Source organism: Amblyomma maculatum, chromosome 10 (genome assembly GCF_055883805.1).
Source record: "Amblyomma maculatum isolate TAMU_Amacu chromosome 10, ASM5588380v1, whole genome shotgun sequence".
NCBI lineage: Eukaryota > Metazoa > Arthropoda > Arachnida > Ixodida > Ixodidae > Amblyomma > Amblyomma maculatum.
The window spans coordinates 21,381,174-21,503,404 of NC_139353.1; the positions used below are offsets into that span (position 1 = coordinate 21,381,174).

Sequence of the window (122,231 nt, forward strand, 5' to 3'; positions counted from 1 at the left end):
TGCAATGCCGCAGTGATTTACAAAACGTACCAGCTTGCCGAACTGTCTTCCTTCATATCTGACAGATCGTACTCCTGAGTGCGACGCCCAACGGCAACAATTTGTTTTATTCACAAATGCAGCCGGTAGCCGGTCGAAGAAAGAAGCGCTTTATGACAAAGCGTAGTTTCTATTGGTTCTCGGATTCCTCAAATAACATGCTTATTGGCGGTTTGCCTTCGTAGGGTGGAGGGCTATAGATTTTTCACTCTAAAGGTGAAGCCTGAAATTATTATTGCAGAGTAATTTGAGCTTGAAAAGAGAGACGTTACTAGGAATCACTACCGTTAAAACCAGACTGCGATTCAAGAAAAAAAAAACGCCGCCTCGGCTAGGTTTGCCTTCCCTCGGAATCTCTAGCAACCATCAGGCATCTTGCTCTCATTATATGCTCACGCATGCCAAAATAGTTCGACTAGAATACCTAGTCACTCACGTTTGTTTCCTAACTCAGGCTGCCGGACTTCCTTTCTCTTAATGTTATACCCCATAATGTTTTGTTCCGTAGTTCTCGGCGTTGTCCTCAAATTAAGTTTAATCCTTTTCATCAACATCATGTTAGCCGCACTGTGAGTATCGGAAAGTTACAGCTGGTATATACTTTTATCTTGACGGTTACTAATAAACTGTCATTCGTAATATGAAAGAACTTTTGACTGCACTGAATTTACTGATCTGCAGATGCTACTTGTATTAAATGAGTTAAATTCCTTAATAGTTCCAATTTTTCGCTATATGGTATAAACTATTGTTCCCTTCCATCTCTATTGAAGAACACTTTTGATTTCTGCATAATAATCTTAAGACCTACCTTTCTGTTTTTCGTGTCTGGGTTATTGATCATCCTTCGCCATTTATCTCCTGGGGTACTGAGTGAAGAAATGTCGACAGCGAATTGCAAATTACTCCATCATTAACCACTTAGACTCATCCGTAAGGGTTCCCAATCCTGCATGCAAGGAAGTAGTGAATAGCACTGTTGAGACCATGTCTCCGCTCTCAACAACCTTCGTTGTTGCGATTTTACTATTTTTCTTAAGGAGGCCTATGGCTGCTGTGCAACAATATATTTTTCAGTAGTGTCAGATATTGCTCATGTGCACAGAGTTTCCGCAATGTCCGAATCACTGCGGACGTTTAGTAGGAATAAATCGCCTGCTCGAGTTCTTGAAATGTTATAGACAGGGATTAGTTATGTTCTGGGCATTTCTTTCTGCTGGTTTTAATATGATAAGCCGTCGAGTAGCTTTTATCAAAGCTTGCTTGTCCTGCTGAGTGAATAAAGTCTGATATTTTTCTTATTGTCCTAGCAATTACCACAATCGCTAATCAACAATATTAAATAAATAAGGGTTTTTCTACAATGAAAACAATTTTAAAGTTTTATTGCAAGTTCCAACCTACGCTTTTGACATGCTTCCAGAATGAGGTTGTAGTCTTTCAATACAGAACTGTCACAGAAACGACTGCTTCTTTATGTGTGAAAGGGTTTTAATAATAGTCCAGTGGCTACCACACATCTTCCTCCGTGTACAGGCAAGTTTGGACGAAGAACCCATAGCCATGTACAGCTTGGAGGCCTAGTGATCGAGTAGTTCATGTCTTGAATAAAGCCCTCAAAGCTGGCTGACGCGTATCTGCACTGCTCGTGGCAGCTTTCAGTACGGCTACTAATGTGGTGTGCAGCTGATTTCCTCCTTAAAATTACAATGGTTGCCTTTGCTTATCTTTTTTTTTGCAAATAATAGAACAAATTTGCTGGCACAGATAAATTGCCTGCGTCATGGTTTAGACACACACTAAATTGTAATTTTCATTTTTGGTTGGTGGTTGGTTCGTTGTCGTACAGCGCATTGATGTCATAAATTTTTCACACCACCTACTGTCCTTTCGGAATCATCAGCACTTTTTTAAGTTCTAGTAGAAAGGTCTAGGGCAAAATATTACTGGGAGGTTTAGCTCATTGCTAGTCACGTACTAGCTGCGCTGACAGAGTTAGCATGGTTAGCACTGGTTCTACTGGTTTATCTTTACTTTCTATTGGTTTCTAGAATGGTTTGGAGTAGCGTGGTTCATATATTGCATCGTGTATGTTGCCCAAGTTGGCAGAAGCGCACAGGTAGAAAGCCTCGCCCTAACCAAGCTGCATGAACCACCTACATGGCCATGGAGTTGCCTCAGCTGGGTTCAGAGACTCCGGTCCAGTTAGATATGTATCTGGAATTAGCCAGCCAGTTTGGAAGCTCTTGCCCATTTGGAGTGGTATGCGCTTCCATGACGTCATACAACCAGACGAGGAATCAGAGACAGACTTTGTTGTCTACAATAAGGGGGACTGGACAAATAGACACATAAATAACGGCTCCTAGATGAAGTGGAATCATTAATATGAGCCTAAGAAAACCAGAATGTAGCTTTCTGGAATAGGGAGTGATTGGCCTTCTTTGGCACTGGCTCTCTCTTTTCCCACTTTTTGGTTCAGGTAAGAGCTCGTACCTTGAACCAAGAAACCACCATTCATATCCATGTTGTTCAATACACCAATTAGGAGGCAAGTTTCTAGGAAGCAACTAAAACATTATGGGGGAAACTTAACCATGGACCTTAAGCTTGGGCGCCCATTGGACGCGCCTTTCGGAGATGGCTGCTCCATCCCGACTTTCTGATATCATGTGCTTTACTTAAGTAGCGCACGGACCATGAAAGAATCAGTGTTCAGCCATCTCACTTGCCAGTTACTGCTTGTCAGCGTCATGCCCGTGATTTTTCGCTCACAACGATGACGTCTACGCCAGATTTTCTGTGCAACGAGACCTTTAACGCTCTTGCGTTAAATTGTGTGATTAGCGTAGTGACAGGTGTTGAAATGAGGACCAGCATAGCAGCGGTAGAGAGTTAGATGGGGATGATGCTGATTTTTCATCGACGTGTGACCACAGCAGGCATAGTCGCCATTCAAGTAAGTTGATTTGGTCGAGCCATTGTTTCCTAAATATCGAAGCAGGGATTATGATTTAAACTATGAGGAGATGGTAAGTTCGTGTCTCAGCAGTATTAATGCAGGAATGCATTTACCGGCTACATTTCAAACATCGATTGTCAATTCCGGTTTCATCCATCAAGGCTAGAGGGCAACCGTGGGTGCCCTAGTAACGCTCAGAGCAGTTTTAAAATGTTTCGTGTTTTGTTGTAGTCGTACTTCAATATATGGCTAACTGAAACAATAATAACTACAAACGATCATTTTACTGCCTAAGATAGCGATATTACGAAGACTGAATGTTAGTGAGGGAGAGTTTCTGGTGCGTGCACCCTTGCGCCGAAGATCGCCACCGCCTCGTCCTACACAGCAGTGTTCGGCCACCTTTCGGACAAGTGACGCCATCTGGCGCTACCACCGCGTTTCAAGCAACAAAGAATATTGGCTGCACTTGGCAGATTAGCCTCGCTGGACTTTTTCAAATGCCGAAAAGTTAGAGTTGGTGGCATCGCCATTCACGAAAGGCGCACAGAAAACATGTTCCCTCATGGCAGCGCAGCTGTTGAAAGGCCAAAGCTCGCTTTCGGAGACGTCTTTGGCGTCAAGTACGACGTTAGAGCAGATGGGGTGATATATCGTGCATATACATTTCGTTGTAGTTAATTACTTAATTATTGAATTATTCAGTTCCTAATTAGTTCTTTGTTAACTAATTATTCATTAATTACTGATTGCTCATTGATTGGCATATGGCCATATAAGGCACGCAATCGCGCATACTGGAGTGGGGCTCTGTGATTGGTCGAGACCTCTATAACGTCATCCCGCCGGAAAGTTAGAGTTGGTGGCATCGCCATTCACGAAAGGCGCACAGAAAACATGTTCCCTCATGGCAGCGCAGCTGTTGAAAGGCCAAAGCTCGCTTTCGGAGACGTCTTTGGCGTCAAGTACGACGTCAGAGCAGATGGGGTGATATATCGTGCATATACATTTCGTTGTAGTTAATTACTTAATTATTGAATTATTTAGTTCCTAATTAGTTCTTTGTTAACTAATTATTCATTAATTACTGATTGCTCATTGATTGGCATATGGCCATATAAGGCACGCAATCGCGCATACTGGAGTGGGGCTCTGTGATTGGTCGAGACCTCTATAACGTCATCCCACCGCAAAATCAGAGTTGGTGGCATCGCCATTCACGAAAGGCGCACAGACAACATGTGCACTCATGGCAGCGCAGCTGTTGAAAGGCCAAAGCTCGCTTTCGGAGACGTCGTTGGCGTCAAGCGCGACGTCAGAGGAGAAGATGTGGTGATATATCGTGCATATACATTTCGCCAAACACAATTTATATAAAAGATTTCATGGCCACTGCTTTTATGAACTTCGCGGATTCGAGAACGTGTATTCAGCGAACACTACAAGACTTCAGTGCACAGATGTGTTGCCGGCGAACTGCTGTCGGCGAGAGGCACATGCTCGTGACCTTTTACTAACAGTGCCGACGCGGGATTTTTGAAGAGCAAGGTTTTACCGCCCGCCTACAAAATTTGCTTATTTGTCGACGAAGCATATGATGTCATGAGACAACATAACATGGCCAAGAGCTGATTGGTATGTGGGGTGCATGGAAGCCATGATACCTTGTAACATGGCCGAGTTGGCAAGTACATTGTGTATGTGAAATGGGCAAAGCATGTTGGTGAGCTTCGCGGTGCTTGGCTGGTGCGCTTGGACAGTGTCAATAGAGCGACCTCTATTAGTTTGTTATGCATCCTCAACCAACGCGAAGTGTGTCTAGCGTATTGGAGTATTGCCGCATGCACTGATAAAATCCACGGAAGAATGTCGGTGAAGATAGAGTATATATTGGCTGCTGCACAGACCCAGTCTAATCAAGGAGAATATCGACGGAGGGGAAATAGGAGCAGGCCGAAATGAATTTTGATTTTAATGTCACCGCATTCTGGTCATCTAATGTAGTGTAATGTGGCCGAAGTTTTTTGATTGCTTTGGTAGATATGGTAAACACTAGCTGTTTAAAAGGAACTGTCCAAGGTGAAGTTCGCTAACTTCACGAACCAGCCAGGCGGTTTCTCTCTCGAGCTCATGTAGCACCTATTACCCACGCATTAGCATGCTTTTCAGACTACTAATTCCTGACCGTGATGTCACGAATCCAGGTTTGTATGCTTCCTGTTTGGATACTTGTTCTTCTACTGCAAAAGTTGCTTCTGTGACGTCACACTATGTAAATCAAATTACGTATACATCACATCCGATAGCCCAAAACATTGTCATCGAATGTACCGCCTCACTTCATATTGATAATAATGCTTTTCCAGGTTTTAAACATATTGAATATGACGATATAATCACATAGCGCGTTTATTTGGAGGTGCACATCTTACATTACATTGTCGCTCAATTAGGAAAAGATTTCACGGTCAAAAGTGGCTCATCGTTGTCAATCGATTGATCTAGAGAATATATATGGGAACAAAAAGTTTCTCCTCTTTAATTAAGCTTTCTTCACAAAGGTGGCAAGAAGTCTGGTCTGGCCAATCTTCAAGCGGAATGCAGGCGGTACATTGCGACGTACCTGCCGAGTGCCTACACGTGCGAAACAAAGACCGTGGCGAACGCGGCGAAATCAGCGAGCGGAGCAGTCGGCGCCCCAGTTTGCACTTTTATGTCGCAGATGGCGCTGTGCGTCAGACGTTGGCTTGTATCCAGTGGTTTGGTCTCTTTGTTTATGGGGTTTAACGTTCCAAAGCTACTTAGGCTATTAGAGACGTCGTAGGGGAGGACTCCGGATATTTTGAACACCTGGGGTTCTTTAACTGCACTGACATCACACAGCACAAGGACGTACTCCGTTTCGTCTCTATCAGAGCGCAGACGCCGGCAGTCGGGTTCGATCCCGGGAACTCCGGCACAGCAGTCGAGCATCTTAACCACTGCACCACCACGACGGGACCTGTACCCAGTGATATGAGCGAAAGCTGTGTTCAGCAATGCTCTGCATGTTTTGACGGTTGAGCTAGGGGGACGTTCAAGCTTCGCCTTGAGAGTAGCAGCTATAGTTCCTGTAACAGCGCCTTCTCAATTAGCGATTTTTTCTCGAATTGTTTTATGATTGGTTCACAGGAAAAGGAAGACTCGGTATCTGTCGGACTTCTTATGTGGACACCTAACAGCGCCGTAAGGGAAGCAGGGAGGTGGCAGTCAAACCGGAAAGATAGAAAGAGGTGCCGTACAGAGTAATTTGGACAATCTGGGAATCTTTAACGTGTACTGACATCAAACAGCACACGGATGCCTTTCCGTTTCTCTTCCATCAAAACAGCCGCTGGTGGTTGGATTCGAACCGGGGTATTTCGGAACAGTAGTCGGGCCTCTTCGGGCAAAGGAAGGCGCATTATACCTTTTGGTGGGCATCACAAAATGATGGACGCATGATGGTGACACTACCGTCATCAAGGTCAAGCGGTCATACAGGCCGTCCTTGGATGATACGTGGCGTAGGGAAGAAAATAGTCATTGCGTATATATTTCGCCTGCCCCACCGGGTTTGCGCAGTGGTTAGGGTACCCAACTACTGTACCATAGTACCCGGGCTCGAACCCGATCATCGGCTGAGGCGAAACGGAGAGGCGTCCATGGGCTGTGCGAAGTCAGTGGGCGTTAAAGATCCCCATGTGGTCGGAATTACTCGTAGTACGGCTCTTCTTTCGCTGTTTCCACGTTCATTCCAACCTTGCTCCTTTCTATTACGGTACGGGTCCGGCGTCCACAGAAGTAGTGTGACAGATACTGCGTCTTTCCTTTCGTGTAAACCAATTAATATTATTATACAAATGGAATAAAAATAATGTTGAAATGAAGTGTAATTATAACTGGAATATAATTAAAGATCAGTATTGATGATGAAGAACAGCGAATAATAAATTAATACAATCTGGAAGATGCTATTACGTTTTCTTCACATTAGTCGAAATGATCTTCCTAAATTTTGTTCGTGTAAGTTTTCAAAGCGATTGCTAGTCCTGCTCAGGTGACTGAAAGCTCTCTTCCTCCTCTCTCTCGTCTTCACTGACGAGTGCATGACTATTTTAAAGCGTGATGAGCTGTGAGTAGCAAACCACTCGGATAACAAACCACTACATTGGCACTGCTTCAGAAGCAATCGAAATTCCGACCTCTTTGACTGTACAAATTTTGTGGGGGTGAAGAAATTGCGAATGCGTGAGCCACAATTGAGTAAGCCACGATTGAGTGAGACACATTTGAGACCTTTCCCTTTCTTGAGGCGAGGGCACAAACTACATGCTGCGAAAGAAGGAAAAAGGGAGTAACGTAGACCCTCCGGGCGTGCAGGGAAGGGACAGGGAAGGCGGAAAGGGCGCCACGATCCTGCAGGACCTAGGCCGAGGTTGGCGGGCTTGTGGGTATATTTAATGACGAAACAGCTCAAAAATACCACACGATAGAACACATAGACCTCACACTATACCTAACGTGTCAACCGAGACGTAGTCACGCAGATCTTAGAGCGGGCACCGAATAGAGAGAAAATTATTGTTTAAGGTAACGGAAGCCCCGCCGGGATGGTGCAGTGGTAAGACACCCGACTACTGTGCCCAGTTGATCCAAAATTACTCTGTAGCCCGCCTCCACTACAGCTCCTCCTACTCGCTTTCCACATTCAGTCCCACCTTCCTCCCTTCCGTTATGGCGCGGTTCAGGTGTCCACAGAAACAATTGTGATAGATACTGCGCCTTTCCCTTCCTGTGAACGAATTATTATTATTATTATTTTTATTATTATTATTATTATTATTATTATTATTATTATTATTATTATTATTATTATTATTATTATTATTATTATTATTATTATTATTATTATTATTATTATTATTATTAAGATAACGAAAATTTTGCCTCAAGAAACTTCAATGACGCTTAAGCTGCGCCGTTAAGGGTAAAAAACTGCTGGGGTTCAATACAGTCAAACCTAGTTTAACGAGCGTTAGCTTTGTTTTGCGTGGTTTGAAAATTACAAATATTGTCTAACTATACACTTCTCGTTAGTAGCTATCCAACCATATCCTCCAGTCTACAACAATTTATTGTCAACTAATAGTACAAAATATTCTCCCTAATTGATTAACTAAAAATTGAGATTATCCTTGCTTGTATCAGTAGCTAGCAATAATATAAAACACTATTTGTTTTAGATTTCCTCGATTGCAGAACCGGAGTAACCTGGTTTGAATGCGACCGCAGCGGCCGCATTTCGATGGAAGCGGAATGTAGACTTCTGTGCGCTATGAAATGTCAGTGAAAGGTGAAGATTCTCCACTTGGTGGAAGTTACTCCTGAGCCCTCCACTGCGACACCTCTTTCTTCTTCCATTCCCAGCTTTCTTCCCTTTATAGCCCTTAAAGCGCGGATGTTGTCGTCTTTTCATTTGCCCTCATGTACCCAGGCCAGTACAACCCAAACTGACATACAAAGCGACATATGACCACATTTTCGGGAATTGCCCAAATGATCCACGTGCGGTGGAATTAATCCAGCTCCCTTCCAAGAGCGACGGAAAACCGTGCTGGTTAGCTGCGGCCCGAAGATCCAACTACGGGCCATCGAGTGGGCTAATGCTATGAAATAAAACACATAAAATTATAGTAGCTGCAGTTGGTCATGCACGTATTATATTTAAAATATTTCGCAGGTGGCCGTAATCTGGGACTGCATCTATACTGGTACCAATACCAGCCCAGCGTTTCGTAATAATCATTTTCAAAAGTTGTATTCAGTGCTGGTCTGAACGGAAGACCAAGCAGATGTAACTTACCACGTGCTCACGTGTTCCTTCTACCAAGGCTCCTTCGCCAAGGTGGCGCAGTGGTTACGGCGCTCGACTACTGTTCCCAAGGACGCGGGATCGAATCCCGGCCTCGGCGACCGCTTTTCGGTCGAGGCGAAAAGCAAGGCGCCCTTGTGCTGTGCGATGTCAGTGCACGTTAAAGAACCCCAGGTGGTGGAAATTTTCGGAGTCCTCCACTACGGCATCTCTCATAGCCTGAGTTGCTTTGGGACGTTAAACCCCACAAATCACAAATCAATCAATTTGGATGGCAGTGGAGATAACTCCCCTCTTGACGTTCGGTCAATAAAACAAAGACCAGCCCTCACTCTAATATTTTCTCACATTACGAAGAGCCACGTATTGAATTCCACCAGATTGTATACCTAATTATGCAAGTTTAATTGGAAACTAGGACTGCTACATATTCCAAACCTGTTATGCCTCGCAACTTTATTACGGTTAGATAATCTGTAAATTTAACCACGCCTTATCGTCCAGTATAAATGCAAAGTAGAACTGGAATGACTCTCAATGCATTAAAGGTTTTAGGTGACCCTTTTATTAAAAGCAATTACTGCCTCACTTTCCGTCGAGCTTTAGCATATCATGCATGAATAAAAAAGGTATTCTGCACTGTTCATTGATTTTACTCTTTTAGCTCCGAAATCCTGACATATATGTGAAATCAATGCGAAATGAATCATTTACAATTGCTCTGTGTAGGCTGCCGACTTCAACGCCTTTGGAAGTGCTGGAAGAGGCGATGCAAAAAAGCGTCTATGGAGCGTGCATACGAAAATGGTTCGGGCAAACTGACTGTGAATGAGACTATTTATTGGTCTGCAGCTTGTCGGAGACGTCACACACAAGAAAAGTTCGGAGTACGATCATTTATTAATAGAAAGCCCCCTTTAACAACTGTGAAAATAGAATTGGAAATATAACGAGAAGCATTTACCATCGAAGCAGAAAAACGTTTTATATTAGACAGACGCAATTATTAGAATTTCTTGTGAAGGATGAATGAAATCAATTTTAATTCGAAAACTTCAAGTCGACAAGCGTAAGCCGACCCGAGTATAAGCAAGTCTGCGATCATAAGGGACAGGAGGTCGTCCACGCTTTGTTCTGCGATGTGCACGCCAATACACACGTTGTCACAATTGGACTGCATGTAGGAAGACCCCTGTATAATGGCACTCGATGAAGTAGCAGTTGCATGGAACAGATGCCGCTTTCTTTGGAACGATCTCTATTTAAGTCGTAGGTTCGCGGTCTATATTAATACTGTGTTGTTTGCTGCTAGTGCCGTTTTTGCCTCTTTTCATATGTGATAAGGAAGAGGCACAGTCAATACCGAAGTAGATGTCATCGATGGTGTCAAAATCATGGAACTAATGTGAGTGCAGCCGCACGTCATTTCAACATGCGATGGCAAGCAATGGATTTGGCTGGCAGTGAAATGATCTTTGCGACATCGATTAATTACAATTGAGCGTAATTTTGTCACGCCACGTTTGATTAAAACATAATATTTTCCACCTTTCTGAATTTTTTTGCTTTGGTTGCCGAGACATGGCCCACCCAACATTTTCGGTGCGTTTCTTGTAGTAGCGGTGAGGACGACGATTTGGGATTTTACGTTATGTTAAATGTTTTTCGTTGGTTTTCACGCAACACGTTTCGTTAATTTCCTGCTATGTGAATAATAGTTACTTTTCGTAGATATTTCATTGAAGTTTGAGCAATTTCCTTCATATATAAGGCTCTGAAACGAAGCATGAAAAAAAGATTTCATGGTAGGGTTTCTTATTGCTGAATTCGCTTTAAAAATGTTCGTCAGTGAAAAGCAACAGTTTTCGTTATTCTGTCATTAAAAAAAAAAAACCGATGCTATCTAAATAATTTTTGTTCATCCAACATCTAACATCTGTATGTCATCATCATCATCAGCCTTATTATACCCACTGCAGGGCGAAGGCCTCTCCCATATTTCTCCACTCAACCCGGTTCTGTGCTAGCTGCATCCACTTGACCCCTGCAAACTTCTTAATCTCATCCACCCACCTAACTTTCTGCCGCCCCCTGCTACGCTTTCCTACCATTGGAATCCAGTTTGTTATCCTCAGCGACCATCAGTTATCCTCTCTTCGCACTACATGTCCTGCCCATGTCCATTTCTTCTTCTTAATTTCCACTAGAATGTCGGTAACTTGAGTTATTTCTCTGACCAACTCTGCACGCTTTCTATCTCTTAATATTACCCCTACCATTTTTCGTTCCATAGCCCTCTGGGTTGTCCTCAACTTAAGTAGAACTCTCTTGGTTAACCTCCACGTTTCAGCCCCATAGGTGAGTACAGGCAAGATGCAACTGTATTATACTTTCCTCAGGAGCGATACCGGTAAGCTGCTAGTCATAATCTGCGAGTGCTTGCCAAATGCGCTCCATCCCAATCTTATTCTTCTTGTTATTTCCTTTTCATGGTCCGGATCTGCGGTTACTACCTGTCCTAAGTAGATATATTCGCCTACTACTTCCAGTATTTCGCTACCTAATGTACACTGATGTTCCTTCCCGAGGCTGTTGAACATTACCTTAGTCTTCTGCATATTGATTTTCAACCCTACCTTTCTACTTTTCCTGTCTAAGTCATCAATCATTATTTGCAGTTCATCCCCTGAGTTGCTTAGCAAGGCAATGTCATCAGCAAATCGCAGATTACCGAGGTATTCTCCATCTACCCTTATCCCTAACTGCTCCCATTCCAAGTGTCTGAATACTTCCTCTAAGCAAGCTGTGAATAGTACTGGGGAGATTGTGTCTCCTTGCCTAACACCTTTCTTTATGGGAATTTTGTTACTTTCTTTATGCAGAACTATGGTTGCCGTGCAGCCACTATATATATCTTCCAGCACTTTCACGTACGGCTCGTCTACCCCCTGATTTCGCAATGCCTGCATCACCGCCGAGGTTTCAACTGAGTCAAATGCTTTTTCGTAATCAATGACTGCTATGTATAAGGGCTGGTTATATTCCGAACATTTTTCTATCACCTGATTGATGGTATGGATATGATCGATAGTAGACTACCGTTTCCAAACCCCTGCTTGATCCTTTGCTTGATTGCAGTCTAAGGTTGTCCTGATTCTATTAGCGATTACCTTAGTAAATACCTTATACGTAACAGACAGTAAGCTGATTGGTCTGTAATTTTTAAGGTCCTTAGAGTCTCCTTTCTTGTGAATGAGGATAAAGTTTGCATTTTTCCATGGTTCCGGTACCGTCGATGACACCAGGCACTGCGTATACAGGGTGGCCAGTTTTTCTAGCACGATATCCCCCCCCCCCCCCCCCCCCCCCCCCCCCCCCCCCCCCCCCATCCTTCAGCAAATCTGTAGTTATCTGATCCTCTCCAGCTGATTTCCCCCTTTTCATAGTTTCTAGTGCTTTCTTGACCTCGTCCTACGTCACTGGTGGAACGTCTGACTGTTTTTCCCTACCGCCAATCTTATTACGGTCCTGACTACTTTGGCTACTGTAGAGATCTGTATAGAACTCCTCGGCTACTTTGACTATCTTTTCCATATTAGTGATGACGTTGCCCGCCTTATCCCTTATCGCATACATCTGGTTTTTGCCTATGCCTAATTTCTTCTTTACCGCTTTAAGGCTTCCCCCGTTCTTTACAGCATGCTCAATTTTCTCCCCATGTTATACTTCCTTATATCGGCCACCTTGCGCTTATTGATTAGCTTTGATATCACGGCCAATTCGATCTGGTCTGTTGGATTGGAAACTTTCATACTCTGGCGTTTCTTAATGAAATCTTTCGTCTCCTTAGACAGCTTACAGGTATCCTCTCCAACTATCCTACCGCCTACTTCTACCGCGCACTCAGTAATGATATCTCTGAAATTATTGTTCTTTGCCTCTAGGGTAATGTCGCCATCCTCAGTTAGAGCTGAATACCTATTTTGTAGCGAGATCCTGAACTCTTCTGCCCTCCCCCTCACCGCTAATTCGTTGATGGGTTTCTTTCTCACTAATCTTTTGCGTTCCTTCTTGAGCTTTAGGCTAATTCGGGACCTCACCATCCTGTGGTCACTGCATCGCACTTTCCCGATTACCTCTACATCTTGCATAATGGCGGGGGTTGAGCACATTATGAAGTCGATTTCATTTTTAGTCTCTCCGTTAGGACTTTTCCATGTCCATTTCCGGTTCTTCCGTTTGCTGAAGAAGGTATTCATGATTCGTAAGTTATTGCGCTCTACAAACTCAACTAGTAACTCCTCCCTGCTATTCCTAGAACCAATGCCATAGTCACCTACTGCCTTGTCCCCTGCCTGTTTTTTACCTACCTTGGCATTGAAGTCGCCCATTAGTATAGTATACTGCGTCTTTACTTTTCGCATTGCCGATTCTACATCTTCATATATAGAAGCTTTCAACTGCCTGGTCATCATAACTACATGTAGGTGCATAGGCCTGTGCAACCTTCAGTTTATACCGCTTATTAAGCCTAATTACGATGCCTGCAACCCTCTCATTAATACTATAGAATTCATCTATATTACCCGCTATATACTTATTGACAAGGAAACCTACTCCTAGTTGTCGCCTCTCTGGTAAACCTCGATAACACAGTACATGCCCATCCTTCAGTACAGTATATGCCTCATTCGGCCTCCTAACCTCACTAAGCCCTATGACATCCCATTTCATGCCCTCTAGTTCCTCTAACAGCACTGCTAAACTAGCTTCACTAGCTAGGGTTCTAGCATTAAACGAAGCCAGGGTCAGTTTCCAATGGCGGCCTGTCCAGCGGAGCCAGGCTTTCTTAGCACCCCCTGCTGCGTCACAGGTCTGACCGCCGCCGTGGTCAGTTGTTCCGCAGCCGCTGGTGACTGAGGGCCGGGGTTTTATGGAGCTTATCATCATAGGAGGTTGCGGCCAATTACTGCACCAGGGTGGCCAACTCCTGTTCTGGTGAGGGAGTGCGTTGCCGGAGGTGTTCACTGGCATCAGGTCACACCCCAAACCTGTTTATGCAATTCCATCGACACGCGGATTTTTTTTTTTTATTTTTTTTTCATCCGGTGGAGAATTGCGTGGCACCGGGATTTGAACACCGGTCCTCTTGCATGCGAGGCGGATGTTCTACCGCTACGCCGCCTGTATGTATATAACTGCAAAAACAATGCTCCTTGTGGTTACGTATGTAGAAGTTATGACTGCTGGCTAAGAATGTGGAGTAGAGTTTTTGAAAATTAAATTTTTTATCGTGACCACTCTGATTTGATTCAAAAAGGTAGTCTTTATTTAGGCCAATTATATTCTCTGTATGTACAATAATTTTGATTTCTAAAAATGTCCTTATTTAAGTTGAACGGGTCAAATAGCCTGCGCTTACATGTAAATATTGCATGAGCGGCCAATTGCGCCGACCTCAACGTGCGGCAGTAGATCCGTACAAGTCCGGTAGCTTGCACTAGAATTGGGCACAAAACACTTACCCATAAGTGTAGAATTAGCTGGAAGGCCCACCTAGACTGCAGGGATGCCGTAACATCAATGAAACACATCCACAGCCTACAGACATATATGGCGCGAAGACAGCTCATTAGATCAGAAAGCGCAAACACAGCAGCGTGCACAGCAATCTTTGTGGCTGGTAGCCTACTGCAACAAAAAAGTGAATTTTGAGCAAACCTCGGTAAAACCTGATGCTTTTTTCCGTGTTAAAACCAGTAACCAAATATGTTCAATCGACTTAGATCGATGCCATGGGTTTCTTCAGAGTACGCATCCGCACTTGAACGGCAAAGCGCACCAAGTACCAGAGGAATGTTTAACATGTCTATCTAGATCTCAGAGATTGGGCTCCTTGAGTAGGAGACCGTATGTGGGGCGGCTTACGGAAGACTGGGCTCGAAGCATGAGGTGCTGTAAACGCCGGGCGAGAGACATATCCGATCCTGGGGCGACCATGTGTGTGCTAGAGGTAAAAGGTGGGAGTTGTGGTATGGAATTCGTGGAGTGCCTTGATTTGATTCTTTCTGGGGTAAACTAGCCAGGTTGCTGTGCCGTGTGCACACGAAGCTGATGTTCAATCCGGCATCACAATTCGTGCGTTTCTTCTGTCTTCTGTAGCACATGCCACCGGATCTACGTTATGTTTAGTTTTTCTCACACACATAATGATTGCTTTTGATGTTTGAACCATATATTTTCAACTAAGGCATAATGGCTTAAAACAATTTATTCGCTTTCAGCACGCTTTAATTTGATGTGCTGTTATATTCTTGTTATCACCGCACACGTTGTGAACCATGCTATATGTGTTGCAACAAGCTTTACTACACATATAGAATGATAAGCAACGGAATCAACATGGAAAAAAACACTTCAATTTTCCAGATGTCGTTAAGGGTAGAAGCAGTGGTTCGATTTTCTTAACAGAGGTGAACAACAGCATGGCAGTCCTCTTGCTTGTCACATATTCGTGTCGACAATCTGTTCCTTCGCTTATAATGAAGCGTCCATTGGTGGCCCTGAAATGAGTGCACATTTATTTACAAAACCTTTAAGACAGCCAGACTACACGAAAGAGCAAAACCACGCAGAATAAAAGTCGCAACCTTTGGCTTGCGACTTAGTTTACTTTCGCTTGCGTCTAAGTTTTTTTAAGCAGCTGACATTTGAACTCCCAGTCCTCATGCGACCAGCGATCGCAACAAATATGTTTAGAGGGCTCATGAGCTAGGACTTTTGTCACCACACTTGGCATTGTCAGATGTTGGAATGCATGCTCTGTTTTGAGGGAGGAGTCAGCTTTGGAAGCGTCTATTACTGATGCAATTGGTTGACGCGTTGATAGAGCTAGCGATCTGGTCCATCTCGTCGACAACTAGTCAGTACACGGCAATGTCACGTAGCAACTACAACCTGCCAGGACCACGCTTTTTGATTTCTCGCTCAGAACGTTCGGAGTTTTCGGAGAACTGTGCCTTCAATGATAACCTGCCAAAAGACATTTAAAACCACACCATTTGAATTGCTGCAAGAAACAAGGCAACCTGTGCAGCATAGAGGACGCAGTTTATAAGTTGGATGTAGCGATGCAACAGATGATATTTGTTATATTTTGGAAGGAAGTACATACAGCATTTCTTCGTGCTGAACTGTGTGGTAGATCGCCGTTCTGTATTTGTGAAACAGACAACGTACTTAAAGGAAAAAAAATTGTTCGTGTTTTCAGACGGCATCTCAGACAAAGGGTTTTCTCCATTATTGTTCGGCTGCAACAACAAGGTCGCATATGCATAGGACTTTGTCAAAGTATAACCGTCTATTCTTTCGCCCATGAGTGAGTGTCCATTGTTGCAGCTCATATTGAAATATGCTGGAGTACATAGTATCGGCGGTGGTGGACAACCAAACGGTAAAAACACAGCGAACGTCTCATTCTTTACATCAGGAAAAGAATGGACATAAACATGAAGCTCGGAAATTTTCAGGCACCAGTGGCTTCTGCTAAGATGAAAAATCCGGCGTTGGAGTTATCAATGTTATCAATATTGAGAGCGGAAAATTGCGAACATGCCTCGAGAAGGTGATAGAACGCAGCTGACATTGCCGGACACTGGCTTGCGGATCATGTGACGGCACGCTAGCAGCTCATGGCTGAGATGGGAGGAGCTGCCAAAGGTGATAGCTCCTATACGGGTTGATCGTGAGACGAGAATCAAACTCGGAACCCATAGAATTCGATCCAGGCAAGCTACCCCAGACGACGCGGGCACAATTGTATGGATTGTTCGCTGGCCTTGGTCATAATGTGGCAGTGCGTGTCTGTATGCTAATGAGTAGTCTGACATATTCGAGGCACAAACGAAAGCATAATGAGTGAGCTAGTAGAAGAGAGAATCAATCATGCTGTTAATTGCAATAGAAGACCATTCTGTCAACAACGATTCTTTGTATCCAATGCTGTGATGGCTGAGGTTTCTAGGGAACTGTAAGCACAATTACGCTGCTTATAAGAGCTCGACGAAGAATGGCACGAATTGTCCGTGAAGCCAAATTTTCGACATTCTAAGAATGGTACATTTTTAGTCGGAACCACAATGTACCGGCACATGTAGCTGCAGTTCATTTCGCCAAATGCTCACTCAACAAGCATGCGCAGCATTGCATGCAAAACGCAGCATAGGTCGGAACCTGAATCCTTTTTGGGAAAGGCAATGTGGCCCCTTGTCCGTGTCAAACCTACAATGGAGCACAAGAGGAGGCGCGATGCCTTAACTGAAAAACCGGAGCTCAAAAACAAACCTTATCCTGTCACTAAACCACTAAACTGTGCAAAAACTCTGCAACCTTCACACGTGTGAAATACAGTCAGATGTTATCTTGTGACTGGAAAAGTTCCGAAGCTGACGGTGTTATCCAACGTGTATTAAATATGCTAAAACATTTGCTGATACCAGATATCTTGTTTATGGTGGCATTCACTAAGGTATACTTGGCTTCTTTCCGAGACGCCGAGGATACTTGCTCCTACTCAGCTCGCGCATTCTTTTCAACCTAAGGAACGAAGCGTATAAAACAAGTTAACGAGGCACACGGGGGGCAAATCCTTCGTCATATTTCTTCACCGAAGCGGTAGCTTTCTTAGTCAAGTTTCTGTACGAATCACCCTCCGGGAGCCGAATCACAATGCCCTGCAACGTTTCTCGCAGTAGAACCATATCGTGTAGGTATTGAAATTGTCGTGAAGGACGCAAGCAAAACTTCTAAACAAAACTTCACAGACACACAGTCACAAAGGCCACATATCATTGCAACGTTGAAATTAAGCTAGAACGGTAATTATCATCAATAAGACAGCCTGAGAAACTACAAAAGATTTTTTTTTTTCAGAACAGAACTTCTGCCCCGCCATTGTGGTTCTGTGGTTATGGCACTCGAGTGCCCAACTCGACGACACGACAGCTTACTGGGCCCAGCCAGACGCCCGACACATTCGTCTAAAAAAGGCTCGATCGAACACTGGCATTTTATGCTCCGCGTAAACTCCCGTTTCATCTTGCACGTTTCTGCATAAACTTCGTTTACGTGGCTTTTACGCGCAGGTACATGCATTTAATTGAACAGGTGGATTTCTCTGAATGTTCAACTTGTGGCATCTCCGATACTGTGAACCATATATTATTAAGATTCCCAGTGTATGCGCGTTAACGAAACGTACTAGCCGTTTCCTTGAAGCGTTTGGACAAGAGACCTTCGTCGGATGAGTTGCTACTGGGCGCTTGGCAGGACAAAGGGAAGGGTGTCTAGGCAGCGTGGGCTTTTTGCCGTTTTTTGCGCGCCACCGGACTTGACTCGCGCTTGTAAAGCAAATATCAGTACCGGTATATATTTTAATATGCCTTCTCTCAAATCATCGCCCATCATGATCCCCCATCTGCTCCACATCTCCCCTTCCTCATTTCAGAGTAACAGGCCAGATTTTAATTATTCCGTCTAAATTCTCTGCCTTTCCTTGCAATAAACCCACCTGTCTATAAAACAGCCTGAAAAGCTCAAGGGTTTATGTCCGCAAGAAATTTCAATCTTTCCGCAGTTCCAGTTTGGGTCGAATAAGCTTATTTCGAAAAACGCGTAATCCTTTAGTTATTACCTCGGTTTTCTGAATATTTCAAAAAATGGGCTTTTACAGTCTCTGCAGCGAAGAGCAACATTACTCCCTTTTACAGCTTTGATTTGATCGAAGTGCTCCTTGGCTTTCTCTTTAAAACAGTCATGTTTTACCAGCGTACACTCTACTAAAAGTGAATGGAATGATTTAAACTACCTTGGTAGTGCACCGGGTTAACCAGAGTTGGTGTGTGGTACTCCGTAAGGCTTTTGCTTTTTGATCATCATTAGACAATTTTTTAGAGCTTACTTGGCTTGGAGTATAGCACGTTTACATTGTATCTTTTTCTGAAACCTTCTTAAGAATATCAGACACTTTGTGGAGGAGGAGGAGGAAACAACTTTACTCAACGCACTATTAAGCGTCGAGAATGTCCTGGGCCAGGAAATGCACGTAATTACTTATGTCAGCCTCTGCTTTTGCTTTTCGTTCTTTCTACTGACTTCTTTTTGCAGCAGGCTCTCTGCAACTGCTGACAAAGTATTTGGAGAATAGCCGGAGATGCGGAAACGCTCTGTTTGTGTTATAACACTTTGAGACACTCCATGGTAACATGGTTTTTCCGACGCGCAATTGAGGCAATTTTTAGCAATTGTTCTTTCGCCTACCTTCGAATGAGCACTGCTGTAGGGGAAGAGTGCCTTTTGTGACATGGGATTATACATCCAGCCCTTCCAAAAATTAAATTCTTAGGTCAAGGAACTGTACGCTGCTTTAACATGGAAGTTTGTATTTAAACTTTAACGCTTTTGCGACCCTTTTGTATGAAGCGAGAACGTCAGCAACAGCTTCGTCAAAAGATAGAGTACGCGGCTTGTTCATTATCACCAGATATTTTTCTTAATACCAAGTATAATGTAGGTTCGGGAGCGAGTTTTAGGGACAGTTTTGTCAATGCGAGAAAGAAAAACGACGGACATGGCGGGTTTCGCACATGACCCGGTTAACACTCCAGCTTTTTATGTGCAAAATTGGTTATTAAAATTAATGGCAGTTGATTATAGATAAAACTCTGACAAGGTTAAAAAAAATTGAGCGCAGCAAATAAGCTGTTTCACCCTTTCGACAGATTGAGGCAAAGAAATCGAGCAACACATGTATGCGCTATCACAGAATTTTTTTTTTATCTTTCACACGTATTCCTTTAACAAAGACTCCCTTCTCGGCGGCGGCGATGAGCTTCTGCTTCAGCCTCGCTTACACCTGGTTGCTCTCGACGGTGGCGATGAGCCTCCGCTTCGGCGGTGCGAACGGCAGGGTCTTCTCGACGGCGGCGATGAGCATCTGCTTCAGCCTCGCTTACTGCTCTGGATTCTGGCGGTGACGGCGCTGGGCCTCTGCTCTGGCAGCAAGCAGCAAGCAGCAAGCAGCAGCAAGCAGCAGCAAGAGCAAGCAGCAAGAGCAAGCAGCAAGAGCAAGCAGCAAGAGCAAGCAGCAAGAGCAAGCAGCAAGAGCAAGCAGCAAGAGCAAGCAGCAAGCAGCAAGAGCAAGCAGCAGCAGCAGCAGCAGCAGCAGCAGCAGCAGCAGCAGCAGCAGCAGCAGCAGCAGCAGCAGCAGCAGCAGCAGCAGCAGCAGCAGCAGCAGCAGCAGCAGCAGCAGCAGCAGCAGCAGCAGCAGCAGCAGCAGCAGCAGCAGCAGCAGCAGCAGCAGCAGCAGCAGCAGCAGCAGCAGCAGCAGCAGCAGCAGCAGCAGCAGCAGCAGCAGCAGCAGCAGCAGCAGCAGCAGCAGCAGCAGCAGCAGCAGCAGCAGCAGCAGCAGCAGCAGCAGCAGCAGCAGCAGCAGCAGCAGCAGCAGCAGCAGCAGCAGCAGCAGCAGCAGCAGCAGCAGCAGCAGCAGCAGCAGCAGCAGCAGCAGCAGCAGCAGCAGCAGCAGCAGCAGCAGCAGCAGCAGCAGCAGCAGCAGCAGCAGCAGCAGCAGCAGCAGCAGCAGCAGCAGCAGCAGCAGCAGCAGCAGCAGCAGCAGCAGCAGCAGCAGCAGCAGCAGCAGCAGCAGCAGCAGCAGCAGCAGCAGCAGCAGCAGCAGCAGCAGCAGCAGCAGCAGCAGCAGCAGCAGCAGCAGCAGCAGCAGCAGCAGCAGCAGCAGCAGCAGCAGCAGCAGCAGCAGCAGCAGCAGCAGCAGCAGCAGCAGCAGCAGCAGCAGCAGCAGCAGCAGCAGCAGCAGCAGCAGCAGCAGCAGCAGCAGCAGCAGCAGCAGCAGCAGCAGCAGCAGCAGCAGCAGCAGCAGCAGCAGCAGCAGCAGCAGCAGCAGCAGCAGCAGCAGCAGCAGCAGCAGCAGCAGCAGCAGCAGCAGCAGCAGCAGCAGCAGCAGCAGCAGCAGCAGCAGCAGCAGCAGCAGCAGCAGCAGCAGCAGCAGCAGCAGCAGCAGCAGCAGCAGCAGCAGCAGCAGCAGCAGCAGCAGCAGCAGCAGCAGCAGCAGCAGCAGCAGCAGCAGCAGCAGCAGCAGCAGCAGCAGCAGCAGCAGCAGCAGCAGCAGCAGCAGCAGCAGCAGCAGCAGCAGCAGCAGCAGCAGCAGCAGCAGCAGCAGCAGCAGCAGCAGCAGCAGCAGCAGCAGCAGCAGCAGCAGCAGCAGCAGCAGCAGCAGCAGCAGCAGCAGCAGCAGCAGCAGCAGCAGCAGCAGCAGCAGCAGCAGCAGCAGCAGCAGCAGCAGCAGCAGCAGCAGCAGCAGCAGCAGCAGCAGCAGCAGCAGCAGCAGCAGCAGCAGCAGCAGCAGCAGCAGCAGCAGCAGCAGCAGCAGCAGCAGCAGCAGCAGCAGCAGCAGCAGCAGCAGCAGCAGCAGCAGCAGCAGCAGCAGCAGCAGCAGCAGCAGCAGCAGCAGCAGCAGCAGCAGCAGCAGCAGCAGCAGCAGCAGCAGCAGCAGCAGCAGCAGCAGCAGCAGCAGCAGCAGCAGCAGCAGCAGCAGCAGCAGCAGCAGCAGCAGCAGCAGCAGCAGCAGCAGCAGCAGCAGCAGCAGCAGCAGCAGCAGCAGCAGCAGCAGCAGCAGCAGCAGCAGCAGCAGCAGCAGCAGCAGCAGCAGCAGCAGCAGCAGCAGCAGCAGCAGCAGCAGCAGCAGCAGCAGCAGCAGCAGCAGCAGCAGCAGCAGCAGCAGCAGCAGCAGCAGCAGCAGCAGCAGCAGCAGCAGCAGCAGCAGCAGCAGCAGCAGCAGCAGCAGCAGCAGCAGCAGCAGCAGCAGCAGCAGCAGCAGCAGCAGCAGCAGCAGCAGCAGCAGCAGCAGCAGCAGCAGCAGCAGCAGCAGCAGCAGCAGCAGCAGCAGCAGCAGCAGCAGCAGCAGCAGCAGCAGCAGCAGCAGCAGCAGCAGCAGCAGCAGCAGCAGCAGCAGCAGCAGCAGCAGCAGCAGCAGCAGCAGCAGCAGCAGCAGCAGCAGCAGCAGCAGCAGCAGCAGCAGCAGCAGCAGCAGCAGCAGCAGCAGCAGCAGCAGCAGCAGCAGCAGCAGCAGCAGCAGCAGCAGCAGCAGCAGCAGCAGCAGCAGCAGCAGCAGCAGCAGCAGCAGCAGCAGCAGCAGCAGCAGCAGCAGCAGCAGCAGCAGCAGCAGCAGCAGCAGCAGCAGCAGCAGCAGCAGCAGCAGCAGCAGCAGCAGCAGCAGCAGCAGCAGCAGCAGCAGCAGCAGCAGCAGCAGCAGCAGCAGCAGCAGCAGCAGCAGCAGCAGCAGCAGCAGCAGCAGCAGCAGCAGCAGCAGCAGCAGCAGCAGCAGCAGCAGCAGCAGCAGCAGCAGCAGCAGCAGCAGCAGCAGCAGCAGCAGCAGCAGCAGCAGCAGCAGCAGCAGCAGCAGCAGCAGCAGCAGCAGCAGCAGCAGCAGCAGCAGCAGCAGCAGCAGCAGCAGCAGCAGCAGCAGCAGCAGCAGCAGCAGCAGCAGCAGCAGCAGCAGCAGCAGCAGCAGCAGCAGCAGCAGCAGCAGCAGCAGCAGCAGCAGCAGCAGCAGCAGCAGCAGCAGCAGCAGCAGCAGCAGCAGCAGCAGCAGCAGCAGCAGCAGCAGCAGCAGCAGCAGCAGCAGCAGCAGCAGCAGCAGCAGCAGCAGCAGCAGCAGCAGCAGCAGCAGCAGCAGCAGCAGCAGCAGCAGCAGCAGCAGCAGCAGCAGCAGCAGCAGCAGCAGCAGCAGCAGCAGCAGCAGCAGCAGCAGCAGCAGCAGCAGCAGCAGCAGCAGCAGCAGCAGCAGCAGCAGCAGCAGCAGCAGCAGCAGCAGCAGCAGCAGCAGCAGCAGCAGCAGCAGCAGCAGCAGCAGCAGCAGCAGCAGCAGCAGCAGCAGCAGCAGCAGCAGCAGCAGCAGCAGCAGCAGCAGCAGCAGCAGCAGCAGCAGCAGCAGCAGCAGCAGCAGCAGCAGCAGCAGCAGCAGCAGCAGCAGCAGCAGCAGCAGCAGCAGCAGCAGCAGCAGCAGCAGCAGCAGCAGCAGCAGCAGCAGCAGCAGCAGCAGCAGCAGCAGCAGCAGCAGCAGCAGCAGCAGCAGCAGCAGCAGCAGCAGCAGCAGCAGCAGCAGCAGCAGCAGCAGCAGCAGCAGCAGCAGCAGCAGCAGCAGCAGCAGCAGCAGCAGCAGCAGCAGCAGCAGCAGCAGCAGCAGCAGCAGCAGCAGCAGCAGCAGCAGCAGCAGCAGCAGCAGCAGCAGCAGCAGCAGCAGCAGCAGCAGCAGCAGCAGCAGCAGCAGCAGCAGCAGCAGCAGCAGCAGCAGCAGCAGCAGCAGCGGCAGCGGCAGCGGCAGCGGCAGCGGCAGCGGCAGCGGCAGCGGCAGCGGCAGCGGCAGCGGCAGCGGCAGCGGCAGCGGCAGCGGCAGCGGCAGCGGCAGCGGCAGCGGCAGCGGCAGCGGCAGCGGCAGCGGCAGCGGCAGCGGCAGCGGCAGCGGCAGCGGCAGCGGCAGCGGCAGCGGCAGCGGCAGCAGCAGCAGCAGCAGCAGCAGCAGCGGCGGCAGCGGCAGCGGCAGCGGCAGCGGCAGCGGCAGCAGCAGCAGCAGCCGGAGGACTTCCACCGGTCGTCTCGCTCATGGCTCAGAAAGAACTGGCAGATAATTTCGCAGTGGCGAACGGCAGCGGCAATTTCGGCTCGGGCGGTGCACATATACAGATCCGCCGCCTCTCTGATTGCCACCGCACAGGGGTTGCATTAGAGGAGGAGCGAAGAAAGGAATTAAGTTCGAGCCGGCGCTTTGACAACCGGAGACTCGCAGGAAGAGGGGGGAGGGGGGTCGGCGTGTACACCCAGCGGCAAACGATGGGGGCAGAAGCGCGCGCAGCAAGCGGACAACGCGATAAAGGGAGAAGGGAAGAGATAGCAGCGACTTACTGATGCTGCTGACGCCGATAGTGAGTCAACCCCAGCTGCGGAGTTGGTTTCATGGACAACGCCGCCGATGCCGACGCAAACAATATGATACCCTCGCTTCCGCAGCGCCAAGAACCAGGTCTAGCCGTGGGAAGGTGGTCACGTATTCGTCGACGTGCCGGGGCCTACGTGAAATAACCGGCGCGTCGGCAATTGAAGAGCACCCTATCCGCCACACACGAACAGGGGGGGGGGGGACCCTCCCCTCCCCTCCTCTTTCTGCATGGCGGCGACGGTGTTCCATGCAGTCACGTTATCTTGACTCTCTAGCGGCGTCAGCGGCATCCTGCGGTATCAGTCGGTCGCTGCTAGCGCTGGGGCGATGAAAGGGGGGCGGAGCTGGTTTCGAGGCCGACGACGACGCCGACGCCGACGCGAAACCCAGGAACGAACGCCAAAGAGCTGCGCTCTAAAACGGTCACTGCTTACAGCCGGCATATTTTGAAAGGCACCCCTTCCACGCTTATCTATCACTGATATATTAGTTTTAGATGAATCTTCGTGGGGTACGGAGTAGTAGAGATTATCAATACCGATGGAGAACCCCATGGCAGCCGATTTGGTCATGCCGAGCCTTGCTTCAGTTCTTCTGCTAGCTGGTGCGAACTCCGAACGAGGGAGGGGTCTTTCGTCTTCAAAGTCGTCAGGTACACTTTTGGAGAAATGTTCCTATAGCTGACTAGCAGCTACTCGCTTCAGACGGTATCGATCTGAACGGGAAATCAGGTTTGTGTGTTTTGCATGTACTTCCAGAGTGCAACGATCCGAATTCTTCGCACTCTTTGCAAGTGAATCCAAGTGTAGTCCTGCATCCTTAGTGCTGTAGACTTCTGCCCTCGCTCCTCAAATTTAGTGTCACTAACGTTTTTCTCAACAGCTTCAATGGCTTTCCTCTCATACGTTCGCTTGGGAAACGCCAAAAAAGCACCCTATTTGTTGGAATGGACTACATCAATCCTTGCAGTTTCAAATAAACTGATCCCTTTTCTTTGCAGATACTAGCGTTTAGAACGTTAATGCAAATTTTGATGATAATAGCGCTGCACTTTAGCTTGGCTTTTTGCGAATGAAATTTAGTTGGAAGTGCAGTATTCGTCCTGTCATGTGTGTTTCTTCATCTCCTCGCGTTTTCGTGCTGCGAACGTTTTACAAGATATATCAATACGAACTGGCCCAAACATCGGTTTTGTAGAATATATTTGCGTATATATTCCAACAGAGTGGAGATATGCTATGCACGTACGCCCTCTTCCAGCCAACATGACACGAGAGGACCATAGTGGCAGACGCCTCGCGTGGGCAGAAGCGTTTTTTTGCTCTTGTTCCGCCCCATTTACTGTTACTATTTCTTTTTACTACTGGTAACCTTTTATGCCCGTTTACAGACGAGATATGGTTGCGCTCACTCAGCGAAACAGTATGTGTAACCAAGGTGACGGTTGAGAACGTAGCAGTTTAGATATGAAAGAAGTCCGAGCTGTTACACTTTGCTACCACGTGCATTGCACTTTTAGTATCGGCAATACCAATACAATATTCAGCGTTGTGTTGAAAATAAACCTATTCGGCCAATCGATCCCAGCCGTTGAAGATAAAGCGAATTCAGCGCTGGTCGGCTGCAGTAAACTGCATTAGCATATTTTGTAGCTTTACTTTATGGTCGCTTTCATAAGAGTTTGTTTTGTTTAGTCGCTATAGGATTTGAAACGTTCCTCCAGATGCAGGCTACAGAAAGGTTTGCTTACGCAGAACAGTGGCAAGACAGTGCATACTTGAAAACGAATATTTCACATAGCATTATAAGGTGGAAAAAGACTTGTGTCTCGCCCAATTGTCCGTTTTGTGCAATGGAACAATGTTTCATGGAGCGAGAAAATTTAGGGTAAGCAATATTCATGTATACAAGGAAGACTAAGCAAACGCAGCATACAATGGTTATAGGTGTAGTGGTGATAAAGGTATTCAATCTTTGCTGTTGCCTAGAATCGAACAAAGCCTGGGACATGTCCAAAACAGGAAAAAGGACTCCAGTATAAAAAATATTATCTTGCATCCAGGATGAAATAGGAAGCTAACTCCACACTGCTTTCATATGTATATGAGCGCGTAGCTTACAACTTTACTTACTACTCTGGATAAAGTTTGCCATTCTATTTCGTTGAGCACTTAGCTTGAAAATGTACGTCTCTCCAGTTCCTGTCATGCATCTGGTGCTGACGTTCTGTGCTTGTGGTAAGTAATTTTTGCACTCCAGAGTTATCCCTCGGCCTAGTCTCCCGCCCATCCTGATTTGTAAGAAATAATATACTAATGTAATATGAAAATTAATCGAGGAATCTACTTTAACATTTGTACTCTCTACCCACGAGTCTTAAGGGAGAAAATCCCCACTACACAATACAAAATGTTTTCGTTATGCACGATGAGTTTTTGTCTTCTCCTAGAGTAAAATAGAATGACCCTGTATGCTATTCCGTAATAATGTGCTACATAAGTGTGTTCCTTTCATCGGGATGATTTGAAATTGTGTATAACTAACGGAGCCTTGAGAATATTCTAGTTTGTCATAGAAATTGGTACAGCTAAGCGATCATTATTAAAACATTCTATTTTTTTATCCATCTAAGTAATTGTTCACTAACTTCATAAATTAAAAAAAGATGATTCCAGGACAGTGGATTCAGTCCAGCTTGGTGGAAGCATTTCCACGAAAGTGGAGTCTGAGAAGGCGCTCGTGAGCTGTGCGAAGTTAGACAGTGCGTTATGAAGACATTCGCATGGTTGACATTTAGCAACGCATCCACTTCTACGTCAGTTGATGTCTTCCTTCTTTCGCTTTCTCCATCTGCTCCCTCGTGAGGCAGTTACGGTGGTGTATTGCAGAGTGGAAGACTGCGGATAAATCTCTTGTAAAATTTTTCAAATTCAGATTGCCTTTCGTATTTTCATGTTTATGCCGTATCGGTATTTTAAATACGTTAGAGCAAGTCGGAATCTATTACTGCACTAGCGTTATAAGACCAATTATAGTTTTGTGCATATCAGAGTCGAATACAATTAGCTTAATCTATTTAAACGTGAGAAAATTAATCTCACTTTAGCGACAAAAGCGTGTACGTGTACGCAGTAGGTGGTTTGGAGCTAAATCTGTTTGCGATTTGAAATTTGTTTTACTAGCGTTTGGAGCTATTACACCTCCGACAATGTTTTTGTCATGTTGTGAATTTTGATCATGCCATACAGAATGAAATGACATTATTCCTTTCAATTTTCCTTCATTTTGCATGTATATTAGAGAAAGTTGCTCCGACTGTTAGATCCTTTTTCTTGCTCGCTTGTAGGAACCCTTACAAATAGGTTCACAGGGTAAATAAATATAGAGGTAAGTAAAAGGTCGAACTTTCTTAACAATTTATCACTCGCTCTCTGTCTTAGATTTGCAACCCTTTATTCATAGTGGCCAAACGAACAGAATTGTGGAGATTACGGCTGCCATCTAGCTCACGTTCTACACTTTGATGCAAACAATTAGAGCATCGCTCGCTTTATTGGACATGAACTACAAAGCGATGGTTTCGGTTCGCGCAACGATCGGTCAGCTGTGTAAATTATTCTCTAGTATTTCATTCCAGTATTACATATCTTACCTAGCGAGGGTATCATGTGATCAGTTATTAAGATCTAATGTTTCTTAAGCACTTCGTAACACGGCTCGCGTAAGAGTACAATACAGGCTCACAATCATAAATGTTCCAGCAAATATTCGAGCTGGGATATCTGCCGGACACCTGAGCTCTGTCAATCTAGTGTGCACACAATAACAATGATTGGTCATCAAACTTTCAGAGGGTAAAGATGATGAAGTATTGATTTTCTTGAGTTTAGACTATCAAAAATCAAATTACCCTAGAACATGCTTTCTTTACATAAGCCATGCCATCTTAACCTGCTACCGTGTTACCGTAATTGCGGCTTTTTGTAACTGCGGTAAATTTATCTCTCCTCGGCTTTTTGTCGAGTTATCTGCCATTCATTTTTTTTTACGCAGATGTGAATACAGCTGATTGATTTAGTACACAACTGCCTACATTTTAATAAAGTAGGAAGGATACAACGATCGCCTTCTTAATTCCGCTCAAGGTTAGGGCCTGCAAAGAACAAATGCTTAAGATATACAACAGAAATATATGTTATAGTTATCATATCGAAGATTTTATTCTTGCTGACCATAAACATGGATTGCGTTTTTTTTTTTTTTGTATGAGGCTTGCTTGAAAATGTTTTGCCACCAAAACCACCTTTGGGTTCGCTACTTTCACTTATAGGACGTGTTTGCGGCACCTGTGGTCACACCTGTGGTCACATGTGACTGGGCTCGAATTGGAAACTCAATTTCTCACATTCAGGTGCATATTTTCTCCCGTGGTAGAAATACTAGTACTTGCGGCTGCCTGTATTGGGCATGGGGTAGATTGGCGGCAAAGAGGACGATTGAGCGGAGTGCACGTGGAATCGGCGGCAGTCGCTTTGCCTGGCCACAGCTCCTGTTTCTGCCGGTTGCGCCTGAACGCCCCTACCCTGTCCTTGGCTCTGTCCTTGGCCCTATCCTTGTGAACTGCTGTCTTGGGTCGCCGAAAGAACCCGTGACATCCTGGTGGAAGCACTGGAGTAATGAAGCGCAACCCCTCAACGGCCGCTGCTCTGAGCCTACTCCCAAGTCCCAGCCGCCACCCCTTCGGCGAGGAGGACGAGATACCTGCCAGCCGGCGGCTTGAACGGCTCGCTCCCGAATTCGGACTGCTTCTGAACTCCAGCAACAGCGGTTCGCCACAACTTATAATGGCTCGGAGTACCACGACCCAATGTCAGCGGACGAACTCTTTTCTCGCACCGTCCGAGGTCTATCTACCAGTGACTCCTTGTGCGGCTATTACGTTACATTGGGATGCCTCCGGAGATGTAGAGGACTTGCTGGAGTAGCAGGAATGTATGCCCCCCCCCCCCCCCCCCCATTGGCTGGACTGCCGAACACTGTCTGCTTATCTGGAGAGTACTTCTCGTGAATGGTATGAAAATTACGAAGCCTCCCTTACAACCTGGAACCTCTGTAATGATGGGCTACGGAGCAGTTTAGGCAGACAGTATAGGCGACAGCGAGCAGCGGACCTCTTGAAAAATAGATTTCAGCGACCCGATGAAACAGTGACACGTCTTGTGACTTAGTGCCCGCGTCAACCCTCAAGCCACCGAGGAAACAAACGTGTGCGCACTCATTTGAGATGCCAAGAGTTGCACTTTCGGTGGTCTTATTCGACACCTGCCGAGAACAGTGACAGATTTATAACTGGGGCGACGAACATCTATCGAGCCCTCGCCACGCGGTCGGACCATAATTGTCTCCTTGTGGGAGTTCCGAGAGTATCAAACCTCTCCGCTACCCGCTTTCTGGTCGATTTCCTAGACACCGCGAACCTGCGCGTGATCTTCCGCGATGTTGTCCGAGATAAGCTTCAGCGGCTGCTTCCGCCTGCTGATGTTAGGGCACCATACGCCCTCACGGAGGCTGTCAGCAAAGACGTAAAACTTGCAACTACTCACTGTGCTCCGTTGTTTCTTCGCCTACAAAGCACGTGGAGACAGGCGTCTCTCCTTCGTCACTCGCCGCCGTAGCAGCCAGCGCCGCCTGTTTTCCGTCATTACGTGCACGCACAGCCCTGTAACCTGCGTACAATCTTCGCCCACAGCAGCGCAAGATGAGCAAGGCCGATGCGTGGGGGACAACCGACCAACGCCCGCTTCACTTCAATTACTGAGAAGCCGGCCAGGTCTACGGTCGTTGCCCTTATCGCGAGTTCGGTCTTCGCGGATTCAATCAGGATGCTCCCCGTCGGGAGTTCGGTGAGCAGCCCCTCGACATCGCGTAGTACCTGCGCCGTTTATCCCTGCCTGAGCGGTCTTCCCGTCGTGACCTTGGCTCGCCGCCGCCCTGCCGGTACGATTCCCCCTTTCGCAGCTATCGGTGGCAAAGCCTCTCCCCATGTATGGAAAACTAATCCCGGCGACTTCTGAAGTAGGTGTTGCCGAGTTCGCCCCTATTAAAGAGCCTCCTCGCGCGCCGCCCAGCTCCCTAAAGCGAACCGATAACATTCCTGGCGATTTTACCGACGAATTTACCGATGGAGCTCCCGACGGCCCTCACGGCATGGTGTGCAATAATTTTGATGTTGTGATAGACTGATACCGCGCGACGGCAATCGTCGATCCCGGTGCCGATAATTCTGTTGTGAGTAGGGAGCTATGTTGCCGACATCTATGGCCCCAAAATCAAAACCGCTCAAGGCCACTTCGTGAAACTATATGAAAATGTACTGCTCGTGTTGTCATTAACGGCCTCAGGTGACGCTTCGTACTATTGAATTGTTCTAAGACATTATTCTCGACATGGAGTTTTGAGCAATTCGTAATCGATGCCGACTGCTGCCTCACGCTTAGTGTAACATTATGTTTAACGTCACTTGAAGAAAAATGTTAAGGGTTTTTTCGGCCACCAGAGTTGGCAGCCCAGAAGGACAGGGCCAATGACAGGGCCGAAGCGTTCAGGTGCCATAGCTGGAAACAGCTGTAGTCAGGCAAAGCTGCCGCGGCCGATTCCACGCTCACTCTGCCCGATCCTCCTCTTTGTCGCTGATCCACCCCATGAATACAGCAGCAACTACTGTTATCACGGGTGGTAATATGACTTCTCCATTTCGGCATACTTAAGGTAGAGCAATTTCAAGCAAATAAGTGCGTGCGCAACCGATATGAAATAATTCTTCAAAATATACATGGGAAGGTTGGTTGTTGGTTTGGATTGTGAAGAAATTTGGCAAGAAACTATATTATTTCCAGTGGCCCATCACTCCGCTTCCGGCTGCCATGGCCCAGCACTGACTGGTCGATGCAAAGCGAGACACACAAGGTGGTACTTTAATGCGAACACAGGGGACTGCCATCAATTCATCTATGGTGGCTGTGGTGGGAATAGCAACAACTTTTATTCCAGGCAACAGTGTCTGCTAGCATGCTCAGGTAAGTATTTTTGATTGTACAAATCATTAGGTTTGACGAAGCTTTGCCGGCTCGGGTACTGTGCGATAATCGCCCACGAAAAGTTTTGGTACGAAACCCAAGACGTTCCTGCTTATGTCCGGAAGCAGAAATGTCTTGTTTTGTGGACCCAAATCTTACTGCAGCGTTTACCTAATTTGCTCAAATAAACTTTTCACTTTGTAGGACGGCCTTGAAAAAGCTTTGTTTTTCTTGATACGTATTCGAAACACTCCCCTGTGATTGAGTCAGTCCTAAAAGTTAGGAGGCCGAGGGTTAAAAACACAATCCCTTACAATATCTTTCAGTTCATCAAGTTCCTAAAGGTTACTCAAGCTAATAATCTTCGGCACCAACTACGAACCCAGCGAGTTTATATTTGTTTAAACACATCTAGGAAATCATTTTCTTTATTCTCGTCAGTCACCTTTGTTGCGACCTTTTGAAAGTTTTCCACGGCTTGGTACCATTGTATTTTTAACGTATACTTCTATTTCGGAACTTAAAATGCTACAGCGTCACAGGTATGGGCTATACGGTGGTTGAGGAAGTGTGGTTACGCCTTGTCCGGTCATGATCTCTCTGACAGCGACTGACGTATGTGACGAATAGATTGCGTGCTGTAGAACCCCTCGTGTCGCGATCCAAAACTTGGGGCACAGTTTTTATGAACACCACGCACATTTTCAAATGTTCAGTGAGAATTTATAAGCTTGTTTTCTGAATTTCTACCTCTTTTAGAATCAAATACACATTTAAACCCCAATCAATGTTCACTATACGCCCACAATCAACATAAATATCTGTAACAGCCGCCACCATGACTGAGCGGACCGTCGCTTTCCGTCGACGTCTTCATGGCAGTGTATAAATTGTTTTGATCCTTTCAACACTCGCGGTTTGCTCGCCATATTTTTGTCATATGCTGTCTTGATCTTATGAAACGTATCTGTAGGAGACGCCCTCAGTTCAACTAAACACTTCAACATGCAGCACTGCTTCCATTTGATATCATTGTTTTCGAAACGCTGCGCCGGAGCAGGGGTACCACGCTCAAGAACGTCCGGACGCTTCCACTTGCTATGCCATCTGAACCTGTCACATTATGAAGCTGAAGTTTCCCTCACCTTTTCCAGCAAATGGCCTCCCAATCAAGCGCATGCACGCGCAACACCCTGACTATAGTCTCCCTATTATCGGGACAAACCGTCTCACTTCATTATTCTCTAAATTAAATACTAGCTTAGGACACGCTAGCTTAGATCGGCTTTCTTATTGGTTGGTAGAGATAGGTTTCGAAGTTGAGGATGACGTGACCATGGCGCTATATTTAATTGGATCTCTCGATTGTAATCCTCTATCGAGCTGGACACTAAATATTAGGAGCATATGTCGCAGCCTAGGGCCATGAGTCCACCGGAAGCGCATGACTAGGTGCTCCAAAACTTGACACAGTCCTCCGAGACCTTGTCAGTAAACCCTTAAAATGTCAGTGAGTTTTGTGGCTGCTGCAGCGCACACGGATTGCACAGAAATTGCATTCTGCATGCTTACTTGTGGTGCCGTGGTCACATAAAATATTGGTGGATCTTAGGTTTTGGCCTCCTCGTTCAGTCGAGTCTGCACGAGATTGTAGCTGAAGGCCATAAAGCTTCCAGCAGCTCGATTTCATTGCGCTACAGTGACGGTGAGGATCCCAGTTGGCATGGGGCTCAGCATGCTGGATAGTTTCGGATCCTCGTTTGCGCTACTGCGCATCTTTGCCAGGTGTGTGCTGCGTGAGAAAGAGCGCCCGTGCAATAAACAGCCCAGCTCGGGAAGCGCATCCTGAAGACTAATATATAGACGAAAGCTGCACAGAACATTCGGTTTCGTGTGCTTGCATCGTGAACTTTCTATATCTTGCATGCTTGGCAAATATCATTCGCGTCTCCTGCCTGAAAGCGCAGAATGCAGAGACACGGTGGGAACTTCAGGACAGTTGTGTTTTTAGATGATCCTGAAGAAACTGATTGTGCGCTTTCATAGGCTGTGTACGTCTCATTGAAACGCATCATCATTAAAAATAAGCATAGCAATGATCACTCTACTTTAATTAACCTCTTATGTTGAATGGCGTAAACTACCCCAGCAGCTGATAGCTCGACGCTCTCGAAGGCTCTTTACATTTGGGAGTCAACTTGTGTTGCATGCCAAACTATTTTATTAGGCTATTTATGCTTCCAGCTTGATTCTCTTGCGCACCTGCCTGCAAGACCAGAAATGCAATGCAAGGTTTATTGGCACATGTCATTCAGGTACATCGCAATCAGTCTCGCGCCCAAAGGATTTGTTTTTGGTAACCTCCTCTTTTCTCCTTTATAAACAGTCGTGCTACCTTGATGTATAACTCTTCGTTTTTGTTCTATATGTTGATAAGATATTGTGAAACCTCCTAATGCTCAGGATTTTGAAGCTCTTCAAAAAGGTATCTGAATGTCTTATTGATGGAGCCATAAGCATTTGTCAAATCCGCCTTTTGCACGAAGATGTGGCACTGCGATGTGGTCGCTGTCAGAAATAAACCGAAAGGCGTCTTTACAGGCGACGTTAAGAGCAAAATTCATCTTGCTATGGTTACCGAATAGTTGATTACAATATTAACGCTCGCTTTTTTAAAGCGAAAGCATTAGTAGCACAATTTGCCGAAAATCCATCTCTTGGCGTGAACGCTCGATGGTACCAGACGAGAGTATAAAGGGAACACTAAAGATTTTTCACATGAGTATTTCCGCATTCATGGAAAAGAAGCCCGTCTTGATGTCCCAGGCTCAACGTAAAAATAAGAAATAAAATGAATTGATCGCGCACCAAAAAGGTTTAGGAACTGGATGATCTCTTAATTAACATTGCATCAGAACCAGTGTATTCTCGCAGAATGAAGGAATGCTATAAACTTCCCTTTCAGGTGCTAAGTAAAGCAGCAAAATGTATGCCCGTCTTTGTGGGTATGGGGAAGCCAAATGGTGTAATGATGCCAGAACACTAGGAACGATTCCGCTTAGTTTGGCGCTTTAGTGGAAATTGTTTTCCACAAAAAAAAATGAATCTTTCATCTCTTACTATCGCAAACTAAACCCCAATCATTGCAATGTAATGGGTGCTAGTTACTCTTCTTTTTGTATTTCAGCACGTGGCAAGAAGTTTTGCAGCCTTCCCCAAGCTGTTGGGCGATGTAAAGCAGCGATACCTAGGTGGTGGTACAACAAGGAAACACAGAGCTGTGAGATATTCATCTACGGGGGTTGTGGCGGAAATGAGAACAATTTTCGCAAATGCACCAAATGCATGTCTACTTGCGGAGGTAAGAAATACAAAGCCGTTTTGCGTAGTTTCAAAGTAACAGCTATTGCAACCCACGCAGCTTAATATAGCGTGCTTAATGCACCATAGACGTGCTACTAAAAAAAAAAAAAAGAAAAGAAAAAGAAAACAAGAACTTTCTTTTACATAATGTATTTCTGTGCTTTGTTACTTGCTTTCTTTAGGGAATAAATGTAGTTTGAATGGACGTGCATTGAAGATAAATGCAGTTTAGAAGATCGTATTAGAGAAAAATGCCGAAAATATTGAGTGGATTAGAATTTTATTTTCTCTAGCAAATATAAGCGTTAAGAGACCATCCACTATGCACCGTAGCGCTGACACAGCTGTTTGATAATGGTTCTATGAGGTTGTTAATTTTTATGTGTACTTATCTTCTTTTCTTATTAGTCAGTTAACGTTGTTCAACAATTTTGACTGCTTTTGCTTTTTCTGCTTCCAGTGAGTAAGCGAGTAGATTTATGTAAGAGTAAACATTATGCTCATACCTTTCATCCGCGATTCCCTTTACTGTCTTTCATTCGCACATGTTTTGTTCTAGGACGGGCGTTGTTTGTGTTTTTTTTTTTCGTATTTGTAGAGCTATGTGTATTACATACGTCGTTGAGTTCGAGTTCGGTGATTTGCTCCATTTCATTCTGTTGCATTATAGTAGTCCTGGGACATAGCCCTCTTAATTGCTCCTTTTGCCTCAACTGTGATATTTCTTTATTCCCTTTATTGAGCTTGCAAGCAGTTAGTCTAAGACGTCGGGCTCTGGAGCCTATTGTATGTTGGTCGAAGTTCACCTATGCTGTTTCTCGGTCTTATTGCAAATAGGAAGGTATATCCGAATAAAGCTGAGTTAAAATTGGCGCTATATTCATGTTTGTTTTAAGCAGTAGCTTAAAGGCCCGTGACGTAGAAGGCATGGCATCGTCGGCGTCGTAAGCACATATCGCGTTGTTCGTGAGTGATATTGAAAACAGTCTGACGAATTGAGAGATATCTCCCATTTCCAAAATTGCTGAGGTCTTTCCTCTAACATAGGCAAGAAGAATGTAGAAAAACAAATTTGGGTTAATTAGAGGGGGTATTCGAAAGAACATTTCTGGTTTGTGGACGATTAAGCTACGCTTAAGACATGGGACGCTTGTTGTCTCCGGGGTGTTTGCAGGTGGCCTAGCGAATGCGTTGGCGAATTTACGGATACCGATTCTAACTATGAGTAAGCCAAATATAAGTTATTAATAACGTACAGACTGGGTTTCCATCGAAGGAATTCTCATTATGGATAAAAAAGAAGTTAAATATGATGTACACAACAAACAAATCATTGTCCGAATCAATCGCTTGACACGCCGATGGTAGCGAAACACAAAGAGGAAAGGTGATGACGGAGTCTATAATTGCTGCCGTTTTCTATACTTAGGGAGGAGCTCAAACATCTTCCAAGTCTTCTTTTCGCATTGTTTCAATCGGTTCTTTTAGGCACAGTGCTCGGAATCATTTCGAAAAATATAAGCGAATTAGCCCTTGCCAATTTACTACTTGTAAAGAAACCAGCTATTTGGTCTGTTCAATACAATTTGGGCCAATTTATTTGTTTTAGTTTTTGTTTGTTTAGTTCTGTTTTAGTTCTGTCGGCGATAGCTCGACCTTTTTCCTGATGCCGGGTATTGAAAGAAACAGGTGTGGTTTATGCAGGCTTCATAGTGGAGAGGACGGTCTTGATGCGGGTGTAAACTGAGACGGCAAAATAGCGCAAAGCGTATCAACGGTTTCTGATATGATGATAAGCTTTCTGATATATTGTGTTGACCTAAGCAAGCAATGCCATATAAACAGTCTGCAACAATGCGTTACAGTTCCTCTATTAGCGACGATCAGGCGCACACAGAAAACATTGTATACCGGTCTTGGCGGTTATTTAAGGCACATTTGTACTGTTTCAACCGAACACACTGTAATACAATGCTGATTTTGTGAAAGGGGACCTAAATAACGTCCAAAATGTTCCTGTTTTTTTATTTATTTACATTGCGATCTTGTATACAAGGTCATAGCAGGTTGAAACAATGGGTTGAAAATAGCGCAATGCAGACACAAAAAATAAAGCAGAAGGATGGTTAAGAAGACTGTACCACGGCAAGGTCATTACCACTATTCACATAATTCATCAATTAAAAAGATGCAATAATTTCGCTTGGCCACATCAACATTGAGGTAATTTCAGTCAATGATAGTTCTTGCGAAAAAAGAATCTTTAGAAGAATTAACTCGAGAGATTAATGGTATAATGGAAAAGGAATGCCGATTTCTAGCTTGGTGCTTAGAGGAATAAATAAGCATTTTGGAGGTTTCAACGTTTAAATGAGTTGTAATTAGATGAAAGAAGAACCATATACGACACAATGCGATTTCTATCCGAAATAGATGGTAAGCCGCTTCTTCTTAGGAGGTTAGTGGCTGACACCTGCCCGTATGTGTTGTATATAAACATGCCTGATTTCTTTTGAGTTGTTCCTAGTTTGCTGATATTTGTATTTTTATCTGAGTCCCAGATAGGCTTAGCCTATTCTAAGATGGGTCTAATATCGGCGAGGAGGCGGGCACCGGGGGTGGCTAACTTAACCAAGCGACGCAAGAAAAAATGCTTTCGGAGGGCGTTTACAGATGCGTTGTCAATATGCTTGGTTCAAGAAAGATTATCAGAAACGTATATGTGTAGGCACTTATATTCTGTAACTTCATGAAGCAACTTATTGCTAGCATTGTACTGAAACAGAGGAGGGATCTTTTTAAGTGTTATTTTAATATACACTACTCCTTCAAACGATCCAAAAATAGTATAGAGTATCGACACAATGCTTTATTTTTATCCGTACACATATTTCAGAGCTTGTTCACGTTCGCCTCAACACTTTGACATATATAGGTCACGATCACTCAGTGTTACTTAATATATTTTCTGAGAATGAATTAGCCCAATAAGTAGTGTATTACTAACGTTTTATTTTGGGGTTTTCTCAGGACTGTCTTGGAGAAAAGCGAAAATGCACTGCAAGGTTTTGGAAAAAGCTGGCAACAATTACTACCCGAACAGCCCCAATTACTACCCGAACAGTCCATGGGATGCAAATAATGGATATTTCCTCTACTATTATGAAAAATAAATTCACACAAATATATCTATTTATTGCGGAGCTGTATCATACTTGCTTTCGAATACAGCAGTATCCGCAAATATAAACTGTTTCGCTTACAAAGGTGTCTCTTTTCTATGCTTGTTTGTCGAAACGCGATATCTGGCCAGAATAGCAGATGCACCCATTGCTTCTGTACTTAGCTTTTTAGTTCTCCGATAACTAATTCACTGTCACTTGTGTGTATTGGCTTACGACTTGTCTACCTTACTCTACCTGCTAACTCTGGCTTGTGCACGCCAGCTCTTGGTCTTGTTTGGGAGCAGCTTCTAGTTACGACTCTTGTTGCCCCCAAGAGGCAACTCCTGCACCGCTTACTGGCAATGCTAGCTTCCACATCATCATCAAGGAAGTGCTGGCCTGTAAGGGACCAATGTACGGCCCAGTTGGGCTGTTGCGACTTGTCTTCGAATCACTTCGAGCGCTCGCGCCTACATGAGGCCATGTAACCTCATTTCTGCCTAAGGCTTTAATGCAAACGTGTACTACTCGGCTGTTACTATTTCTAGTAGTGCTATATTCCTTTCCTTGGCGCTACCGCAGAAATGAGCACCGCCTCCATGACTTCATCCATAGCAAGTTGCCTTTAGGTTTCGTTGCCAACGCTTTTCGTTCTCTGTAACATTGTAGTATATTAAGTTTTGAAACACTGTCCCTGTGAACTGGGTTCAGCAAAGTTGGACACCGCAATGCTGGTAGTGGCAGTTCTCTATATTTTGCCTACCTAGTTCACTAAAGACTTCGTCCATTTTCTATGGCATGCAGTAACCGCATGTGCACCAAGATCAGTGTAAGGGGGGATTTCAATCTAGGCATAAAGACAAACAAGAACTTCATGGCCAATCGGGGTAATCGGGCACTTCAATACAGACGTAAATACAAACAAAAACTTCGCCCAGCTTATGCGCGAAAATAATATATCTGCCCTACTCGTAACTGCACCCTCTGCTGTGACGAATTTACCAAAGAGATGTATAGGCCTCTTCTGTCAGAAAAGATAACTGGTGCAGGAGGTAGAAAGTATCTGCCTTCATTTCTCCGACCACAAGGTTTGTTCCATATGATTGAATGACTAGGAAAGAATTATAGCTCGAAGAACAAATATGTGGAGGAATTGAAGCGTGCATTTAAATATACGTCCTTATGCGACTTTAAAACGTTTGCCGCTATATAGCGCAAAATCAATACTGGTAAAGAGATGCGCACAGATTTTGCATTAGCTTTTAACCTAACCGTCGATGTCTATTTTCCCTTAGAATAAACGCCAGACCAGAATGGGATTCACGTGCAATTCCGCTTATCAATGGGCAAGGTTTGACATTATGAGGCTGTAGCAAGGCAGGGTATAACAGTCCCGCGGATCGCCCCTTCTACCTCCGTCTTTTTACGGTTTTGCTATTATACCCTAATCGTCAGCGATGTACTTGTGCCTGTATTTTTCGCCCCTCAGCGATATTTTGGTCTTCTGGGGTTTTCTAGATAAATAAGAATGGATCACTGCAGTGGGTCATAAGTACCGTGAATAGAACAAATATATCGGAAACATGTTTAAATACTTATTGACATATATGATGGTCTCGACTTCTTCAAAACGGCTAAGTGCTTCTGCACTCTAGATCTCTGCTCAGGTTTACTCAGGTTTGGCTAAACTAGGTATTTCCGCGAACTTTTGCGACGCCTTCTGGTGAATCAGCTAGTGGTATCAAGACATGAAACTCAACCCTTGGAACACTTTGATATAATTGGTTTGTCTGGAGTCATTTTGGGGCTGTTAACAGTCGTGCTTCATTTGATGGGTTAACGGGCAGTTGACAAAGTATGACTCTCATGGTCACATATTCGGTGCAATATTTCACGTGTTTATTGTTCTACCGAGTGCAGTACCTGTGCAAGAAAACTGCAGAACAAATATATTTAGCGAACATTTAATATGTGCTTCATGGTAGTTTATAACCATTTTAAAGCGTGACAAATAGGCACTGAACGCACTTTAGAATAATTTGTGATTTATTCCTCCTTTTTGCTTTTAGTCGCAAGAGAGTGCTACGGTGGCGTGATATGCTGGGGCAGCTTTTTTGTTTTCACGCCAAAAAGCATACGAGGCACGGAGGCTCACCTCGTAACAAGGATTGGCTGACTGCGCGTAATTTGAATGAAGCAATGGCTCTGGGAGTTGAATACGTGAAATCATGTGTGAACAGCTCTGCTCTAAGCGAGTTAACGTACACGTTTTGCTTCTCTTAAAGTTGTTTTCCTAGCTCACCCCGCTTCACTAGTTATTTTGCTAACTGTGGCTGTCTTTGAATTCGAAACAAGATTTGATCAGTGTGTGTGCGTGGACAGATTTTTCTAATTTTTTAATTTACAAATGCTACTGCCTCTTTCTTTACAAACATAATAGGAGTGACTAACAGGATATTTGAATATAACTCGGTCAAGCAACATATTAGGCAATTGTTTCTTATCTTCATTAGTCGGTATGAACGCACAGAACCATCTAAGGCATTGCATAATCCAACAGCCTGCCGGAAAAGAGAAAATGTAAAAACAATCGAAGAGTGACTCAAATAGAACAAAGTTCTGTAGGTAGTTGTGGCGGGAAATTCGCGAAGTAGGGGTGATCAGGGAGATTGGTGCTTGCGTATTAGTCGACTAGTGTACGATTTTGCTAGAATGTTGAGACGGTAGCACGTGCGTAGATATGACAGTGGCCCCAGTGATAAAGCGTCTTCATTGGCTGATGCTGATGGTGAAAACTTGTGTTTGCAACAGCTGTAAGTGAATTTGTCAGGTTTGGTTTGAAGAGATTCCAGTATGGAGGTATCGCCAGCGAAAAGTTAAGTTGCATTGTTTAGTGCCGTCTGTTAAAGTGCGCTTTAGGATTAAAGTTCCGTAATGATTTGAGTGGATAGCCTTGTTATGAACGGGCCAACTAATGTTAGTCGATAAAGTCACACCAAAGTAGCTCAATTCTTTAGCAAGGGTAAGGCTGCGCCCGTGAGTATTATTCGTGAATTGCAGAGCCTGGATCGTGTTAGCAGAAATCATTGCAAAAGGTGTGCTGAAAATTATGTTCATCTGTCAAGCGTTACTCAAGTCTGAAAACATTTATAAGATGTTGTTAAGCAGTTCTTGATCATGTGGGTTTCCAAAGTTAGAGTAGAGAACGTAGCCATCTGCGAGCAGGCGTACTTTCACTGATGTGTCCCTGGTTAAGTAAGTGCTGTCATTGATTTATTTGAGAAATAAGAGGGGCCCTAGTACTGAGCTATGTGCCACCCCTGATATTACCTGAGCTTTAGAAGAGTTCAGGTAATCAGATATGCAATAAATTACTTTAATAACAGGACAATTTACAATAAGCTTTAAAAACAGTTTTTGCATGTTACTGTGTCGAATGGATCACTGCCTTGTCGTGGCGGAGGGGCTTGCGAAACTCGATGAAGTCGTGAGCTCTGCTGTGTAGGGCCACCCAAGATAGACAGGTCACGGCAGAGAGTTCTGACAAAATGTGATTCACTGGAGAAGGTAATGGCAACCCACTCCAGTATTTCCTGCCAAGAAAACCCTATGGCCAGTCACAATACCATTAAAGATATGGCGCCGGAAGATGAGCCCCCCAGGTTGGAAGGCGTCCCACATGTTACTGGGGATGAACAAAGGGCGATTCCTAGTAGCTCCAGGACGAATGAAGCGGCTGGGCTAAAGCCAAAAGGACGCTCAGTTGTGGATGTGTCGGGAAGCGACCGGAAAGTCCGATGTTGCAAGGAGATATATCACATAGCAACATGGAATGTAAGATCTATGACGCAAGGTAAACTGGATGTCGTCAAGCGAGAAATGGACAGATTGAACATTGATATCTTGGGTATCAGCGAGCTCAAGTGGACCGGAATGGGAGAATTTAACTCCAGCGACCATTATGTCTTTTATTGTGGGCACGAATCCAAGAGAAGGAATGGGGTCGCTCTCATAGTAAACAGAAGAATGGGCAAAGCAGTGCTAGGGCACAACTCCAAAAACGACCGAATGATTTCACTTCGGATCCAAGGTCACCCTTTCAACATAACAGTTATCCAAGTCTATGCACCGACCACTACTGCTGAAGAAGCTGACGTTGAGAGATTTTATGCGGACCTACAATGCCTTTTAGACCGCACCCCGTCATCAGACGTCGTTTTTCTCATAGGAGAATGAAATGCTAAGGTCGGTAGTGAAGAAATATCCGGAATTATAGGCAAGTTCGGTCTTGGCGAGCCAAATGAAGCTGGGCAGAGGCTAGTAGAGTTTTGTCAAGAAAACAACCTGACCATAGCGAATACTCATTTTCAACAGCACAAGAGGCGCCTGTACACATTGACTTCACCGGACGGTCTGTACAGGAATCAGATCGATTATATATTTGCCGGCCGAGATGGAGAAGCACTATACAAGCAGTAAAAACAATGCATGGGGCCGATTGTGGCACCGATCATCAGCTTCTTGTTGCCAAAATTAAGCTTCGATTGAGGAAAACACAGAAAACTAGAAGGCCTTTCAGGTATGATCTGGATCAAATTCCATTAGAATATGCTGTGGAAGTGAGGAATCGATTTCAAGAATTAGAGCTAGAAGACAGAGAGCCCAAAGAGATGTGGACTGATGTTCGTGATATAATACAAGAAGCTGCTACTAAGGTAGTTCCAAAGCAAAAGAAATGCAAGAAAGCAAACTGCTTATCTGAAGAGGCTTTGCAAATAGCTGGGGAAAGGAGGATAGCAAAAGTTATGGGGGAAAGAGAAAGATACAAGGTTCTCAATGCGGATTTTCAGAAAATAGCAAGGGGAGATAAGAATGCCTTCCTGAACATACAGTGCCAAGCAGTTGAGGACAACAGCCAATTAAGGAACACAAGAGCTCTGTATAAGACAATCAAAGATATCAAAGGAAGCTTCTGTGCTAAGCTGGGCGTGATAAAGGACAAACGAGGCAAGGACCTCACTGAAGCTTCAGAGATAAAGAAGAGGTGGCAGGAATACACAGAAGGACTGTACAAGAAGGACCCGAATGTGCAAACCCAACATAAGATGGTTGTGATTACTGATCTCGAGCCGGGCATCCTGAAGAGTGAAGTTGAAGGGGCCTTAGCCAGTCTTGCTAAGAACAAAGCTAGCGGAATTGATGGCATTCCAGCTGAGTTGCTTCAATACCTCAACCATGACGCTGTTAACATTCTGCATACATTATGTCAGAAGATTTGGACAACCCTGCAGTGGCCACAGGATTGGAGGAGGTCAGTTTACATCCCCATTCCAAAGAAAGGCAGTGCCAAAGATTGTTCCGACTACCACACGATCGTGCTTATTTCGCATGCTAGCAAGGTGATGTTGAAAATCCTCCAAGGAAGGCTGCAGCAGTATGTGGATCGGGAGCTTCCGGACGTGCAAGCTTGGTTTCGCAAGGGCAGAGGAACTAGAGACCAAATTGCCAATCTTAGCTGGATTGAGGAAAACGCAAGAGAGTTCAAGAAACCCATCTACTTCTGCTTTATTGATTATGCGAAAGCGTTTGACTGCGTAGATCACAGCAGATTGTGGCAAGCTCTCCAAGAGATGGGAGTTCCAATTCACCTCTTCTGTCTCCTCAGGAACCTGTATGAAGGACAAGAGGCCACAGTCAGAACTGGCCATGGTCTTACTGATTGGTTTCCGATTGAGAAAGGAGTCAGGCAAGGCTGCATACTATCGCCCTGCCGATTTAACCTATATGCAGAGTGCATCATGAGGAAGGCCAGTCTGGACGAGTCTTCAGCTGGAGTGAAGATTGCTGGAAAACTTATCAACAACCTTAGATATGCGGAGAATACCACTTTAATGGCAGAAAGTGAAGTGGAACTTAAGAGACTTCTGATGCGCGTACAAGAAGAGAGTGAGAAGTTCGGGCTTAAACTGAACATTAAAAAGACAAAGATCATGGCGTCTTGCCCTATCAAGTCCTGGAGCATCAATGGACAAGAAGTGGAAGCTGTGACAGATTTTCTCTTCTTGGGCTCCAAGATTACCTCGGAAGGAGACTGCAGCCATGAAATTAGGAGACGCCTGCTTCTCGGAAAGAGAGCGATGGTTAGCCTTGACCGCCTAGTAAAGAGCAGAGACATTAGTCTGCCAACCAAGATCCGTATAACTCGTGCTATGGTCTTTCCAGTTGTGATGTATGGATGCGAGAGTTGGACTGTGAAAAAGGCTCACCGCCGAAGAATTGACGCGTTTGAGTTGTGGTGCTGGCGAAGACTCTTGAGAGTTCCTTGGACTGCCAGAAGATCAAATCAGTCGATATTGTCGACCATAAACCCTGACTGCTCATTTGAGGGTCAAATTCTAAAGTTAAAGCTCAGCTACTTTGGTCATCTGATGAGAAGAGAGGAGTCGCTGGAGAAAGATTTGATGTTGGGAAAGGTTGAGGGTCGCCGGAGAACTGGTAGGCAGCGAACTCGATGGTTAGATGGCATCCTCGAGGCACTGCAGATGAAGTTATGTGATGTTAGGAAGATAGTGAGAGACCGGAAAGCGTGGCGTGACATGGTCCATAGGGTCACGAAGAGTCGGACACGACTGAACGACTGAACTGAACTGAACTGTGTCGAATACTTAATTATAGTCGATCTCAATGGCGACGAGATGACTGCGGATATTGAGGGCTGTATCTATATGTCATACAAAAATTGTAATTGCTTTATCGTTTCGAAATCCTGCACGAAAACCATGCTGCTGTTGTCATATGAAGTTTGTGTATAAATACTTAATAATATGCTTATGCATGGTGTGGTAGAGAAGTTTTCCGCAAGGGGACAATAGTAATATTAGTTAGTAGTTAGTTATTAGCTGTTTGTTGCCAGATTTAAAAAATGGAAGTACGTTCATGTTTCCTAACCTACGGAACGATCAACCTTCTATAAGATTTATATAATAAGATATTTACGAAACGGAGGTTTTATTCAGAGTACTGGTATAAAATGTGTTTGGTAGTCGTCTGGACCAGCGCATAATAAAACAAAGATAAGAAGCTCTGTAATGTTGCCGAAAGGACGGAAATTTTACTTAATATGCGCATGCTTCGTTGGTAGCCTGTAAACTGAGTGAGCCGAGTGAGCCTCTGCTTCTGCACAACCAGATTATTAAGCGCGTCGGAGACGTCAATTACACTACGGTATACATAGGTTGGTTGAGTTCTAAGCTCCAGCCTATCCAAACGCTTCCCGGGAATTTACCTCTTCCATAGAACCCGGAAACGCAAAGGACTTTCTCATCGTTTCTGAGCGTATGCGTCCCGCACCTTAATCTTCACAGATCTTAGTCTCGTCTAGCTCGTCACACAGGCATTTCGGCAGCACTTTCGACACGCGAAAATGAAACTGCAAATGAATGTCATTCCCTCCGATGTTTACTACAAATTAACGCGTTGCCAACACTGCTGCTGCCGTCGTCATTTAAGTCCCTACTGGAACTCGGGAGCTTTCAACGTTCACAAATTTCGCTCGTTTTGGCCACTCAATCAGAACTATAACTCACGCCCCGAACGGTGCGTATAAACGTTATACGCGTAATATCGGGAACAAAATTCTGTGCACCATGCAAACTTCAAGCCAAGCGCGTAACTTTCGTAATGGCCAGTAGTCTCGGACCATAGTTGTCAATGTGGAAGTTGGACTTTAATTCCTTCACGTGTGCTTAAGAAATAAGATGATAATTCGTTTACGTTGTGCTTGTATTCTAATATCATCACGTGTGTAGTCCAGAGACTTTTGTCTCCGATGGTACATGCTACGGTCGGGACACACCCTAACGTGCTTACCAACTTCAGCAAAGCCAATCTCGGACGCCAATTATGTTGACCGTGTAAAAGAGAGAAAAAAAGTAATTAAACTCAAAGGAAAGGCGGACAGGTTGGGTGGCGGTAGAGACCCTGGCCTGCTACTCTACACCGCGTAAATGAGAAAAGGAAAGGAAAAGAGAGCGGGTGGGCGAATAGAGGACGATGGTGCCATAGTATATTGAAATTACTTATGGAAATCGAAGTTATTGAGACCTCGCACATAGTACTTAGCGCTAGTCGTCTCACGTAACATGCGCTACATGTTTTCCATGCACACTAGTTGTCACTCTGTGCTCACTTTCGTTCCAGGCACAAATGCATTACAACAAGCACTGCGTCAGAAAAGACTCCACGCCACAGGCAGCATATGTCTTCCGCATACAACAGTTGTCACTGTACACACACTGGCAGAGTCACAGAGAGGAGGTCTCCATTTTCACGTGCAGGCACAAACGCGTAAATGCGCACCAGAACAAATTCAAAATACACAATAACATATTCCAGCAGCAGAAACATTATGCACGCAACGTACGCATTCTAAACCGTATCCGCGCGCACAACATAGCAGACGCGAGTTTCACAGGCCAGAATCTAGATCTGTATCTTATAAGCAATTGAAGGGAGCCTTCATTAGACGTCAGTTATCAGAACGTTTCGCCCGGGCGCCTAGAGCAGTTTCCACAGAAAGAGGAAGGCTGTCCAACTGCTTGAAAGCAAAACTTAACAGGTGCTAGGAACATAATCGAAAATGCATCCGAGCACCAGTGCCGAAGAGAGATGAAGCTTTTGCTAAACCTGGTTTTATACCTCGGACGACGATGACATAGTATCGCTATAGCCGGCATTCCGTGTACCATACAGTGAAGAGAAGTAAACACGACCCTCCGTTCCTTTCAAGGCGTAAGGCACACATGGCGACGATGCATTGTTTTGGAGCACGCGCAATTCTGTAGCAGAAAAATGTCGCTGCCAGTGTCGATGCATAGTCGTTCTATTGAAGACGATAAATCTGAGTGCAGCCAAACATTGCAGTCGCCGTCTGGGTAAATTTTCTCCAATTAAACAATGTTATATTGTGTAAACATTTTCTTACCAAGATAATTGAAGGGATTCCTTGTTGTCGCCACTGAGATGACTAAATCGACTTTATTTAAAACCCTTTGACAAGTGGGTAACGAATTCGAAGGCATGGAGAAAGTATTCTGACATCTGAACGCCTCTCCTGTCCGCCATTTGAGTGCCAGCGCGTTGAGTTGCTTATTAATTTAATGGGTTTTTTTTTTTCGATTGAACGTGTAGCGCTTACGAATTCGCCTGTCTTATGCGGTTGGTTGTTTAATATCCTTGTCTCCCAAATTATGCTGTGATAAGTTGCTGTTTTATCGTAGCGACAAAAAAAAATTAAAACGAATAAAGTCAGTATGTAGCAAACGCCCAAAGTCCTCTCAAGCGAAGGAAGCAAACAGGAATAGCAGAGCCGTGCCTTCGGCCGCATATGATCATACAAGGTTCCTCTTGAGTTTGGCACATTGAACTTGGTCGCAATCTGGGGCTCACTGGCGATAGTCACCGCTTAAAGTGCCATTTTGTGGCATTCGCTTGATTTCGTGTAACCTAGCTTCCGCGGACAAAAAACACTTGCTCAAATAAAATGTTCTTCATATTATACGCTCTCCTTTAAAATCTTCACAACTAGGGAAAAGGTTTACGGAAAAATGCACTGCATGTTAGCAGTTTTCCTTCGAATGCGGATAGACAAACGATGAACGAAAAGGGTGACACGGCCTCTAATTTTTCGATTTGACGTCAACGGTTGTTACAAGTGGCTTCCGGGGAGTGTCTCGACACACACTGGGTGAGTCATAATACTTGATCTTTGATGTTACATCAGCAAAAATTAGCAGCGCTGGTGCATTGCATTGCTGAGTCTGCTATGTTTTAAACGAGTACGCGGCCTGCGCAGAGTGCGCTGGTGTGGCTTTATAGCAGAATTTTATTGCCTCTGGCTTTCGCGCTTTCTATGCTATCTTCGTTAACTGACTCCTTTCGTCACTGAAGTATTCATCCTGCCACATGGTCGGGCTCTTTTGTTGGGCTTGTCAGAGTTAGTGTTAAAATGTCTCGTCATGGTGCAACCTTTTTTATGAAATTTGGCCGGCAGTGACTCATTTAATCTCATAAAAAATTTAGTTGTGTTTTAGCTGTGATTAACCATAGTTAAATTTATTTGCGAAAGCTTCTTTTGCCTGCTACATTATTCCCCTATCATGTCCTATCAGTGTAAGGCGCTACATTATGGACATTTAATCTCATTTTAAGGGGATGACGTGAGAGCATATGCTACTAGCCCACATATAAAGTCACGCTTAACGAAGCCGTATTGCCGTGCTTGCGCGTCGTAGGGGTAAAGAGAATGCAAACGATTCTGGTAGGCTGAATTTGATATCACCCTCCCATATGGAAGGAGCGACCCGATGTGGCAGCTCCTGGCCGTGGCATAGGTTTAATGTGAATTGAAATGTCATAGCAGGCTGATGTTTTAATGAGGAGACCGTAGCTCGCCTTTTCACGGTGTAGATGCGGGCACCCGAGGTTTCGCTTTTGCTGTCATCATCATCACCACCTCGACGTATGCTGGGGATACCGCCTTTTGTGGTTAGGGGATGATAGCATAATTTTTTTATTAGATCTCTATTTTGCGACGCAGTAGTAGACGAAATGAATATCCACAGTAAATAACCAAGAAAGTTCTTCAAATCACATTTCAAATGTGAAAAGTTTTCTTGATAAGTGGGACATCCGCTCTCATCTGAAAAGAGAAGTGGGGTCGGTCGCGCAGTTAGCTTTGAAAGGATAATAACCCTCGACACGTTGGAGGCTGCTCTTCATTGTGTGATGTCTTGGCTTTATGTGGCCAGCAAATATACAATCGCTGATATTTTTATAGGAAGTGGGGGAGAGAAGGCAGGCTGAACATGTTCATGATGGCGCGTGCCGATATCAAGCACTGAAAACATGTTCCACGTGCATTATATGTTTGTGAAATGTGAGCTTTAATCTGGTATTTCTGTTTCGTATTACTATTTTCTTGTCGCCTCTCTGCTTGTGCTTGTCTGTACTTTTTCTTGAAATCAGATATTGCTTACCATGTATTGTATTTTTTACTTTTTATTTATTGCATTGTGCGCTGTTTTGAATAATATACCCCTATCCTAATGCTCAAAGGGTATGTAAGATATCTCAAATAAATAACCTTGAGAAAGCAAGATGCCTGAATGTACAGCACCTAATGGTGATTGTGTTTGAACAATGAAGAACCGCGAAGGTGACCACTGCTGTTCCCCATAGTGTACAACCTTGATATTGGAGATACACAAGGAAATAATGGACCCGAGCGCTCACATTCATCCGGTCTTTTGAAGTTGTTTCTAGGCTTTGTTTCGATGATTGATGTAGGGTTTTCTTGTTCTGCAGCAATTGAACCCAAGCTGAAGTCTCCACTACGCGGAAGAAGAAAAGGCAAAAGAGGAAGTGACTGTACGCAGTGATGAAAAGGATTAGACAACATGAAATGATATGCCAGCAAGAAACAACAACAAGTTTGTGTACGAGGCGAACTATGTCGGGAGGTCGAAACAAAACGTTTTGTGCTCGTGGCTTCCCCTTTTGTGATTCTCTTTCTGGATGTATGCGTATCAAAACATAGCGCGGGAATTTACTGTCCGAGTTTGCAGATAAAAAGCTTGGTGAAAAGTTTCTGGTGGTTCGTATCTAGAAGGAGCTCCAAACTGAGCGCGATGATAACAGTACAACGATGTCTCCTTTTGCTTCTACTCTGTCTGGTTGTTTCACAGGGTAAGATTTCGCTATTTATACATGTGTTTTAATTCTAAAGGTGCTAGAATACTATATTTTCATAGTGCAAAAAAAAAAAATGGTATTCGAAAAAGTATGCAGAACCTACTAACTTAGATTGCCGCTGTGATTTCAATAACAGGAATGAGTTGCATGAAATTCGTGTTTCCTTAATTTTTGTTGGCCATATTTCGAACCAACCTTCGAAATTATCTGCGTTTTTGGGAATCACAATTTCACTGATAGGCAAACAATCTGGCTAATTGTATCGGGCGCATTACTTGGCTATCGTTTCGATCGCTTCAATTACAGTTATTGTCACTCTTCATGAAGAAAAGTTTCGCAACATACCCACACAAGACCGTGCATTTAATGCTTAGCTCGGTTGGTCTCTGGGCTGTTCTGAAGCGATAACGATAGAAACGTGCTGAGATAGTCTGTTCTCCATGTCACGACACTCACTTTGTCTTTTATCAGCTCATTTAGCCTGCAGCGTGCCGAAAAAAAGTTTTAGCTTTTGTTCCGGCAGAAACGTCTTGAAGACTGCAACCAGTGGAGAAAGATACACTACGTTTGTGTCTGTAGGATAGGTGAATGTCCAAAGAAATGTAAGGGTCAGATCCTGTTTAGGCTAACAAGAAGTGTTTGTGTTCGTTTACTACAACGAACCGACCTGAATAATTGATGTCACGTGACTGTAAAATGGGGCTTCTTATATTTTACGCTCGCAAAATGTAGCATGATCATTTCCACAGGGATAAACAAGGCAAACTGGAGTGTATTGTTTAGGTCACATGAAGATAAAAATGTAAAGACGCAATGAGAGGCACCAGAATTGGGTCCCTAAAGTAAAAATATGACCGTGAAAGGCAGCTAATCTTGTTTACCGGTACAATACCTACAGCAGAAAGCTCTAAGATTTTTTGACACAACTCTTAGAGCGAATCTTTTCTATATATGTAAATACAAGATAGAGGACGTATTTATCTATAAGGGCTGAGCATTTGAAAATTCACTTCAAGCAGCATTTCGCGAGCTAAGGAGGATTCCTCGGCCCTCAACTACCTTTACCAGACTACCGTGCTTATCGCCAAATATCAGTGATTTTATCTAAAGCCCAACGCTGTTCACCGAAATTACACAATGCCGTAAACAGCTCCTAGAGAGTGCCTGTTACACTTTGTTGTCACATTTTTCGAACACTTTACTGCAGATCATTGCGGCAAGTCATAAAACAAGACTTTCGGTCGACTGCTTTTCTGGCCCACTCCACGGAGTAACACTGGGATCGCGCAAGTGCATATATGTAGTTACACTAAAGAGCTGGCGGATGAAGATAGGTAGTATTCACTTCAATGACACGGTAACCTAAAGGAAGGCATTTGCGTATTCAAATATTTTGTCATTTCCAGTTACCCAAGAAGGCACCCCGGATAGACAGGTATTTCAGAATGGGCTGTTATGAACAGCGCGTCCTTACGAGCATTTTTGTTTTTCTACAAACCAAGCCATCTGATGTAGTTATCCATTCCAAAGCAGTAGAGCGCGATGCGACGGTGAGCGCTGTGGTGAACTGCGCAAATGCTCGGCTATTTTCGCCCGGAGGCATGCTAAATTACAGATAGGTAGTTGCACCTTTCGATCTTCACATCCTTTTTTTTTTATATGTCACTGAGGCTGAGATATGGAATCCACGTTGTTTGCGCGGAAGTACGTAACGACTCAGAATGAGCGATCGCTCTCCATTTTAGTTGGCGATGAAGTTTCAAATATTGCTCATGTTAAACTCTTGCTGGGATAGCTTAGGTGGCAAGAAAACACTCGTATGGCTTCTCATGGTGGGTTGCGGCATCAGCGCAGGGACGCATAGCCATCGTCAGTCCTCCTTGCGAATTCGTCTGCCAAAGGCATCGTGCCCCAACTAGTCAGTGTCAAAATATACGGAATGATTGGCCACGCATTATAAAATATACTTTGGTGATATTTCCGTTCTGTCACTCGCCTAAAGGATAAACAATCTGGATGAGACATCGTAATTAGACATGAATTGCGTGGCAATTTTGAGTTTTACGCCAGTTGCTACCCGGTCCCTGGGATGATTACGTTAGAGTTTCTTCCGGTCGGCAGTGTTTTGTCCATTATGTAGCAATTACTAACAAAGGCGCCGGGTTTCCTTCCATGTGAGACAGGAAAGCCTTTCGCCTCATTACGTCTCGATATGATGGTACATGAAATTGAGAAAAAAGTTGCTTTTTGATTTTCTACCTTAAAAACTACGGTTCTTGAACATGTCAACGAAACAAACTGCTCTTATGAGGTTTAGAGCAAGCATTAAAATAGTGCTAATTAGATAAATTATGCCGGAATGTGTCGGAATAACTATTTTAGCTACCTAAAACATTCGTCTAAAACAAGACTTTTTGTCTTTCAAATAGCGCAAAATATACTTTAGAAATATTCCTTCTTTTAAATACTAACGATTTACTCGCGCTTGCGTTGCTTATCATTGGTTAACTGCCGTGTGCATTTGTTGTTGCCATAAGCCCTATATTTTGAAATTAATAACAGCCTGGTGATGCATCTGCGCTCCGAAGACATAGGGAGATCAATGGTGCTTTTCTTTTTTGCCATTGACAAAGAGTAACCAACATGCCATTTATTTCTATTTAATTACAAGGCACTGAGAAGCCTCGTAACATTACCCTGCTTTTTGGTTTGTAATAGAAACACTGCTATGAAGGAATGGGAAAGCAGTAGCTTTATAACACAGTCCGTTGAGATAAACACGAATGCTAATAAGAGAGTAATTGCCCACTGACATCCACTCAAGCGCAGCCATATTGCTACAAATGAAAACTATATTCGATCGAGACGAATGCTCCGCAACACACGCATTTCATGCCTTGGATTGCGAAACTTAACGGGCAATGTTAAAACTGAATATAAGATACTCTCAGTACCGACGAGACCCTTCGCTGACTATTCGTTCACATTTCTTGGAAGCACTTAGACAAAAAAATTTATTGGATGATTTTTAAATATTATTTTTTATTGTGGTACAGAAATCAAACAAAAATTTAAAACGTAATGATTTTGGAGAAAAGAAAATTCGACTGATGATAAAATTCTACAACAGACAGTAGAATATCAAGATCAGTTGGCACCAGTTCCATTGGCGTAGCTTTAACTGATTGCCCAGAAATGCTGTTTAGTGAAAGTGAAATATTCGTAAACTGAAATTTTAACCTTAAATTATGGTATTTTGTCCAGCGCTTTTCAGATATAAGATGCACTCTAAGCGGCCTAGAAGTTCTTGACATTTCTGATAGAAAAAAAGGTTACATTATGGAAACATGTGGCCCCTATGAATCGTTTGTAGATTCTGAGATATTTAGACAAATGGCCAAGAACAGAAGCACACAATTCTCATCCTGTCTGTGCATCGATATGACAAAATGAGGGGGCTGAACAGGCAAACTGTTTTTGCGCAAGTTGAGGCTTTCGTGCCTAATAAAAGTAAAGACTTTCGGGTGGACTCGCGCAAGAATATTGTTGCAGTTGGCGTTCATTACGATGCAGGGCTCGAATCACTGCGATCCATCAGTGAACTCGGATGAATACCAGTACATACCGGTACCGCGCTGGGCGAGGAGTCTTCTTTCGGCGTCATCTATGATGTCGACGAGACTATCACAAAAAATGATCTGCGCATACTTGTGAATCCAGCAAAAGAAGGCACAATGATTATTCCGGTGTCACGTCTTGAAAATTCTCGCTGTGTGAAGATAATCTTCAAAGACGACAGCCTGCCGTAACACGTGAATGTGGCCCCTTTCGTCACGCTGTACGGCCATTCTTAGCGACCTAAGCTCCTACAATGACAGAAATGTATAAAACTGGGTCATGTTAGCCGAGTCTGCTGCCACGCGAGGGTGTGCCCGTTGGGCCGAACGGCACGACGGTGAGTCATGTGCCGCACAGGTTTCGAGGTGTTCAAACTGCAACGGTCCCCATAATGCCTCATCTCGAGATTGCTCGCGGATGAAACATGAGGGAGCTGTCCTAAAGCGAATTGTCCGAGACAATTCAACGCACCGCGGAGCCTCTGCATTTATTCGCAGAAGCCGTGCCCGACGCAAGCGAAATTCCAGAAAGGCCGCTGCCAGCGAGAGACCCGCAAACGCGCATCTGGCGCCTCCTCTTCAGCCTCCAGTGTTACCCGCCCTCGCACTATGAACAATGAAGACAGGTAGACCAGTCGCGTCAGGGTCGTATTATTGGCCAGCACTTCTCCCATCAAATCCTCCTAAGGACCCTCGGCGTAAGCTCCCATCATCGAGCACATCCATCATTCCGGATGGGCTCCTGGAGCAAGATCGCCAAACCGTTGTGATGTTAAGGACGGTGGTTAACGCCATTCTACCTCTACTACAGGCTCTGCAATCCCTAACTGCTCGAAGCATCTTAGTGCTTCAGGATCTTTAACCTATAATGGCTGGCAAACTTACCACATTTCGAGAAGAAGTCAGAGGCGCCGTGCTGTTCCAGTGGAACACAAGAGGCCTGAAGTCGCGAAGCGCAAGTTTCCGGAAATACGTCTTCACCAACTACTTCCCGATATTGGTCGTCTCCGAGCCCAACCTAACTCGAGCCATCAGGCTCTCCGGGTACGAATCGTTTTTAGCTCCTGCATGCGGAGAGCGCAGCAAAGGCCTGGTGTACATACGCACTGAAATGACAAGTTTGCTGCCCAGCCCCACCTCGCAATGACAATCAGTACGCATGATTCATTGTGAAGACAAAAACGTTACAGTTCACACTGATTGCAGCATATGTGTCTCCATCCTCACAATTGGATTGCAAAAGGCTGCAGGCCATCATGGGGGCAACCCGGGCTCCTTGGATCGTTACTGGATGTTAAAGTCCACCACTTACTACGGAGAAGTGCCAGAATCAATGTCAAAGCAAGGAATCTGGCCTTATTTGCTTCCGATAATGTCCTCTATATACTGAATGGCGGAGTCCGACTTAAACCTATGCGTCTGTTCCTACAGCAGTCGCCTGGACCTCACATTAGTTTCTCTGTCTTTGCATCGGGCTGTTCAATGGTTTTTTGATATGGAGACCTATTGGAGTGGCCGCGCTCCTACGTACCTCAAAATAAATGGACTTGGTGTATCCGCCCAAGCTAAGCTCATGCACATCGATTGGACAGTATTTCAAAAGCATATGGAGGAGGCATGCAAAGAAGCCTTCACGGGCAGGTTAGTGGAAACTATAGCAAAGCTATGATTGTTGCTAGTAATCACAGCCCGTCATCTAAAATACGCAGGGATATTGACATTGAATTAGAACTCTTACGTGCTCTTCGGCGGCGAGCAGAAAGGCGATACAAACCAAGTGTTTACCTGATCTGAGAGCGGCTAGACGTACACAGAAAAAAAATTATGCGAACAATGGATAGACTGGCGGACCAGCGCTGGAAGTCTTTCTGCTAGCAATTGGATCCCCGAAAGCCCATGTCCGTCATCCGGTGGACAGTGGGGACCTCCGTACGTCTCCACAGCAAAAACAGCCATTCTGTGCTTTGGCTGTATATCAATATCGTATACAGATTGAGGTAGCAACTGACTTCTGTAAGAAAATTGCGGGCGTAGAGACTACCTTCGTTTTGCCGCGTGGTCCTCCTTCCTCACGGGAATCAGCGATTGATGTTATTTTTTCTCGTAAGGAACTCGACTCTGCTCTCGCGGGAACTAGCCGTTCGTCTTCATCATTGCCAGATGGGATCACATACACTGCGCTTTCCAATATTGGCAACGATGCGCGGGAGGAGCTCCTCAAACATTATAACCACTCTTGGCTCGACGGTGTTGTTCCTTAGTAATGGAAATCTAGTCTGCTAATACCCCTGCTAAAACCATGGAAATCACCGCTTGAGCTCACATCGTACAGGCCAATAGTATTGGCCAGTTGTGTGGGAAAGGCCACAGAAAGGGTGGTTTTGACACACCTTGAGTTGTACATCGAGCACTATACAATATACTCTAAAGCAATGGCCGACTTTGGGCTGGGTCCTCCTTCTATTGACAACGTCGTTGACCTCATGTCCACGGTTAAACAAAAGAAATGAATAAAACGTCTGTCAATGGCACTCTTCCTTGATATCAAATGTGCCAACGACAACGTGGCCCATGAAGCTATCGCTGATGCGCTGGAAACTGTGGGCATCGGTGGTCAGATGTTTGCATGGATAGAGAGTTATATGACAAGACAATTTTTTATTCAATGTGAAAGTGGTTCGACTTTAGGGTATTATATCCACCGTGGTGTACTTGAGGGCGGTGCTCTCAGCCCTACTTTGTTTAATCTAACATTCATCGCCTTCCCTTCCACCGTCTAGATATTAATGTACGCCGATGACATCTGCATTTGGGCCTCCTCTGTGACGTGTCTCCAGGTGCGTGCAAGACTTCAACGGGCCGCAACCCTGACTTTGTCGTATTTTCAGAAGCAAGGTCTCAGTGTTCCACCGAAACGTGCGGGCTAGTGGCATTTACGCGTACACCTATGAATCCATATCCGGTATGCATCGACGGTCATAACATTTCCAACTACAAAACTCGTCGTTGCTTAGGGGTTCTGATAGACCGCATTCTATCATGGAGCCCACTTTGCAACCTATGGAAAAAAAATCTGACATCCACCGCTCACTTATCCGCTTTCTTGGCAGAAATTCGTGGGGCTTGTCGGTACAGTCAATCCCGCAATTTTACAGAACATAATGTTTAAGATTCTTGCGGTATACAGTACACCCGTATTTTCTAACACGTGCAAGACTAATTTGCGTGCCCTCCGTGCAGTCCAGGGCCAGGTCCTTCGCACATGCTTGGGCCTCCCTCAGAGCGCATCAACACTGGGAAGTATTTCACTCACCAAAGACCACCCGCTTTCGGTGTATATTGCTCTAGACGCTTTGACAATGCACATGTGACATACTTCAAGGGTTCCACAGCATCACCTTTCGCAAATGCCTCTTCAAAGACCACATTATTCATTTGCACAGACTATAGCAACACACCTGTCATATATCCAAAAACAGTTTTCTCCGGCAGCATGACCTCCATAGCCACTTTGGCGTCTGCAGCTCCGATGTGTGCGCCTTCTTATTCCGAGAATACCGAAGAAATCGAATTTATCAATGCCAGCCCTTCAGCAACTGACACTGTTAATGCTACACAATGACTAATGGGACCGTATGCATGTCTATACGGATGGCTCGGTAACCCCTACTAGCACTGCAAGCGCCGTCGTCGTTTCTGCGAGACGAACAAACATTTACAATATAATTTCGCCTAAGATTACCTCGCCTGGAGCAGAAGTGGCCGCAATTTGTGCTGCTGTAATGTACGTCTCTGAACAAACTCCTCAAAAATGGTCTATGTTCTGTGATTACAAACCTTCCCCAAAATGTCTTCAATCGGTCTTGAGCCATGACGACCATGAGCAACTTGCAGTGGAGGTTCGACATCTGCACCATCAGGCATTACAATAGGGTCACGAAATAATCTAAAAGTGGATACCAGGCCATAGTGGAATTGTTGGTAACAAATTAGCTGACGATGCCGCTCGATCGGCTCACGATACAATCAACATTGTCTAGATAGCATTGACAAGAGCCGATGCAGCAAGGCACCTTCGACTGATCGCCCCAAACGTGACTAGATAATCATGGTCTAAGCCTGGAGGCTAGACGTCCTGCTCACACCGCTTTGACCAGTTACTTCAACGGCAGGTACCATTCGGCCTCCCCCGCTGCGATGCTACAATGTTGTGTCGCCTGTGGCTAGTATTAACGCCTATTCTTATCTCGTCGCAATGGCTGGCTCTCCAACGTGTAAGCAGTGGGGATGTGTAAAAATTATTGCACACATACTTTGTGACTGCCCTCAGTTTGAGCGTGAGCGTGCCTTTCTGGCTGCTACACTCCGCCGCTTGGGCTCTCGCCATCTTACACAAGCTAATATTCAGGGTCCTTGGACGATATCTTTATCAGAAAGGAAAGCAGTGAAAGTGTTACTTAAGTTTTTTAAATACTCAGGGTTGAGTTCTGGACTTTGTGTGTACGCTCTCTACCCCATATTACTATAGATTTTAGGACGTGCGACGGACTCCTGCCCTTGGCGCTCTTTCCTTTTTCTCCCATGTTCCCGTCCCCACGTGTAGTATAGCTTACTTTGCATCGCCTAGTTAACCTCCCTGCCTTTCTATTCTATTCTAGTTTCTCTCTCTGTCTTAGACATGCCATCTACCTGAGCCTGTTTGCAACCGCGCAATATTTTGAATTGGGCAGATGTACTGCTGGTATATTTTTCATGGGTGTCTCTTTTAAGGTAGCGCCTTGGCTTTACGGAATCATTGCGGTTTGTCCTATTTAGGGCACGTGTTTTCCGGACTATCCGGACATCTTTTGTGCAAATAGAATGTGGTGCACTGTACGGATGGGACTAGTAAAACTTCTGCACCGAAAATTTCAATCCAGCGAAACGTATGCTCAGTCGTGTAATGACTGCACATCTCGCAGGTACAATACTGCTGTATCTATTCAGTGTTGTGTGTCGAGAGTATAGACATATGTATTGTTTGTTGCGATTTTAATGGCGCCGAATAAAACAAGAAAAAATAAGAACTGTAATCACAAACACGAATGATGTGATGAATCTGTGATCTGGTTCGAGGAACTGCTAAAGCTCCCCAGTAGTTTCGAGGTATTCACTTTTTTGAGTACGGGAGCACGCTTCAAGCGTGTGAGCCTTAAGCACGGCATTACATCCGCTCATAGAGCGCTTTTATTGTAAAGACACCTTACAACTCCTCGCACATACACACACAGCTATGGTTCCTGTCTATCAATAAATTCTGCCATTAGGACTCAGGAATATAAGATGAGCGGTGGGTATATTTTGTTGGAACAAAACGAAGTCAAGGTTTCCGAATAGCTTTGAAATATGAACTGGATAATCAAGCTACACATGTGCCTCACACTTCTCCTTGGCTGTCTTGCCTCACTGGGTAAGCATTTGTGTTTCTGAGGCCATGGATAAGATATGCAAGAAATATATATACGTGCCACAGTATTTGGGTTCAGATACCACAGCTGCTGAATTTTTTGTAAAGGCGGTGTAACATGAATCGGCGGCATTAAATGAAACGTCAATAGCCATGCGTCATATAAGCATTGCGAGCTCAGATTTTTAAAATAGCAATTTTGTAAAATAAGAATGCGTTTTTTATTTCTTTATGTGTAGCTTTCCTGTCACTCGATTTTAACAACCCAGCCAGGGAGGGCACTGAACTGCATTAAAATTATTCCTCCTTAGCGACCTTTAGTGGCACTTGTGTTATCATATTTACCACAAAAATACAACTCATAAATGTTGCATCAGCTGCCAAACTAGCAGAGTTCATTCAAAGGGGAGCACATAAAAAATCATGTGCTCGCCTTTTTAAAGAAACGAATTTTGTACAAACACAAAGATTAACTAACATGAGGAATCAGTAAAGCGTTTCATATTCACAAAAACCATGACTCGTGTGTAAGCAAACCTTCCGTAACTGCTCATGACTGTGAATATATCTTGATTCCGAAGACTGTGTTATCAGTATGGCGTCTGGTGGTGCACATGCGATCCTAATTGTGAAAAGAGTATATTTTGCAGGTTTCTTTCTAGTAAACTTCAGTTGATAGTCAGCGCCAGTGTTGTGTTCCTTCTTTGCCCCTCGTCTTTTCGCTGTTATTTCCATCATTATGGTAGTCATGTTTAGCGGAGGTGCAAAATTGTTCAATCCTAGTAGCTCACCAAACTTGTACTTCTTGATAAATTGCAGCAACTTAAGACCTGACGTTTCAAAACCAGCTTGCTAGTTACTGAGTAAATAGCAAATTTAAGCTTTTAGTTGATTTTTCACAGGCCGAAACAACATATTAGTGTACATAAACAAACTAATTTTCCACCAGACGTAATACCGAGCTTATGTGGTTTCTCTATTGTGCGCCAGATTCTAAGATATGGATATAATATTAAAACGTTAAGGTGAGTAAGATATTATTATTAAAACGTTATCACTTGTTTTTTGTCTGTGTACGGTAGTGCATGATGACAGGAACATATGCTCAGCTTCATATGACCGCAACTACTACATCAGCATCAATGTGTCATGGGCTCACTGATGATCTCATTGTGATTTTATTGCTATGCTGCTAAAGAAGTAACTCAGGAAAGCAAATATCGGTAAGGGTTATCGGAACAAAATAAATGGGCGCGACGACACTCAGCGCTGGGATACTAATAGCAACGAATGCTTACGCACTATAGAATGTTTGTCTTCATTTTATGAATGTGGTTTGCTGCAGTAAATTTGTTGTGGTAGCATGTGTAGTCGCTTTGGTTGACCTCATTCAATGTTTTTCCTCTCGTTTCAGCACAAGTTTGGAAAAAGAAACGTTGCAAATTACCAAAAGTTTCTGGACCCTGCAGAGCCTATATGCCGAGCTGGTATTTTAATTTCAGAACAGGTTCATGCGCAGTATTTATCTACGGTGGATGTCAGGGAAATGCGAATAATTTTCCAAGCTGCCAATCATGTATGAAGACATGCACACGTAAGATATATAAAGTGCGTTGTCTTTTTGTGATATCACTTCAAAAGGTACTACGAATATTAGGAACCAGAAAACTCACACGTTCCTTCAGAACGCAAGCAACAATACACAACATAGTAGCAAAAATAATTTGCATAGCGCAATTATTTTACATTAAGCGAAGTCCATCGTTCCTTACTCTGTCACTGTCGCAACGGTGAGGAGAATTAGAAATCTGCTTCTACTGAGGTACTGCAAGTCACGGTGCAGCTGTAGGACAGACTTCCTGAAATGAATCGGCGCGCGTGTGACATCGCGGGCACTGCACAGGAAACATCAACGGCTTGTCCATATGCAACACGGCTCCTGACAGATGCCTATAAATAACTTTATAACCTCGTATGCTTGCTTTTACGCGAGGCGCACACTGTTCGGCCGAAAAGACATCGCCGCCGCCGTAACCCGAATGGAAAAAAAAATATGTAGTAAGAAAATAGACACGCCCATGATGTCTTATCGAAATTGTTAAGCAACTGTAGCTTGTGTATGGTTCGGCATGGTGTTCTACAGTTCCCGCTTTAGCTAAGCCTGTAGTTCAGTTGGAGTCCAATTGGTCACAAGGATACAAACCGATTATATATGCACCTGTTACAAGTGTAGGAGTTTAGTGAGAAGGGAGATACTACGCCTCCCTTTCTCCAAAAACCAACTCAAACAATAGTTATTATCACAATTTATAAACGAAAGTTATAAAATTATTCTCAGAATTCTGAAAAGGCTGCGTTAAAGACGCTTCTCGTCTATTCTTAAGGTAAACCTCAAACATTCCCCTATTTTTAGGGCGAGCACCTTTCTAGGTTTATGGCGGAAATCTCGCGTGGGCGAGATTTGTCCTTGAGATGTGTCAGCTGGGTTCATCGAGTGACAGATGCTACGTCTTTCTTTTCCTGTAAACTAATTATAGAATGGCGGTGATCTTTGATGGGTTGAACAGAACGCAATTGATTTGACATAACTAAAAATATTCAGTAATTAGTATTAATGACTAAAATGACCTATAAATGACTTGTAAAGACCACTAATGCCTTGAAATGACTGCTAATGACTTCTAATGAGCAACATTCACATCCTCGGTGTCGTAGCAGCATCCGCGCGCTCCGGCGACGCGGCGTCGTCTCTCTGGGTGAAGCTGCTGTCCTCCGAGATGAGAGGGGAGGGGGCTGGAGGGGCCGTTCTCTCACCCCCGCCTTCTCCGCCACAGCGGCGGGAGAAGGAGGCAGCTCCCCTAGAGAAAGACAGGGTGCTCGCCGTGTCGTGCGGGCGAGGGAAATGTTGAATTCCCATAACCTAAAGCTGCAAGCAATTGAGATCTCATACTGTTTTGTGTTAATTGCCTTATTCAAGCGTGATAGCGTCTCAAGGTCCATTGTCTTGAAAATTCGGGCTCGTGGTTGTTGGCATTGTGGACGAACATTTGAGAGCATGTTTCAAGCGGAGAGTATTTACAAGTTAAATAGCCGAAAAATGAATGGTCGCTGGATTGTGGCACGTTGTGAGGCTCCATGATAGGAGCTAGTTGGCAGGAGCTATTTACTGGCATAGATCCTTTGAGGGCGGATGACAAGGTGAGAAGTTCAGACGAGAATTGACCCGCGGCTCTTGGAGTCTTAGTCAGGCGCGCTAACTTCTACCCGCACACGCATATTGTTACGGCATGGATAAAGTTTGGCGTTATATCTGTGTTGGTTGGTCTTTCATATAATGCGGTAGCTTTCGACTGCATGATAAAGAATGTGTGTGAATATAGGCATGAACTAAAATATTAGTAAGCAAGAAACAAAGCGCACATATGATAAGCTCAGCTAGGTAAGCCACCGGCAGGAGCCATACTCTGTTACGTTATTCCCTTCAAGGTGGAGCTTGAGTGTTCGCTCTTTGGCCGCCTTGCAAATAATTACTCTATAGTTGGTGAAAAGGCAGCTGTACATTCGTTCGAGTGTGATGGATTGACACCACAAGTAACCAAATAAAAAATTTCATAGCGAGACAAAAATAACGACGAAAACTTTTTTCACACCTTCTAGTAGTCATACGGCTAAGCAGGGCAAATATTTTAATAATTAACTCCTAGGCCTCTTTTGAGGCGTTTATGTCACACGGTATTGTAGAGGCGAGAGATCTCACATAAAAAAAAAAAAAAGACTTGCGACACTTTTTTTCCGGTTTGGCGGAATTCAAGCGATACAGATAAACCGTTACAATGATTTTTCATTCCATACGGGAAAGAAAGCAATGACAAAGTACACAAAGATAGCATTATTTCTTCGGATTCTGAATACTATTTGACGACATTTTCACATTACAATATTCGACCACGGGCAACTGGTCTTTTAACGTAGAATAGCAACCTTCTGAATATGCATGTAAAGAGATGCTGTTACACCGACTGGTGGTGGTGAAACTTTATTACCAGCGGTTACACAGGAGCTGCCCGAAAGGCCGCCTCTGGCTTAAACGAGACTCGTTATTCCTTGGACAGCGGCGGCGTTTCAGCCAGCTCGAGGAGCTTAATCTATGTCCCTTGATCGGAGATCAGCATTAGAGCCTCCCAGTGATCAGAGTCGCGTACGAAGTGGCTTGCAGATAGATATTATGGACATTTCCAGATCATATGACTTATATCGGCTTTCGCAACGCAATTTTGCATTTGTCTGAGTACAGTCCTTCCGAATAGAGGCTACATAAATGGGGATTTGATTAGGCGTCCAATCAAAGTTTAAAGTCAGGCTTTGACGTGGCGTTTGAATGAGTGTTTTCTCAGCAAGGGGGATTATAAACCTGGAAAACCCATTGTACCATAGGATTTCTCTACAAGAAGACAACCTATATTTGCCGGAGTATAGGGCGGGCAGGGTACACGACCCAGCCGGGCGGGTCATTTCTCAAGTTATTGCCGCCGCCTACTTAGCAGCAATGGAGGCTGATGCAGGCGTCTAGGTTAGGCAAATGAGCAGTGGGGGCTCAGAACTGTCCAGAGCACATGGTGCTGGCAGAGAGATTCTTCTCAATGCGTAGGTACATATGTCCCGGTTATGAGTGTACCATGTTCTGTAGTTATGACAGCTGCTTTTTTGTCAGCCAAAGAATCTGCTGCATCTACATTTACTAAACAGGTATAATAAAGGAAGCATCTGCCCAACGATTAACTTTCTGCTGACGGTCAGCGTGGAAATCTGAGTGCATATTTTGAGTTATTGTGTATGCATATAATCGGGCAGGCTCGTATATCTGTGGGCATCTCTATTGTAGGTCCATCCTGTCGTTTAAGCTATGCCCGGTGCAGGCTTATGTATCTGCAGCTGATGTGGCCGATCGTCGTTCGCATTGCGAAGTGGTCACCGCTTGAATAATCTCCATTACGGTGCTATAAAAGCCGAGAGCCGACTCTTTCTTACTATCTGTGTGGATGCCCAACCACGTGTTGGGTGCATTTTCTGGTTATCGCTTCCATGTTGTGTTTTGCAGCTGATTTCAGCTGTAGGTAAGGGTATATGTAGGCTATGCGACTGATCACAAAGGCTTCTTCAAAAGGACAGTGTTCTCTTCACTCAAGACCGAGTGACCGTTACAAATACGGCGAATGAGTGCCTAGTTTGGTGCAAAAGTTTTTCAAAGATGTTGGATTGCGTCGCCCTTGAAACTGTGTTTTTGCCTATTAGGCCTAGGAGTTTAATTTTCGCACTCGAGGAATGGAGACTATGCGAATAATGAGTTCGTTGGCCGGTGGTGTTTGCGCAATGGATCTGCCTTTGAGGATTACGATAAGTTCCGAGTTAGCTGGAGAACATTTATTAAGGCGAACTGATATCGTATGCAAACGGTGTCTTGTTTTCAACGTCAACGACAGCCAGCACCTTTTTGTTCAGCAGCAATTCACCCCAGTCTGGACACCTTGGAAAGCTAAACTGCCGCCATGTTGGAAATACCTTGCTAAATTTAACTAATTGGTTCTAGCCTAAGAGTTATTTTTTACCAACAGAACCAATAACATGAAACAACTTGGAAAACAGGGAACGTGTGCGCACGCCGAGCTAACTATTTGCATCTACCCGTTCACCCGAGCTGATTTACAACATCCTTGGGCCCATACATTACTAAATGTCTACCTCAGTCACGTGTTATTTTCTTTTCGTATTTTTGTAAGCGATGAGTGTAATTTGCTACATCGTTTAGGAACTGTGCATTCAATAAGCAGTTTACTGTCCGCTCTATTACCTACAGCTTCCGTTCTCTGCTCAGTGTTGAATTATTTCGGCGCTCATCGGTGCTTGTTCTTTTACTCATGTGCGCACATCACTAAAACAGAAAGATCACTTTCTGTTTTAATTTGTACAATGCCTTTAATCGCGAGATGAATTCTCAGTTGAATCCGCAGGGGCACTTATACCCTCTCACTGTGAAAACTGAAATAACAAATTATGTACTAGTACTGCCTTCATTTCGAATTGCTGCAGCACTTTTATGTCTGAATATTCTTCAGATTTGTTTTCACACACAATATTTTTTTCCTTGATTTGTATTCGTTTCTCTAGGAAAGGGTGACAAGAGGATTAAAGAGATCTGCAGGAAACTCCGAAGAGAAGCTGATAGGTTCGGGCGCCCAAGTGGGAACTATGGAAAGTGACCACAACAACCGGAACTATGCGCAATTTACTCTTGCTGTAAAAATGTGCTGCTCTTCAAATTTATTAAAGAGCTCAATGATGCCAGACATTGTTGATCCCAAAATTGCTTCCTCTAAACTTTGACTGTTAAAAACAACTTAGGCTTTGTAAATCTTAGACTGTTTCAATAATGAGTCTATAACTAGATCTTATCATTAGGTATGCATGAAAGGCACATAAGAAAAAAAAGAAATTTGAGGTTAATTTCTTTTTCAAGCAAGACACCAAAATTTGTACCACTTTGAAATGTTTGAGAACAAAGCAATTTATGAAAAGGGTAGTGCCCTATATGAAGGTAATGAATGTAAGCTGTGTTTAATTAATAATCAAATTTTATTCGTATCCAAAATTATATTTGCTCGTTTTTGAGGAAAGCCATTAAGCAAGAAAACATCATAGAGGGACATTATCGTTTAGTGGACTCATAACCTTAAAACAGAAATTTCCTTGAGAAAGAGCTTCAGGTACAACCTCTTTGAAACCGAAGGGAAGGTTAATGTTAATTTGATGACTATTAGTACACGAGATGACTTGCAAGTACTCCCGGCAATGGCGCCACTAATGCAAAATTTTAGAATAAACATTATGTATTGTGTTGTGTCCTCCTATTCTTGGTCCTCGTTTTTCGCGCTACCTTCAAAATGAACCAGCTTCAACTCGCCCAACTTTCAACCTTACTACTAATAAACATTATGTTTACAAGGATATCTTGCTGGCCTTTCTCTGTGTTCTTCACATGAAATCCCTCCACATAACAGAAGCTAGCTAAGCTTATTTATACGCAGAAAGAAGATACTTTCTTTTAGCTCCGAGTTAGCACCCCTCTCATCCGATTCTTTGCGTCATGATTAGTCTTGTGAAGGCAAAATAAAAGCCTGAAAAGTTTTTGAATAAACTGTTGTCGTTTACGAAAGAAAGAGGCGTAACAAACAGCAAATTTTTCTATCGCTACTTCAAGATAACTTAAAAGCTCGCGTTCAGTTTCACTTCAGTTGTCTGTTTTAAAACCCACTACAGCATGTTTCGTTGATTGAAGAAAGAGAAAATGTTCACCGCGTCTCTATCGCGTGTTCGTGCTTCTTGAATGCAGGCTGAAGGCGAGGCCATGTATAGGCTCGAGGCTGAACACAACAAAAATTAAGCACTATCTCAGGGCTTAAGCAAAGGAAACTAACTGATTATGCTTTCACTCGATAGATACGGTACAAAACCACAAGTAACGTTGTCCATCTAAGTTGATTTTTCTGAATATTAGGTTTAATGTCAAACGAAATGAGTTGCTGTAGTGGTTCCCTTAGATTAGACTATATATAAACTCGCAGTTGGTGGCGCCTACAAACCTGCATGGATGTCTGTTTTGCTGTAGAAATTGTTTGTAGGATGTTCCAATAGATGCAAGATGTTTGCTTTGTATTAGGGGTCACAGGAAATTTCATCTGGGTTCCGAATGTTCTGGTGTTGCAGAGGCAACTTTTACTTCAATGGGAACAGCGAAAAAAGAAAAATAGCGTCGTAAGATATGTCGCACTTGGCGGCTTCCCAATCAGATTCAAGTGGCGCCGCCTCCCAGCTTTTGATCAACGAAATACTTGCTGTGTCAATTAAGGAGCGTGTTGAGTAAAATCCTCTTGTCAGTGCTAAAATTGATTAGCTTCTCGCCTTGAAGCCTCAACTAAAAAATCTAAAATCATCTTTGCAGATACTGATACCTTCTTGTCAAAGCCAGACGCTATGATTAAATCTGTACAACCACCCAAGTCTCCACCACAGAAGCCAGCAATCATTCAAAAGCTACAGGTTGAAGTGAACGATGCTGAACACAACAATAGATTGTGCAACCTTTAAATTCATGGCCTCAAAAAGCGTGTGAAGACGAGGATCTGAAAGCCACATTCAGTGAATTAGCAGTGAAGCTAAGCATATCTTATTACCTCAATCAGCACATTGTACTGCATCGGCTGTCACTGCGCGGTGACAGAGTAGCACATGTTTGGATAAGATTTACTTCAGCTTCTGTCCGTGATTCCTAGCTATCTGCTCGTGCCAGAATACGGGAGCTTTGAGGGAAGAAAATTGTTCCTCAACTTTTCTGCTCTGAATATGTAACAAAGGATAACAGTTATCTTTACTGGGCGATACGTACGTTGGCTAAAGAGGACAACTTTAAGTTTGTGTACGTTATTTATTTATTTATTTATTTATTTATTTATTTATTTATTTATTTATTTATTGCACACTGCCGGCCTGATTGTCAGGTTTTAGGCAGGAGGTGGGGGGGGGGGGGGGGTACATAAGAACACAATTTACGAGGATACGAAGTACATTCAGTACTGCGAAGGACAACAACGAAAAAGACGTATCCCTCGCACAGAGCAAAAAAAAAAAAGAAAAACAAAAGTGAAATGCAAGCACCATGATATGATAAAGTGAAACACTGCTATCTATCACGGGATGCACTCGGAAAAAAACACGACGTCCAACCCTGAACCACATTTGCAGGTAGGTCGTTTCAAGTACGATTAGTTTTAGGAAAAAATGAGGCTTTGAACACATTTGTTCCGGACGAAAAATAGCTCACCTTCTTAGAATGAAAAGAACGGGTTTGTCCTTGGGTAACTGAATAAAAGCATACATTTCTATCTATGCCAAGTTGGTTGTGGTAGAACACATAGAGCATTTTTAATCTTTTTTGGCATTGTCTTGCCTGCACGGTTTCTACATTAGCTTTTTAGAAACGTGCTGTTGGGGATGATTTCCAGCTATAACAATTGGATATGAACCTGACACATTTGCGGTTGACATTTTCAAGTTTGGTAGCATTGATCTTTGTGTGCGGATCCCAAACAACCGCCGCATATTTTAAAACTGTTCTAATAAAAGATTTGAGGCTATTAGTCTGATTTCTGCTGGGGATTTAGCAATTGGTTCTCCTCAAATATCCAAGTTGCCTCATAGCTTTATTTACATGTACGTTATGTGTTCATTTCACTTTAAATATGACGTGATTATGACTCCTAGAGATTTGCAATTAGTTACCTGAGATAAGGTGTTGTTATCAATGGCATCGCAGAACGTCAACGGATTGACTTTTCGCGTTGCAGTCATAGCTACTGTTTTCTTATAGTTTATGCACATTTGCCAAGTTTTGCACCGGACCTGAATTTTTTCTCAAGGACATATTTACCAGTACCTGATGATTGTGGCTGTAAATCTCGTGATAAAGTATACAATCACCGGCGAACAGGCGTATTTTAATTGATATGTCGGAAGCAATGTCGTTTATAAAAAACAAACAAGAAAAGTAATGGTCCAAGGACGGAAATCTGAGGAATGCCGGAGTTAACAGGCGCGGAATCCGAACTGGTTCTGTCAATGGATACAATTTGACTCCGGAATGGAAGATATGCCGCCAGCCATGAGAGCAATGAATCATTTTTAAAGATAGGTTTAAGTTTTAAAAGTAGTTTTTGATGGCACACGCGATCAAATGCTTTCTCAAAATTTAGAAATATTATGGCTAGTTGACTACCTCTAATTAAAAGATAGTGGTGTTTAACCTGCCGCAGCTGAATTATTTTTACGAAATTTCCTTGGATAGTCTGATTACGGAGTAGATACAAACAGAAGCAGGTGGGTACCCGGGACTATCTGATTTCCATGATTCTTGGATTAGCTTCAATAATGCAGAAAATATCAGTTGTATAAGAATTCCTAGAAAGCGAGGACTGCGCAAATACTAGTTTCGCCATAGATAGTCTTCAAGCAAGGCTGGAACCTACTGCGCTGTGCGGAGCTCGTCAAGCTGATTGTCCAGTGTTTTCTCCCTGCCTCTCCTATCACCACGATGAAAAATAAACACATTATTATTTTGGGGTCGTGCTGCTTTTGCATTCGGTCATCTGCCACAGCACTATTTTTTTCTTCGTGCTGTCGCGTTACTGAGCAGTGTACTGCATGAAGGGTTCTCCTTTGATCAGGCTGGTTTCCAGGTTATTGTACTGCTTTTCGTATGGCGTTTTGTCGCTGTAACTGATTTATACTTGATGCTTTTACGGACATTCCTTTGTCATGTGCTGTTTTTTGACGTATGGTATTGGTTAAAAGAGCCTTTTGCTTTACCTAGCAGGACATAAGAAACTATTTCCGCGCAAATTCGTGGTGAACAGTGCCATTCAGACCCCAGCATGCTTCTCATCAATGTCGCAAGGCTCCGGCTGCACTCCATTTACCGGTCTTTCTCAAATGTTATGACGAAAGCAACAGTCGCTTCGAAACATACGAGAGTTAGTTATGTCTTCTGGTATTGGCTTTGTACGAGCCCAGTCAAAGTGGTGTCCCAAGTTTAAATACTCAAAGTTATTGATATTTGTTGTAGCTATGCTTACTCATAGCGTGAACTATTTTAGCGTCTTGGAACTTAATCGCTAGGTACTTTCGACTCTTGAGAAGAAGTAAAATTTGGACCCTGCTCTGGTTTGGTATCCGGTATCAGGACGTAGGAAAGGAACAGGACCAGACGGCAGCTGCGTTCACCCTCGTTGTCAAACAGAGAGTGTGGGTGTGTAGGTTCGAGTGGAGAGAGAAAAGTGCTGTTGATTATTGTACAGGTCATAGGAATAACGAAAATTGAACCTGTCCGGAACACTTTTTCGGCATCGTATGCACGAGTACCTGCAAAGTAGGTCAGTATCTATGTTTGCCAAGGGGCCAACACATCCTATTTTGCTTCAACTCAGCGCTTGTCATGTGTCATTACTTTGAAGAAGAATTGAAGGTGTGTCTCTCACTGGAGAAGATGAATGCGGTCTGTATGTCGTGGTTTCGACTGATGCTGGTTCGGTGCTATATCCAGAAGCAGTTGGCTGGCTGGAGGCGACTCCCAAAATTTTCTAGAGTGAGACCTAGGTTCTTGCAAGATTGTTTGGATGCACTTCAGTAGCTGCTGTCACTTAGCAGAAGGAAATTGCTGGCTCTTTTTCTGAATCTTTTGAATGGACCCATGTGTGAATGCAATGTCGTGACTCCAACTGTGGGAATTCTCAACAAAATGATGTCCTCGTTCCTAAACTTTAAGGACCTAACGCCATGATTCAAATCAATTTGTCGGTATGTGTATTACTGCTTGACTTGAATCCTCTCGCGAACTGGTTTAAGTGAAGCCGTTTAAGTGTACGTCACCCACAGAGGGCGTTCTAGGAATACTGAATACTTTCTGGGTTGACGATCGTATACGAGCCTCGCAGGCGAGAAGCCAGTAGTCGCATGCAGACGCGACTTAAAAAAGCCAAGGTAGCCGACCAAGGAAGTTGGTAACATGCGTTTTTCTTATTTCGCAATTTCTATCCCATCTCTGTGTGCCCTTATTAATATTTCTACTGCATCGGTTCGCTACAGGAAGCATAATGAAAAGAAACAATATTTAATTCTCCTCTGATACAGGAATTTCTCGAAAATTTGGGACTTGAACTTCAATTTGTTGTCCGTTAAAATTTGTACTTAATGCTTTCTTCCTAGCATGAAATATTTTTGAGGGAAGAAAGCCGTAACTTGTTTTGGAAGATTGTCTTCTATCAATATGAGGACAAAACCAACAACACCTCTATCACACACAGTCCCTTTCGGGAAACCAGTCTATGAACCGAACTACTGTTCTCTCAAAGAATGAGTCATTATTCTTCATGTCATCTACGTTTGCTTGTCAGTGGGTGCTTTGTCGACTAAGAAGGACTTAAGAGAAAACCCTTCAAGGCTATTTTTCTTCCGCGCATAAGAATTGGGCTGGCTTGCGGCACGAGCACAATTGCTAGTTGTCCTTGATATGCTACCACCCTTCCACCTGTTTTCAATAATCTATAAAAGAAACGTGGGTACTCCTCGAGAAAATAAGCATATTTAAAGTAAAATGTATACAGAAGAAGGAATTAGTGAATTGCTTGTCTGGCTCTCGCGCTAGAAACTGGCAGCCTGCGATGTACTACTGCGATATAATTTAAACACAAAACAAAATTCATTCCCATAGATACTGTGTCCTTTCTCGTCATTTCAAGGCAGTGTCTCGTGAAGGACGTATGTACCGATTGTTTCTCCAAACATCCTGGATAGAAAATAGTCAAACGGATATGCAGCTCCAGAAACCACTAAAATGAGAAAATTTCTAAATACAAGTTTTTACACAAGCCTATGATTGTAAACAATAGCAGCGGAGTATTCCCGCCAGAAAAACTCTCCCAATTATAGCTGTGCATTCAGTTTCATAACACAGAATTCGTTCATACTCATTTGGGAATACAACTCGGAGTGCCTCGGTGATTCTTCAGAGGTATTGCGAAGAAGACCACGGCCTCGCAAATTTTAAAACATGGGAGCGATTAGAAGATTGCATTTGTGCCTTCTGCTCTTCGTCTTCTTCCTAGCTTTTGCACGAGGTAAGATTCCTTGCTTTACGGCACAGAAATTACGTGTACAACTACATGTAACCCTTCGCATGTCCTAACGCTCTTAAAAAATCTTTAATTAACTATTTATATTCGTTAGCAATTAACTTCCTTCATATTTCATACCTATAGTACAAATAGGCACCTCCTGATTCCAGTGCGCTGCCGGGCTTAAGACGGTACTGCACTGTAGTATTTGTGCTATTCAGAAAAAAGCAGCCTGGTTATTAAATTATCAGTCGAAGTGCTTATTACGAAATTAGATATATAAAAAGAGCGTTTTTAACCTTTAGAAATTTTTATTTTGCAGTGCATCTGATATGTCGATGTGTTTCGTCCAGGTGAATTTTAGAGCAAGGGAGATAATGCGTACATAGTTGAGTGCATTAAAGGGGCGATTAATTACCTAAACTAATCACACAATTATCTATATTACAAGTATTTGAAGGGCAAGGTCAAATATACGTTATATTGAAAGCCGATAATAAGCGGATGTAAGTATTTGACCATCTATTTCAACATAGACCATCTTGCAGGAACGTGGTGGGAGGCACACCTGTGTTGTGGGAAACAAGAGGAGCCACGATTTTCAGTGATCGTGTTTAATTTTTAAAGCCTGCTGGATTGTGCTAAACACATGCGAAACATTTAAAAAGGATTTCCGGCAGAGGTTATTTCGTGGAGGTTCACATTGCTGATATAGATCCATTCTTTTCTTTAATACATAGGGTATAACTTGCAAAGAACCAGTATTTGCTGTTCCGCTTAACCATCAAGTCATAGGCAACGGCTCCATTGTCAACTGGATAGAGGACTATTTAACTAACCGATCTCAGTATGTTACAGTTAACCATGAAATTTCATCCACTGCATCGGTTACATCGGGAGTACCCCAAGGATGCGTCCTTGCACCGATTTTATTCCTCAACTTTATCAATGATCTACCCACTAACATAAGAGTTAAAATCAAACTTTTTGCCGATGACTGCATTATTTATAATGAAATTAACTCTTCGAAGGACCACGATGACTTAAACAACGCCCTTCAAGACGTGATAACATGGTGCAAGGATTGGCAAATGGAACTAAACATTCAAAAAACCGCCTTCCTAACTATAACACGTAAAAAACAAATGTCCGACTTCACATACAGCATAAATAACATACCACTGACAAGAGTTAATCAACATAAGTACCTAGGTTTAATCCTCTCACATGACCTAAGATGGGAAGCACATATTAACAGCATTGCATCTTCTGCTTTGAAACGGTTATTCTTGTTGAGAAGCCGACTTCATGAAGCACTACCAGAAACTAAACTATTAGCATATAATACATTTATACGACCAGTTCTCGAATACGCTAACACAATTTGGTTCCCTTATACACAGCAGCTTATTAACAAAATCGAAGCAGTACAGCGAAAGGCAGTTAGATTTATATTTAACAAATATAGGATCACTGATTCGCCATCCCAATTGCTTAAAAACGCCTCTATTCTTACTTTACAAAACCGCGCCAAACTTGCACGACTAAAATTACTTCACCAGTTATTACACAATGCACTAAACATAGATAGCTCGTTGTATATATCCTTAGATAAATGCAGACCTTCCCGCCATAAACACCCTCAAACTCTCAAAGAATATTCTTTCCGTACCGAGTGTTTTAGATATTCTTTTTTTCCACGTGCAACTACCGAATGGAACGGTTTGGATCCCCACATCACTAACAGCACATCATTGCCGAAATTTGTAACCCTTCTAGAAGAACTACTACACAACACGTAAACCATTTCGAACCAAATATAACAAACCAATTACAATACTCTAAATGAAAGCTATCTTATTACTACATTATTTACCTTGTCTAACTGCATTATTACCTAGATATGCTGTGTATGACATTGTTTATCACCTGCTACCTGTTTGTTTTTCTGTATTCATGTATTTGTATCCTTTGTATCGCCATTATTGTAGTCATTATTCAATTATATGCCCATCCTGTAAAAATCCCAATGGGGATTTACAGTATCTGAAATAAATAAATAAAATAAATAAAAATATTTGAAGTACGTCCAGAGGCGGTTACACTCTCCGACGAGCCCGCTGGGCGTGACACGCAATATTACTGTATGTATCACCAGATTTATGCGTCAATAGCAGTAAAAGTTAGGCTCCTACGTCTATCTAATTAACCCGATATTTATCCAGCTGCGTCCACCCGATCCCTCCAGGAAACTGAATTATTCTCAACCACCCGCACAATGAAACTCTTGCCTTTATTTAAAACCTTATTTGTTGCCCTTAGCGATAGTCGGTTAAATTTTCTTAGTGTCATATGATTCACGCATGCCCACGTCTTGATTTCGGCTAGGTTGCTATCAGCTTACATTTGTTTCCTGGCCCACTTTGCGACATTTCTGCCAATTGCTCTTAAGCCTATGAGTTTTCTTTTCATATTCCTTGTGCTGTGCTCACATTATGGAAACCATGCCCATTATCCTCGGTCACTCAGATAAGGACAAGTAAGATATGCTGCAATACACTTTTGTCCTTTATTTCAGAAAAAACACCGAACACGCTTCACCCTGCATTGTCCGCCTCGTTATTGTGCAGTCAATGTCATGATTTACAGACGCATCCTGCTCTATGGATATGCTTCTTTACGGCTTCCAGTATCTCGCTAGCTATCATAAATTACTGCTTCTTTGCAATATCATTGAGCATTATTCTGGTTGTCTACACTTCAAGTTAACACCCACTCGGGTTTGCCCGTATATATCAACAGCCAAGAGCTGTAATTAGTCTCGTGTTATTTAGCAAGGCAAAGGTTTCAGCTAATGCAGGATACTAAGGTACTTCCCGTCAACTCTTATTCCCCAACTCTCTCAAATACAAGTCTTCAAACACATCTGGACGGGATGTGTCTTCCCGACGAACACATTTCCTTGCTGACATTTTATTACTTTCTTTCTGAAGGCTGATGCAGCTGAGCATGTGCTACATAGATGCTTTCGGTGTTTTTAAATACAGCTCTTGTACACAGAGGTTCCGAAATTCACTTACGGCTGCTTAAGAGTCGACTGAACCACATTCCCTCTCGTAATATATAAAGACTATTTGTAATAACCACGCAATTCTAATAAGTGGGAATAATATTGGGAATAATCACGCTACGAACTTTTCGCTCGCTGCTTTATACGTGCGTTTCGATAGAGCGCCGCCTGTTCAATCTGCTCGCTGATGCGTAGTAAGCCATTTCGGATGTCATTCCATGAGTCTCGACGCAAATTTGAAGTCGGGCGGAGTGTTGCCATACTCTTCGTAAGTTAGGGAAATGCGAAATTCTCTTCCCCAAAAATTAATTCCCCATTACCGGCAGCCCGAAGAAAAGGCCGGTTGGAGTGACAAAGTTTCGGATCGAGAGATGATAGATATGCGTTGACGAGAGTTCCAGCGAAGCAACCTTTTTCTTGCCGGTAACAATTTCATCCTCTAAAGCTTATATATTTATTAATTAATTAATTTATTTATTTACATACATTCAACAAAGCACGTTTCACCTTGTTGCATCCTATGCTGCCATTAAAGCGCCGGCGTTTAATTTTTTCTCTCCGTGTTTTAAGCGTTTGATTTCATGCTTCTTTACCCGCATTTCACGTTCTGTGTAATAAAACATCCAATTGAAAAGGCAAGAGTGGCGATAAAGACAGTATCCGTGGAAATAGTGGCTGGTGGATAAGAAAAAAAGTTAAGGCAGCTTACTTAAGCTTGCCGATAAGGTAGACTTCCACGCTATATCTGATCGTTCAGTAGGATTTCATCCACTTAACGCCTTGTGAGTGTTACCGGCGAGTGATATCTGGGGGCGAAAACCCTCTTCCGTAGCGCACCCTAGTGCGGGTCCCGCTAAATGGTCACAAAAACATAAAAGCGACGCTAGTCTTCCACCAATCGCTTGAGGGCTTCTCTGCTGAGCAAGTGAAGCAAACGTTCCCAGCGAGAAGCGCGTTTTGCGAACAGCGCTTGCGCTGAAGGGAAGCTGAAGGGAGAGAAAATTAAGAAAAGATCACTTTATCGTTAATGCAACTGCTGTGTCCAATGATTTGTTACGGTAGAAATTGCTCCAGTTCTTACCTGCTCTATTCGAGTAATGGCCAGACGTAAATAGTCATGGGTTTCAAGTTCCTGAGTTGAGATCCAGACAGACACTCTTCAAAAGTGAAACAATTGCCTGCCATTTTACCTTTCAAATTAATGGAATCGTTTCTTGAAGTTTTGCTTTACCTGTACAAGTGCCTCTTTAAACTCGAGACGTGCTTGCATTTCTCTGGCGTCCTCGACACGTAGAACACTCACTGCTAGCACTGCTAAGATCACTAAATCTACCTCGGAGGCAGGACACGAAGGATGGCCGTCTAGCTTTCGTGGTAGATGTCCTCCATACTCAGGTCGACGGCCCTGCTGTTTTTCCTAGGATATTTTCTTTATAGCGAAAAATATCGGTTTGCTAAAAATAAGCACACAACTCCTAGGAAAAAAAACTAAGCACTCCTGTTCCCTTTTTTCACAATTTATTCTTTGCCTGTTACACAGTCTAATTACAGAAATGTCTCCAAATTACAGCTGTAAATTGAAATCTGCCTTTAGGTTTTCTTACATACATTTATTTCACATGTAAAGTTATGACCATTGTTCTCACTTTTTTAACAAGTTTGCTTTGATAGTTGGTATAGCATCATAACTTTTGGAAGCTCAAAGGGAGACATACACGAGAGAAGCGGACGGGACGCATTTTGTTTGTGTTTCTCATTTTCGTATTGTTTCTTATTTTGTTTCTGATTTTTGTCTGCGAAAGTGTTGACGTCACCATTGTCGCTGCATCTTTGTTGCCCTCTGATGAGGTGAGGGCCTTATCAGGAAGGCATGCTCCCTCCTTTCTTCATTCCTCGAAGGTAAAAATTCTGTATTATTGCTTTTCTTAAAATAAGGTATAAAGTATAATGTTATTGCCCCACCTATTGTAGATGGAGCCCACATTACGGTAGTTACCTCGGCATGACTGCAATACAGCCTATATATAGTTCGAGTAAATAAGCAATCGAGTGGGGTTATTTTTATAGCTGAGAATTTCTATCATCTTAATATTAATGTCAATAGGGCTCTACACGGCCCATCTTTTTACGAAGGACTGCCTGATTATTTGCTTGAAAGAAGCCCTGGTTGTATCAGCGGCTACTTTGGTAAATACCTTATAGGACGGATAATAGATGTACCGTGTATTTTTGAAGTATTGGGCACCTTTATTATGAACTGACACACACAATGATAGCATTTTTAAACTATTGTGAAAAGCTCGAGGTCATGAGAGCTTGCTTAAATAAAGTGGCCAGTTTCTATAGGAGAATCTGTATACCGGCCATGCCCCGTCCTTCAACAAACTTGCCATTACCTGATCGTCACCGATAGATTTCACCCTTTGCATGATTTATATGCTTTGCTTGGAATCCTTTATCGTTTTCTGTATGTGGACAGCTCGGTGCAGTGATGTCGCCACCTTATCTAGAGTTATAGATGAGTGCCTTTTTCAAAATTTGGGTTAGCGACATGGAGAAGAAACATATTTTTCCCGCTTATTCGTGGTGGACTTTTCAAACTGCTGACACCAATCAGTGCTTGTTTACAGATACCAACACGAAGGAAGACACGACATCGTTGAAGTGTGGGCAACTGAGTATGGGCTACGTATTCGCTTGAAGACTTTTGTAACACGCTTGGCACAGAATGCAAAAATAAATCTCCCTAGTTAACCTAGTTTAATGTTTTAACAAGTCACTATTCCAAAAGCGGATAGCCACCTTTATGTAAAAAAAAAAAAGCATTTCTCTAGTGTGATAGGCTTCCCTATTGCGGCTGTACGGATTCACAGAAGCGCTGCCGCCATTGACCGTTATCTGCGCTTCGAGTCGGCACAAGACTTCATTGGACCCATTTCTTTACCTCGGCTTGATCAGAACTAGACAGCGCAGCTGTCCATTCAAATGAGGCGTTAATTATTTCTGTTTATTGAAGCCTCAAATTCCTCTGTTGGGGCCTTACATGAGGAGTGGCTTGTCGTTTCAGCTTGTTGACGAGTTTTTCAATCAATGCCTTCAAAGGAGGTGTGTTAGTGTGATCGACTGCGTCGGTAAGAAGTTAATTCCAGTTCTTACCTGTCAGGGGAAAGAAAGCGGTAAGATGCGCGGTAGTATGTGCGGATGTTGGTTAAGCGGCTTTGTCGTGATCAATTTGGTCAGGAAAGCAGTGAGCTCTTGTGATAACTGAACTTAAGCGGTGTTGATAAAATTTATGAGAAAGACACAGCGACGCAGTTTCTTGCTGCAGTCAAACGCAGCGACGGCCAGTCGAATATCCCTTGCTTGGGCATTTCAAGCGTCAATTTGAATGTGCTGCTCCAGGAAAGCATGCTGGCGGAGGTGTTCGTCAGCTGCATGGCGGCAGGCGGCGCGGTTGAGTGCCAGTTTATACCACCTATACATTTCTCCAAGGAATCCGTTATTTCCTCTTCATCTGTTTCGGTCCTACCTTGATGGGCAAATTGATGATGATGCACTAGAGCTTGTAGACGCCATCTACTTTGTGGAACACACATCATTTCTTTTGTTCCGGCGGGGCCGCATCATGGCGCCACCCAAGTGTTTCCGCCTTAAGGAATTTGAATCCTCCTGGGGTACGACAACAGCTTTTCGGAGCAACGAGACAGTAAGCTACACGTAAAATGTTATCATGCCACATACAGTGATACTTTGTCATTACTGAGGTACTAAATGTACCATTAGACATGCGCTGCCACGTTCCATAGAAGTGCACCCACAAGCATAGAGCATTCCGGCTTCACTAGGATGGAGGATCAACCGTGACGCAGGTTGTGCCAGCTGTAGATGATTTCCTTATTCCGGCTACCAGGCCAGATGAGAGAGCTTTGGGGGAGATATGAGCTCCGCTTTTATGAGTACAGCACGAAAGCGTTCCTTTCAGTTGCAGTTCATTTTGCGGATCCTCGTTCGCGTGCATGAAGTTTTCAGCTCGCGTAATCATGTAAACGTAAACGAGATAACACGTGGTAGAAATACGATACACTTTTACCTGACGGTTCAGCCGGGGTCCGGCCTTTGTCAAGGAATGCAGTGCCAAGTCCGGATTAATGCATATCGGATTAATGTATATTGTTTTAGAGCGCAGCTCTTTGTCACCCGTTAATCGGTTTCGCGTCGGCGTCGGCCTCGTAACCAGCTCCCCCCCCCCCTTCCTGCGTGACGCCGACCGCGCGTGTTATTGCCGAAACGCCGGCTCGCTATCAGCGGAACACAGTGCGTGCATCCCAAGCCGAAACGCAGAGTCACGTTCTCTTCACTCGCTAGCGGCGTCAGCGGCATCAGTCAGTCGCTGCTATCTGTTCGTCGAGCAATGCTCCAATGAGCCCACGCGCTGCCTCCCGCAACCTCCCGATAACTTAATGGCTCTCTTCATTCCTCCGACCACAAAGCTTCTTTCATGACAGCCAAGAATTGGTAGTGGAGTGTTTCTTGAAGGAAAACGTGCGAAAAATTTAAAAAGTTTGTTTCGTTTGGTTTATGGGGTTTATCGTCCCAAAGTGACTCAAGCTATGAGAGACGCCATAGTGGAGGACTCCGGAAATTTCAACCCCCTGGGGTTCTTTAACGTACACTGACATCGCGCAGCACACGGGCGCCTTGCTGTTCGCCTCCAACGAAAGGCTTTTGTCTTGCACAAAATCTTTGCCTCATCCTATCGAAAAGGTGAAACAGCTGATGAGCTGCGCTCAAATTTCGCATTAGGAAGTAATGTAATCGTCGGCATTTTTTCTACTGTATGTCATCTCGTTTACGTTTAGGCCCTACCGGTACCATTCGAGCTTCTAGACCGCTCCTGCTATCTCGGGCATGTCATGCAGTCTCATGGCGTCACACAGCCACTGAATACCCAGTGTGTGTCATGCCACCTGTCGACTACCACCGGCCACGATTCTTTGCTCACAAAGGAGACGTCAGAATTTCCAGAGATCGGGTTCTTTTAACGCGATCGCTTTAAAAGAGATAATCGGATTCTTTTTAATGTTTTCAAAGTATTTATCGCAGCGTGATATGTGGTGGCTGCAACGATCTGCTGCCACCTTGCCTACACTAACGGCAGAAGGCCAGCTCTTAACATTTCAGACCAGATGGAGAGCCATGCGAAATATGGCTCTCGGGAGGACCTCTCTATGCTCAATGGCTCTCTGCGCAGGGCTTATGGCCGGAATCCATTTACTTGTTCAGAACAGTTTCAAATGATCTTTTTAGGAACTTAACTGCATATCAGGTATAAGATAGTGCAAGTTGAGGATCATGGTCTGCGAAATATCGATAAGTGCAATTCATGGGGTTAGCTGCTGCGCTATAAGGTTTTGTGTTTGCAAACTTTCCATTTGTACGTTCTGCCTGTAGATATGTCCATAATATTTGTTTTCCTTTTTACTGCAGCGCGCGTCTCCAGGCGAGTTTGCAGGCTTCCAAAAGAAGCTGGAAACTGCAGAGCATCCATTCCTATGTGGTATTTTAACCACTTCGTAGGAGGATGTAGAAAATTTGTGTATGGCGGCTGTGGAGGAAATCGAAACAGATTTCAAAGCTGCTTTCAGTGCATGAGGAAGTGTACTGGTAAGACCCAAAAAAGCGGTTTGTCTTGTTGTAAATACAATAATAATCTTTAAACCCTTAGTGCATTGCCGTATCAAAGGAAGTGTAACAAAGCATCGGTCATAAAAGTTGTTGCTTTCTGAAATATAATGCATTCACACAAAAACCTGCTGTATTGCTTGCAATTGCCCCCCATGACACCTTAGAGTTTAAAATAAAACGATCTAGAGTTGGCAATACGTGAAGATCTAGTTCTGCAATAATTTGGAGCGCGAAGGGGATAAGCAAGAGAACAATCTTTGATTAATTTTAGCGCTGATTTTGTCTCACTCTGCATTACAAAAAATTGGTTGTCTCTCTGCCTACTGTTTATACAGAATACAGGTTTATACTTTACTCTTTTGAGTTGTATATTCTTAATGTTATTACGGATACCGCAGTGCGGTCTTTGTAGTTGGTTTTCGCAGCACGCAGGACCAGGACAGAGCTACGAGGAACAAGTAGGACATGCAAATAAACTGTTGTTTGTTCTGTTGTTAAATGTTGTCAGCACTTGTTTGCCCTGTTTTTTTACGCCGTGCTATGTCCTCTTCCTATTATGCGCTGAGAAAACCGATGGAAAATGAACTAGCCGGACAGTTTGCCCCCTTCGCAGTTGAGTTGTATACTGAGACAGAGATTTTGTATTATGTAATACACCTCAGTGACTGGACGGTTAGATACTAAATTAATATATTCTATCAACGAGCTTAAGGGGTAGCATAATATGCGGAATCGGAAGCCGTCGACAATCATTAAATATTTGCTTTATTGTTTTGTTGTCGGCAGGTGGTACGAAGTGTCTAATACCGAAAAATAGGCATTTTGGAAACCCGTTCCGCTGGCATTCATGAATTGTGTATTTATGACTTGGCGTCAATACGGGAAAGTTGACGCCAAAATTATAGTGACGTCTTTTATATATCTCATCGCTTACGAAAACAGCGTTTGTATTCGATGTAAAAACTAAGGAAAAGACGCCATTTTATAGATATGCTATGCCTAAAGGGTAACTCAACGGACTTTCAGGCACGTATTTTTGGTGTTCGAAATTTAGAACCACATTGACGAGCGAGGAAATTTAACATTGAGCTCACCTTTAATATTGAAGACCTTACATTTAGCAGAAAAAACTGGTGTTAAAAATAGAAAAATAATAAGGTGAATGGTAATATCATTTAACTGTTCGTCTTCTCAATAAGAGTATTAAGACGGCGCAAGCGGGTGTGCTGACACAAATATAAACCACAGGACAAGCATTTGACCATTGTCTCTCGGTTTTTCTACGTGTCTTTGTAATCGTTGATGCCCACTTATTTATTATGAGCAGCCTACGGCAAGCCCAACTCGCAAAATTGAACCAAAACTAGCCCAATCAACAAAGAAAGGCACCCGTGTGCTGTGCGATATCAGTGTACGTTAAACAACGCTAGGTGATCGAAATTTCTGGAGCCCTCCACTACGGCGTCTCTCATAGCCTGAGTCGCTTTGGGACGTTAAACTCCTTAAACCAAACCAAAACTCTCTATTCTGTTCACTGTATCGTTGAGCGCTCTAACGCCTGCGGCATTCAAATCGTTGTAGAGCCTACCTGCACAGACCGCACCGAATAATCTCTCCTAGAAGTTCATTTCAGGAGTGTTCATCGCTCTCTCCTGAAGAAACAGCGATGCAAATCGCTTCATCATGAACTGTTGTCGCCAGCCTCAACAGAAGCGTGAAATGTTTTTATGCGTGTTTCATTAATGTTCAGAGACAATGACCATGAACACCGTCACTGCTGAATGACATGGTAGTGCATTTTGAGGATGTAATTGGAATTTGTGTTCCCGGGAATGCTGTAATACAGTTTCGTGATTTGGCGCCATTCAACGAAAGCCATTCCATGAAACATGTAAAAGAAATATGCCAGTGCTATGCACCCACCTTTATTTTATAACTGAAAACTGCTGCATAATGATGACGAAACAACGCGAACGACGGGGCACGAGGACACAAGGAGAGACATACACAGGCACTTTTTATCAACTGAGGATTTATTTCGAAGAACAGAGGTTATATAGCGAAGAAAAAAAGGGGGTGGAACATCGATAGCAGTGATGCTGGGTGATCGGTCGTCAGAAGATGGCCACGTCACTGAGTAAAACATGTATTTATGAGGGAAATTGCGATGGAAAGGGGTTAGATGGTGTAAATTGCTGTAGAGTGAGCAAAGGAGTAAAACCTATAAAGCTCTAAAAGCGGGGGAGTACAGGGTCTGATGCGGAAAAAAAAAACTAAAACGGAACAGCAAATGAAATTGATGTTGCCCAAAAGAGGGTAAAATTCTTAAAAACGTAAAGTGACGAGGTGTAGGGAGCACAGGGTGAAATACATTAAAACAATGAAAATAATAAAAGGGGTTAATGAAGCGAAGAGACAGTTCAACGACAAAACGCAAGGAAACGACAAGAAACCCAGTCGCAATTCATGGCCGGCTGCTCTTAAGAGAACTCAATAGTTTATCCCATAGACAGATTGACGGTCTACTGACCCAGTAATCCTTGGCGCGGTGAATTCGGATGGCTTCGATTATCTCCCTAGGCCTATGTCTCGTCCTTTACCGATTATCAAAAATTCATCTAATATAGGCGTGCACGATTTCCTTTCACATTTTTGCACTGCTTGGCCAGATTTCCGCAGATTGCTGTGTTACTGACATTATTGTCATGCTCTTGCCGCTTGCCATTTGTGCACCTCCCCGTTTCGTCAATGTATTCCTTACCGCACGACAGGGGCACTGAATAGACAACACCGAAAGCTCAAGAAACGTGGTGGTTACTGGGCGCCTGTTCTTGTTTCTCATCTCTTACGCTTTTTCATAACCATGCAGAACCAACTAACCCGCCAACTCTCTGTTATAAATTGCTGCATAAGATGCTTTAATGTTTGCATATTGAGTAAAATGCAAATTTATTTTCAGCAATGTATTGCACAGCTCAAATGTATTATTTTTTTCTCGTTGTTTAGGAAAGCAGCCAAGCTCTATAAGGAAGATTTGCCGTAAGCTGCAGCGACAAGAAAATCCAAGATTTAGGCCGACAAATACGCCCAATGCATGGCGGCAATATTAATAAAGTTTTTCTTCGAAAACTTAAATCGCTGTAGTCCATCATTTCTAACCATGCATGCTTATAAACAAACGCTGCCAGAAGATGTTATGATGTTGAAAATGATTTCTCTTTAAGTAATTTAGCGCATTGTGAATGAAACAAAATGATATTTTACGGCTGAATTTTCGGCGACCGAAAGGCAAACAAAAACTCCTATTAGCGTGGCAACGCACTTTACCTCGTGTCTGTTGCGAGCGGCTCACGCGCGTCGAAAAGAAACTGATGTCAAGGCCGCTGTTCGACACCATTATCGATGTCCATCGGATATAATCTGATACCTCTGCAAATTCCTGGTAGGAGCTTTTCTTTTTTCCAGACGTTTATAATTAATCGCTTTTCGGTCGGGCCAGTATTAAATCAATTATATTAGAGTTTTGTATCTGAAGGGCTGAAAGTCTTCATAACGCTGAGAGTAACCGCTATAAAATTTGTTATTTTACTAATGTATAGATTACACGAATTTTGTTGCTAGCAACGACGTATGAATACGTACACCCGCCCTTAAATATGAACTATACAAAAAAGAAACAGTCATTTCGTGGCTGAAGTGAGCGAAAAATTACGCTTTGTGCAATTTGTATTTCAGATTGGTGAAGAAAGTCAGGTCTGAGCAGATGGTGGCGCGCAGTTGTGCCCTCTCATCGCACTAACATCGTAACAACCTGTAGCGTCTGAAGTGAATAACTGCATTTAGTGCAGTCCTAATCTGGTTCCACATGCGAGCTAAAAAGAGCTACACTTATCTGTGGAACTTCTACTTATATCTAGAACCTTTTCGACACGTATTTGAAACAGTGTGGATAAGCCTCAGAGCCGTACTGAAAGCTATTTTTATTCACATCACATTAATAACGTATACTTTCCTCTCTTTAAACAAAGTACCCCTACCTTCACTGTTTAATAATGCTTGATCCCCTTTTATACCTTTTTTAAAGACAGAAATGGCACCGCCGAATTCTCCGATATACTGGCACCGGCGGTGTCACTGGGAGTGCTGGTACAGGAAAGGACGGTTTTCGGTATATCTGCAAAATAACCACTTTGTTTTAGTTCATTTATCCGATATTTTGTTTGAGACTACCAAAAACCCCCTTTTTATGGTGTTAACCAAACGTGCGCATGTAGGTTCATACCATGGCGCCGTATTCATTATATCGTAGCATTCCATATATGTTACTATACAGTCCCTATATATCCTGTAACAGATGTCAGGGTTGCCAAATGCCGCCTACCATTAAGATATGGATTATTTCAGTTTTTTGTCACTGCGCTGTATTTCCCAGCGGCAAAGCCAGCCGTTTGTGTTAACATTGGGAAGTAGCTTTGGATTAACACAGGGTTAAAATTGTAGAAAACGTCTGTAGACTTTCTCTTTTAGCAAAGGATCTTCATGGAAAACTCAGCAGTCACCAGTAACTCTGTACGAAGATAGGCTGCGCTTAATTGTGATGCAAAAAAAGAGTAAATCTGGTGCAGTATGGAAGCCTGTTAATAATGACCTACGAGAAAATTGTGCACGAGAAATAACAAGGCGGTGGAGGGTCCTAACACAGAGCACCTGCGTGCTGTGCATGCCGTCGGCTCAATCGATGCTTTGGTGGCTCGACAACGTCCCATTTGCCAACCGCGACACGTGCGAGCCCCGAGTATGTGAAGTGAGATACGACGGATCACCCGGACACACGCTCTTTGATAGGTCAATATATATATATATATATATATATCATCGGCGGTGGTGCAGGCATTGCGAAATCAGGGGGTGGACGAGCCGTACATGAAAGTGCTGGAAGAAATATATAATGGCTGCACAGCAACCATATTTCTGCATAAAGAAAGTAACAAAATTCTCATAAAGAAAGGTGCTAGGCAAGGAGACACAATCTCCCCAGTACTATTCACAGCTTGCTTAGAGGAAGTATTCAGAGACTTGGAATGGGAGCAGTTAGGGATAAGGGTAGATGGAGAATACCTCAGTAATCTGCGATTTGCTGATGACATTGTCTTGCTAAGCAACTCGGGGGAAGAACTGCTAATAATGATTGATGACCTGGACAGGAAAAGTAGAAAGGTAGGCTTGAAAATCAATATGCAGAAGGCTAAGGTAATGTTCAACAGCCTCGGGAAGGAACGGCAGTTTACATTAGGTAGCGAAGTACTGGAAGTAGTAGGCGAATATGTCTACTTAGGACAGGCAGTAACCGCAGATCCGGACCATGAAAAGGAAATAACAAGAAGAATAAGATTGGGATGGAGCGCATTTGGCAAGCACTCGCAGATCATGACTAGCAGCTTACCGGTATCGCTCAAGAGGAAAGTATACAACAGTTGAATCTTACCTGTACTCACCTATGCGGCTGAAATTTGGAGGCTAACCAAGAGAGTTCTACTTAAGTTGAGGACAACCCCTAGGGCTATGGAACGCAAAATGGTAGGGGTAATATTAAGAGATAGGAAGCATGCAGAGTGGGTCAGAGAATTAACTCAAGTTACCGACATTCTAGTAGACATTAAAAAGAAGAAATGGGCATGGGCAGGACATGTAGGGCGAAGAGAGGATAACCGATGGTCGCTTAGGGTAACAAACTGGATTCCAAGGGAAGGAAAGCGTAGCAGGTGGCGGCAGAAAGTTAGGTGGGCGGATGAGGTTAAGAAGTTCGCAGGGGTCAAGTGGATGCAGCTAGCACAGGACCGGTTTAAGTGGAGAAATGTGGAAGATGCCTTCGCCCTGCAGTGGGTATAGTCAGGCTGCTGCTGATGATGATGATGGCGACGACGACGACGACGACGACGATGATGATGATGATGATGATATAGACGTGAACGTTTTGGCGTTTTCGAATCGAGAGACTCGAGAACACTGAGTTAATTAACCCGAAAATAACAATACTCAGCTACTGTATAGGTCTCGACACATGTGAGGCTGGGCTAGGGTTTTGTTTATTTTTTCGCTCTAGGCGCATTGCCGACTTTGATACTTCCGTCTATCTATGCTGCTCTCAATATAAAACCTTCACCATTCGTGGCGATTAGGATTAGTTTCCAGTAAATTAAAATATTTCGTCGCCTTACGCGCATTGTAGGAATATTTAAGATAGCACGCCATGCGTTTCCGCTACAGTACATAGCATACGTGCGTTAGCATAATATAATCCTTGTCAGCATATGTAAGGGATTTTAAAGTTATACATATTACCCCTAGATTCCATATGTCACATGACCATCGATCTGTTAGAATATCTAGTAAGATTACACAATTTTAACTGCACATAGATAAAGCCTCCATTTAGCGGAGAGCTCAACGACATCAATGTAAGGAGATAAACACTTTTAGTCTAAAAGTATTTGGATAACACGAGGAGCGACCAACCTGAAAAGGTAGTGATTTAGGCTGAAAACAAAATATACAATGGGTGAGATGAGTATCGAATCCAGGACACGTGGATCTGCATTGCGACATGCGATTCTTGGGCCCAGCAGACACATATTTCTTTTTTGAAAGCAGTGCAGGAACAATGGCAGGCTTATTGCCCAAGCTTACCAGGTTGTATCCTGCGAACCAATCCCTATAAGCCCTTCGGCGTTCTGCTATCACACTTCCCCCACTACCCACACACACCTAAACAAACAAAAGGCTGAGACATATACAAGCGTAATTTAATGGCTGACAAATATGAGGTCGATCCTGCGCAGCATACAAAATCCGCTTTAAAGCTTTCTGAACAGAGATTTCGATAAATGTATTAGCTCTGCGTGGCGACATATCCTGCAGCTCTTTTACTGTCAGCATAGTATCATGAGCTCGAACCTATGACACACAACCTGTAATCTTCAACTTCAGACAATAATATTATAACATACTGTGCGATTACAGTGTCGAGTGCATTGAAAATTTCCCCAAATCCTCTTGCGGATCATGCATTTTGCGAGTCACGTATCTCTAATCAATAACTCAGTTATTTCTCACATACTTCTTAAATTGTGTCCATTCCCACCACAGCCGGGGCATAGTAGCGTACTCAAGGATGCGGGATCAAATCCAGGCTGCGGCCGCTTTTCCATAAGGCGGAAAGCTAGGCGCCTATGTTTTGTGTGATGTTAGTGTGCATTAAATAACACGAAGTGGTCACCATTTCCGGAGCTCTTCACTACAGCAATTCTGCCGAGCGCTGCCCCACAAGCCCATTGTTGGCTTGGGCAGGCTCGTATTTGTATGTAATTTTTTGAAATAAATAAATAATTTATATATATATATATATATATATATATATATATTCGCTTTGAGAGGTGAAACCTCATAATTAAATCCAACCAGAAAATATGCTATTGCTGAAATTTTCAGGTGCATTAATTGACAAGAGTTCGTATTAGTCGGTTCGCATAAGACTCTGCCTTGCTGATATATATGGAACATGGTCTAATTATTCTTGAAATAAATAACTTACACGTTATTAAACAATCTTTAAACATGACTCTGTTTTAGGTTTGGGGACCAAAGTCCAAATTAATTCGATATCACTTTTCAAGCTGCAGAAAGCAGTGTTCAAAGCAGTCTTCAATGATAACTTTTGTACATAGTACGCAGTTCTTTCATAAGCATAGTGTACTTCCTGTACACCGCTTGTTTATTAATAAATTGCCATCGAGTCTTGCTGATTCATTTAGGTTTATAGACATTTGCGATTAAATAAACTGTATTTAAAATTATGGAAAACAGTTTCAACCACAGTGATTCATACAAACTGTGGCAAAGAGGCCTTACACTTTCAAACACCCCGCCTATGTTACTGAACAATTTTCTGGCTGCAGCAGAAAAACTGCAAGTGTTTCAACCAACGGTTCTTTTTAGTAAATCTTGAGTAAAATATTTAAATCAGTGTTAGAATGCTTAGAGTTCGAAGGAATCTGAATCTGGTCATATGGTCTTCAGTTGCAGATGTTATGCTTCTGCTTTTCTTCCTTTATTTTTCTTCAGCGTTGTTTACAAAATTTCCTATATTCTGCTTACCTCAAAGTGTAAACAAGCCATTGTAAACAACGAACTGTGAACAAGCAGCAAAGCAAGAAAGTTACAATTTGCTGCATCCCCTAGAATGTGATATGTTTGAAAGGGCAAATAAGCAGACTTTCTGCATCACTATACTTTACATACAGTATGCTTACGAATGCTGTCAAAACTGTTTATTTGCGTAGTAGGAATACAAATAAATGGGCTGCGATTACTTTCAGTTTTCCTCGTCAAATGGCAAATCGGTAATACCCAGGAAAAGGTGTTTTTTTTTTTACTTCACAACTAAGTTCTTAATGTTAAAGGCCCAAGTAGCCCTGTTTCATTCAGAGATAGAAAGACGAGCTCAAGGAGGAACACACAAACGTCGATAATTCTCATTTTCTACTCACTGTCTTTCAAAGCAAGATTCAATGTAGAACCTCGTACGAGTTAAGTACTCACGAACATATTGTTGCATATATGTCATTGCAAAAGACAGAAGACGACGATCAACAACACAGATAGAAGACGAAGTGATAGCAATGGTTGGCGCTGCTTTGTTTTTGTATGCTGCGTCATCAGCTGAGGCGCTTTTTGGGCTAGCCTTGCCACGTATCATCTTGGTGGAGGTGGAGGTAATATTTTACAACAGCAATCTCTGAGCGTACCCTTAAAAAGTATTTTTTTTTTATTACTATAGCTGAAAAAATAAAAACAAAAAAATGGTTAAGAAAGCGTAAAATTTATTGTCTCTATGAATGCTACCTGACTATAGTACGACATTTGAAATAAGTCGAACAATGTTTTCGACAGGAAGTAAAAATTTCCGGCGAGCAGAGGTGACGGCTTTACAGTCGCAGTTCTCCTGAAAATCGGCGTCGACTTTGTTGGCGTCGGCGTTGTGAGTGAAAAGTGATGGGCACTATCCTGGAATATGTATAGTTGGCATTTACCATGGCTGGGGAGTCTGTACTGACCGGTGACATATGTTTCTGTCACGACATCAGACCATATTAAATGGCCAAGCTGAAAGACGCTGCCAACCCAACCTCTATTTCTGACACAGGAGGGTGAGTTCTGAACGAATCTTTCCAGAAGCCTTACATCTCGAATTAGACGCGGTGCTGCTAGGCCGTGTGGACATGTTCCAATAACTTGGATAAAACGAGGATTTGTACCTATGTAGGATGCTCTTTCGTACTGAATGGTGGCTTACGGCAGTACTCAATTGAGTACAAATGTGTAGTGTAAACTCTCTCAATAAGGAATTTTTCTCAGTTTCTACTTGAACGCGAGAAGTGTCGGAACAAAATGCTGCAATGTTATTGCTCATCGGTTGTTTGTTTTACGGTATTAGTGCCGTAGCATATAGAGAACCCTTCTTCAACTGCAACAATCTTGTTGCGAAGTTCTGATGATTAGAATGGTATATCTTGTTCGCGATTAGCTGTAAACGTGGTGCCTTTGCGTTGTAGTTTACCAACGGCCTATTGTTGTGAAGTCTAAAAGGTCAAATATTGCCGATAATTATTTGCGGTCAGTATTCCATTGAATCCAACGGGCTGTTTCTTGTCATATCCTATCTTCAACTGCACAAGTAATGGAAAATGTTTGTGAAATTTATACAAGATTACTTACATTACAGCCATTTGTTGAAAGCACCTGTTTTACCTGTTAGTTAATTTAATATTGACATCTCCTTTACAGCTACATTATGTGATCTACATAACCTCACTGAGTCTTATGGCTCTTGACGTTTATTGCAGTTGTCAACAAGCCTTGATGTCAAAGGCAAGTAAGAGCATTATACAGGTTAGGGACATTAGTGACGAATTTTTTAAACATTTCATTATCCTGAACTCTGGCTATCGCGGTATAGTTCACAATACGAGTGAAGCTAAAGCACGTCACGTAAAACCATAAGTACCAGTAACATTAATAATTTGCAGGAAGCTGTGACTGATTGATCAGCAGCGTTCAAACCAGACATAAAAAAAAATTCTTGGATCTTTCTCAGGATCATTAGGGCAGGCTTTGGCCCTAAAACATACAAAAAACAGCGAAAAATTTTAGATTTTATATTACGTCTATTAATAAATTGATCCAATACGTACCTGTTTTGCAGACGTGCAAACAGGTTATGAACAGAGCGAATTTCAAAGTGAAGAAAGCCTAGTAAATGTTAACGCTAAAATAGTTATTCGTGGCGCCTGTGCGAAAGAATCTTCGCTCGTTTGGAAAATATTTCGAGAAGTAGCGAGTAGAACGAATTGAATTGCCCTCATTCAACAGTGGTTAATAAAATGATATTACCAGGCAAACACATAGCCAACCAGTAAGTATTATCAACGCTCAGCCGCGAGGACGGGTGATAAAGCCTAGGCTAGCGAGAAGCATATGCTAGGTGGTTTATATGCCCATTATATTATTTTAACCCGAAAGGCCCCGACTAGATAATGGGCATTATATATAAGCTAATGTAATACACCCCACGAAATGAACATTTTAGGTAATAAAACTGAACCGAACTTGAAGATAACTGCACATGGAGCTCACGAACAAACAGAAAAGCTAGATAATATTTTGCGCGAGAGATATATTACCCTATTTCGCATTCCTATAATCTCATTTTATCGACTGGCGAATTTCTTATGTTCATAAAATATTCAAGAGTATAGTGATCATGTATATGGGGGATGTGATATCCTGAATGATTTCAGAACCACTTCATTCTTTTCTATGTTCTCCAAGATAACTGAACGCATTCTAAGGAATGAACCAGAAGAAAAGAGGTAACATGTGTTTGTTATACGCAATTTAGCCAGCCAAAGAAACTCAGGCCATTAAGGATCTTATAGTGAAATGTTCAGGGTAATTTCGACAACCCGACGTTGACTAACGCACAATGACATCAGGCGAAAAAGAGACTCCTTGCGTTTCGCCTAAATCGATACGCCATCATCGTGGCCGCCATCGAAGCGAGGTCCTCTCTCGGTAATGGAGCGAATAATCCCGAACGGCGAAAAGGCAACAATATCGGCACAGTTTGGCTATAGGAAAGAGACGTGTAGCAAGCAGGCGCCTTTGCATCTGGAAGGTTATATATCTAAGGACTTGGAAATGCAATCGTATGCGATTACGGCAATCCGCATTTCAGAAGGTATTTTATATCAATTAGAAATGATATTACGCTCAAACTGCAACCTTGGTATTGATGAAGGGGTGTAGCAAGGGAATTTGAGTAGAACCAATACAAGACAGCGAAATGTTTTTGCTTCGAAAATATCTTAGTATAATTCGCAAATACTGAGTTTGTCAGCTCGCAAAAACAGCTTCTTTCTTTACAGGAGTATAATTCTCAGCGGCTGCATTTATGAATTTACGAAAAAATTTCATTTCATTACACAAAAGTAATTCTCAGATAATAAATTAATCTTTTAACGAAAATAGTAGATAATATTTGCAAGAAAGTAAGTTGTATCTTGTTATTTTATGCTTTGGTGGAAAAATCTTTAATTAGATAGTAATTATAAATATATATTTAGACATTGTATTGCAATGAATCAAAAAGGATGTGCACTGAATGCCGATGGCAAGTAATGTAAAGACTTATCACACATTGAAATGAACTTTTTACCAGTCTTGCTTGACTGGTAAATGAAATGCGCTAACCGGCAGCGGCAATAACAACAATTAAGCGTCCTTGGTGGTTGTCTAACTGCGTATGCCCGTTGCTACCGGCAAATGTCAATCTGAATGCGAGAATTGCGATGAACCTTCCAAAGCAACGTAGAACAATCTGGGACAATGTGCAAGCAGTCACGAGTAGCTGCAAATATTGGAATTGAATCTTGATGCATCTTGCTTCAGAAAGAGAAGTATAAAGTCCCATTTCGGAAACAGCGCAAAAAAAAAAAAAAGCCCGACACTATCATCCTTACAACAAGCAAAGTGGTGGCGCCACACGCCAGAGGCTATTGGCATCAAGAAATAAAGAATGCAGTGGTTCGCGGCAATAATATGTTCCATATTAGTTTGGGGAACCACAACAAAAACTATTCAGGTGCAACTGTCCAGGCTGCAGAGTTGTCTCTGTGGTCAGATTCTTAGTTAAGCTTAATTTCTTGCCGGAGAGTCCTTATATAAACCCTTTTATTCAGGAAATGCTTGAAAATATGTTTATTCACGTATTTAATCGTCACTTCTTTATCGCTATAAATCTGGTCTTTTATTCAGATACATTATGCTGATGCCTTTAGGTTGTTTGCTGTTCTGTTGTTTATGTACTATATGTGTTATACTTATTTGAAAAATAAAGAGAAATGTCTCCTGACTTGCTGTTTTTCGCTGCCGATTGTAAACATGAGAATGGTGTATTCCCTTTTTGTGTTCTATAAAAACTACACCTTTCAAAACAGAAATGATCGAAGAAGGCATTAAGCTTGGTTTTTGTATGCGACTGCCAAGACCAGAAAAAAGATATCCACCAGCGTTTGCTCTACGTTTGAAGTGATTTCAAACCTACGTCTTGATGCTAGACAGATAAAAAAACAAGTAATGGGCTCACGTCACGTTCTTTTTTCCTGGTGGACTCGATACGGCGCGTCTAATAAAGGAACAGCATTTTGACACTAAAAGCCTTGGCGATAAGTTTGGAGGATTGTTTCATAAGAAGCAAGTTGTGCGTGTTTTCGAAGGTTCTAAATATGAGCTCAACGATGCGATCAATAACCTGCGGATTTCTCCTCTTCTTATGCGTGATCATCTCGCAAGGTGAGATTTCCTTTCTTACAGCATGAGAGTGAGGTATGCACGAAAAGATTTGCAAGTGCAGTCAGAATAACATAAATTGTTGTTATAAGTTTTGTCAAAGTTAGAAAACAATTTGCGCGTTTAAATTACGCCAAAGCAACTAAAGTCTACGAAAGCCCACTTTAGTATCAGTATATGTTTAACTTTGCGGTGAACACCTACACCTTTGTGAGCGGAATGCAAGTGGAGGTGAATATGTCGATTGTTTGAATCCCTATCGCAAAGTAGCGTAATGCTTGACTAGCATATATGCTACAAATCACGTCATATTTTGCCTGCGATTTCCTCTCCACACTATGTATACCCTTCCTGCTCATGCCAGTAATCAGGCATATAAAAATTTTGATTTAAAACTTTGATAAAAACAGCACATGTTGCCTCTATCATTCGTCTTATTCCAAGGAACCAGGCGGCGGCTCAGTGGCTTCGGGTTTAAGCGGCTGATCCCAGGGAGGTGGTTCCGGTCCATGCAATGGCAACCGATTTCAATGGAGGCCTAATACAAAAAGCATTGTGCTCTATAGATAAGATCTGCTTAATTTAGTGACCCGAAAAAAGCACTGCAACTTTGCTTGCAGAGTAGTTCTTTTAAAAATAGGATTTACTATAAAAATCAGAGGTATAATTTAACATTAAGGATAGAATCAAACTTTTTCAACATCGAAGCGACAGTATGGACAATGTGCCAATATGTATAGCAAGGCTTCAAATTATTCTCAACCCCGTAGGCCGAAATCTCTTGAATTTCAGGAGCCAATTTAGTGTGTACGAAGCAGACGCTTTGCAATGACGGCAACACTAATGTAGCGAAATTAAAGGGATAGCGTTTTCAAAAAACGGTTAATATTTGAATGCAACCCAAAAATTTAAAAAATATTCTAGGTTTATGCATAAGTTTGCTTAGGAGCACAAATCCACTTTACAGAACTGTTTTTACTAAATCCATGATCATTATCATCGCTACTATCATGATTATAACTAAATGCACCGTCATTGTCATCTCTACTACCATCATTATAATTATCACTAGCTTCAGCACCAGTATCATCACTACTATCATCATTATGATTATGACTGACTAAAATATCACTGTCATTGCTAGTATCATTCTTTAGAAGTATAATTATGATCAGTTTCTCACGAGCGCGGCATGGAGTAGTGCCAGGTTTCATAGTGCAGCTCCAAGACAACGGACAGACACAAGCGACAAACTTTCACTAATGCTTTATTTGGCGCTCACAAAATTCATACAAGAAATAATATATGGCTACGTGTGAGATTAGCAACATAGGTTGTAAAAAAAAAATAACCGAGAACACGTTTCACCGGTACTCACATTGCCCTTAACTTAAGAATGCCATATCATTTTGACAGCGACAATTAAGAACCGCTCATACACCTTTCAGGTCCGGCTTTCTAGATTTGTGAGGCCTCAATGATTTTTTTTTTTTATATATATCAGCAATTCTGCCAATCACCTGGCACTCTTCAAAACCAGGTTTTCATTTATGATCACGGCAGTGCCGGGCCAATTTTCTGAACCCCCACTTCCCTGGGGTGCTCGCTTAACCGCTCATTAAGACATCGGCCTGACTGCCCTATGTACGCCTTGGTGCACGGAAGCAGTATATTGTAGATTATTTCCTCAGTGCATGACACAAAGGGGATTCTATGCAAAATTGTACGCTTATTAGTGAGCTTTAGGTCAAGAAACCGGATGGTGTCCTCAACAGGAAGCTCATGGGTAAATATAGAGGGTAACTACACTCAGTGAAGCTAGAATAGTGTTTGCGACTATTACAGAAATGTTACTATGGCTCTTACGAAAGACTACTCAGTAGTCATCTACAAATGTGAAAGTACAAATGAGTATTGCAGGATTAAGATTATTTTGAAGCCTCCTGTCCAGACTCGCAAGGTAAAGGTAACTCAGAGCAGAGGCGATGCACGAACCTATACAAGCACCATCATTTCGCAGGAATACATCCTCATTCCAGGTGACAAAGGTCTACTTCAGATACAGAGACAATAAGCTCAAGAAACCATCAACAGACACACCCGATTGATTATGAAAAGTGCTGGCACTAAAGCTATGAATGCAGTCTTCAATGTATTCGAAAAGCTGCTGCTGCGGCAAAGACTAATATAGATAATTCACATAAATGGAAAAAAAGTTTACAAACGCACGTTGACTGCCTTAGGGCGAAAAGATTCCCGAGACACCTACTAGTCTCCGTCGCTGAGAGCTTGCACCAGCAGAAAAAGACCACGAGAAGTCAAGCTGAAGGCAAAGGGTGCAATAAGATAAAGGTGGTGCCTTATATCCACAAGCTATCAAACTCTCTCGTAAAGTCGAACAAAAAGTGGGAGTGAAAGCGTGTATGTCTGCTGCACCGGAAAGATTGTCTCGCCTCGCATATGCAAGGCCACCAGTGCTGCCAGCAGGGTTCAGAATAATTCCAAAATTCAGCATAGAACCCCCTTTGTTTCGCGCAGTGAGGAAATAATCTACTAGATATCAGTTTCGTACGGCAAGGCGTATGTAGGGCATTCAAGCCAGTGTCTTAACGATCGTTAAAGCGACCCCCACAGAGAAGTGAGGGATAGGGGCTCCAGAAATTTGGCGCCGCACTGACGTGGTCATAAATGCAAAACTTCTTTTAAATAAAGTAAGTTGATTTTCAGAAATACTAGATGATTTACAAGAGAAATCAGCGAGGCCGCACAAATCGAGGGAGGTGGATCTCAATGCTGTATCAGCAGTCCATCCTTGTCGCTGTCAAAAACGTTATGGCATTCTTAGATTCAGGAGACTCTGCGTACCGGTGAAACGTGTTCTCATATTCTTGCTTTTGTTTACAAAGCATGTTGTTCAATCTCACACATACCGTTTTATTATTTCATGTGTACATTTTGTGAACACCAAATAAAGCAATAGTGGAAGTCTACCACCTGTGGCTGTCCCTTTCTTGGTGCTGCGCTACGGAACGTAATGCCTACCCTCTAGCCCGAACCCTCCCCTTGTGGAGTAGTGGCTTGCGCACTCAGCTGGGGATCGACCGAATAATGTTTTGATTCCCGATTCCTATGAGCGACTCATCGCGGGAATACGAGAACTCCATTAATGGTTGAATATTTTATGGGAATCCCGCAAGGTGGAGTAGATTGGTAATAAGGGAGTAATTACGCAAGGACATCCATCCAAGCGCAGCCGTATACGGTTACGAAGGAAAGAAAAGCTATACAGATTTCTCAAAACCTTCGTAGTTAAAGAAAAATTCGTCTTGATTCTGGGATAAACCCGGGACCACCGCCTTTGAGGGCAGTCGCTCTATCAATTGTTAGATAAGGATCGCTAACCACAAGGATAGCGTTGGCCTTGCGGCTAGGGTTCCAGCGGAAGGCATCAGCAGTCTCGGCGAAAACCGAGGCGACGACTAGCATCGAGTAGGAACGGCCAGAAAAGCAGGCCCGAAGAGAAAACTTACACGCTCATGAAGCGGGCGTCTCGGCATCGTCTTCTCATCGTCCGTTAACAGGACGGCCAGCTGAAAGATGGTAGGGCTAGAGTCAATTGATCAATACCTCGAAGTGGGATTGGTATTGGTCGAATATTTTAGGGGGATCCCCCAAGGTGGAGTAGATTTGTAATAAGGGAGTAATTACTCATTGACATCCACTCAAGTGCAGCCATGTGACTACAAAGGAAAGCTATACAGCTTATACCATTGCTATGCCAAATAAAGGACACGACATCATCTACCACTGACTTCCAGGACACAGCGGCATAGCGGGACATCTTCGCGTGGACGATGTCGCGCTAACCGCTCACCAAGACGGCGATTGTGGGTCGATCACCTTTTCCAGGGCAGACGTAGCGGGCAGGCTTCGCGAACTTGCGCGGACTCTCATGCTCGTCTTGTGGAATTCTGTCCAGGTTGCGAACTCGCACTTAAAATCTCTGGAACCTGATCTCAAGCTCCGGCTTCCACCCGTCCTACCCCAACGTGAACAACTTTGCTGTGCCGCCTGTGCTTTGGTGTTGGGTTCCCCAACTATTATTTCTTTGTGATATGTATGGCTAATAGCCCTGAATATGCAACCTGCAGCCGGTGCGACGAGACTATAGCCCACATTCTCTGTGAACGCCCCACATACAGTGTTGAAAAAGTCTATTTGCCGTGCGCTGCGGCTAGTGGCTGCGGCGATCGTCTGCGGTGAACACCTCCCAGGCACTGCTCTGCTTCTTGAGGACCGCGGGCCTGCACGACAGGCTGTGATTTTGCTGCACGGTATACTTACTTCCTATTTTTGTAACTCCCGATATTCCTTCACTTTTATACTCACTCACCCCCTTCCCTCAGCGCAGTGTAGCAAACCGATTTCTTCTTCCTGTTAACCTTCGTGCCTTTCCACCTCCGGCTACTCTTCCTCCCTATAAAGAATTTTTTTTCTACAAACATTTCCGCAGCGCATGAGAAAGAAAGTCTTTCGTCTTAAAATTGGGAAATGCTCGAGCTTCGCCTTAAAAGTACTCCTGATAGCTCCATGAACACTGCCTTTTCACTCCGCGATTTTAGTTTTTTTTTTTTTTTTTTGTTAAGTTGCTCCTTGAGGAAAGGAAAGAGCAGCATCTTTCTCACTTTTGAGCGGCACCTACACTTAGCTGAGGAACATAAGTCGCCGGTTCGAATCCTTGCCGCAAACTAGCCTGCAAGTTGTATAGCGAACTGGTATGACAATACCCATAGTGCTGCACAAAGAACGGTTACGTTACACGTTTGGTAAGATATTACTTCCGTGTTATCTTTGACACCGTTTTTCTGAAGAGGCAGCAAAAGCAGGGGGGCATACCCGCGTCGTTTGGCTGATTGCCTAGACAAGCAACAGACAAACCCAAAAGTTTAACAAAGGGTAAAGGTCTGCATAGCCTTCATTGATTATGATAAGTATTTGACTCATGCGAACCCTCAACACTCATGAAGGCATTGAGATACTATGTAAAAGTAATGGAAGATGTCTGCAGCAGCTGCAAAGAAACCATAGCTTTGCAGAAATAAGGTGATAAAATTTCCTTAAATAAAGGCGTTAAATATAGGACACACATTCTTTCCAGTAGTATTCACAGCTTGCTTATAGGAAGTATTCGGAGGCGTGGAATGATAGCAGTATTCCGCGATTCACTATGACATTGCGGTGCTAAGCAACTCAAGGGATAAATTACAAAAAATGATTTCTGACCTAGAAAGAAAAAGAAGAAAGGCAGACCTAAACTTTATATGCTGAAGACTAAGGTAATTTTTAACAGCCTCCTTAAGGAACAGCAGTTTACAATAGGTAGTGAAGCACTGGCTACTTAGTACAAGAGTAACCGCAGATCCGGATCACAAGAAGCAAATAACCAGAACCATAAGATTAGGATGCAGGACATTTGTAAAATACTCACAGAATATGACTAATATTTTACTGGAATGGCTCAAGACGAATGTATATAACTCACCTATTGATCTAAAACGTGGAGGCTAACGAAAAGGATTCTACTTAAGCTGAAGACAGCACAGAGACAAATGGAACGAAAAATGGCAGGTGTAACGTTAAGAGATAGGAAGCGTCATAGTGTCAAATTACTTACATTCTAGTGGGCATCAAGAGGAAGAAATGAGCATGGGCAGGACAGGGCATGTAATGTGATGAAGATAACCGATGATCGCTAAGGGTAACAAATCTGATTGCAAGGGAATTGAAGCGTAGCAGTTGGCGGCAGAAAGTTAGGTGGGCGGATGTGGTTAAGAAGTTCGGAGTGGTCAAGTCGGTGCAGCTAGCAAAGGACCTAGTTAATTGGAGGAACATGGGAGAGGCCTTCACCTAGCGGGTATAGTTCGGCTGATGATGATTATAATAATTATGATAATGGAAAGTATCTTGAGCGTTATTCATCTTCTTGGGCTATCATTACTACATAACACCCGTAGACTAAACGTACCGCTACCCTCACACCTCTGTCGTCGATTGTCTCCTTTTTATGTTTTTCTATAACTTATTTGTTAAGTCCACTAGTGCCTGTGTGGACTCGCTTTCATTGGCTAACAAACTTTATTAACTGAAAATTGGGATCAAGGGAAATTGGTTAGGAAAGAATTGGTGAAATAGCAATCGTCGGCGGTCCTTAATCCAGGAGTCTGTTGGCCTCAACTGCTGCGCTGGCTTGCTGCACCAGCATGAGCTGATGCTACGTGTCTAAGTTGGCTAGAAGGTCCTTCCACTGCTCAAGACAAGGGCTATCTATTGAAGGCATTGTAGGGCTAGCCATGCATCCCCATGTTGTGTGCTATAGTGTAGCAGTGTCTCTACATTAGACACATGGACTCGCTTTGAGAGAGACTCACGCTCGAATGAAAGTTGACAATACGCGGAAGCACAGTTCAATAACTAGCGGCTGTTTAACACGTGATTTTTCTGGCTGCGGTGGTGGCTTCATTTCCTGATGCAGCGCATCTACGGGTGCTGACGTGCGCTGTTCGCCTTTTGTTGTAATTAGTTCGCGGCCCTATGTTATTCTAAACATAAAATGTGTTTAGCTTCCGTTGTCGGTCACCATGAGGCGACATAGAAAGAGAATCGAGACCCAACATCCGGGCACCGATTCCAAGTCACTTAGACTTTGATTCATGATGTATAGTTAGCGCCAAAACGAGGAACAAGGGGGTAGAAAGACTCCTAGGTCCTCGGTTTTGGCACCAACTACATATCACGAATCAGATGATACTCGCTCGACTGTCCACTTTACTGCAGACACTGATTTTCACTCGTATGATCACCGATTGCAAGTCATCCTGGCAAATAACTTGCAAAAACCGGGCACCCAAAGGAATTTTCGGGAGAAGTGTCCCTCGTGCAGGGCCGCCATACAAACTGTAACGGCTGCAATTGACTACCCCTCGGTTTCGAGTTGCAATTCTAATGGACGCAAAACTCTTCCATTCCTGAGAGGCGACCTCTAACGAGCTGTGAGAAGAGACACGTGCCGAGGCAGAAAATATAAAACACCTTTGATCACGGTGCCCCTTTACGTAAGCGCTTACGTAACCACCGCATCGGCACTGTGCTTACGCTGCTGTCAGAAAGAACGCGCAAACAGACCAGCAGGACTCTGAAGCATATGATCACGCATCAATAGCGGCGTTTTCGAATCTCTGTCCACCGTGGTGCGTGGGAACAATGAACCTGAGTTGAGTGCTTTACCTGTAGGCGGCCTCCCTTTGAGCACGGGCACACGTGTCAGTGCGGTGGGGCTGGTTCGAGTAACCACAAAAGCGCCGAACTTACGCATCGCTGTCACAAGCACTTAACCCGACCAATGAAGCCAAGCAACAGGACAGCGCACGCAACAGAACCCATTTTATGCTTGTATCTGTTCTAGATTGTGGAAGCAGCAGTGATATTTTCTTTTTCTGCTACTGTCCTCATCGGCGTGGTGCATGACGTCACACAATTATTCCAGTAGAGTGGCTTGAGTGTCTCGGGGTCTTATGCCAAACATTCGGCGGCGCCCAATCTTTCAGCGAATGTAAGAAGATGAAAATGTTTGTAAGAACAGATTAGAGCCAATAAAAAAAAAAAAAAAAAAAAAAAAAACACTATTTCGGATGCTTTGTTTTCAGTTTCACCCAGGGACGGTTTCATCGTAGGGCTTCCCATGAGCCTGGAGAAAAAAAAACTGGGATGTTGATGAACTCAGGTGAATGAAATGCGCATCATGAGTTCTGCGCATGAGCACCGCTCAAGATTGGTCGCCGGAGAATTCACTGTAGCAGCGCGCATGCGCATAATACAAGATTTTGCGCTAGCGAATGTTATGGGGGTGCCTCAGTGCCTCACTGGTTTCCCCAAGAGAGCCCAATTAAACCCTTAGACTCAGATTCAGCACGACGTAGTTGGCACCGATAAACATATCGAGCGTTGGCACCAGGCATACTACAAGTGGGGTGACTTCTCACCGCTTTTCGAAAACCGGCAACTATTTCAACTTGAAATATTTGGAGCAGCATAAGCATCCCTCTTCTAAGCGCAAAACAGCCTCTATATTAAGCGATAGCGCTCCTTCAGTCGAAAGCCTTTGGCATATTAGTAGTTGGTACCACGTGCGAAAAAAATGGGTGGCGCCTAAAAATCTTATGTAATTTCTGGTTCTACTAACAGACGACTGATTGCTGTGTGATAGGCAATGACCAGCTAATCAAATCATTGTAAATGAGTGATTGATGAATTAAAGGAATGAAAAATTAAAAAGGAGTACAAAGGTGTCAGAATGCTGAAATTTAAAATCCATTGCATTATGATGCTAACTAAAAATTGTCTAGTGTGTAATATTATTTATCTGAAATTTTTGAGTACACAAAAACAAAAAAGGGAATTCCAAGGCGTCAAATGTTTCAGAAATGAATGAATGTATGATGATGCTAAATTAGAAGATACAGAGTGTGTAATTGATAAATTACATAATTGAAGTAACTGAAAAAAATGCGTTAAAAGGTGTCAAACTACTCACAACGAATAGTAAATATCAGCTGTTGCAAAGTCTCGGTGTACAAAAAATTACAAGCACTAAAATTAAAAATATAAAAATTAGAAAGGTGAAAACATCGCCCCTGTGTGTGAAACGTAATCGCGTGATACCCTGGACGGTGGAGCTTAAGTCCCCCGCCTCCAGTTATTTTTGTTTTGTTGCAGCACGAAATCTCATAAACCCAGCCTGTAAACTTGCAAGAGATACTGGAAATGGCGACCAATCACTTCCAAGGTGGTGGTATGACGGCGCGACCCAAACCTGTAGCAAATTTACCTATAGTGGCGAAGGGGGAAATGCTAACAATTTTGAGAACTGCAAGAAATGCGTTTTGACATGCACTGGTAAGAAATAATCGTTTTTATTCTATGGGATAACATGATAAAATGCATTTTGACTGCTATGATTTTTTTTTTAGATTCGGGACTACATAGTATAGGATAATATGTGACGTTCCAGTTATTATTTCGGTTAGAATTACGTAGAAGCGCTTGTCGTGCGTGTATTTTGCATGTCGTTTCAGGTTCACCTCAGGAATTTTGAACGAAGTGTGAAGTACAATGCATGCTTTTATTTTTCGGAATGTAAGCATACTTTCAACAACTCGACATTTATCTCTCTTGATCGGTGAATGTATGGCTATCTGTCCTTCGCGGCACCAAAAATTAGAAGGGCTTCAAATAAGGTTAAACCAAGTTAGGCATGCGAAAGTATGGTTTAATGAAGTGTAGCTGTTGGCCGGTATTTGTTGTTTCTTCTCAAGTTTTGATTTGGTTACGCTCTATGAAATACACGCATTGGGCAATGTGTTCACGTTTACGGCGTCTTCTCTCCCGTTCCAACTCAGCCCGCCGGACACAGCGCGCTTCTTCGGCTGAGGCAGTAACCCAGCTCACTCGCTTTCCTGGTGGCGTATTAGCAAACCATATCCCGCAGGAGCACTCGAGCAGACGACGCTCTGGCGCGTGATTCCTCTGAGCTGCGTTACCTGGCAACAAATAGTGCACATATTGTCTAAACGTATAAGAACGCGTTTAAAGACCAACGTTTTCGTCGGTTTGGTGGAGCAATCTGCACCCCACGGAAGAAATTTGTAAATTTGTAAATTAATTTGTAAACAGCCAGAAACGATAGATCATGTATTTCTCCCCTGTTGGGAAGGGGTTTATTCTTGGGACGTACTTCAAAGAACCATAAAGGAAGAATTACCTATTTATCCTTACGGAATACGGTACTTACCCACACAAAATGAGGAGGGGGTTCCACATGATTCAATCATGCTAATGGGCCTCCACAATATATGGCGTTCACGCATGGCAGGATATCACTGTGATCCTGATGCGCGTCCTGCACGAATTTTTTTTCCGCGAGGCTGTCCATTGGTTTATCGAGATTGTGAAGTTTGTCGATAATAATCCTGAGTGATTAGATCTAAAGGAATTTTACAACGACGAAGCCAGCTCCTGGGAGGCTTATTACATCAGCGTCTTGTGTGTGTTTGTGTTGTCTTGCAAAAGTCAGGCAATAAAGAAAAAAAAAAGGTTTGGTGGCGCAATGGTTTAAGACGACCCAACGCTGCACTGATGGGACTTAGACATGTGTTCTTCTCCCCTGTTGTAATTCTTTTTTTTTTTTTTATATTGCCTTCACCGTAATTATATCCTGGATTCAATGAGTGCATGTTACCTTTAGGTTGCGTTCACAGACATCTTTCAGCAACAATCGCCGTTTACAGTGAGTGTATGTTACCTTTAGGTTGCGTTCAGAGAAACCTTTCAGCAACAATCGCCGTTTAACTAGCAGAGAGCGTCGTTTGCTCCAGTGCGCCTACGGGATATTGTTTGGCAATACGCAGCCGGGCCTTCAGGATTCCCGCCACAGATACTGCGCCTTTCCTTAAATACTAATGAAAGCTTTAGTAGGGTATGTAAAAACGATAGCTAGTGAACCTGGTAATTAAGGAATACTAATATAACGATATTCAAAAATAATTAGTGGAATAAAAGAATTAAATAAATGCGAAAACTAACACGAGAAATGAGCAATTACAACGGCACGTCAGTCCGGTTAGAACTCGTAAAATAGTGCATTCGCAATAAAAGCCGCCAGAAAGCTACAATCTTCAACTAGACTGCTGTAATTGCTGTGTGCAGACATAAGGAAGCTATAAATACTGGGGGATTTTCCAGCCGTTTTACGAGATGCATCCATGCGGTCTGCTCAAGTGGGCTTATTACAGCAAAGCGGACATCATATATGTGGGCACGATATAGCCTAATTAATAGATCAATATTCAAGTAAAACATCAATCATTTTTTATTTTTAACCTAACAGGTAATGATAAAAATGAAGGCCGTCAACAGCGAAGATTAGCCTTTTTTTTTTTTAATTTGACAGCCTGGTAAAATTGTCGGACGCCAAAATGCAGATTTATTGTGACGTTGAGTTGCTTTCAGGCAATTCTCATTGACAAAATTGCGTTTATAGCATTTCATACGAATAAAACCACTTACTGCTATTAGTACTTCGCATAAAGTACAGACGCGGTTTGCGTATTGTATAATCTTGAAGAAGTTATAAATATGTTTGGCATTGCGACGCATACTAAGCCATTATAAAACTTATGCGTTGCTGGAAAGCCAAAAATGATGGCCTTTGCAAGTACGCATGTTTTACATTCGATATTTCAAAAAACAATACCGAAAAAAAGCAATTAAAAGCGGAGGTCGCTTTTGATGATGACAACCTTATATTTTACGATTGGTATTGCTTCCTGAAGAAAATTAAAAAGTTTATTACTTAATTCGAGCAAATTTTTTATCAAATTATGAAGCTCTAGCATGCGCATGGTATCTACCTTCCTATAAAATCATCCTATACAGATCTAACAAACATACGTTTCGCACCTTTTACAAGTCCTAAACGTTCAAAACATAGGGGGCGATTTATCTTGACCTCGAGCAGATATAGTACACGCAGAACCTATGTACGCCACTCGTTTAGCTAAGTATTCTTTAAAGTTTGAAGTTTCGTTTTATTTCCTGCATAAATACAAAAACATGGCAGACCAGTCCTTGGACTCATAGCCGAAGGTTAGTTGTAGGTCCAACGATTAAAAGTGCATATTCACAAGCAGTCGTCATGAAAGTTATTATACTTAGAAAGGCTACTATATAATAATAATAATAATAATAATAATAATAATAATAATAATAATAATAATAATAACAATAATAATAATAATAATAATAATAATAATAATAATAATAATAATAATATTATAATAATAATAATAATAATAATAATAATAATAATAATAATAATAAAGATATCATAGATACTATTTACAGATACCGGGCACTAATAAAGATGAATGATGAAGTTCCTCGTGAAATGTAATGAACTGGTAAATAAGGACACTGGGAATGGATGATTGTTTCTAATTATGCTCTATGTGCAACGTAGCATTTTTTCTTCGCGCATGTGATTAAAGGTTAATATATTTAGCTGCGCAAACAAAGGCTTACAGTGTTCATTGTTTTCCGCGAATGTCATTATTCTAACTGCACGCTTTTGCAATCGTATGATAGGGTTAAAGCAAGTAGCGTAAGTCGAGCCCCAGGATTTTAAACAGTATAATATATGACTGCTGATAAATACGAATTATAATATGCGCAAAATGTTAATGTCAAAACAGTCACGAGCTCCTAAAAGGCTAGTAGTAGGCTGAGGCTAGTTTAGAGCAGACAGCAGTAATTTGATTTTTCCAATGTATGTTGCTATCAAAGACAATACCTAGATATTTGAAAGAGTTGGTTTGCTGAAGTGCATTATTGTCAAAAACTGGTTTAATTAGGGTGCAGTTTATGGGTTTTTTCGATGAGTGAAATACCATGTATTTAATTTTCTTAGTGTTGATAGTTAATTTGTTAGCCAAAAACCAATCTGATCTTTAGCTAACCCTACGTTTAATTTATAATGTAGTTAAACTTCGTTTCCATTAGTGAATATGGTGGCAGTGTTGTCAGCGTACAAGAGCATTTCACAAGTAAGAATACAAGGAAGGTCATTAACATAAAGGGGCCGAAGCTCTGGTCCCTGTGGAACACCTATTATTATATCTTGTGGGGAAGATGATATTTTGCTCATTGAAACCATTTGCTGGCGATTTGAAAGGAAACTATGAAATATCTTGAAGGTTTCGCCACGAAAGCCATATTTATTTAGTTTATTCAGCATAATATGGTTCATTCAGCGTAACACCTTGGTGGAGGTACTTTTGATTCCCCGCCAACTGCTCACCGACCATGGCCGTTGCTTTCTGGCTCGTATAGTCGACGAGATCCTACGGTTGTGCAACGTTCGTCATTCTTTCACGACTGCCTACCATCCACAGACGAACGGGATTACCGAACGCCTTAACCGGACACTGACTGACATGTTGTCTATGTACGTTTCTGATGACCACTGCGACTGGGACATAACGCTGCCATTTGTGACATTTGCATACAATTCGTCGCGTCACGACACTACCTGCTACTCCCCCTTCTATCTTTTATACGGCCGTGAACCTCTGCTTCCTTTTGACAGCCTGCTCCCGTCTGTCACCACTGCCAGCTCATATGCTCGTGACGCCATAGCCCGAGCTGATGCTGCCCGCGTTGTTGCTCGCAACCGACTCGCAGCCTCTCAGCACTCCCAGAAACGTCGCTATGATTCCTGTCATCGCAACACCGAGTATTCTTGCGGCTCTCTCGTGCTGCTCTGGACTCCAGCTCGCCGCGTTGGCCTCTCGGAAAAGCTTTTGCCCCGGTATACAGGACCCTACCGGATCTTACGACAAGTGACACCAGTGACATACGAAATTGCGCCCTTGCATCCCGTCCGCCATGCCTCTACACCACGCACCGAGACGGTCCATGTTGCACGCCTAAAACCGTACTACATGGACCCTGGTTTGGACGCTAGTACGCACTGGGACGGTGCTTTTAAGCCGGCGGGGTAGTGTCACATTAGGCGGTGCATGCGCATAAGTAAAGAAGTAGAAGACTCTCGTGAGTTTTAGAGAGAGAGAGAGAGAAAACTTTTAATAAATAATCAGTAAGAATTCGCAGGAGCTGGGTGGTCGGTGCCCCTAGTCCAGGGCTCCGCTGGCAGCAGCTGACTTGCGGACTAGCTGGATAATCCAGGCTTGCTGGTCCAGGTTGTCGCTGGTCAGGGCCGCCTCCCACTGCTCGTGTGTCGGGCATGGCACTAGTAACGTTGGGTCAGGTTTGTCCTGGCATTCCCAAGAGATGTGATAGAGTGTGGGGCTTGCACCGCACCAAGGACAGTAACTCGTGTATTTTGTTGGGCTTATCTTATTTAAAATGTGAAGATCAGGGAATGTGTTTGTTTGTATTTTTCTCCAGTCTATAGCGTCCGAGGAGGGAAGTTGTTTGTGTGGTGGTGAGAAAATTCCTCTTTCTAACCGTAGGTGTGTGAGTTTTAGAGAAGACGACGTTCAACAGAGTCGGCTGGTGCCTGCAGAAAACGTCTGTTGTTTGAAAGCCTTCTCTTCCTTGTCCGCCCTCTGCTCCAAGCTGAACTACCCCGTAACAATATTATGGTCAACTGTATCAAAGGCTTTCTGAAAGTCCAAGAATACCACTGCAGCAAGGTTAATATTTTGCAAGGCGGTATTAATTATTTGGTTAAGTGAAAGAACAGCTGTTGATGTTGAGTACCGTGGGCGGAACCCATGTTGGGGGGCAGGGGTGGGGGGGGGGGGGGGGGGGCTGTGGGCAAATGATTTGGTATTTTTTAAGAAATGTATGAACGCGTTTTGCTATTATTCTATTTAGCTTGGCCTTGGCCCGTCCTAGCATGTTTAGCTATCACGTGCTTCATTTAAATTCTTGTACTTCCGCCGTCATGATGATCTATAGACCGTTCACCGAGTCTATTGCACATGTGCTTGTTTATAGGAAGCAGCTAGAGCCATATTGATTGCCGTTCTTCACGGCGGCGTCAACATGAATTATCACAGTATATCCTATATTGACTGGCATTGGACTCTGTTTCAGTACTTGTGCCATGTCATTTATTGCGTGCAACTAAAGCAAAATGAGGTATCACTACGAAGCTTCGTAGGGTGCAGTGCTGACTGGGTGTAGGATTCCTTCATGTAGTTAGATGGCCACGACAACAATGATGTGCTTGTAATTCGAACCTTTGTGTTTCACAATGAAAATTCGGAGTATCTGGCTTTGAACACTACCGAGTACGCCGCATTTAGGTGAAGGCGAAATGGAAATGTGTCCGTGTGTTCTGCGATGTCTGTGCTCATTGCGCAGTGATATGTCAGTGTCAGACCACTAAAAGTACTTCGGTGGTCGAATTACTCCGCAGCCCTTCACTACGGCACGTCTGTCTATATTTTAACTTCAGTCGCACTTTCCTCCCTTCTCTTGCGGTGCGGATCAGGTGTCCATGTATCATACGCACGGTTGCTTTGCGATCTATTGATCATCATCATCAGGACTATACCCACTGCAGCGCGAAGGCCTCCACAAAGTTTTCCAATTAAGCTCGTTCTGTGCTAGCTGCATCCACTTGTCCCTGCGAACTTCTTAACCTCATCCACTCACCTGACTTTCTGCCGCCCCCTGCTATGCTTTCCTTCCCTTAGTATCCAATACGTAACACTTTGAGATCTTCGGTTATTCTCTCTTCAGACTTCATGTCCTGCCCATACCCATTTCTTCTTGATTTCCATTAGAATGTCATTAACCAGAATTATTACCTTGACCCACTCTGCACACTTGTTATCTGGTAATATTACAGCTACTATCTTCCGTTCCATAGCTATTTTCGTAGACCTCAGCTTAAGTAGTGTCCTTTTCGCTCGCCACCATGTTTCGGCGGCCCCATAGATGGATATATGTAAGATGTGGCCGTTATATACTATTCTCTTGAGCGATACCGGTAATGCATAGATTTCCACAAATCGCGCTATGAGCGGGCTCCCTGCCAACCTACTTCCTTCAACACTTCTGCGCGAGGACACATATTGCAGATTATGCGCCAAGAGCAGCGAGCTAAGAGACAATTAGTCGCTAGAAAATCCGCAGAAGTAGCTTCTGAAGGCTTGGTTTTGAACCCGTCAGGCGGACGCCAGAGGCAATTGAACAGACAGCAGTTAATATTTGGGTACGCAAGCGCGCACGGGGATCAGGTAGCGGCGACAAACAACGCAAGTATAGTACGCTACCACTTTGACTTAAGCTGGGACGTATCGCATTGAAGCAATATCTAAACAGTTTATTAACACTCAAACTGCGCTTCAGAAAAATTAAAACAAAAGCGTCATGTAACCCAGCCCTTTGCAAGCCAGTGTAACCTGCGGTGCGCTAGCAGACGACTCCCGCAGCATCGTTCAAACTTCGATCGCAACGCCGCGGTGGCAGGGACGCAGCGTGCCGCTTGCTCTCTAAGGACACGGCGGCGAGTTTGTAAACTAAGTATATTTAAAAACGTTGGCTGAACTACTACTGGGCTCGATTAATACAGAAGGTGATTTATATATGCCACACTGGGATGTCCTTTATACCAGACGGGGTCTTTGCGTAGAAGTGGGACAACCAGGCTTTAACTCTGTCATTAGTACGAGAACACATTATTGCAATCAACGTGTTCATCTGTTGAGATATTCGTATGAAGAGCCCCTTGCATGATGAACCGGCTACGAACTGCGGCTGATTCCCGCAGTTATTGAAAGGTAGAGAACAGCATGATGGGATTTCACTTATTTCAATTAGTTCCTTTCTCTGTTGGTGAAATTATTCCCGTGTACATTTTTGTTCTTTGCTTCAGACGGGAAACGAAAAATGGCCGCTCCACGATTTGTGAGGCCATGGCAGGTTGTTCCATTCCGGAATCGCAGTACCCATCATCAACATCATCTTCTTCGGTCGCACTATACCCACTGCAGGGCGAATGCCTTACCCATATTTCTCCAGTTAACCCGGTCCCGTGCTTGCTGCATTCCCTTGCTCCTGTAGATTTCCTTGACCTCTTCCGCCCACCTAACTTTCTGACACCTCCTGCTATTCTTTCCTTCTCTTGGAATCCAATTTGTTACCATATGCGACTACTGGTAGTCCTCTGTACGCACTACGTGCCCATTTCTTCTTAATTTCCACTAGAATATCATGAACTCGAGTTATTTCTCGACTCACACTACGCGCTTCCTATCTCTTAACATTACACCTACCATTTTCGTTCCGTAGCCCTCATCATTGCCCTCAGCTAAAATAAAACCCTATTCGTTAGCCTCCTCGTTTCATCCGCATATGTGAGTACAGGTAAGACGCAATTGTAGTATACGTTCCTCATCAGCGACACCAATAAACTATTAACCATAATCTAAGATTACTTGCCACATACGCTCCATTTCATTCTTGTTCTCTATGGTCTATACCTGCGGTTACTACTCATCCTAAACAGACATATTCGTCTACGACTTCCTCTGCTTCGAAACCTATTGCGAAGTGCTGTTCCTTCCCGAGGCTGTTGAATATTACTTTAATCTTCTGCATTTTGATTTTCAAGCCTACCTTCCTGCTATTCCTGTCTAGGTCATCAATCATACTTTGCAGTTCATCCCCCGAGTTACTTAGCAAGGCAATGTCATAAGTGAATCGCAGATTACTCAGGAATTGTTATCTTCCTATACCCTAAATGCTTCCATTACAAGTCTCTGATTACTTCCTCTAAGCAAGCTGTGAATAGTAATGGGGAGATGGTATCTCCCTGCCTAACACCTTTCTTTATGGGAAATTGTGTTCTATCTTCCCCTTCAATTCTGTTATTTCCCTCACCATTCTTTTTCAATCGTTCCCTCCCGAATTCCCCTTCCTACACAGATTAGCATGCCAGCGAAATCTAAACACCGGCAAAATTATCTGCTTTTCTATTAAAGGGTCTCTCTCTCTCTCTATTACTTTCTTTATGCACAACTATGGTTGCTGTACCGCCAATATAGATATATTCAAGCACTTTCACATACGGCTGTTCTGCACACTCATTGCGCAATGCGTGTATCACTGCCGAGGATTCTACTGAATCAAATGCTTTTTCGTAATCAATCAATGTCATGCATAAGGGCTGGTTATATTGCAAGCATTTTTATGTAACCTGGTTGATGGTATGAATAAGGTCGATAGTAGAGTACCCTTTAGAAACCTACCTAATGTTTAGATTTTCATGACGGAACTCTAAGATTGTTCTGATTCTCTTCGCGATTACCTTAGTAAACACTTTATATGTAACAAATAGTAGGCTGATTGGTCAGTAATTTTTCAAGTCCTTAGCTTCCCTTTGTCCCCTTTCTTATGAATGAAGATAATGTTAGCGTTCTTCAATAATTCCTCTACCGTCGATTACACAAGCCATTGCGTATGCAGGGCGGCCAATTGTCCAAGCAGGATATCCCCCCCCCCCCCCCCTATTCTTGGTTTTCAAGAGATCTGTAGTTACCTGATTTTCTCCAGCTGCTTTCCCACTTTCATAGTTGCTCAAGCTTTAACCTCGTCCTTCGTCACTGACGTAAAGTCTGACTGCTTTTCACTACTGCCTATCTCATTTTGTCCTGACTACATCGGCTACTGTATCGGTCAATATATCTTTCTTGGCTACTGTGACTATCCTGTCCATATTCATGAATACATTACCTACCTTATCCCCTAGCACATACATCTGATTTTTGCCTATGCCTAATTTCCTCTTCACGGCTTTAAGTTTGCCCTCGTTCTATATAGCGGGCTCAAATCTCTCCATGTTATCCTTCCTCATGTGGGTCATTTTACGCTTGTTCATTACCCTTGATACTTTTGACAGTTATATCCTGTCTGTCGGGCTGGAAGCTTTCAGACTTTGGCGCTTCTAAATAAAATTTTCCGTCTTCTTATGTAGTTTACCGGTATCCTTTCGAACCATCCTACCGCCTATTTCTACCGCGCACTCAGTAATGATATCTCTGAAATTATTGTTCATTGCTTCTATGCTAAGGTTATCATCCTCGGTTAAAGCTGCAAATCTATTCTGTAGCGAGACCCTGAACTCTTCTGCCCTCACCCTCACCACTAATTCGTTGATGAACTTCTTTCTTACTAATTTGTTTCGTTCCCTCTTCAGATTTAGACTAATTCGAGACCTTACCATCCTGTGGTCACTACATCGCACCTGTTCGGTAAACTTCACATCCTGCATAATGCCGAAGTTAGAACGCAGTATGAAGTCAATTTCCTTTTTAGTCTCCTCGCTAGAGCTTTTGCATGTCCACTTCCGGTTCTTCCGTTTGCTGAAGAAGGTATTCATGATTCTTACGTTACTGCGTTCTGCAAACTCAACTAGTAACTCCCAAATGCTATTCCTAAAACAAATGCTATAATGACCCAGTGCATGCTCTCCTGCCTGCTTTTCCCCTATCTTGGCACTGAAGTCAACCATTAGTAAAATATGCTGCGTCTTTCCTTTCCCCATTCACAAATTATACATCTTCGTTGAAGCTTTCGACTGCCTGGTCATCATGACTACATGCTGGCGGTAAGCCTGTACAGCGTTCCATCTATACCGCTTATCGGGCTTAATTACGATCACTGCCACCCTTTGGTTAATGCCACAGAATTCCTCTGTATTATGTGGGGCTCTGTGGCCCTTTTTATTGTTTCAAACCGCGCGCGATGTTTTTTGTTTGCATTGCTGTTTGCCCGGGCAGCGCTAGTTCGCATGATCCAGCTGGCAATCTTATGGGCGGAATGTTATCGGCGGGGAAACGAAGGTAGATAAGCACGTCGAAAGCAAGGCTCGGGGTGGGGTTCTGTTTTTTTTTTTTTGCCCGGCGGGAGACCAGCATGGGGCGGCCAGCGTGCGTCAAGGGCCGGCGGAATGTGCACGGATGACGGCACGAAGATCTGCGAGAAGACGGAAGCAGTGCCTGGAAGAATAATAATAATAATAATAATATAATAATAATAATTGGTTCACAGGAAGGGAAAGGCGCAGTATCTGTCACACTTGCTCTGTGGACACCTGAACCACGCCGTAAGGGAAGGGAAGTCGGGCGTCTTACCACTGCACCACCCCGGCGGGGCCCTGGAAGAATGGCTTAGGCGTTTTTGCGTAAGTTTCTGCCGTGCAAGGAGCAATGTTTTTTGTGCCGCCGTTGTGCTTTGGCCCTATTGCACGCCCTATTCACTCCGCAGTGTGTTTTGTCTCGCCGCTGTAAGGCCTTTACCCTTTCTGCTTTACCTTTGGTATTCTATTGTCGCGCGCATGAACAGCATGTTTACAGCGCAGTACCGCCCGATGCTGGTTCTTTTTACTTAGTGCTTTTTCGTTTATCCGGAATAAACCGGTGTTTTTAAAAGAGACTGGACTTGTCACTCGGCGGGCGAGACACGGCTCGCGGACCCGTTTTTTGAAGGCGAGACCATCAATTCCCAGCTATAATATCCTTAATGACAAGGAACCATACTCAAAGTTCTCGTCTCCGGTAAACCTCATGGTGGTTATGATGGAACCATGATCATGGTGGATTATGGTAGTGGGCATATGGTCGTTATGGTGGGCATGGTTGTTATGGTGTGCATGGTTGTTATGGTGGGCATGGTTGTTATGGTGGGCATGGTCATTATGGTGGGCATGGTCGTTATGGTGTGCATGGTCATTATGGTGTGCATGGTCATTATGGTGCGCATGGTCGTTATGGTGTACATGGTCGTTATGGTGTGCATGGTGGATAGCAAGGTAGGTATGTACAGCCACGGCCGGTCTCGAGGGAGAGAGTGCGCTCTTTCTTCCGGCATCCTCAATAGCCGCGGATAGCAATGGGAACGTTTTTCCTCGAGTTACGCTCTCCACCGCTGCAAGGCACGCGACCTGCTCACTGTTCGCTCCGCATCTGCTTCAGCGGCGCCGGGTGGCTTCTGCCTGGTTTCATGTTGTCGCTCGCAGGTTTCATGGTGAGTGCAGCCCCAAAATGAAAGAACACGAAATAGATGCTGCAGCGGCATGTCGTCAGTGTACTATACACGTGAACAGTCTTTATATAAAAAACATTGTCGCTCAGCGGATGCTCGGAAGCATATATGACATACATTGCGGCATGTTAGCTACTTTTGCCCATTTCAATCCGAATTTTTTCCAAGCCTGCACAAAAATGCAAAAAAAAAAAAAAAATCAGCAGTGATCACATTGAAGCTTCTTCAAGGCTAACATTACAGCAACTCCTCTGCAACAGCAAAACCGTCTTTCAGCGCTAGATGCAAAACCATCCATATATAGCATCGAAGATGGAAATAATTTCATAAAAATGTAATGCGAGTTGCATAATGCTTGCATGATATAAAGTATTAGCATAACAGTCAAAGTAGACTCTAAGGTTGAGTTTTTAATATTATAATTTATATATTAGGAAATGTGTTGTATTTAAACATTATTTTAAAATGCTGTTTTAAAGAGTGAGTGCGTTTCCTTTGCGCATGAACGGCGGTAGCAGAGGCACAGCAGTGGGGCGGTGGCGACCCCACCGAGGTGCGGCGGGAGGTCAAAACAGACCCCACTAGGTGAGGCCGTAAGAGAAGAGAAGCGCGCTCTCCCTCGAGACCGGCCGTGGTACAGCACACTGAATGGTGTGTCATCTTCTGTACCACATATAGTTACAGTTCATTGGTGAAGAAAATACAGAATGCTGGTAGTGCCCCTATTTTCCCTGATGGCTAAGGAGCCGATACTGTATTTGCTAACCTGCTAAGTGATATACTGAGCATGCAAGCTTACAGCTTCTGTGCATCCAGGTAGCAGCAGAAATGGCTCACCTACTGAAGCACGCACTGAATAAGCAGCATATAGAAAGTCGAGCTCAGATTCCAGCTTTATTGGAATCATCGGCAACTGAGATTTTCCTGCGATGTCCTTGCCGGCTGGCCTCAATGAAGAAGCGCCGCAGATGTTGGCGGCATGACTGAATTTGTACTTCATCAGGCACATCTGTTTTCGGGTGTTTTGCTATGTACTGCATCAGACAATCTGAAAAAAAGAAAACACGTATCTTTTCAATTCTCCTTCATCAGCCCATGCCATACACAAATAGATCTTGCATATGGCTATGCAAGTGGTAGTACACAAAAATAGCAAAATGAAACATGGCAGTTCCATTTTGACACATCCCTGTAGCACTGTGCATGTTAGAACAGTGGTTTTCAGCCATTGGACCCCTTGAGATGGGGGGGAGACGCTTCGGTAGCAGGTCACACAAATTTGAGTCAAGGCTATAACTTAGCCTCTAAAAGGCATGCACTTGATAAGCCACACCATGGCCTGCAGAGGAGATGGGGGAGAGGCAACATGCTGGCACCGGTGTGCATGCTGCTGAAAGAATTTGGCTCCTCGCAGCACTGCGCAGCTCGCTTGGTAGATGCTTTGCATAGATGCCCAGCCAGCAGTGCAGCCCAAGTTTCGAATTTCAAAGATGCCGGCGTCAACGAACCTGGTAAACTGTAAACACTCTCTCGCTTTCTACCTCTCGAACAAGCTCTCAATCTCTGTAGTCCTGAGTTTATTTCGCTTTGAGAAACTGCATTTTGCTTTCAACCTCCATGCTTAACATTTTAACCCACTGCAAAAAATTATTGATGACCTAGGCAGGAGAAACAGAAAGGTAGGTCTAAAGATCAACACGCAGGAGACAGAAGTAATGTTTAACAGCCTCGGGAAGGAATAGCAGTTTACCAATAGGTAGCGAAGTACTAAAAGTAGCAAGAATATATATACTTAGGACAGGCAGTAACAACAGATCTAGACAACGAAAGGAAAATAACGAAAAATATGATGGGATAGGGTAGATTTGGCAAGTACTCGCAGATAATGACTAGAGCTGAACCAGGATAATTCGAATTATGGTTCTATCAAACTCGTGGAATATCCCCTTGAAAACTCCATGCAAAAGTATAGGGAAGCTGCGTCGTACATCGAACTCCAATTTCACTGGTCCTTCCCCAAAGACTATCGCACCACCCTCGGCATTTTGATGCGCGAAGTTTTTCGAGCCACGCGCGGAAGGAATGAGAGAGAACAGTTTGACGACGGCTGATCTAGAGCAGCGCCGCGGCCTTTCCCCAAAGACGCGCGCCTTCAGCCCACCGCCGTGAAGTGTCACTCATGCGGTTAGCACTTTATATTTATATCTGGGCCATAGCAGCCGCTTCTTGATGGATGGAAAAAGCAAGGTGCCCCTGTGCTGTCCGATATCAGTGCACATTAAAGAGCCCCAGGTGGTCGAAATTTCCTGAACCCGCCACTATGGTGTCTCTCATAGCCTTAGCCACTTTGGGACACTAAACCTAAAGAGCCAAACCAAACTTACATCTCGTGATATAACAGGTAGAAAATGCAGTGAACCATATTTTTTGCATAAGTATGTTTAATTGCTTAACTATTGTATTGGTCATAACTGATGGCCAAAGGGTTGCTGAAATATAGTCACAAAACAGTTCACTTCTGCCTCTTTATTTGGTATTGTTCATTTCAAACATGCATTCCATGTTTGTTTTAATTCAACAGAACTTTCTATGTGCTTTTGTATACCATAGCTGAACAGTTTGCACACATGGGCAAGGCAGCCAGCAGACATTAGGTGCCGCCCCTTGGTCAATAAGGTGTGGCATTACAACTGAGGCTGCTTCAGACCAAGTGGATCACCACCACTAGTCACATTAGACTATTGCAGCAGACACTCAAAATTATGCAAAGTTAAGGCTGGTGCACAGCCTACAAAATTCCATATCATGCACTAGGCAGAAGCTGATGTTCAAAAATGCTGCATAGGGTCAAAAGAAGGTGTACATTAACTTAGCCTGACAGTGGTGCAGCACTCTATGTCAGAAACATCTTCACCTCAATCCACAATTTATTGTTGCTTGACAGAGTGAACATCTTTTTTTATAGTATATGGCTGCGCAAGCTAAAGTAAGTAGGCCGGTTGGTTTATAAAAGAGCTGTGAGGAAGGGTCTAGGGCAAGTTGGAGTTTGCAAGCTGAGCCAATATTTTGACAAGAGAACTTCTCATCTGGGCAGTTCAATCATTACTGCAGGGTTTAAATGCACCTTTGCTTCTGTACAAAAGCCAGGTAGGGAAGAGGGAGGGCTAAAAAGAACTCTGAAAATCAAGTACCACCAGAATGTCATCCTTCTGAAGACCACCAACGAATTCACTGCGCAAAAGGTAGCAGCAGTTACCTCGTTATTCATTCAAGCCAAAACTCATATCATCCAATCTTGCATGATGGCCCCCGTGAATTCGTACCGGGACGTAATTCACGAAACTGGAAAAGGTCTTTCGGAAACCGAACATTTATAAACTCTTCAACCGCGGCATGCGACGATCCTTTCCACTTGAATGATGAGAAAGACCAAGTCAGTGCTAATAACGTTTGAAGGCACCCATGTACCTTGACAAATTCTGTTCTGCCATGTCTTGTACAGATGCAAGCTTGAAGCAGGGCTAGGAGTGAAAGAATATTTTCTTGGGTATCAATTTCTATGAGCCTGCAACCTGTGACAAGGTGACCTAAAATGAAAATAAAGAGTGGCAGCAGCAGGATAAGCTACAAGATAACCACCTGAAGCAGGTTGGATTATGACACCTGTTTCTTGAAAGGGTACAGACAGGCATCGTAAAGAGATCTAACAAGATATATGGCCACAGGGGAATACTGAGCTTTCCAGAAGAGGACAATAGAAAAAAAAAAGCAAATCAGAGTAGACTACACCTGCCTAGCGAGACATTATCTGAAGAAAAGGATTCAAGTGGAGCCAAAGCAGTGGTGACAAGGAAACGTGTTTAGAAAAACACTTGCAGCTTTGCTGTTGTCTGAAGGGGGGGTAGTGGATTTTACACATGCTGAGAATAAACTGTACAATTAATGCTTTATGGGAGTGTTGTCCCTACTAGCTATAGTGCAGAGGGAATGTATGTAAGGAATTCTAATTTTCCTTTCGGGATATTTGCACTACAGTAATCCCTCGTTATAACGATATCATTTTATTCGAAATATCTTTCGGTCCCGACCCAAACGCATTTATTTTAAGCCGCATTACTCGAAGTGCACGAAGAGCTTGACCCGCTTACAGCGAAGTGGCGAGCGGAGGCATCGCCGAGCGGCAGCGATGCTTTTGCGCATACAGGCGCAACAGCATGAGGCAACAAACCCTGGAGATGTGTCATGCAATGGCAATGCCAGTGCGGCAGCGATGCTTTTGCGCATACAGGCGCAACAGCATGAGGCAACAAACCCTGGAGATGTGTCATGCAATGGCAATGCCAGTGCCTGTCGTTGCTGGTGGCGCACACCGCACGGAACGATGGTACTCTGGACTGCGCTACTACACTGCGATGCCGACTTCCATTGCAAGCAGTGACTTTCTCTTTCTCCTTTCGAAAATTAACAATATCTAGCCACACTATCTTTTTGTTTCTTTTACTACCCTACCAAGCATTTACTGAATTGTCTCAATGCACTCATATGCACGCATCAGACGAAGGGAGCATCTGCAGGTCCTTCGCTCAAACCGGACTACGAAAACAACCTCCCCCCTCCCCTCCCCCCCCCCCCAAAAAAAGTCAGAAGTTGAGTGCCCCTTAAACCTGCTTTAAATGTTGAGTCATTATCTACCTTGAATTATACCTTTTTCTGCTACTGCCACTTTTTATTTTCGTTTTCAGGTCACAGGGTTCACCGGTTCCAGGCTCATAAATTCATACCCCGAGGAAACATTCTTTCACTCCTTACCCTGCTTCTTTCTTCTCCCTCCCTAGCTTTCGTTCTTCTGAGGCAAAAGTGCATTTAAACCCTGCTAGTTATGATGGTGCTACCCAGACAAGGACAAGTCCCCTTGTCACAACACTGGCTCAGCTTGCGAATTGAGGCTTCCCCTCTACCCTTCTTCAGTGCTGTTTCATACTCTGAAGCCATCTTTCTCAAATTCAGCCTTGCTTGGTTCATGGGGTTTAAAGCACCAAAGTGGCTCACGCTAAGATGATCTAAGTACTAAGTACATATCCTAAAATACTGAAAATATATTCAGTATAATAGAATTTCTACTGGGAAAGTTCACTTACTTTTGAATATGTCGACTAAAATGGCATGGTGTGCTCCATGGTAGTTGAGCCTGCAATGTAGCAACAGGCTTCCGCAGTTAGGCTCTGGACAGCAGCTCTTTCACGCATCCAAGGTGTTCCAGCAATTTCCAGGACCAAATCGGTGTTGAGTGGCACAAGCAGCCCAGCCATAACCACACCTGCAGTTATAAAGGTGGCTCTCAGGCACATTGAAAGAATGATACAGAAAACTTAATAGCTTGAAAATGCCATGCACAGTGGGTTCATAATGTAGCAGCTTATCTATAGGCATAGCTAATAATGTGCACTTACAATGCATAGAGGAAGAACCCGAGATTATTCTGACAGAACAGTGCAGTAACCACAATAATAACACATCCTTTCTTTATGGCCATTCCATGTTGAATGCATCTGGATGCTTGATCCTCTCAATGTTTTTTTTATAATTTGCAGCATTTACTACAGTCAAAAGCCATTTCCCTATCTAGGGGTTAAAGATCCTATCATGTGATAGACTTTTGAATTTTTCTGACTACTGTACGACTGTATTCATGAAAAACTCAGTGGCTATGCAGTGAAGGCTACACAAGAAAGGGAAAGAAATAGGCTTTTGCCCCCATACTGTCGGGACAGCAAAAACCCCACACCATCCTTTCAACCTCCCCTCATCACCCCTCCCCTGAACAACCCACTGTCAGTGGCATGGACACAAAGGCTGGACTCATTCCCTTTCTTGTGTAGCCTTCGCTGTCAAACACAAGAAAGTTGTCAGGGAGTTAAGTGTCCAAAAAATAATAAAAACCTTTAAAATTTCTGAAAAAAAAAAAATGAATATGAGCTGTACTTCTATATTATGCATGAAGAACTTGTCACTACAAAATCATTCATTATCGATTTAGTTCTTTTTCTTTTCAGTTCAAGGTGTCATCTTTAAGCTTTTAAAAACAGCTCGAAATATCTGAGTATTATGAAATCTTTAGCCAGAACATTTACTACTCCAGGATGATCTAGATCTGAGCTAGTTGTTTCATGTCAAAGTTGAGGCTATAGCCTAACAGAAAAAGACACAAGGAATACGAAAGTACATGAGGCTGACTAACAACTAATCTTTGTTCAAGGATGCAGAAGAATATGAAAGCAAAAGGAAGAGGGTAAAGAAGTGAAGGGCGTTAACACGAAAAATGCACTCAGTTGTCACAATGAAATGAATGAAGTCAATGCCGCAGGATAAGAGCAGAATATCAAGAAGAAAATGTATGAACATGGGTGCTGTAAAAGGCCAACCTGGAAGAGATTAAATCTAAAACCAATGCGTGAAGAAATGTGGCTAAACACAAGCGACGACAACAAAAAAAAGGGGGGGGGGGGGGGGGGGGGGGAGGTTGGGGCGGCTAGAAGCACAAACAAGAAAACCAACTTAGTCAAACACTAGGGCACTAAAAACTTGTAGGACTGTCCAAGACGTTTCTGCTCTTCTTCAGTAGGTGCCACAGAGGCCATGCTAATAGTCATTAATTGCCACTGCTTACAGCACGTTTTGAGTTACCTGGGTGCTCTTCCTAGCCAAGCAGGTCAGCTCGTGCACCAGTGGGCAAATCCTGTGGGCTTGCAATGGTTGCAGTGCTGAGATGTATGCCCCCCTAAGCGTTTTAATGTGCTCAAAGGTTAATAATATTGAAAAGGTGCCTAGGTGCGATATGCGTGGTTGTGAAGTGGTGTTGGCTTCAGGTTTCCCATCTAGTGTGGTAAAGTGTACGTAAAACAGATTGGTAGGTGCTATAATGAACGAGCAAAGAAGCACGCAAGGTATTCCAACAATGCTTCTCGGGAGGGGGGCATTTGTCTCAACACTGCAAGCATTGGGAGCCCACAACAAGAATGTGCAGTGAATGCAGGCAGCGCTGGAAGCGGTGGCAATTGATGACTACGGGGATCTTCATCAGCACTGTCTTGTGGCACTCGTCAAAACGAAGAAATACCTCGGACAGTTGTACAAGTTTTTAGCACCCTAGTGCTTGACTAAGGTGGCTCTCATTGGTGTCTCCAGCCATCACCGTTCCACCCACCCTTTTGTTATCGCGGTGCTGGTGTTTCAGCCGCGTTTCCTCACATTGGTTTTAGCTTTTAATCTCACGCACGTCATTTTTTTGTGTTAATAATGCCCCAAATTCCCTCTCCCTTTCACGTTTATATTCGTCTGCGCCCTGGAATAAGGATGAGTTGTTGGTCAACCTTGTGTCTTGTTGCCTTCCATGTGAGTGTGTTTTTCTGTTAGGCTATAGTTTCACCTTTGATATGTACTATTCGGGAAGAGACTATTTCCCCTCAGTTTCAATAAATAACTTACATGAAAAACACCAAACGTGCAAGCATTCTATAGTGTACTGAGTAGTCAGATGAAAATTACAAACTAAGAAAATTACATGCGCACACAGAAAACAAGAAGTTTGCTTAGCAATTTGACATGATGTGTGACTGCTCATGCACATTTCAGGTTTAGAATCAAAGCTCATGAAGTCATGAACCTGAGAATAAAGAAGTTTGGCCTCAAAAAGCTGAACTGTAGCCAGCATATGTATTTGTCATTCAACTTTATAAACATCATGAATCCACATTCGCTCCTCCTTTCCTAAACTTTGTTTCAAGCAGGAAAAAAAAAGGGAGCACGAGCAAAATGCAGTTGCAGCGTTACAGCCTTGTCAAGAGTGCACTCCCTCAGAAAGTCGAAAACAACTTGTATCAAACTGCCCTCCAGCTGTCGTCAGCCACCACAAATATGCTGAGGCCTTGTCTCAGCTCCAGTGGCCAACACTTTGCAATGCCTGCGTCAGTTTAGGGCACGCTGTTGAGCATTCGGGTTAAGCATGCTGATGGCCCTAACAAAAGTAACATGAGTATGTCTATATTAATCCAGTAAACATACATGATGCAATTGAGGCTCACAATAACACACCTGTACAAATAACAATGACCCAGCAAAACAGCACTGTCAGGTCAGCTGGCACTGTACCATGTTACAGACTGGAGTAGCGATGTGCCCAGAAATGAAAGTAGCATCCATGCAGTGTAGACCTTGAATGGCTGGAAAGTGCAGCTTCCAGCATGAACCAAGCCTGCAGTCTTTGTTACACAAAGGTCCAGCTATGAAGCTTGGGAGACGGACTCCATCAGATGCCAAGTTTTAACACCTGCATGAAGATGTATGGTAAAATTGGTGCATTTTTTTGCCTTTATGTCAGATGAAATAAAACTAAACAAGGCAATAGCTGCACCTAAAGGTATATTTCATATGGCAATAAAGTTTTTCTAGTCCTGCAGCAATATCAGTATGGCAGAGAGACAACGTGCTGGGTCGATAAAGAATATTAACCTCAAGCAAGATAGTTAAAAGCATTAGTACTGGCTCCCTACAAGGAAATTCAAATTTCACATTCACACAGAGGTTATTACAAGACATTTTCAGGCTGCTGCGTGGCGTACTACTAATGTGCCGCATGGCCTTAAACTTGTTTCCCCGCATTAAACTCTGAACTGTGAATTTTTTCTTTTGTATCCCTGTATGTGCCAGAGCACCGAACGAAGGTTGAGAGGAAGCCTCAATTTGCAAGTCGAGCCACAGTTCTATAAAGAGGACTTGTCTTCATTTGGGCAGCTAGACGAAGACAAATCCACTTGTCGAAACGTTGGCTTGGGTTAAGATCTGAGGCTCCCCTTCTACCCCTGTTCAGTGATCTTTTAAACTGTGCAGCCACCCTGTATGTGCC

At 43.8% G+C, this 122,231-nt stretch overlaps 1 protein-coding gene and 1 long non-coding RNA gene across 3 annotated transcripts; one reads left to right on the forward strand and one right to left on the reverse strand.

Moving 5' to 3' along the window:
- Positions 1-26,000: 26,000 nt before the first annotated feature.
- Positions 26,001-89,711, forward strand: LOC146175803 (actinia tenebrosa protease inhibitors-like). The gene is made up of 10 exons (XM_084581207.1): positions 26,001-26,138; positions 30,798-30,977; positions 32,590-32,682; positions 34,165-34,338; positions 37,371-37,508; positions 37,810-37,905; positions 59,733-59,926; positions 63,417-63,432; positions 79,595-79,771; positions 89,695-89,711. Exons 1-10 carry the CDS (start codon positions 26,084-26,086, stop codon positions 89,709-89,711), a joined length of 1,140 nt encoding a protein of 379 aa, XP_084437333.1. The 5' UTR covers positions 26,001-26,083.
- A 24,493-nt stretch (positions 89,712-114,204) lies between these two features.
- Positions 114,205-122,023, reverse strand: LOC146175804 (uncharacterized). Of its 2 annotated transcripts, none has more exons than XR_014701472.1 (3): positions 121,540-122,023; positions 118,468-118,646; positions 114,205-114,377 (listed from the first exon to the last, which is right to left on the reverse strand). It is a non-coding gene; the product is annotated as an uncharacterized LOC146175804 (long non-coding RNA). The 2 variants fall into 2 exon arrangements; XR_014701471.1 differs by lacking the exon at positions 121,540-122,023 and adding an exon at positions 121,421-121,534.
- Between the last annotated feature and the right edge of the window lie 208 nt (positions 122,024-122,231).

What these genes read in the sequence shown, in the direction of transcription:
- LOC146175803 (XM_084581207.1), top strand. Translation starts at nt 26,084, where the DNA reads ATGTACGTCTCTCCAGTTCCTGTCATGCATCTGGTGCTGACGTTCTGT. An exon ending in GTGTCTGCTAGCATGCTCAG is followed by an intron (nt 30,978 to 32,589) that starts GTAAGTATTTTT and finishes GGTGGATCTTAG; the next exon opens with GTTTTGGCCTCCTCGTTCAG. An exon ending in TTCATTGCGCTACAGTGACG is followed by an intron (nt 32,683 to 34,164) that starts GTGAGGATCCCA and finishes TTTGTATTTCAG; the next exon opens with CACGTGGCAAGAAGTTTTGC.